Genomic DNA, 113341 nt, shown 5'->3' on the forward strand with positions numbered 1-113341 from the left:
TAGATAAACAAAGGGGAAAACTCGAATTGCTAGTAGATCAAATGAGTTTAGGAGATAAGAACCATATTAGATTTATTTATTTAGGAGAAAGACCTATGACTTTTAGTCAAACAAATAAGCTAGAGAATTGGATTTAACTTACTCGCACTACATAGAAAGTAGAGGTAGTAAGCAAAACACAGTAGGAAATTTGTCAAAATAGATAGGCTAAATGAGATTAGTCAAGGCTAAGAATAGCTATTTTTACATCCGCGTAAGGTTTTTTAATAGAAGTTTAGGAGTTAGGACTTAGGAGGATGACTAGAATTATCGATTAAGAGATTGCCTGGGCTTGCATTGCCTTTGGGGGCAGTTGAGTGGTGAAAATTGTTTACTAGCTTGATGTCTGTGTCATCATTTATCAGATATCAACTATGGCTCAAGGAACAGGATAAATTTCTGGTGCATATTTCATTGTTGCCATCACTTTTGGATTGCATCTCAAAAAAAAAAATGAATGTCAAGGTTTGTGGCAAGATCTCCTGGTTATTTGTAAATTCCAAGCTCTACTTGATGGGTCTTTAGTTCAAATTGCTAAAACACATGGAACATGAACATGTTCCAAGGGGATGGTGGTTCGAATCCACTAAGGTCCTTTTTATTCAACTGTCCATAGCATAGTCAGTTATGGCACTAATCCACACAACAATCCAATTTTAATGGTATTTTTGAAATTTGACATATTTTTATAATTACTTTGGTTATGTTAATACGGAAGGTCGTGCTTGGCGCGTCAGTCAAGTGCTCACTTGCTGAACGCTTGGTCATGGGTTCAAGTCCTAGAAGCAACCTCTTTGTACATTGGGTACAGAAGAACTGGTTTTACCAAATGCTATTTTCATTCCGAACACGTTCTTGAGATCATTACCAAAGAACCATTTTCATTCACAGAACGGCACTCCAGACCAGAAACGCCAAAGAATGTTTCTGGTCAAGAATGCCCGTTCTGTACTCAGACCGTTACCAAACATAGCCTTCATGTGCCCCTCTGTTTGGGTGCAGGGCAGCACACTGCATGCACCCAAGTAGAGGAGGTTTCCAGTGAGAGAAATGCCACGTGCCATCTATTTAGCGTACACGGATAGGCGTTGCCATGGCGTGATCCCGACTAATGAAAAAAATACAAAAAAGTTAAAAACTGACCCTCAAGGACTAGAACCCACGTGGTTAGGAGCCCTCACACCCACGTGTTTACGAGAAAAAAAAAAAAAACAAATAATACAATAATACCCCACTTTTATGTTCCTATTCTTTTTTTCTTTTGGTAAGAACTTCTATGTTCCTATTCGATTCCGTTCATTTCTGAGATTGGGGAAATCCCGGAAACCCCATTGCCAAATGCCAATACCTCCTTTCCCTCCCCTTCGTTTCTCATCTTCGATTCATAATTCTGAAACTTGATCATTTCCCTTCTTCCACCGTCCAAAATCCGGTGAATTTGCCATCACATTCCATTAGTCGTCAACAACCTATTCCGGTGAGTCTCTCTCTCTCTCTCTCTCTCTCTCTCTGGCTTATGTTGTGTTTCTATTACTTTCTTGGTTTCTCTTGTGACTTCAACCCCTTGATATGGGGATGGAACCCCATCTGGTGTATAATTGGGTCTCTTCTAATACCCCTTCCTCTGGACATTCCCCCAAACCCCCGCCCCCATTTCCAACCCCCACACTATCAAGCTTCTCCTGCTCCTATTGACCCAAGTCTCTTTTCCCCCTGTTTTGAACTTAGTTTATTAACCACAAATAATTTTAGGTAAATTCTAATCATCTCCTTGGGCGAGGGGGTTGTGTATGTGAAACTTGGATCTGCTTCTAGTTGGCATGGGCATCACTATGAACCTCCTGGGTGAATCTCGTATTATTTTTTGAAGTTAAATTTTGCTTTTGCGTACCATATTTGTCATGAAATTTAATCTAGTTGTGTCTAACAATTTATTTTAATAAAAAAATAATTTTCGATAATTGAATGCGCTGGTGGCTGTTTTCTTTTTGTTTTCCATCTTCTCCTTCTCCATTCTTTCATTGAATTAGATTGGCACTGGTAAAGGTATACTGAATACTGATTATTAGTTAGCAATTACTAGTGTGTATAGTGTAACGTATGCTTGATTTGTATTACTGATTTACTGCATCTTGGTTCTTCCAATTAGTATCCCACCCGGTTGAAATAAATGCTTGATTACTTTAACACACTTGTAAATAATATTATTCCTGTTTTCTTTCCATTTGAAGCACACATGGTTTATTATTTGTTGATTTTACCGATTAATTGCTCAATTTATTTTCCTTTTTCTGTTTATTTTTATTTTTTTAGTGGGGGTGTTTCATTCATCATAATGAACTTTTCCTAGCTATCGTGTAAATTATCTACACCCATATGGTGAATTGGTGATTACCCAATGCATGCTATGACATGTTGCAATTTTGAACATGCTTTGATGTTAGCCTTTCGCCTACCTTGGTTTTTGTCAAGTCATGTATGTTGTGTGCCTTCTTTTAAATTTCTGACACTAATTCCCTATACTGCTTTATTCCTAGTTTCTGGCAAGTGTGTATTTGATACTTCTCTTTCTATTATTTGATTGCTTAGGAGCATGCCTCGTAAAGGAAATTATGGATTTAATTATGATGAAGACTATGGTGCCTATGAAGATTATTTTGATGATTCAGATATAGAAAGTGATGGTCAGTAACTATTTTAATTCAACCGGCCTTTATTACTTCAGTTTGTGTGGAAATGTTGTACTGATATTAACTATGTTTTATAGTGCTTTATTACTTTTTTCTATCTGTCCTTTGAACCAAGTACATAAACCATAGTTTGGATATGACCTGATGTGATGTAGATTTCTCCTGCATTTCTTTCTCGCACTCTCTTAATGTCTTGGAAATGTTATTTCATACTGATTTGCTATCTGCTTATTCTTTTCCTCGTTTTTTTCCTGTTTTTTTTGATTCTCGCTTCCTCTTCCCCCCAATATTTTTTCTTCTTTTGGGGCACTATTAAAATGATGTTTCATCCAAGCATGAGGAATATCTCCAATGACTACATCAAGAATAACATGATCATTGGCAGATCTGTGGATCAACTTTACATAATTATAGACATACCCAAAAAAACCTAAATACTGGAAGTTTCATGACAGAGTATTGTATCCCAAGATGCAGAAAAACTGCGGAAATGATTCCATTTGTTTTAAAAGGAAGGAGGAAGATTAAGTGGGGGGGTGCTTATTGGTAGCTATGTGATAAATGTATCCCACCGAAACTGTTAAGCTGAAAGGAAAATCCTATAAGGCAGCAATAAGGCCAGCAAAGTGGTGACGGAGGTTGCAAATGAGTTGGACAGCATGTGGGGATAGGGAGATAAACTCAAATAATGGTTCAATGAGAATGGTTGGGACACTTAGGGGAGTGGGTAGAGTTACTCTAGCATGACCATGCAAGAGCATTAGGAGGATCTTACTGGCTATGACTGCTTCTTTGAGCCTTCAAGTTGGTATGGGAGAAGAATTATATTTTGGAAAGATCATCAGTGAGGTGAGGAAAAATTAATGGATTCCTTAGAATTTTGTATCATCTAACCACAAAGTCAAGACAATTGACGAGTGCATCGCGGTGTCTGGCATAAACATTGCATGTGATTTCAGGTTTCGAAGGGATTTTAAGAAGGTGAGATTGGGCAGGCAGTGAGCTGCTTCAATCTCTAGAGAATGTGTTTGTCTGATATTGGTCATGATATTAGAATGTGGTGCATCGATAGTGGGAAATTCTCAGTTAAATCTTTCCTAAACCTGAACCTGAACTATGGAGGCCTTTCCTTCAAAAAACCTGCTAAGTTAATTTGGAAAAGTAGTGCTCCCTCGAAATTCAAGGTGCTAGCTTGAGAGATTGGCTTGGAAGATGGAACACATGTGACACGTTGCAGAGGAGGAGGTCTTTGCAGGCCTGATTTCCTCATGTATGCCAAGCAGATGGAGAGACAATTAATTGTTCATACAACGTAATTCGTATAGTATGGGAACATTTCCTTGGGAGTGTTTTGTGTTTGCTGGACATTCCCCCCTGACATTCTTGATCTCATGGGGTTTTGCATTCACCTTATGTCAGGAAAAGGGTAAGATGTTGTGGAGATATTCATTGATGGAGAATCTATGTAGTGTTGAAAAAAGATCTGAACAACAGGTACATGAGAATGATGGTGAGAGCTGCTCAATGGGCCCTTTTTATTATTTCATCGTATTTCTTTTTATATGGTGATGATGAGAGACTGCTATTTGATGGTAAGGTTATGACCATATGTGGAAAGACAGGTGATTCAGTGTACTCCCCGCCCTGCTCTCCTACAGTTATTGAACTCAATTTTTATGGCAGTAGTAGGGGATATCCAGACTGGCTGGTACTTGGGGTGGGTGTTAGAGATCATGAAGGGTCCAAATATGTTTACTTCTTGGGCCCTACTGGTGTGGCAGATATTGTGACAGCTGAACTCAAAGCAATGATCATTGTACTGTACTGCATTTGTAACGCAGGAAGGAGATGAAATACCCTAAATAGCCCGCTGTTGAATTTATTGAGTTGCGAGTTGTTTCCTTGTAATCACTGAACTAAGTACTATGTTGCTATGTTTTTTTTTTTTTTTTTTTTTTTTTGGGTACGATATGTTGCTATGTTAGTGTTATAAACTTGTAATCAAAAATATTTTAGGGAAGGGGTGGAGCTTAGACTCTGTTAAACTTAATTGCTAATTTTAGGATGAGTTTAATTGGGACCTGGCTTGTATGGTTAAAATCAGTTGGTTTTGATGACCTGTGTAAGGTTCAGGCTTTTGAAAAATGAGAAACATATCTGTTTTAGAGAACTTGATCTGTGTTAGGTTTTGGAAATCTAAGATAAGTTTAGTTTGGGTTGGGTAAATTTGGTTTTTTCTTTTCAATACTCAGTGATGAGGAAATACTCATTGGCTTTGTTTGGTTTTTGAAAGTGGATTACATTATAAACATATGAAGTGGCTTTTCTTCTTTGGATTAGGTATTATTTGGGTATGGAATGGTTTTTTTTTTTTTGTTTAAAAAAATGTACACTGTTTCATAGTTCGAGAACTCGCGAGATCTTGCTGAGTTTCTCGGTTTTTTGAAAAACTGAGACGAGACTTAAGGCGATTTTCAAAAGTGTCATATCTCCCGAGATCTCGGATCTCGATTCGATATTTCATTTTGAACCATTTTTATTAACAATCTAGTTCATATCTCGCCGAGATCTCGGATCTTGGGTCGATATCTCGGTTTGATCCATTTTTAATGCCCATCTACCATTTTAATGGCCCATCTACCATTTTGATGGCCACCTAACGTACTCTCTCTTAGTCTCTTCTTCCCAAAACCCCCAAACATACTCTCTTAGTCTCTTCTTCCCAAAACTACTCTCTTTCTTCAATTTTTGGATGGATTTCAAGACTTGAACTGTGATTCAGCTGCACATTTGAAGATTCAACTACACATCTTCAAGATTCATCACAAATTTGAGTTGTTTAAGCTGAACTGTGATTCAGTTGCACATCTTCAGACTTGAACTGTGATTCAGCTGCACATTTGAAGATTCAACTACTCTCTTTCCCAAACTAATGCTTATTTAAGTTGTTTTACATTAATTGAATGTTTTGATTGCTTTCTATTACTAAACTATGTGTAGAGTAGGGTATTTTAGTATGTTGTCGCCCTCGACGCCTACCAACCTATGGTCCGAAGTGAAACTCATATTTGGACTTTGTTTTTGCAAAATCTGATAGTGCCATTGTGTTTAAATGGCCTCAAATAGGCTGAATACCAAGTTTCAGACCCAAACTAGGTCTAAAACCCACCGAGATGAGGCTTCGAGTCGGAAAAAAAAAATTGCACCAACTCGGTGAGATCTCGACTCGACTCGACTCAGTTTTTCCTAGAACCGAGTTGGTACCGAGATCCAAGTTTTAGAACCTTGCACTGTTTGGGTTGGGTTTTAAAAGAGAGAGAAAGAGGACTTATATTGGAGTTGGAAATTTCTTTTGCCACTTAATATAGAGAAGTTTGTTTCTGTTTGGGAGATTTGGTATGGGTTGGATCCAAGCTGGTTGTGGATGATGTTAAAGGAAATGATGCGGTGGCATTGTTGTGGCTGGACTGGCACAATCCGCTTTGGAAGCCTATTGCTGAGATGGAACTGTCTCAACCCTGGTTTTTGGTCTAAGAAAGGTTTGTAGAGATTTATTGGGGACAATAGTCTTTTATTTTATTTGGGTAAATTACATAGAAGTTGGTTTCCTTTTATTCCCTAGATTGAATTAGTTTCCAAAGTAGAGTAGGTTTCTATTATTATGTTTAGAGTTTTACTGTATACAAGAATGTACTGTTGTTGGAGAGAAAAATTGATTGAATTAGTTTCCGAAGGAAAGAAAAGTTGGGCTTTGCTTACCTGCGTGGTGTGATTGTGCTCCCTCTCTGTAATCCTCCTTTTTCCTCCTTCCATATCAGGTACGTCGCTTTCGATTTCTCCCCCCTCCCACTGTTATTTCTCTTCTTTTCTTTCCTATTTTCTTCATTCTCACTTCCCTGTTCCTCCTTGATGCAGGTCCAAGCACAAGAAGGAAGAAGAAATAGTCCTAAGGGACTGATTGTTGGAGCCTTAGAAGAGTTTTTCTTATTTCTATACTTAGTTTTTTTTTTTGAGCTCTTAGATTGAACCGGTCCAACCAATGGTCCAATTTAAGTGACTCTTTCTTATTGGCTGATTTTGTTTTATTTCTATTGGCTCTTAGAGAATCTTTAAATTTTTGTCTAAAACTATGTTTTATTCTTCCCCTCCATGATTTTAAGAGGGTGGAGTTGTTTTATAATTAGGAATCAGATCTGGGATTCCAAATCCAGATCTGAATATGTGTAAGGCCTTTGGCCCTTTTTCAGATTATAAATAAAGCAATCGTGGGCAGGCTCCCCCATTGTTCTGCATTAAAAAATTTCTGCTTTCAAGCTTTGTTTGCTGCCATCGTGCTGCTGCCTCTGCTCCTCTGTGAGTTCTTACATCCTTATGGATCTCAAGGTGGTAAAGGGTAGGTGGACTCCTTCGACTCCTTGCATCGAGAAGATTGGGAGGTTCTTCACTATTTCAGCTGCTGCCATTGCTGGATCTTCAAACCAGTAAGTGATTTAGTTTTCTACACATACCCTTCTCTTCTTCATCCTCTAACCTAAGCCAGTCTTACCCCATCAATCCCATCAGATCACCACAGTCAGCCTTCCATCCCCCTCCATTAAACCTGCAACTATTCCTTCGATTCCTAGCTTGAAATTCAAGCAACTCTCCTCCAGCCTTTAGATCTGTCCCAAACTTTCGGCAAACATCCACTACACTCCCTCTGATGCAGAATTATTACCAAACTGGGCTTCTTTTATTAGGAATAAGTCTACGGTTGGGATATATATATGTTGGGCCTTTGATCCCAAGGGTTTTTTTTATGTAATAGGTCACTTTAATGAGCCTAAACTAGGGGTATATAGGTTGCATACGGGATTAGCCTAATACTTAGTTTATTTTTATGTTTTTTTAATTGAACTGGTTCAAATTGGTTGCATCCAATTGGTTCAATTTAAGTAATCATGTGACTTGGTTAAGTGGTCATGTGACAACTTAAGTGGTCATGTGATGTAAGTTGGGCTGGATTAGGATTCTATAAGTCCAGCCAGGTTTTGAGTCTATTTTCTTTTAGTATTTTAGTTTCCTAGTCAGTTTAGTTTCCTAGTCAACTGGATCCACTGCTGCATCTCCACCCCCCGCTTCTCTGTTCTCCTAAATGGCAGTCCGGCTGGTTTTTTCCCTTTCTCTGCTGGTGTCCAAGGCTGCCCCCTCTTCCCTTTTCTCTTTTGCCTTTCCCTTGAGGTCCTCTCTTGCAGCATCCAGTCTAAAACCGACCTTCACCTCATCTCCCCCATCCCTAAATGCAAGCCTACCAACCTGACTCACCTTGCCTTCGCTGATGATCTCATGATCTTCTCCAAGGCTGACCCTCTCTCCATTGAGTCCATCATGTCCTCCCTCCTTCTTTTCCAGAACCTTTCGGGGCTTTGCATTAACCTGTTGAAGTCCCAAATCTTCCTTGTAAGGGTCTCTGACTTAACCAAAACCTCCCTGTCCTCCCTCACTGGCTTTACCATTAGAATCCTCCTAGTTCGCTACCTTGGCCTCCCCCTCATCCCTGCCAGACTTTCAGCCCACCACTGCTCTCCCATTCTGGATCTCCTTCGCAAAAGGTTGCAGCTTTGGAAAGCCAAACTCCTATCCTATGCAGGTCGTCTTGAGCTCATCAGATCGGTGCTTTAGTCTTGCTACATCTATTGGAGTGGTGTTTTCGGCCTCCCTAAGGCTACCATCAAGGCGGCTGAATCTATTATGTGTGCTTTCCTTTGGAAAGGTGTGGACTCAGCTAGATTTCTTCATCCTAAGAGTTGGGCTTCCCTTTGTGTCCCCAAATCTGAAGGAGGGCTCGGACTTAGGAGAATAAAAGATGTCAACACCGCTGGCTCCATAAAGCTTATTTGGAAGATCCTCACCAACAGATCCTCCATTTGGACTTATTGGGTTTATGCCGGGCCTCTTCGCAGAGATTCTATATGGTCTGTTAGTCCAGGAGCTGACTCCTCTTGGGTTTGGCGCCTTATTCTTCAGGTCAGACACTTAGCCAGGGAAGCTATTTCTTGCAGGATTGATGATGGTTCGGCCACCCTGCTTTGGCTTGATAAGTGGCACCCCTCCAGAGTCCTTTCTTCCATTGTGAGCCCGAGGGACATTTACTACTCTGGTTTGGACAGATTTGCCCACGTTGTTGCCATCATCTCCAGTGGCTCCTGGTCCTCCCCCTTCCCCTCCCCCTCTTGTCGATCTTTGGAGCACCCTTCCCCCCATTCCCCCTGGGCATCGCGGCAGAGGTGACACCATCTTGTGGCACCCCTCCCAATGCGGCAGATTCAGCTCTCACTCCGCTTGGGATTTGGTCAGACATAGAGGGACCCCCTGTCCTTGGCATAGAGTTGTTTGGTTTCGTGGTCACATACCTCGCCATAGCCTCACCGCTTGGCGTGCCCTCACTGGCTGCCTCCCCACCCAAGCCTTTCTTGCTCATCGACATATTCAAATCCCTCCCAGCTGCTGTCTTTGTTGGAGCGGGACTGAAGATGTTGATCACCTATTCTTCACTTGTCCCTTTGCCTCCACCATATGGACCCGTGTTCTCCGCCTTTGCTGGCCCGGAAGACGCACTCCTCTCCCCCTCAGCCGGGAGTGGATTTGGATAGACATGACATTCAGAGGGAAGTTGATTTGCGACTCTGTTGGCAAGAATGCCTTTTGTGCCACTATTTTTCACATTTGGATGGAACGCAACCTTAGAAGATGGACATCCAACTCCCGCTCCTTCGACATGATTTGGAAGGCCATCTTTTTTGATGTTTCATCTAAAGTTAGATCCCTCCCCCTTAAGGATGTGAAGGATTCCCCAAGGAATAGGCTTAATGTTGTCTCCTGGGGCATCCCTTCTTTTATCCTAACCCCCAACTAGTTCTTGCTTCGGCTTGTACATTCCTTCTCCTTTCTTCGTAATTAAATTTTTCTTCATCCAAAAAAAAAAAAAAGTTCCCTAATAGGTTAAGGATTGGGTTAGGCCTTTCTTTTTTAGAGTAGAAGTCTATTTTTGAGTCTTTTTTATAAGGTTGTAAGGGAGCAAAGCCTTGAATACGAATTTTGATTAATGAAAAGCTTTTGTTTGCTGCCATTGCTGCTGCCCTGCTCTGTTGAGTGTTGCTCCTTGTGAGTGTGCATCCTTGTGGTTCTATCGAGGTGGAAAGGGACTGGTGGAATCCGGTTGACTCCTTACGCCGTGACGGCTGGGAGGATCTTCTTCAATTCGAAGGTGGTTCTATCCTTCACATATGTTCAAGCTGCTGCTAGTGGAATCTCCAGTAAGTTTGACACCCAATTTCTTCTTCTAACCCTCTAATCCTTTCCCCCAATCGATCCCCTTTATTTTTTGTTTGAATCCCATAAACCTTAATTCCATTAAACCCTAGATCTTGCTGCCCAGCCATATTTAACCATAAGAATTACTTCAAATTCAAACCACAGCCTCTCCTTAACACCCCCTACACTCGACCCAAGTTGCTGCCCCTATTTGTCTTTCAAAACCCTAAATTTGACCTAGTTTCTAAAACCCAAAACCTGAAACCCTAACCCTAAAAATTCTGAAAATTGAATTTTATTTCAAAACTTGTTAAAATCTGTTTTAATAGCTTCCCCTAAGTCTGCCTATTAAAATCAGATATACATTACCCCATTCCCCCATACCTAACCCTAGAATTATATTCTCATTATCCTACCCTAACCCTAGGAATTGACCTAAATCCTAGTACTGTCCATTCGAACCAGCAGCCCCTTTTGTTATTTGATCCTATTGTTTGGCTCCTAGTAGGTCTCCGACCTATCTAGGACTACATTACCCTCCTACACTTGATCTAACTTTGAGCGTAATCAGACCACCCAAACCCTAATCCCCCTCATCTCCCATGAAACCTAAAACCCTAACCCTAACCCTAACCCTAAAACTGCAGAATTCCTAAACCTATCCAAATCCTATCCAAATCCTATTTTCTTTATGCCAAAATAACCCCTAAACCTGCATATTACAACTATATATAACCCATACCCGAATTCCTTAACCTAACCTAATTTTACCCTAAACAGCCCAAATCTGTAAACAGTTTCAGAATTTTGATTTTACCTGGTTCTTATTAGGCGTTGTCTGTATAGGACTACATTAAATTGGTATCAGAGCCATGGCCGAACATGGCAATCCAACCACAGACAACAATCTGCCCCCCCCCACCTGATCCCCTGATTGCAATCATGGATATGCTCAAGAAGCTCTTGGCAGATCAGTAAGTTCTCAATGATCGAATGTTAGTGATGGAACAAAGGCAGATTGTGCCTCTTGTAAACAATCCTCTGTATGTAGGAGAGTACAGGTTTCAAGTTCACTCTGAGGTACATGGGACTTTGGGAAGGATGAAGATCATAGAAATCATCCCAGACGTCACAGAGACCACGAAGATCATTCCAGACACCATAGAGACCACTCCAGACACGACAGAGATTACAGGGATCGACGTAGGCATGACAGAGATGACTACAGAGAAGACAGGGACAGAACTAGAGAAGACCCTCGAAGACCTAACTTTGAGGAATACATGAGATTCTACTTCATGGCAGATGAAACCACCAACAAAAGGTATGATACACAAAAGGTCAAACTCGAGATGAAAGAGTTTGATGGGAAACGAGATCCCCAGGTGTTCTATGACTGGCTTACTGCCCTGGATGATTACTTTGACTAGTATGACTTGCCTGAAGATCGAAAGATGAGACTGGCATGTACCAAGTTGATTGGCCCTGCCCGAGAATGGGTGTGAAAGACAGAGGGAGACATGGAATGCGAAGGTGTAGCACCTACTAATTGGGAGGACATGACTTGAAGGAGAAATATTTTCCCAGACATTACAGAGCTCGGATGCAAGATCAACTCAACTCCCTACGGCAAGGGATTATGACTGTATCCGAGTACATGCAGAAGTTTGATTCTCTTTCTTCTCGTACTGACACTAGAGAAAGTGCTACTCAGATGCTGTCTCGATTTCGGTTGGGATTGAGGTCAGACATTGTTAGGGCTATTGGAGTTGCTGATGTTCTGGACATCAAGGACTGCTTTGAGAAAGTTTTGAAAGCTGAAGACCTATTGAATACCAATAGAAGGTTTGGCTCCACTGCTGTCGACACCAGGAAATCTTTTTCAGCATCCAAACCAACTAATGGTTACAAATAGGTAACAACATTACTGCTGGTTCTACACGGACAACCTACTCTATTGGCAACTCTTCTCGTGTGGACAACAAGGGCAAAGCTCCTATGATCAGCAATGACCCAAACACATGCTATTACTGCAATGAAAAGGGCCATTATGCTAAGGATTGCCCACAAAAGCATAAGCCGATTCATGTAGCTGAAAGGGAAGAAGAAAACCCTGATGATATTGATGAACAGGGTATTTATGCATTACCCCCTGCTGATGATGAAGATGGGGCTGCTTATTTTGATGACCTGGGTGATGATTTTGAAGATACCCGAGGTATTCATGTGGTAGCACGTATATTGAGTGCCGAAACCAAAGGTGAAGATTGACGACGTAGTTGCATCTTCTATACTCGCATGCAAGCGGGAGAACACACTGCCCAGATAATTGTTGATAGTGGCAGATGTGTTGATGTTGTTTCTGAAGACTTTGTGAAGAAGGCAAATCTGAAGTTTGAAAAACATCCAATGCCATACAAAGTCTCCTTATTGAATGGGAATAAACTAGAAGTGAACAAGAGATGTTATGTTCCCCTACAGGTCCAACACTATTCAGAGGAGGTTTGGTGTGACATCATCCCAATGAGAATGACTGATGTTCGATTGGGAAGACCATGGCTATACGACAATGACGTTGCTCTCCTTGGAAGAAAAAACCAGTGTGTGTTTCAGCATAAAGGAAAGCAGGTTACTTTTCACCCTCTTAATTTGCCTGAAGAGATGTGTAGACGCCGTACCATGCGCATCAATCGGAAAAGGACAGAATCTGGCAGCCACATGTTAGCTATTCCACAAAAGGAGTTTGAGCAAACCAGCCATGACTCAGGCCTGGTTCTTGCCGTGGTGACTCAAGAGGTTGCTGCCCAGATTGAAGTGAAGCTTACACAACCCATTAAGGACTTGTTACCAGATTTTTCAGATGTGGTGCCAGAGGAACTGCCCAACGAATTGCCCCCATTGAGAGATTCAGCATGCCATTGATTTGGTACCTGGTGCTATCTTACCAAATCTTCCTGCCTACAGGATGAGTCCTATAGAGCATGAAGAGCTTAATAAGCAAGTTGGAGAGCTACTCCAAAAGGGGTTTATTGAGGAGAGTCTAAGTCCTTGTGTTGTTCCAGCCTTGTTGACTCCAAAGAAACATGGTTCGTGGCGCATGTGTATGGACAGCAAAGCTATCAACAAGATTACAATCAAGTATAGGTTCCCAATTCCTAGGCTTGATGATGTGTTAGACATGTTGTCCGGTTCTATGATCTTTTCTAAGATTGATCTTCGAAGTGGGTACCATTAGATTCGCATCCGGCCTGGAGACGAATGGAAGACAGCCTTCAAGACTAAAACTAGACTGTTCGAGTGGAAGGTCATGCCCTTTGGCCTAACGAATGCACCTAGCACATTCATGAGAGTCATGACACAGGTACTTCGTCCTTTCATTGGAAAATTTCTAGTTGTTTATTTTGATGACATTTTGGTATACAACAAGCATCCAGATGACCATATAGACCACTTGAAACAAGTTCTAAGAGTACTCAGGCAAGAGAAGCTGTTTATTAACTTGAAGAAGTGCTTCTTCATGCTGCCAAAGATTGTTTTCCTTGGTTTTATTATCTCTTCAAAGGGTGTTGAAGCCGATTCGGAAAAGGTTAGAAGCATTGTTGAATGGCCTACTCTGAAGACATTCACTGAAGTACGAAGCTTCCACGGTTTGGCATCTTTCTACATGCACTTTGTTTGCAATTTTAGTGCCATCATGGCACCCATAACCGAATTCACCAAGCAGAGTAAGGGCAAATTTGAATGAACATCAGCAGCTCACAAAGCTTTCCAGGTGATTAAGAAGAGAATGACTGAAGCTGCAGTGTTACGCCTACCTAATTTTAACCATATATTCTAAGTTGCTACTGATGCTTCCCATATTGGTCTAGGAGGAGTTTTTATGTAGAATGGGCATCCCATTGCCTTCTACAGTGAAAAACTTAATGATGCCAAGGCTAGGTATTCTACCTATGACATTGAGCTTTATGCTGTTGTTTAGGTATTGTGACATTGGAGGTACTATCTTATTGGCAAAGAATTTGCCCTGTACACTGATTGGGAGGCACTCAAGCACCTCCATTCACAGAAATCCCTTAGCACCAGGAATGCTAAATGGCTTGCTTATCTACAGGATTTTAATTTTGCCCTCAAATACAAGTCAGGAAAGGAGAACACAGTGGCTGATGCACTGAGCAGAAAAGTCCTGACTTTGAATACATTTTCAGCCCATGCACTTAGCATCGAGCAGATTCGAGAAGAGTATGCTAAGGACAAGGACTTTCAGGTCCTCTATGCTGATTTGAAGCAGGGTGGACCATAGTTCAAAATCTCGCGAAATCTCGAATATTTTGAGCTGCTCGAAACGAAATGCTACTTCGAATCGAAAAAATACAATATCTCGAGCGAAATTCTCGAAATTTCGTGATATCTCGAGATTTTGGAAAAATGCCGCGAGATTTCGAATTTTTCATCAAACCCCTTTATATAAAAGACCACATTTCGTCAGTCTTGGTCGAAACGAGACTTCAAAACAGCTCTGGTTTTTTGGTTTTTGCTTGGTTTTTGCTCATTTCTTCTCCATTCTTCCACTTCCCATTTGAATCCTTGCCGCATCTACGCCAGAACTACTTGGAGAACACAAGATTCAAACTTCTTAGCACATCTGTGAAGCCTTTCCACTATTCCAGGTAAAACCATATTCTCAAAATTGTTTTTTTTTAGGGAAATGCATGATCAATATGTTTGTTTGTGATAAAATAAATATATGTTAGACACCGGAAGCCGATCTACAACTTCACGGTGTCAAAAACACCATTTTGGGTGACTATTTTTGCAATTTGAACATTTAAATGTGTTTATATAGCCTAAAATAGGGTTTCCATGAAGTTTCAAGCCTTAACTTGGCCTAAAACCCACTGAAATGACCTACCGAAACATACCAGAAAAATACAATATTTCGACCGAAATATCCGAAATTTCGAATATTTTGGATATTTCGGTCAGCCCGAAATACCGAAACGAAACGAGTTCTTGAACAATGCGGTGGACAACACCCTAAGTATTCTATACATGATGGTTACCTGTTTTTAGGAACACCACTCTGCATTCCCGACTCGTCCCTACGGCATCACATTATACGGGAGTTACATGGAGGAGGCCTAGGAGGACACTTCGGGAAAGATAAAACCATCTTGCAAGTGACTGATCGCCTGATCGGTACTATTGGCCTCACTTGGCCAAGGATGTAGAGCTTGTAATTAGGAGATGCCGAGTTTGCCAGCTAGCTAAGGGTGCCAAGCAGAACATGGGTCTCTACTTACTATTGCCGATCCCTCACCAGCTCTGGGTTGACCTTAGTATGGATTTTGTACTTGGACTGCCCCCTACCAGAGAAAGATTCGACTCCATCATGGTGGTTGTTGACAGATTCACCAAGATGGCTCACTTTATCCCCTGTCGAAACACTTGATGCTTCCTACATTGCCAAGTTGTTTTTCAAGGAGATAGTTCGCATCCATGGGTTGCCAAGTACTATTGTCTCTGATCGTGACGTGAAGTTTATGAGCTACTTCTGGAAGACTTTATGGCTGAAGACAAACACCCATAGTACTATATCTCGCGATATATCGGTATCTCAGGCCTACCGAGATATCCGAAATATCCGAGATATCGCGAAATATGACCGAAATATTGCATTTTTTCTGTAATATTTCGGGGGTCCATCTCGGGGGGTATTTGGCCATATCTAGGCCTGAAACTTCATGGACAGCCTTATTTAAGCTTAATAAACACATTTAAACCATAAAATTGTAAAAATGTGAATTCAAATTGGTGTTTTGGGCTTGCACCCTTGATTGACATACGGTCGCCAACCCTAATGTATAAATAGTTAAATACACATAGATTAGGCAGTTAATATTTAATAATAGTATTTAACTTCATCACATATCAAGTTAAAGCCAATACACATTGATGAGTACCATGATTCTCATAAACTCCATAATATTCAATAACTCGCTTAAAGCCTTAAAGGCAATACACTAAGTGTCAAAGTTAGTAAGTCACAAGACTCGCAACTCGCAAGTCACAACTCACAAGTTCATAGATCAATGAAATCACAACTTAAGTTACAAATTACAAGTGCTAAACTGCTAATGTAGATGCACAGATGCACTTCAATTGACACTTTTAGATTACTAATACACTTGTATAGTTTTTTAATAGTTTTCCCCTAACCCTTATATTTTTCACATAATTAAAACCAATTTTTTATATATAATGTTAATATAAGTATTGACCTAACACAACAAAACAAAAAATTAGTAAACATAATATACATATAATGCATTTCAAAACATATAGAAATAACTTTCATATTTTTTCATTATTTTTTAAACTTAAAACTCATATTTTTCCTTATTTATTTCTGTTTTTTTAATTGTTTATATATTTTTCTTAATTTTCGAAAATTAAAATAATTATTTAAGAGCAGAAAAATAAATCCGACACCGTGAAGCCGTAGATTGGCCATTGGTGTCTAACATATATTTAATTCATTACCATCTAAGTCATATTACCCCTAATTATTTCCTATTTTAATTGTAGGAAAATGAATTTTTAAAACCAGAAAAAAAAAAAAAAAATACATATGGAAAAAAAATTTCGACACCGTGAGGCTATAGATCGGCCTCCGGTGTCTAACATATATTAATATCATCACCACCCAACAAAATTTGTACATAGTCTTTTCAAAAAAATAGTTTTAGAGGAATAGAATTTACCTTAAATAGTGGAAAAAAGCTTGGATGATGAACTTAGATGACCCTCCGATGAGTTTACCGGTGAAAATCCGACAACAATGTGCTTGAACAATGGCTAGAGTGTTGGATGAGAGCTTGGAAGAGTGGAAGAATAGGCAAAAGACTGAAATTCCTTAGCAAATGCAGCTCTCGGTCGAAATATAGACCGAAATCTGTGAAATATTTTATTAAAGCCCCCCTTCACGTGACACTTTAAGCCAAAATACCATATTTCGTCGATATCTCGTGAGATATCGAGATATCGTCAATATCTCACGAGATATCGATATCTCGATATCTCACGAGATATCGACGAAATATGGTATTTTTTCATTTCGACCTGATTTCGCATCTCGGTAAGCTCGAGATATACGAAATTAAGCGATATTTCGGCGAAATATCGCGAGATTTTGAACCATGCAAACACCAAGCTTTTGTGTTCTACAGCATTTCATCCCCAGACTGACGGGCAAACGGAGGTACTAAACAGAAGCCTTGGTAACTTGTTGCGATGTTTGGTCCGAGATTATGAGAAGACATGGCCCTCCATCCTTGACATTGCTGAGTTCGCATACAGCAGTTCTGTCAACAGGACCACTGGACGTACCCCTTTCGAGATTCTTCTTGGGATACAGCCCAAACGTCCCATTGATCTTGTTCCCTTACCCCCTTAAGCTAGGGTAAGTATGGAAGCCGATGAGTTCCTCCGCCATATTACCGTGGTACACGTTGATGTTCGACGGAAGATAGCACTAAGTACTGATCGCTACAAGGCCGTTGCTGATAAGCATCGCCGGTTCGTTGAGTTCAAGCCTGGATACATGGTCATGGACTCATGGTCAGGGTGAACCCAGAGAGACACCAGCCGGGTGTCAACAGTAAACTCCATCCGAAGAAGATGGGTCTACACAAGGTGCTGAAACGAATTGGACCCAATGCTTATGTTCTAGAGTTGCCTGCTGACATGGGCATAAGCAATGTATTCAACGTGGTTGATCTTTACTTGTACACGGGGCATCATTCAGATGATGGTGATTCAAAGCATATGCTGAGGCTGCCCCAACTCAAGCCACCCACTGAAGATGTGATCGAGGAGGTCCTAGACGACATGCATAAGACCACTCGACATGACACTGGGTATCATTCTTTCCTTGTCAAGTGGAAAGGTCGTCCGCGCCAGGACAGTACTTGGATCCATGCAGATGACTTCAAGAGGCTTGACCCCGAGCTGTACGATCGATACATGGCCTTCACCCATTCATCGGAGATGAATGTTTCTAAGCCGGGGAGAGCTGATGCAGGTCCAAGCACATGAAGGAAGAAGAAATAGTCCTAAGGGACTGATTGTTGGAGTCTTAGAAGAGTTTTTCTTATTTCTATACTTAAATTTTTTTTTTTGAGCTCTTAGATTGAACCGGTTCAACCCATGGTCCAATTTAAGTGACTCTTTCTTATTGGCTGATTTTGTTTTATTTCTATTGGCTCTTCGAGCATCTTTTAATTTTTGTCTAAAACTATGTTTTATTCTTCCCCTCCACGATTTTAAGAGGGTGGAGTTGTTTTATAATTAGGAATCAGATCTGGGATTCCAAATCCAGATCTGAATATGTGCAAGGCCTTTGGCCCTTTTTCAGATTATAAATAAAGCAATCGTGGGCAGGCTCCCCCACTATTCTGCATTAAAAAATTTCTGCTTTCAAGCTTTGTTTGTTGCCATCGTGCTGCTGCCTCTGCTCCTCTGTGAGTTCTTACATCCTTGTGGATCTCAAGGTGGTAAAGGGTAGGTGGACTCCTGCGACTCCTTGCATCGAGAAGATCGGGAGGTTCTTCACTATTTCAGCTGCTGCCATTGCTGGATCTTCAAACCAGTAAGTGATTTAGTTTTCTGCACATACCCCTCTCTTCTTCATCCTCTAACCTAAGCCAGTCTTACCCCATCAATACCATCAGATCACCACAGTCAGCCTTCCATCCCCCTCCATTAAACATGCAACTATTCCTTTGATTCCTAGCTTGAAATTCAAGCAACTCTCCTCCAGCCTTCAGATCTGTCCCAAACCTTCGGCAAACATCCACCACACTCCCTCCTATACTCGATCCAACTTTGAGCCTAGTCAGACCACCCAAACCCTAATCCCCCTCATCTCCCATGAAACCTAAAACCCTAACCCTAACCCTAAAACTGCAGAATTCCTAAACCTATCCAAATCCTATTTTCTTTATACCAAAATAACCCCCTAAACCTGCATATTAAAACTATATACAACCCATACCCGAATTCCTCAACTAACCCTAATTTTTCCCTAAATAGCTCAAATCTGTTAACAGTTTCAGAATTCTGATTTTACCTGGTTCCTATTAGGCTTTGTCTATATAGGACTACATTACTCCTACATCGTTATTATTGTTTCTCCTCCCTGCTTGCGATACTTCTGACCTGAGAAGAGTTTGCTGGAACTCTACTACTATAGCTCAGATTGATCTAATATTTCAGGGATCAGATCTCGCTTTCCTGGGCGACCCAAGCCCTAGATCCCTGTCCCAAACAAAACCCCCTGTCGTGTGATACAACCTAAGTCTCAGACCTGATCCCTGGTTCACCTCCCGATTCTGTTTCAGTTGTTAGGTCTTCCTTATAAGATTGCTGTTTGGGGTGACTAGTTGGTGTATTCAAGAGGGGTTATCGGTTGGGTAACATACGTAAGAGTTTCAAATCCATCTTTAATTGTATGAGAGAGTTTGAAGTCCTGAAATCATGCTTGGTTTCCGCTCTTGGGTTACGATCACGAGGTTGAAGACAATCTCTGAATCCCTTCTTGTTTTTACTTGTCACCATTTGACCCCTCGTCTCTTTCTTTATTCTACTTTATCCCTTGTTTTGTTTTCATTCCAAGTTTAGCTGATGCAACTCCAAGTAGGAAGAAGAAGAAGAAGAAGAAGAAGAAGTCCTGAACCTAGGGCTTAGTTAGGGAGCCATAGATTAGGATTATTATTCTCCATACTTAGTTTATTTTTCTGTTTTTAGATTGAATCGGTTTATAATTGGTTGCACCCAATTGGTTCAATTGGTCTAATTTAAGTGAAGTGTTCCTATTGGCTAATAGGTCCTTAAATCCTATTGGTTAGTATGAAATCTTCTTTTAAATTAGTTGTTTTAAGTTAGATTCTTTTAATTTGAGTTAATAGGGGTAATTAGTATTTTCAGGGTTTTTAAGTTATTAACTTTGTTTAATTAGGTCCCTTCCACGATTTTAAGTGAGGAGGTAGTTAATTTGTATTAGGATTTGGCATAAAGCCATATTATAAATAAAACAAAATCGTGGAGGCTCCCCCACAGTTTTTTGAATGAAAATTTCGTGTGTTTGCTGGCTGCCATTGCTGCTGTTCCTTGCTCCTTGAGAGTGTGTACATCCTTGTGGGTTTATCAAGCTGGAAAGGGATCGGTGGACTCCGGTTGACTCCTTACGCCGTGACGGCTGGGAGGATCTTTCAGAAGGTGGTTTCATCCTTCATCCTTCAAGCTGCTGCTGGTGGATTCCTGTGGTAAGTTTGAGTTTTAATTCTATTTTTTTTATTCCTTCTCCTTCCCCATTCGATCCCCCTCTATTTTTCTGTTTTACTTTCATAAGCCCTAGACTGCTGAATTCTGTCCAGATCTGTTCCTCCATCAGAAATCAATCAAACTTAGGCCATAGCCTCCCCACACCATTGTCTACACTCAACCCTAGCTGCTGCCCATAATCAACACTCAAAACCATAAATCCCTCTTCTCCATTAAGGCCCCGTAAACCCTAAAATTCACACAGCACATTCTGGCCGTTAGAATTGGACCATATTCTGGTCGAACCTCCGTCCCACAGTCCCCTACGCTCAATCCAAAACGCTACCCTAAATTCCCCTTAGAAACCCTAAATTCAGCCTATTTCCTAATTCCCAAAACCCGAAACCCTAACCCTAAATCTGCAGAATTATAAAACCTAATCAAATCCTATTTTCTTTATACCAAAATAACTCCCTAAACGTGCCTATTAAAACCATATAAGACCCATTCCAGAATTCTAAAACCTAACCCTAGTTTTGACCTAAAACCCTAATTCTGCCCAGCCAAACCAGCAGCCTTATTTAGATCCTATTGCTTGGCCTCTAGTGGGATTTTGTCTCCTATCTAGAGCTACATTAACTTGGTATCAGAGCCATGGATGAACATGGCAATCCGGTGCTGCCACACTCACCCGACCCTATGGCAGCAATGTTAGAGATGTTCAGAAAATTTACTGCTGACCAAAAGGCTACAACCGATGCAAACATGACTAGATTGCAACACTTGGAAGGACAGAGAATCCCTCCTGATAGGGACAACAACTTGCCCATAGAAGAAGACAGGTACCAACTCCATTCAGTGGTACAGAGGCTGCTTGACAGAGATGGGAGCCCCAGAGATGACTACAGGGGTTATAGAGATGGACACATAGGTCACAAGGACAGATTCAGGGCTGACTGAGATGACAGGGATGGTAGAGATCATTACAGAGATCGTCGGGACAGACCTAGAGATGCCCGTGAGCCTTCCCGGGAACACAGAGATCACCACCGAGACTACAGAGACAGAGATAGAGAAGACCGAGATAGAGATAGAGGTCGCCAACCTACTTTTGAGGAGTATATGAGGTCCTACTTCACTGGAGACCAGGGCCCTAATCGGCGCTACACCGACAACCAGAAGGTGAAGCTTGAGCTGAAAGAATTCGATGGTCACCCTGACCCCCAGGTATTTTATGACTGGCTTGCCGCAGTAGAAGATTACTTCGACTGGTATGATCTGTCTGAAGAGAGGAAAATGGAGTTAGTCCGTGCTAAACTTGTCGGACCAGCACGTGAGTGGTGGAGAACCACTGAAAGAGAGATGGACTTTAATGGTACTGCACCCCGCACTTGGGAAGACATGAAATACGACCTGAGTAAGCAATACTTGCCAAGGCACTTCAGGTCTCAGCTACAGGATCAATTCAACTCCCTCCGCCAAGGAACCATGACTGTAACTGAGTACATGAGGCAATTCGATGCTCTTTCTTCTCGCACTGGCAATAGGGAGGAGGGCATCCAAATGCTTTCCCGGTTCAGGTTGGGTTTGTCGTGTTAGATCAATAGGGCAATTGGGGTGGTTGACGTTGCAGACATTCGAGATTTCTTTGAGAAGGCCTTGAAAACAGAGGAGCTATTAGCTTCAAGTAAACAGCCGGGTTCTACTTCCAAGCCGGCCTACATCAACACTAGCACCTCAAAAGTCAAAACAAGGTTCCTCTATAGGCAGCACCTCTCGCCCTGCTGTTCCCCCACGTGTGGATGATAAGGGCAAAGCTCCTATGGGCCGAAACGACCTTTTCACTTGTTATTACTGTCAAGACAAGGGGCATATTGCTAGGGACTGCCCGCACAAGAAGAAGCCTATCAACGTGACTGAAAAGGAAGAAGTTCAAGGTGAAGATGAAGACTAGGGTGCACATCATATTCATGCACTCCCTCCTGATAATGAATATGATGTGGCTAATTATTTTGATGATGATGACGTACGAGGTGTTCATGTGGTACTTCAAGAGGCTGCTGCCCAGCCAGAGTTCCAGCATTCTTCATCCGTCAAAGAGCTGCTGTCCGCATACAAGCTTGAACCATCCGCTGAAGATGAACTCAAGAAACTTGATCCTGATTTGGAAGACCATTCTGTGATCTCCAGCCATTCATTGGAGATGAATGCTTTCAAGAGGGGTAGAGTTGATGCAACTCCAAGTAGGAAGAAGAAGAAGAAGAAGAAGTCCTGAACCTAGGGCTTAGTTAGGGAGCCATAGATTAGGATTATTATTCTCCATACTTAGTTTATTTTCCTGTTTTTAGATTAAACCGGTTTAGAATTGGTTGCACCCAATTGGTTCAATTGGTCTAATTTAAGTGAAGTGTTCCTATTGGCTAATAGGTCCTTAAATCTTATTGGCTAGTATGGAATCTTCTTTCAAATAGTTGTTTTAAGTTAGATTCTTTTAATTTGAGTTAATAGGGGTAATTAGGTATTTTCAGGGTTTTTAAGTTATTAGCTTTGTTTAATTAGGTCCCTTCAACGATTTTAAGTGAGGAGGTAGTTAATTTGTATTAGGATTTGGCATAAAGCCATATTATAAATAAAACAAAATTGTGGAGGCTCCCCCACAGTTTTTTGAATGAAAATTTTGTGTGTTTGCTGGTTGCCATTGCTGCTGTTCCTTGCTCCTTGAGAGTGTGTGCATCCTTGTGGGTTTATCAAGCTGGAAAGGGATCGGTGGACTCCGGTTGACTCCTTACGCCGTGACGGCTGGGAGGATCTCTCTCTCTGAAGGTGGTTTCATCCTTCATCCTTCAAGCTGCTGCTGGTGGATTCCTGTGGTAAGTTTGAGTTTTAGTTCTGTTTTTTTTATTCCTTCTCCTTCCCCATTCGATCCCCCTTTATTTTTCTGTTTTACTTTCATAAACCCTAGACTGCTGAATTCTGTCCAGATCTGTTCCTCCATCAGAAATCAATCAAACTTAGGCCATAGCCTCTCCACACCATTGTCTACACTCGACCCTAGCTGCTGTCCATAATCAACACTCAAAACCCTAAATCCCTTTTCTTCATTTAAGGCCCTGTAAACCCTAAAATTCCCACAGCACATTCTAGCCATCAGAATTGGACCATATTCTGGTCAAACCTCCCTCCCACAGTCCCCTACACTCGATCCAAAACCTTGCCCTAAATTCCCCTTAGAAACCCTAAATTCAGCCTATTTCCTAATTCCCAAAACCCGAAACCCTAACCCTAAATCTGCAGAATTATAAAACCTAACCAAATCCTATTTTCTTTATACCAAAATAACCCCCTAAACCTGCCTATTAAAACCTTATAAGACCCATTCCAGAATTCTAAAGCCTAACCCTAGTTTTGACCTAAAACCCTAATTCTGCCCAGCCAAACCAGCAGCCTTATTTAGATCCTATTGCTTGGCCTCTAGTGGGATTTTGTCTCCTATCTAGAGCTACATTATTAGCCCTCTTCTTTTAACAGCAATGCCTAATCTATCCTTTCTTTTATCTACCTTAGTAACCCTCTCATATTCGGGTTAATTACGGTTCTGCCACTCCCCCTTCCAACTTTATAGTTCTGCCATTGCATTTCTACTATTGGCTATTTTGCAAGGGTGGGCCCATAGCGACCTGGGATTAGGGTTTTCGAACCCGGGTTGCACCAATTTAGTATCAGAGCCCAATTTCCTCCTCCCTACCCTAAATTATAGTGGCCAACAGTGAAGTTATTCAGTAGCTCAACTCCCACAAGGAGGTAACCCGAGCCGACATCACTCGTCTCACAGACCGGGTTGATAAACTTGCCACTTGTGTCGATGGCCTCAACTCCATTTCAGTCCATGATTGCTTCTCTACAGACTAGTATTGACAACTTGAAAGCTTCGGATAAAGGGAAGGGTCCAATTTAATGTGGGGATTCTTCCAACTCTGTCCCATAGGACCTTGTCACATGTTATACCACCACCACCGCCACCATACCCCCTCATTTTACACCACCACCAAATTTTACATCACCGCCATCACCATATGGTGCTGGACAACATGACAATCTTTATGGAGTTGAACGAGGAGCGAAGTTGGACGTCCTCGATTTTTACGGGGATAACAACCGAGAACAGTACCTTGACTGGGTTCATAGTTTGGAGATATTTTTCAGATGGTACGGGTTATTGAGGTCTGAAAACTTCTATTTGCTGAGGGCCTCCCCCAATCACCTTTACGGATGACAATTTTTCTAAGTCTGCTGTGGGTAGGCATGCAGATCCCCTTCATGTAGAAGAAAATCCTTGATGGCTCGCTTGTAAAGAAAGATAGTGAAATATATCCGCTGGCTTGGTTGCTAAGTTGAAAGATATGACTTGAGTCCGGTGGACTAAACACCAACAACAACATCAGACTTGAGACATTGGGTTAGTCACCACTTGGGCTGAGATGCGAGAGGCCATGGACCGACAATTCCTACCTACTCACTACAAGTGATGTGTGTGCCTCAAGTTTGCGTAGCTGAGACAAAATAACATGACTGGTGAGGAATGTGTGGCCAAATTTGTTACTTAGCAACTTCATCTGATTTTTAGTGGGATGAAGAGGTGTCGGTGGCATGCAATGACTTGCATCATCAGATCAGTGCTGCACTGTTGTCTAGTCAATTGCCTACGATGTAGGATGCCATGCAAGTGGCATATCAGGTAGAAGAGAGTCTGAAAAGGACCTACTCTCGGAATTACATATACTTTCCCTAAGGTTGATAGTTCTAGTCAGCAACAGTCTTCTTACCAAGGAAAGCCATTCAGCAAGCCACAGGCTAGCGGTTCATTTATGGTATCTTCTAGGCCAAATTGCCCTTATTCTCCACCTGGGGGTGGTTCTGACATATCTCCTTTGAATTGAGAGCTGAAATACAATGTTTTACTTGCAAAGGGTTCAGACATTTCTTTGCCTAGTGTCCTAATCGCTTAGTCACCTTTGCTGATGAGGAAAAACTTATGGCTACTGCTTCAAACCAGTATTGGAGGAATGGGATAATACTTATGGAGGCGGAGCATGAGCATTGACCTAGTGAGGTCAATGGTGCTGATAGTGATGGAGAGCCGTAGTATTGCTACATTCTTCGTCCATTTTTGGCTACACATAAGGTATGTGATAAGGATGATTGGTGTCATAACTGTATATTCTGGACCACAGTACCTGTACCAATGCACCATGGTAATCGATAGTGGTACCTGTACCAATTTCGTCCCTGAAGACGTTGTTCACAAGCTCGGTTTGAAGACAGAGCCATATCTTAACCCTACAAAGTGGCTTGGGTGAACACCTCTAACCTAAAAATCAATGAAATGTGTTTATTTAGCCCTCTTGTTTTTAGAGTAATCCCTATTCTATCCTTTCTTTTATCTACCTTAGTAACCCTCTCATATTCTGGTTAATTATGGTTCTGCCACTCCCCCTTGCAACTTGAAATATATACAGTTCTGCCATTGCCTTTCTACTATTGACTATTTTGCATTTGGATGGGTCCATAGCGACCTGTAACTAGCGTTTTCGAACCAGGGGTTGCACTGCAAATAAACAGTAATTCCTATAGTTAGATGCAACGGTACACTAATTAATAGAATATATCAATCAAAATAATAATAATAATAATAAGTCTGTGTCAGAAATACCAGGAAATAGTTTTTTTCTCCACATAATGCGTCACTTGATATCAATGTTTGATGTTATTCATTCAAATCAGCACAAAACTAATTTGAATAATATCTAAGAAATATTAACTGAAAAAAATATTATCTATAAAATTTTTTTGAGTAAAAAAAAGGGGGGGGGGTAAAGGCTGGGCATGCCTGAGTCTGTCTCTCTTCCATTCCCTATGGAAATAACCAACCTGCCCTCCCCATTCCATCCTCTCCATTGGGCACAACTGCTAGCTCCAGGAAAGCCAGCGGCGTGCCCAACCCTCTCCCAAATCTATATATATATATATATATATATATATACACACACAACACTACTCAGCCTTATCCCAACTAAATGTGGTAGGCTACATGGATCCTTGCCCGATCCTTGCCCTCCAATCAGCTGTATTCTAGGTCATACTTGATAAAAGGCTTAAACTATGCATGTCTTTCCTCACCACTTCTCCTAGGGTCATTTTAGGTCTGTGGTCTGCCCCAAGCTCTTTTAGTTCCTTCAATCTGAATCAAATCACTCCTTTATACTGCAGTAGCCAAAAGCCTCCATTAAACATTGCCATGCCACCTCAAACCACTTTCTTGTAGCTACTCTAAAATCAGCTCTAATATGATCATTCCTTACTATATCCTTTCTAGTTTTGCCACACATCCAGCTCAACATCCTCATCGCAACTACATTGAGTTTCTCTATATGATGCTTCTTAACTGCCCGACATTCTGCTCCATACATCATAGCTGGTCGTATGACTGTCCTATAAAATTTTCCTTCAAGTTTTAAAGGAATACGTTGATCTCACGACACTCCGGACGCACCTCTCCACTTCATCAATCCTTTTTTAATTCCATGTGAAAATTATCCTCTATATCACCTTCTTTATTTATGCTTTAGGCCTTGTTTGTTTGCTGGAAAAAAATGGGGTGGGAAAATAGGGGTGGGAGAATTTTATACTTTTCCATAAAATTCCAAAAGTTGTTGCTGTTTGGATACCAGGGTGGGAGAATTGAAGGGACAAGAATGCTTAATCTAAGGGGGGTTGCCTGCCTAGGTGGCAGCCCATTTCTTCCACCCCACCCCTCCCCAAAGTCCCATCATTTAGGATGGAACTTAGAGGGGAAAAAGAAAATTGATATTTTAATATGTGGGGCCCACAATTCCCATCCTTCCCTTCCCTTTCCTTTCTTGTTCCCTCACCTCATTAGAGATGGGTCCTACCTTTTTTACTATTCCACCCCTTTTTTTCTTGCAAACAAACAGGCCCTTAAGGAATACGTTGATCACGCCATCCTATAAATTTTTCTTTCAAGTTTTATGCCTCTATAGTTGTTGTAGCTCTGAATATCACCTTTATTTTTGTAAATTAAAACCACACTGCTTTTCCTCCATTCATCTGTCATTTTTCTTGTGCTCCTAATCTTATTAAACAGCCAAGATAAATCACAGATTCCTAAGCTCTTCCATACTTCGATTGGGACCTTATTCGAGTCTGATGCCTTGCCTACTTTCATCCTCCTCAAAACTTCTTTTACTTCAAAAACCTTAATTTCGTATATATCTACAATATGTGGTGTCTTGATGGGTAAATGCAGTCTTCCAGGACACTATTACTCAAAATGTCTTCATTTTGTAGGCTGTAAAAATAATCTTTCCATCTCTCCTTAATGTCCTCATCCCTTATTAGTACTTTACCATCTTCACTTTTAATACATCTAACATTGTCGAGATCTCTACTTTTCCTTTCAGTCATTTTAGCTACCTTATAGATAGCTTTTCCCCCTTCCTTTGTGCTCAGAATGTTTTAAAGATATTCACGTAATGCGGATCCAGGTTTCCGAAACCCTATTCGGATCACTTATGGACCCACCCGATTGAACAAAAGTCGAGCAATAAAAGGGCAATGGCAATTTCGTAATAACCAGAATTTTTTTAATGGTTAAATTGGTAGGTAAAGAAGATAGGACCCAAATTAGATTTATTGAATGAGGTAGACTTGGAAGGGTATGTAAATTAAGGACAAACTAGAATAAAGGAACATGAGAAGGGCAATTATGGAAAGTGGTAATAAAAGAAAAGCAACATGGATTCATGGGGAGAAGGGAAAATTCTACAAGGGAAAAGGATAACAAAACCAATTATAGCTAAAAGACAAAAAAAAACCAGAACTAAGAGATAAAGGAAGGGTATTTCTGGAAATATAGATATTGGAATTAAATAAGAAACTCACTTTTATGAGGTTGTCTTCAACCTCACGATGGAACAAAGTAGGCTTGAGAAAACCCAGTTCGAAAGGACAATGGCAGTAATTTTGGAAGAGCTTCCACACGGCAAGCCCAAACAAATCAAGATTCTGTTATGCAAACCAAAGCTCTATGAGGTTCAACTGTTATCCTGATGATACAGGGTTAATTCATCAAGCAAAACTTCTCTGTAATCAGATCTGGCGAACTCTGTAGTTACAGGTTTCTTCCAAAGTTCAAATCTCAGAGCAGGGAAAGCTTTGGGGTATGACTATGAAGCTTTCAGGTAAGGATCGCCCAGGGTAGGGTTACCTTCGATACAAATCTCAAGGAGAAAGAGAAGAGAGTGGAGAGATAATGAAAGCCCAAAACAGGACCTGCTGTTACTGCCAGAAACAGGGGAGAAACCAGAAACGAAGAAGAAGAATAAGAAATGTATGAGAGAGGGGGGGGGGATATGGTCACACAACCTTGTTGTACCAACCTGGTAACAAACAAATCAAAATTCAATTTATCAAATCTCTTTCCATTATTGGGTTACATCTCTATTTATAAAACCCAGAAAATAAAGACTCTTAATTGCTTACTAAGATTGAAAATTAAATTCCTAAATCAACTCTACTATTAATTAACATATTAAAAGTTAAAACTAAAGTATGAAAAGGACTCTACCACTAAATGGTCTATTTAAAATAAAAGATCACAAGATAAAATCCCAGCTAATAAAAAAGTCTAAGTAATTAAATATCCTACTAGACCTAAAAACCCATGGACCCGGTTCATTTTCACATGGATACCCAAATGGGTTTGGGTCAGTCCAAGACAGTGCACCTGCATCATCATGTTTCTTCATCCCTTCCTTTTCCCATAATCTTCTTAGCTTCATTTTTGACAAATTTAATACCTTTTTAGATCGTCTATATCTGTAGTCCTTTGCCATGTCTTAGAATTAGCTTTCTTAGACTCAATGGCTGTTTGAAGCTCATCATCCCACCACCAAGTCTCCCTAGAGGAATGATGTTTTCCTTTCGATTCGCTTAAGACATCTTTATCAACCTTCTTAATACTAGTAGTCATCTCATTCCACATCATATTGGTGTCTCCCTCAAAGTCCCACTTTCCTTGTTTGACCACTTCATTTGTAAATGATTTCAAGATGTCTCTTTTTAAGCTCCACCACCTTATCCTAGGGCAAATAAACTCACCTCTCTTACAATTCTGCATAATGAGGCATATATCTATAATCACTAATCTATGTTGTGTGGTTAGGCTCTTCCTTGGTATAATCTTATAGTCCTTACATAACAATCTATTGGACCTTTTAGTTAGGAAGAAATTTATTTGGTTTATAATATAATATAAACTGGTGAAATTACTAAAATATTTTGAAATAAATAAAAGTATTGCGATTTGCGATAAGGACATTATTTATATGTTCATGGAAATTTAAACTAAATAATATTGAAACTGATTGACTTATATGAAAAAACAAGTGAACTGAAAATAGTATAATTAATATTGGAAAAAGAACACTGCCTGGTCGTGGGCCCTGCGCCCAGACACCAAAGCACGTAAAATTACTGCTATATTCCCTGTGAAATAAGCAATCCCATCCATGTTGATGCCCCTGTGATGCAACCAGGCAGCGATATCTTGCCCAATTAGTATTTATGAAGTTATGTTAAAAATTGGATTTATAGTAAACTTGAAGAAACCAATTAAATCACATAAATGATATTTTTAAGGAATTTTTGAAATTGTTAAATGTCATATGATGACTGAAGCATATTATAACACAGTCAAAATTTTCAGAAATACATCTCGTCGTTGCATGGTAAGTTATGCTTTGGGTGAATACTCTATGTTCTCTCTCTTGTATGATTCATCTTAATATTTACATCTCATTATACTAGTTTACTATCATTGAACTTGCTGCAGTAGGAGAAGTACTTGAGGAAGAGCAAGAAGTTATCAAGCCTGGGACCTGGCGATGCTCTATTTGCACTTATGATAATGATGAAAGCATGCCCTTCTGTGATATATGCGAGGTTTTCAGGGAGCCTGTCAGCATTTGTAACAGTGGCAATAAGAGAACAGGCAAGTGTTATGGTGTTCAAACTATTATGATTTTGATGGTTTATAATTTATATACTTTAGTTTATTGAGTAAAGGTATATCATGACTTGAATTTTATCCGGCTGTGCTTCATATTTATTGCCTCTTTCATAGAATCGAGCTCTTTCATGCAGTTCACATGTGCAAAGAGTCTGGAGCATCCGTTATGGCCAAGTCTCTTTTTGCCTCATTGTCTCGTCAGACGCAGAAAATGGCCATAACCGTTCAGAGACAGAATGATGATTTTGTGAGGAAAGAGAAAAATAACGTCTGCAGGATTGAGAATACCCAAGGAGATTTTTATGATTTTCATAATGCTTTTAAGCCTCCACCTTGCAATTACCCTGTCAATATAGGTCTGCGTATGATCTGAATGGGGTGTTAACTTATAGAGAAAAAATACATTTAAAATTATCTTGTATTAATTGACATATTCTTCCACTGTTCTATGCAATTACTTCTAAGTTACTTTTTCTTAACTTTTTTGCTTTCAAATTCTGCTTGGGTTTCTTGGAGGCCACTCAGTTTCTAAACCTTACTTCTTGATGATAACAGCTCCTTTCAAGTTTGATTGCCCATCTCCAGATGATTTGGTGTCTCATGGAAAACAATCTTCCAAGGCGGTCTCAAAAGGTACCAGTTAGTAATGGCATTTTGTATCTGTGTATGTTATATTGATGTCAATTAACCATGTTGTTAGCATAGTTGTCATGGCGTCCTGGCACTGGAGAGGGTTGCATGGCGACCCTCTTTGATTTTTTCTTCCTGTCTCTCTTTCCCTCTTCGATTTCTTCTTCCTGTCTTCGATTTCTTCTTCCCTCTTCGATTTCTTCTTTCCCTCTTCAATTTCTTTCGATTTCTTTCCCTCTTCGATTTCTTCTTCCTGTATTCTTTCCCTCTTCGATTTCTTCTTCGATTTCTGAATTTTCTTCTTAAAACTTGAGAAACAATAGAGAAAAAATAAAACATGGCTTGAGTATACATCTATTAACACATTAACAATAGAGAAAATAAAAAATAAAACATGGTCGACATGCTCGCCATGGCAACGCCATGGCGGGCGACATGTCGATATATCGACGTGACACCCCTCCACCGACTTGGATCGCCGTGACGCCTTGACAACTATGGTTGTTAGGCAAGGTCAGTTCTTGAATGCATTATCTATGAAAAAGGGTTTCATGCCCACTATGTTTTCTAATGGTGTTTGTTCATTGAATTTGTTTTTCTGGTTGACATGGAAAGTTTCAAACAGGTTCTGTTGCTGCTTGAGAAAACAGTAGAAATGTATTCTTAACAAAATATAGATTAGTCTCTATCCATAATAGACGAGGTTCAAAAATTGTCTCATCTCTCTTGTTTATATGAAGGACATTACAAAATACTGTAGTTGTGTCTTCAGCTTTGTTCAGCTCAGGTACTCAATAAGTGCTAATGTCTAGAAATAGGAAGGGAAGTTAATTATAGGGGCAACTTTTAGAATGTTTCATAACCCTGGCAAAGATCTGAAATGAAGGTACAAAATCAGTGAATGAAATTCTAGCCAGTCCACTATCAACACCTGTTAATAGCAATTTTTTAGTTTGCATCATTACTTTGATATGGGTTAGTGCTAATGATAATTTCTTGACTCTCTCTAGGGTTGGCACTATGATGCAATCTGGGAATCCAAAAACCCAGTTCGGATTGCTTATGGACCCAAGCCCACCCAATCTACAGAAAACCAAGAAAAGGGGAATGACAATTTTGTAAATAAAAAAAGGGAGAGAGAACGCTACCTGATTGTGTGCGGTGCGTGGCTCCTGTGTCTAGACACAGGGCCATGCAAAATGACTGCCGTGCCCTTGGGATTTCCACCTTTCAATGGGGGTGCAGCAGTCATTTCGCATGGCTCTGGTCTAGGCGCAGGAGCTGTGCACTGCACGTGACCAGGTAGCATCCTTTTTCCATAAAATAATTTTAAAAGGGTTATTTGGTAGACAAAGATGGACTGGGATACAAAAGAAATTAGTATTTAAAAGGGAAGGGTAGATAGGCAATAAAATAAGTTAAGGACCGAAATAGAATTAGTGATAAGGGGAGAGGGTATTTTGAGACAGGAGAAGATATGGTGACAAATAAAAATAATGTCTCCTTCAACCTTCGACCAGCATACCCAGGCGGGAAGAAGAGAAAGCTTTCGAACGAGAGAACTCTCTCGTTTGGGCATCAATGGACCTGAAATTTTAGAACTAGGATTCCAATCCACTACTCTCTAAAACCCATACAAAGGTTCAAAACAGCAACACTGGAAAGAACCTCTGAAATCAGACCAGGAGATAATCTCAGATTCAGGTCTGCTTGAGGACTCAATTCTCACAACTGGTTGAGGTGTAGGGTTAGGGTGATGCAGGAGCACCACAACCTAAAAGGGCCAGCACAAGAGGCCAGATCAAGAAAACTCAGCACTGGCCCATGGCTTAGCTTGGCCAGGCCATTCTCAGCCTTGCCGTGTACCCATTTGGGCATCCAAGACCCAGCCAACACTCCTTAAAAGCTGACTGTTCAATTTGTGCCTTTCTAGTTTGTCTTTTCATGTTCCTAGGTAATATTAATTAGTCTTTTAGTTTTCCTAGTTAAGTAGTAATTGTTTGATTGTAGTTTTCAATGTCTTGGGAACAGTTTTCCATGTCTAGGAATTGTTATATATGTATGGGGAATTCCAAACAGGTTTGGGAATTCTAAGAACTATAATGTTTTTTTTGTTGCACTCAAGACTTCTACCTCTATAATGCAAATCCTGGCTGCTCTCAAAGGCACCCATTAAATTGTACAGAATCCAGAATATTGTGAAAATCTTCTCTTTGAGGACTTACTTGAGAGAATCAAGTGTGCTTAGGTGGGACGCCTATGGCTGGGCAACTAGTGGGACTCTAGGCAGCCACCTATCTATCTTCATCTTCAAGTATCATCATCACCATCATCCTCATCATCTCCATCATTCATTTTCTTAACCATTGCAGGGATTTTATTTTAGATCCGGATTGTTAGAAGTATATGTTGAAGGGTAAAAAAGGACAGACCCCTCTCGGGATTAGCGTCAGACAATCTGGCGCTAATACCGAGAGGGCTTCCCCTCCTCCCTTTTTAGTTCCATTTTTGCCGATGTAAAGTGCTCTCTATAAGTAACGATTTCTGGCCTCTCTCAAAGCTAAGAGAGTCCAGCCTTTCTCTCACTCTTTTCTCCTCTCCTCTCCTTCTATTTCTTTTCTATGTACATGGTATCAGAGCTCATCTGATCAAGAAGGGCAAGCTTCCACCTCCTCTTTCACCCCCTTTCTTTTTTCTATAACCTAAAGAAGAAGGTGGGATAAACTCTATCAGATTTTGAAGACCCTAAATGGATCCTCTCTGCCGTAGTGGGTAGTTTACCCCATTTTTGATGCCTTGAAGGTGTTTGACAGATTGCAGCAATGGTTTAGAGACATCGTTTCCTCTCTATATCAGGTTCGATGTCCTTTATAATGCTTTATGGTTGATTGGGATGTATTTCTGGAATATTTTGGTGCTTTTTCATTGCTGTAAATCTACTCTTTTGGGATGAATGTGCTGCTGGATACAGCTTGACATAGATATCGATTTCTTAATCGATTTTTTGGACTGTTTTTGGTCATTTTGCTTGTGTTGAGCTGCTGTTATGTTGTTTGAGCTACTGTTATGATATCGGTTGCTTGTGTTGGCTGCTGTTATGCTATTGAAGTGTTCTTTGGACTACTGCTTTACTATCGGATTGCTCCTATTGGACTGGTCTACTGTTTGAAGGCCTTTATGTGTTGATAAGCTACTGTTTAATGCTTATTCTGGATTAAGCACTAGTCATAGTTCGAGAACTCGTGAGATCTCGGCAAGTTTCTTGGTTTTTTGAGAAACCGAGACTAGATGGGATATGATACAAAAAAGTACAAGATCTCGGCGAAATCTCAGATCTCGGGTTGGCCCATGGAAATGATCCATCTTCTATGTAATTACTTATCTAACTCGATAGAACTCGACATATCTCGGCGAGATCTCGGATCTCGGGTTGACCCATGGAAATGACCCATCTACTATGTATTTACTTACCTAACTCGACAGAACTCTTATATGCTTGTTGTGAAGCACTATATGCAACATTACAGCAACACTTTGTCATGGGAAGACTATGTGACACTAGTGGGGACTGAATACTTGATGCAAAGTCATTTTATGTGATGATAGTTGTAACACTGTTAAACAGTTTGATGTATCACTTTAACATTTCTAATTCTTATTTAAGTTGTTTAGCTATTAATTGAATGTTTTGCTTGCTTTCTATTACTAAATTATGTGTAGAGTAGGGTGTTTTAGTACGTCATCGCCTACCAACCTATGGTCCGAATTGAAACACATATTTGGACTTTGTTTTTGCAAAATCTGATACTGCCATTGTGTTTAAATGGCCTAAAATAGGATGAATACCAAGTTTCAGACCCAAATTAGGTCTAAAACCCACCGAGTTGAGGCTTCGAGTCGAAAAAAAAAATGCACCAACTCGGTGAGATCTCGACTTGACTTGATTTTTCCAAGGGCCGAGTTGGTACCGAGACCTGAGTTTAGTACCTTGGCACTAGTTGGTTGCTCTGTTATGCACTTTCGGGTGCTTCTTTGAAGATTGAGTGTTGGTTGCATTGGCTTGAGGGCTATTATTGTTGGAGTCCTCTTTGGTGGTAATTATGGGAGAGACATCAAAGGACACAAAGGCTGTGCCCGAGGTTGTATCCTCATCCTCAAATTTTCTGACCTTTAAGAAGCTAGAAGGGAGTCAGAATTTTCAGCAATGGCACAAGATTGTGACCTTGGTTCTCACAGGAAGGGGTGAGAAACATTACTTGACTGGAAAGAAACCTGCTACCATGGATGATGATGTTTGGGAGGGGCTGCGGATGCTCGTATCTTGGGTCAGATGTTAAATTCCATGGATAGTAATATTCTAGACCTTGTGACCCATATTGCCTCTATCAAAGATCTATGGGATTATCTGGTTGTTTTATACTCTGGACACAACAACCTCTCCAGGATTTATGAACTCTCCCAAGAGTTTTATCGAGTTGATAGGAAGGGTCGACCCTTGACCCAACACTTTGCTGATTTCAAAAGGATGTATGAGGAATTGTATGCTTTGCTGCCCATTACTTTTGATGTTATCCAGATGCAGCAACAGCGTGAGCAACTCGCAGTTATGAGCTTCTTGGGCAGTTTGGGCCTTGATTTTGACTCAGTACGGTCTCAAATTCTTGGAGGTGTTATAGTTCCATCTCTTGCAGATACTTTTTCTCGAGTTCTTCGTGTGTCTCGTGAGTCGTGACACCACTTGAGTTTCTTTTGGTGATAGTTCTGCTCTTGTGAGTAGTGGCCGTAGTAGGGGTCGTCAACCTGCCAAGTTCCCTCCTGCTGCACCTTTTGTTAGTACCAATGACTTAATCTGAGAAGTTAGAGAAATCTGGTCCGCCAAGGACTTGCCATCATTGTGGCAAATCTGGTCACATTCAGCGCTATTGTTTGAAGCTACATGGTAAACCTCCACAGTCCAAGATAGCTAACACTGCCAGTGTTGACCCTGCAGCCCCACTTATACCTGTTGAGGAACGTCGTGTGACTTTGACTATGACAAAGGAGGAATATGCTCGCTACAGCCAGAGCAAGGCTGCTCAGGACATTTCTTCCACTGCTACTTTTGTCCAGAAAGGTAATGCCACTGCGTGTCTCTTTACTTCTAGGCCCTGGATTATTGATTCAGGGGCCTCAGACCATATGTCTGGCATCTCAGGTATCTTTTCCTTCTTACAACCTTCTCATTCGAGTACCAGTGCACTTAGAGGCACTGGTACTGTTCAGCCCACTTCTTCCTTATCTCTTTCTTCTATCTTGTATTTGCCTAAATTTCCTTTTAATCTCTTGTTTGTTAGCCAACTTACCAATGCCTACAACTGTTCCATAACATTTTTTTCCTGATTCTTGTGTCTTTCAGGATTTGCAGACAAAGAGGACAATTGGTAGAGGTAGGGTCTTGAGGGGGCTCTATCTTCTTGAGGACACATCTTCTGTTGCTTGTTCGGGCACCGCTACCCCTTATCAGCTTCATTGTCGCCTTGGTCATCTGTCTTTACAGAGTTTGCAAAAATTGTTTCCTAGTTTGCGTTCTCTTTTAGTTTTAGATTGTGAGTCGTGTCAGTTTGGCAAACTCCACCGTGTGAGTTATCCCCCTCGTGTTAACAAACGGGCCTTACATCCCTTTTCTTTGGTTCGCTCAGATGTATGGGGTCCTTGTTGTCAAGGTTCTAAAACTCGGGTCTCGGTGGCATCTCGGCCCAGCCAAAAACTAAGATGAGTCGAGATCTCGGCGAGTTACTGCATTTTTTTTTTTTTACTCGGACCCCCAACTCGATGGGTTTTACACATATTTTGGGTCTGAAACTTGGTATTCAGCCTATTTCAGGCCATTTAAACACAATGGCATGCCCAGATTTCCCAAAAAACAAGTCCAAATATGAGTTTCACTTTGGACCATAGGTTGGTAGGCGATGAGTCGTGCTAAAACAACCTACTCTACACATAATTTAGTAATACGTAGCAAATTAGCAATCAAAACATTCAAATTAGTACATATCAATCAAAACATTCAAATAAAAATTACATTACATCAATGTTCTCTGAATTTGTTACATAAAATGTGATCGAGTAATAAATTCATCCCCATATTGATACACAAAAAATTCCCATGTCATAGAATTGCTGAAGTGTTGCGCATAGTGTGACACAACCTCCATATAAGTGTTGTCATCAACATATACCAACCTCCCTATCTTAGGGTACATGGGAGGCTGTTGGTATGAGGTGTAAGATCCACTGCTACTGTCATATTGAGTTTGAGGCATGTATGGCTGGTTTGGGATTGGGAATATGGACCAACCTCCTTATCTTAGGGTACATGGGAGGCTGTTGGTATGAGGTGTAAGATCCACTGCTATTGTCATATTGAGTTTGAGGCATGTATAGCTTATTTTATAAAATGGGTTAGATGGGTGAAATGGGGTGAAAAAATGGTCAAAACCCATATCCAAACCCGGTACCGAGATCTCAGTGAGATTGTATTTTTATAACGTAAAAAATCAGAAAAAAATCTTCAAAATAGGACTCAGATGCATGGGTCGAGACGATACCGAGATCTCGCCGAGAAAGTGTAATTTTATAATGCATATGGCATCTCGACTCGAGTTTTTGAAAAACCGAGAAATGATCTCGCCGAGATCTCGTGTGTTCTCGAACCATGCTTGTTGTGTGTCTTCCAAGTTGGGTGTTACATATTTTGTTACTTTTGTTGATGACTGCTCTCGTATGATTTGGTTGTACTTAACATAGTTGTCACAACGGTTAGGCGACCCAAGGTGTTGGAGAGGGTAAAAAAAAAGGTGACACCAAGTAGGCGACCAAGGCGTCCAAGGCGCCCGCCTAGGTGACCAAGGCGCCGAAGTCGACCAAAGTGCCTGGACGCCTAGGCGGTGCTTAGGCGACGCCATGACAATTATGGTACTTAATGAAAAGTCATTCTGAAATGTTCTCTATTTTTTCTTCATTTATTGCTGAAATTAAGAATCAATTTGGCTCTTATATTAAGGTGTTGTGTAGTGATAATGCACGGGAGTATTTTTCTGCCCCTTTTCTGATTTTATGAGTGCTCGTGGGATCATTCATCAGTCTTCCTGTTTTTACACACCCCAACAAAATGGTGTGGTTGAATGGAAGAACCGTCACTTGATGGAAGTGACTTGGTCCTTTCTCTTTGAAATGAAATTGGACAAGTCTTTTTGGACTAATGCAATGTTAACTGCTTGTTATCTTTTCAATTGAATGCCCTCTTCTATCCTAGGTGGGGGCATTCCTCATGCTTTGCTCTTCCCTTCCGACTCTTTATTCCCCTTGCCCTCATGGGTCTTTGGGTGTGTTTGCTTTATTCGGACCATACTCCTGGTTTGTCGAAGTTAGATCCCAAGGCTATTAAATGCATTTTTGTGGGATATTCTCGTGTCCAGAAGGGGTATCGTTGTTATTCTCCTGTGGTTCGCAAGTGTTTTATTACTACTAATGTTTTTTTCTTTGAGTCTCCAACTTATGTGCATGAGTCTGTTGAGGATCTTCCTCTTTGTGTTATTCAGCCTCCTGTGCATCCTCTTATTGCTCCATCTCCTGTGCAGCCTCCTGTGCAACCTCGTGTTCGGCCTCCAATCATTCATGTTTATCATCATGAACCTCGTCAAAGGGAAGAAGTTGCTGCCCCTATTGATGCTCCGCCTGCTGCCACGTCTTTGCCGTCTGTGGATCTTACCCCTGATCCTATCTTTTCTGATTTGGATCAGCCCATTGCACATCCGAAAGGTACCCGTCAGTATGTTAAACACCCAATTTCTTTTCATGTTTCTTATTCTAGTTTATCTTCTACCTTTCAAGCCTGTCTTTCCACTATTGCTTCTCATCCTATTCCTAAGAGCATTGTAGAGGCATTATCTATTTCTGGCTGGAGGCATGGTCCGAAAACTCGGGTCTCGGAGCCAACTCGGCCCACGAAAAAACCGAGTTGGGCCGAGATCTTGGCGAGTTTTTGCAAATTTTTTTTTTTTTTGACTCAGAGGCCCATCTCGGTGGGTTTGAGGGCTCTGTTGGGCCTGAAAATTGGTACACAACCTATTTTAGGCCATTTAAACACAATGGCATTATTAGATTTTGCAAAAACAAAGTCCAAATATGACTTTTACATCGGACCCTTAGTTGCTAGGTGGCGACATATTAAAATAGCATAATAGATACATTAATGACATAATTTATGTACATAGAACTCAAACAAAACATTCAATTAATAGGAAACAAGTTAATAAGCATTACAAATGTTTAAGTTACAAGTTACAACTTCATCACATAAAATGAGATTGAATGGCATATTCATTCTCTATTTGTACCACATAGTCTTCCCATGACATATTGTTGCTAAACTGTTGTGTATAGTCCTCCACAACATTAATATAAGAGTTCTCATCCACATATGCCAACAGCCCTAACCTAGGGTATAACTGTTCCACAGTGGAGTTAGACCATTGCCATGAAGGATGAGATGCACCGCTTATGCTACTGTCATATTGAGGAATGCCTGGGACTTGGAATGTGGATGGATCGATGGACCCAATGCTGGACCCAATGCCAGACTCACTACTTTGATAGTCATACGCATGTGTTGGCTGCCTAAACTGACCATAAGAGCTATATTCAGAACCGGTGCTCTGCTGGCCATAATCATACTCATAATGAGGTTGATATGATTGCCATGGTTGATGCTGACTACCAGTATCCATACTCATGCTTCCAAAACTTGCTACCATGGTGTTCATACTCGTGTCATCATCGAGGTTGGTTACATTTGCGACCCGTCCTTCTCTTGTAAGTTTTTTGTGGCCACCATGATCTTGATCTTGTGTGGCATGTGTAAACTGAGACTCACCTGTGAAACGCAGAGGGTCCTGCTGTGTTCCCACTTCTTGCTGGTATTGGTCGCGCATCCCCTCATGACGATCATCATAATAACCACCAGCAGGCATGCCACCACTAATACCACCACCATGTCTACCACCACCACCATTACCAGATAGTGTGGCGCGCATGGCCGCCAGCGCTGAGAGGGCGATGGCACCTCGCCATGGCGACTTTGATTTCTTCCTCCTCTTCCTCTTGATTTCTTCTTCGTTTGATTTCTTCTTCCTCTTCGATTTCTTCTTCTCTTCAATTTCTTTCGTTCTTCTGGTCATCGATTTCTTCTTTCCTTCGATTTCTTCCATCACAATAGAAAAATAAACATCATCATCATCGATCCAGGCACATGTCGAATCGCGGAGGAGTTGCAACTATGATTGAGGTTCCCATCACCATCATCATCCTGAGGAGTTCCTGCAGCCTCAAATGGTCTCCGTGACTGAGAATGTGCACGCCCCTCTTGCGACATATAGTCCTCAACATCTGTGTCGGTTACGGACGCAATAGTGGAACCAGGCCTACCTCCAGGCTCATCCATCTCTGGTGCACCACGATCCCTCACCCACTGGAATAGGGGATCCTCATCCTCATCAGAGTCCTCCTGGAATATGTTGGCTAGCTCGATGGGCTCTTTGTCATTCTTCTCAAATTCTTCATGTATGTGCCTCATCCTTAGTCTCATATTATATTGCACATACACCAGTTGCTCTAGTCGTTGACTACCCAATCTGTTCCGCCTCTTTGAGTGTATCAAGGCAAATGTACTCTAGTTGCGCTCGCAGCCAAAGGATGAACAGGTTTGTGACAGCACTTTGATTGCTACCTTCCTCAGGTTGGGTGAACTTGTACCATACAGCACCCACCAGTCAGCTGCATTATAAACAAAGAATATTAAGAATATGTAAATTGTAAAGGGATAAAATTGTAAGTCATATATGTAAAATCATGCCACATTGCCACCTACCAGGGTCTGACTTTTGTCTACCCTCCACTGCAGATTTTCGACCGAAACTTGCTGAGGCCTCTCTGAAGGCCTTGATCTATTTACATTTGAAATTTGAAACAGTGTTAGAGGTATCAGCGTTTGCTAGTTAGTAATTACATTCCTTTACTAACTAGCAAAATACCAAAGTCCCATAGTCTCACCTCATCATTGCAGTCAGATTGTGTCTTGGGATTGACCTCCAACTTCTCAATAACAGCTTCAACTGCCAGTAACAAATCCGTGTCCAGCCCAAGATCATGCGAGTACTGGTACTTTGGATTCAAATAGTATGCTAGTAAAGGGGAAACCACAAATATAAGTTGTTAGTGACTTAATACTTTAGCGGTTTGAATATGTAAATGTAAAAACTCACATAAAGTGTATAGATGTTGAAGTGTTGAACTCACCAACTTTATGCAAGGGATGACTCAAGTGCTTCTCCCATCGCTCATCAATGAAGTTAATGTATGAGCGAGCACTTCGGGGTATTGCAGCTCGGACCATTTCCTTTAGCTTTTACAGGGCAGCATATATGTGGGACAAGGTAGGCTTCTTCTCAGTGTCAACCATCCTTAGTACTGCCACCACTGGTTCTCATATGGCAACAACTTTATATAAGTTATTCCAACATCCGTTACTTGCAATGGTCTCTTGTGCTGCCTTCCCTTCTTGTGTCCTAGAGCCTGACCAAGTAAACCATTGGTCACTTGCAAACATTGACCTCAGACCTACCACCTTTGACTGGATGCTCTTCAATGCAATGTAATTGGTGGCAAATCTAGTGACACCTGGCCTCACTAAATCCCTCTTGCATTTCTCCCTCATCAAGGTTAAAGCATAACCATGGTTATACACAAAGGTGGTCATTTGCCTTGCCCTATTAACCACACCAGCCACCAAAGCTTTTTTCCCCATGTCCTTCAGCATTAGATCAATAGAATGGGCTACACATGGAGTCCAAAAGAGGCGGATCCTCTTACTTTTCTTGTTCATCAGTTTCTCTCTAGCCTTCTTAAAATTAGAACCGTTATCCGTCACAATTTGGATAACGTTCTTTGCTCCTATATCTTCCTCTACCACTTGCTTCAGTAGCTTGTACAAGTATGATGCATCCTTGACATGCTTTGATGCATCAACAGACTTCAAGAAGACAGTCTTCCCATTACAACTCACCATGAAATTTATAATGGACTATCTAGTAGGTCCAGCCCAACCATCAGCCATAAGAGTAACCCCATGTGTCCCACAATGGCTTCAGACCCTCTATGTACTCTTTCAGCTCCTCTACCTCTCTAGGAAAATATACATTATACAACTCATATGGTGTAGGCCCCTTTCCATCCTGGGCCAGCCCTCCCTGCAGCACCAAGGAATGCATTATAATAGGTTCCTTGAGCTACATTAGCTGGAATGTCATTGTATAGCATGAACTTGCTGAAGGCTTTCCGTGCATCATCTTGTTTACCACCAAACACTTGTGGGATGGTTGGCTGGAAGGCAGCTTGTTGCCTAAAGGTAGATGGATCTTGCTAAAAAATGGTATATGGGGAACGTGCTCGTGGTCGGGCTTGGAGCCGTGGGATATCTCTTTTGCCAGTGCTTCTCCTCCTCTCATCTTCTTGCACTGGTGTAGCTGAGCCAGATCCACCAGCTCCTCTTGCTTGCTCATATGATCTGATATTGTCAAAATGAAAACTTTGCCTACTCGTTGCCAAAGCCTGCTGGTAAATCCTCTATGTAGCCTCTGATTGGAACTCACCAGGTGTAGGCCTATATTCAGTATCATCTCCTACTCCCCCAAGGATGTCTACACCAGGCCTCTCTAGCACTACCTCATCGAAAGCTATTTGTTGTCTCTCCCTCTCAGCTTTCTTTGTCTGTACTCCTCTTAAATTTTGTGCCATTGCCAGTTTCACTTAGCTCAGAACATTTTGGCATTTGGCAACATTCTTGCCCAGACCATACAAATGTTCCTTTAACCTAGTTGCTCCTCCAGAATTTAGAATCTTCCCACAATAGTTACACTTTGACTTCTTTTTGTCCTCAGACATTGGGACTCCATGTAACCATGCTATATCCCCCATTGTGTAACCCTTATCTGATTTTTTACACTGTTACGTAAAAAAACATGTATTAGTAACTATTATAGACTTAAAGTAAGGTAATAAACACTTAAAGTATTGTATTTATAACTATTACACATAATATGAAGCTACTAGAACAATCAAATACCTATCTCTTATTTATTCCCTAACCCTAGTATTTATTTATTAATTAAAAATAATATTTACAATTTTTATTAAAAATAATTATACCTTCAAATATAAAATATTATAACATAATGATGTATTTGACATCATTTGAAGTTGGACATTATGTACAACTGTTGTGCATAATTTTCCAACAAAAACAGGTATTTTTCCTTAATTTTATATATTTTTTAACTATTTAAATAATATAATTATTAAATCTGAAAAATAAAATATTTTTTTTAATGGGTGGAAAAAAAAAATGACTCCATGAGGCTGTAGAGCATGCAAACTAGTCTAACATACATCAAGATCACATCCAAACAATAAGTATTTATCCTATTTTTTTTAATTTCTTTTTTGAAAAAATCATTTTTTTTCCCAGAAATTATAATAAATAATTTAATGATCCAAAAAAAATTCGGCCTCCATCAAGTGATAGATCGGCCTAACTTGTATAACATAACTAAAAATCACACCCATCTACCAAGATTTCATCAAATTTTTTTCAAAAAAATAGGTTTAGGGAAAATGGGTTTACCTTTCAAAAAACCTTCACAAACTTGAGCAATCCTCCAAAATTGAGCTGCAATCTTCACTTTGCCCCCAAATTCAGCTTCCAAATGTTTCAATCCAACCAAAAAATGAACATGGGAAGAAAAGATTGAGAGAAGAAGAGAGTGTTGGAGAGCTCTTTGTCGACAGAATAGGCAAAAACAGACTTGTTTTAAGACTTCAAACAAGTCATTTGGGTCAAATCATGGTGCCCATACCCGAGATCCACTTTTTGACCCGAGATCTGGGCGAGATTTTGCATTTTTCTTCTTATTTTTTCACTGATTTTTGAAGCTTTTTCAAGTCGAGATCTTGCACTTTTATGTTTTCCCTTCCATCTCGACTCAGATTTCTAAAAAACCAAGAATCTCGGCGAGATCTCGCGAGATTTCGGACTATGGCTGGAGGACAGCTATGGAAGAAGAATTACAGGCTTTGGACCACAACCACAGTTGGGACCTTGTTCCACTGCCCCTTGGGAAGTCTGCCATTAGTTGTCGTTGGGTCTATATGGTCAAAGTTAATGCTAATGGATCTCTTGCTCGCCTGAAAGCTCGCTTGGTGGCTAAAGGCTATGCACAGAAGTATGGTGTCGATTACTTGGATACTTTTTCTCCAGTTGCAAAGCTCACCTCTGTTCAGGTTTTGATCTGTCTTGCCGCCTGTCATCGTTGGCCTTTGCATCAGCTCAATGTTAAGAATGCCTTCCTCCATGGAGATCTCCAAGAGGAGGTGTATATGGAGCAACCTCCAGGGTTTGTTGCTCAGGGGAAGTCTGGGTTAGTTTGCAGATTGAAGAAATCCTTGTATGGATTGAAATAGTCTCCAAGGGCCTGGTTTGGCCGGTTTACAAAAGTGGATTTTGAGTTTGGTTTGTCACGTTGCAATAGTTGTTAGACCCGCACCCGAGATCCTATTATAATAATGTTTTCTTGTGCCACGTAGATGGAGCTGACGTCTATGCCGGTGAGTTGTTTGCAATGGTCATCAAAGCGACCCACAAGATCGTTGACCAATTCACGGGTTTGACTGTCGAGGACCGGTTCCTCGACTGAGAGTGGGGAAAGTTCGTCGACGATGACTACATGGATTACCCTCCTAGTACTAGTCCCAAGAGCGAGGAATTCCGAAAGGAGCACCCAGTGTCTTGTCACATCGACACTACGTGTCTTAGCGATGTAAGTGTCGAAGTTAGGAGACTCTTTGGGATTCCAGAAAGCATGCTGTGATGGACGAGGGAATCATATTTTGGGTATGCTTCTAATCCTAAACCTCTCTTTTCACTTTCCCTAAAAGTCTTTGAAGTGCGGGCCCAAGCCCAGTAATGTAGTCCTAGATAGGTAGGAGACCTACTAGGAGCCAGACAACAGGATCAATCGCAAAAGAGGTTGCTGGTTTGAATGGACAACACTAGGATTTAGGTTAATTCTAGGGTTTAGGATGGGAATTTGGGAATGGGTCTTATATGGCTTTAATATGCAGGTCTAGGGGGTTATTATGGGATAAAAATAATTGAATATGGGAAGGTTTTAAAATTCTGCAATTCTGGACAGAATTGAGTTGCAGGTTTTGGGTTTTAATGGAGTGGAGGAATGGAGGGGATTTAGTGGGGATTATGGACTGGGTTTAAGGTCGAGTGTAGGGAGAGGTGTGGGGAATATAGGCTGGAAGTATGGTTCGAAATTGATGGCCAGATCTGTAGTTATGAGGGAGTCCTAGTTGAGGTAAGAGTTGCAGGTTTAATGGAGATTAGGGTTTGATGGATGGAGGGGAATGTGGATTAGGTCTAATGGAAGGATAATGGCTAGGAAGAAGAAGGTTTTAAAGCAAAGTACAGGTTCAAACTTACTGTATTGCAGAAACAATGGCAGCAGCCTGATATCTTGAAGGAACCTCCCGATCTTCACGATGCAAGGAGTCGCAGGAGTCCACCCACCCTATCCACCTTGAGATCCACAAGGATATACACTCACAAAGAGCAGCAGCAGCAATGGCAGCAAGCATAAAGCTAATTTTTATTAATCAAATTCGTATCTAATGCTGTCCTCCCTTACAAACTTATATAGAAGACTCAAAAATAGACTTAGACACTAAAAAGGAATGGCCTAACCCTATCCCTAACCTATTAGGTAACTTAAATTGACTAGGAAACTAGAATACTAAAGGAAATAGACTCAAAACATGGCTGGACTTATAGAGTCCTAATCCAGCCCAACTTACATCACATGACCACTTAAGTTGTCACATGACCACTTAACCAAGTCACATGATCACTTAAATTGAACCAATTGGATGCAACCAATTTGAACTGGTTCAATTAAAAAACATAAAATTAAACTAAGTATTGGGCTAATCCCGTATGCAACCTATATACCCATATTTTAGGCCCGTAAAAGTGGCCTATTACATTAGAAACCCATGGGATCAAAGGCCCAACATGTATGTAACCCAACCCTAGACTTATTCCCAATGAAACAAGCCCTATTTGGTGATGAATCTGCATCACCCAGAGCTTGTTTGAGGTTTAAAAAGGCCTTACAGCAGGGCCAGATTCTCACCCAGAGAGAATCCGACCAAGGACCCAACCTTGTTGTATTTACTCTTTTGAGTCTTGGTTGATGGGCCCCACTTGCCTCGTGCTCCGTGCGAGTGTGGGAGGTCCCCAAGTACTGTGGACCCCCTTCTAAGACCTTTTTCCCTATGGTGAGTGATTGTGGGTGGGCCCACAAGGTCCAACCTAAGCTAAAATGGGTTTTTGGATTAGTTGACTGAGGAATAATAGATTTGGGGTTTTTGGTTCTAAGCTAAACAGGCCTTAGGGTATGACTTACCTTAAATAGAAAACTAGGGCCATCTATTGGCTCACTTCCTTGTCTAACCTAATAAAATCGTTGGAGAGGACGAGAGAAAGAAGAAAGAAAGGAGAGAAAGAAGGAGAAGGAGGTGGAGGTTGTACTTGGAGGCCACCCATTGTGGAGTTCTTCATCTTTAAGGTAAGATCTTCGTCTCCCTTTTCCCTCTCTTTGGTTTTGGGTTTTGGGGAAATGACCTCGGGGTGGTTTGTGCTTTGAGTTTCATTTGAAACTTGATGGATGTTGGAGTTCTTGATGCTGGATCCATTAATGGATCTTTGCATCTTCCCTTGCTTGGTTTATGAGCTATGTATGGAGCTTAAGACTCTATTCTCTCAAAACTTAGGTTTAGACCTTGTAGAGGATCCAATACATGGAACCCTTCAAACCCTTGATGGGAATAGGTCCTTATGACCCTATTAAGCCCTAGGACACCTCCCCTTAACCTCTAGGACTTTAAATGCACAGCAGGGAAGAAATCTGGAGGTGAATACTTTGGATTCGGGCTTAAAAACAGGGTGGATTCTCACCCAGATTCTCACAGGGTGGGAATCCGGCCAAGAATCCAGTATAGGCAGTACCCTTCTTAAAACTCTGCTTTTGGTGGATTCTCACCTGGATTCTTTCCCAGGAGAATTCGACCAAGAATCCACCCTTGTTTTTTGAACCTACACATAGGGGCATCCTAGGAGGGACTTCTTGAGGTTTTCCCTTATTGTTCTTAACACTTGTTCCCACCTCCGTAGGCTTCTACGCAACCACAAGGCGATGTATTTTAACGGCATTCGACGGTGAACCTTATAATCGAATCGCGAACTAATTGTGAGTAGGTTTGGGTTTGATTTAATTTGAGAATGTTTTGCACTCTATATATGCTTGCATGCCATCTTCCATGCACTTATCATTTTGCATATAAACAACTATGATTGTGGATATATTGTGATGCGGAAGGTATGGATGTGGTGTTTATTAGAATGTTTGTAAGGGGATACAGTATCGGGTATGCCAACACAGGACCCTTATGATATGATATGATTTACCTATCATGTGCCGTGTTGAGCTGGTACCTAGGTACTAGATGGTATGGGATGTTGATGCACCCGGAATACCTCTCGACATGATAGTTTCATATAGTACTGCGGTCAGGGTTATGTTTCCCTTGCTATGACCCTTACCAACAGGGGTTTAGGTGTTGGGTAACCAAGGCTCCTTGTGTGCCTAAGGAGGTTACGAGGCCAGGTCAGGGATGACCATTGGTTATCGGGGTTTGCCTTTGGGTGGCGAGTGGCTTCGACCGACGCGGGCCCTGAGGTAACAATTGAGGTTGAATTGCGGTAATAAGACAAGTGATCTGTGATGTTTCCCGAGTTGTTGCAGTAGCAAGAACGTAGTGACTTAGACATGCTTGCTAGGTGGCTAATATTTTAATTAATTCATGCATCATGGACTATGTGTTATTGTTTGTGCATTCCCCATCCCTTCACTGGGCTCAGTGGAGCTTAACCCACTTTGCGCAACCTTTTTAGATGTGTTGCAGACTTGTAGGTGATGTTGGTGGCGACCCTTGAGGGCTCTTTCTTTTGGATATGTTTTGCTCGGTGTTGCTGACTTGTAGTCGGTGACTTTGGACTATGATGTTGAGTTGATGTTGATGATTGTGCCAAGGGGGCACTTGGATCGAGGATCTTATCTTTTGTTTCTTTCAGTTTTCATCTTTTGCAGTGTATACACTTCTGTAATCTTATTTACTGTTATTTTAGTTTTTAGTTGATCATTTGGGATAAAATGTAATATATATAGCTGTATCTATCGCTTAGACTTTTGAACCCCTTTTACAATTGTGAACGCTTCCGCACTCTTGATTTCTACATTTGCTTATGGTAAATGTGTTTTCTTTCCGCACTATGATGTACAAGTGAGATTGTATTGAGTTGACTGTGATTTGAGCCACTGCATCGAGATCCTGGTGGTGGTTTAGGATGTTTTAAGCATTCTAGTCATACCAAAACCCTAGGGTGGGGGTTAGGGTGTGACAATAGTGATTACTCTCTCTTCTACCGTCAGACAAGTGCTGGAAGAATTTTTCTGACTGTAAATGTTGATGACATTGTGATTACTGGTGATGACCCTACAAGAATTGATAGTTTGAAAACTCATCTACAACAGAGATTTCAAACTAAAGATTTGGGAAAGTTGAATTATTTCTTAGGAGTTGAAGTGGCTCAATTCAGAAAGGGAATATCTCTCTCGCAGCGGAAATATACTCTTGACTTGCTTACGGAGACTGGGATGCTAGGGTGCAAACCTCTTGATAACCCAATGGATCCCAATATCAAACTTCTTGTAGATGAGGGAGATGTCCTTGATGATCCAGAAAGATACAGAAGGTTGGTTGGAAAGCTGAATTACTTGACATCAATCGACCTGATATTTCTTTTCCAATCAGTGTTATAAGTCAATTCATGTTATCTCCTAGGACACCTCATTGGGATACTGTCATTCGGATTTTAAGGTTTCTCAAGAAGGCTCCTAGACGAGGATTAGTGTATACTGATCATGGCCATACACGAGTTGAGGGATTTTCTGATGCAGATTGGGCTGGATCACCGATGGATCGGAGGTCAACTACAGGTTACTTTGTATTTGTTGGAGGGAACCTTGTCTCAAGGAAGAGTAAGAAACAGAGTGTAGTTGCTAGATCAAGTGCAGAATCAGAGTACCGAGCCATGGCCCATGCTACCTTTGAGCTGGTTTGGTTGAAGATGTTGTTGACTGAGCTAGGGTTTGAGAGCTCCACACCAATGCAATTGTGGTGTGACAACCAGGCAGTGATACATATAGCCTCAAACTCCGTATTCCATGAGAGAACCAAACATATTGAGGTGGATTGTCACTCTGTAAGAGAAAAACTCCAACAAGGCGTAATCTCTACAAAGTATGTCAAGACTGGAGAACAACTTGCTGATGTTTTTACTAAGTCTCTAGTAAGTGGGAGGGTTGACTATATTGTAACAAGTTGGGCATGATTGATATATATGCTCCAGCTTGAGGGGGGAGTGTTAGAAGTATATGTTGAAGGGTAAAAAGGGAAAGACCCCTCTCGGGATTAGTGTTAGACAATCTGGCGCTAATACCGAGAGGGTTTCCCCTCCTCCCTTTTTATTTCCATTTTTGCCCCCTGTTAAGTGCTCTCTATAAGTAATGATTTCTGGCCTCTCTCAAAGCTAAGAGAGTCCAGCCTTTCTGTCACTCTTTTCTCCTCTCCTCTCCTCCTATCTATCTCTCCTTTTATTTCTTTTCTATCTACACGGATAATATTCTCTTCCAGAATCATTCCTAGCGTGGTAGCCACCTAGGCTACACCAAATTAGTATCGGAGCATGGATGGAAACGAGAATAGTTCTATACCACAAGGAAGTAAATCTGTTACTTTACAACAGATTGCGGATTTATTGAAGTCCTTGACTGATCGAGTGACGACATTGGAGCAACAGCACAAACAAGAACAAATGAATCAGATACATGAGTCGATGAACCAACTGAATACTTGGTTGACCCGAATTGAATAGAGTTGGGGCATACCAAACACTTTACCTTCATCTTCTAAAGAGCAAACATCTGAAGTTGAAAATGGTGGCGCATCCTAAGGGATCTGCACTTCAGGATCGGTTCTGGAGGACAACCAGATTGAAATCAGGTTGTGTAGGACTAAAGTAGGGTAGGCTATAAGACTTTTAAGGCTGTTGATGGTGTTGGTAATGGTGGTGAGGGGTGAGGCTTTGAAGGGAAGAAGAAAGAAGATGTATTTTAATGAATAAAACAAAAGATAAATTTGGCAGCCTAGAGTCCTACTAGTTGCCTAATTGTCGGATTCCCACCTTGATCCTGCTGTAGGAGTCTCACACCTAAGCTCACTTGTTTACATTTCAAAACAAATGAATATTTTACCATGCTTTTGATTTTTAGCAATGTTTTACCATATGAAGATTTATGGGATTTATAGATTTGAGAAAACCCTAGCATTTAAAAGTTGAAAATTGCACCTACCGCCAAAAATACAGTTTTTGTTCTTGAATTCGGGTGGTGAATTTTTATCCTTTTGGAATTTTATTTTTTAACTATTTTTATTGGATTAAAATAGGGGGTATTTGCTTATTTATGAATAATATCTTAAGTAAATGTAATAACAAATATAAAAACATTTACTTGAATGATATTTGGCATAAATAAGTGTCTGTCCTGATTTTGAGTCAGGTTTCCTTAAGTTTCGATGGGCATAAGAGTTGAAACTTGCGAAATTACCAACATCTAGGTCGAAACTTGTTGAGTTAAGGGAATTTTTAAAGTCGCAGCTTATCTCGTCTCAGTTTCTTGCAAAACCGAGATATCTCAGTTGAAACTTTGCAGTTTCGACCGAGATTTAGAACCATGCCACTGAGTTTCCAAAAAAATTGTTTGGTATGACGCTCCTTACCACAATACTCTCACTTTATAGATTCGTTCTCTGTAGTAGAGCGATCACTTGACCGTGTAGAACCACCATGAGAACTAGTACCCAAAATATAAGGTTGATTGTTCCTGTGCTACGGGCTGTAGTATAGTGGTACGACGACTAACTTCAGATTGAACCATGAAGTAAGCTCGTTCTAATGATGGGAAGGGGTCTTGATTAAGAACATGTGTCACACCCCCATCCCTCAACTCAGAGAAAATGTGACGGGAATACCCCTGTATTCCACACCGAACTACAGGATCGATGCTTTGTTGTGTCATGTACACTGCCCGGGTTCTTATTCAAAATATAAGAACAGAAATCAGAGTTGCAGCGGAATAAATATGTAATAGTCAATCCGAATATAATAAGAATTCTAAATGATAATTTCATTATATAGATAACGGTTTTAGTTTCCTACGTATCAGTTTAATACCACATATAGCAGATAATAATATCCTAGGAAGGAAACGCAATAAAATCCCAAGGTTATTGGTTACAGTAATCCAAAATATTTACCAAACCAAAGGAAAATAAAGTTCCAAATCACAGGGCCCTTAGCCCGAGTTACGGTGCTTCATGAGCACACTCATCACACAAGTAGTCAGATACATGCCCCATCTCTGGCTGACCACCTCAAGCCTCATAATCCCCACCACTAAGATAGGCCAGATCAATCTCCGCTGGATATGCCGTACCAGCATCCATATCTAAAAAAAAGATTCCTGAGGGATGAGCTTACACAAGCCCAGCGAGTGATCAAACCAATCACAATCATACAATAATAGGTACACCATCAATGCATACCAAAGTATGCACATCACATATGATGCATGAATGCTTTTGTTCAATTTTCCCCCTAGCAACAAGATTCTAAGTCAGGTCAAGTACTACAATAACACAGGGAGCATCATCGGCAAACGGTACCATAAACGGATGACAAATAACGGTGCCATAGAAACGGATGGTATTCCGACCATGTCAACCCCATGTTACCAAGGAAACCCGCAAGATTGGACTCACTTACCGAGTTGTCCCCGAGCCCCCAATACAACCCCCTTCTTGGCGTCTACCGAAATATGGCAGTGACTTCACGGTGGGCTACCCCGTAATACGGTCGGGACCTATGGGTTTGCTCGACACCTACACCCCTGTCGGAAGGATCGTAGTTCTGGGTGCATCACATCCTAGCAAGCAAACAACTATTGAATGCAATATATATATATATATATACAATCTCAAATGTGCGAGTGTAGCCTGGAGATCGAGTCCATAGTGCCTAATCCGGAGGCCACTACCCTCTCGTCCCTCCAGCTTACACCGACACCAGGTATCAATACGACGGGTGTGATACCGAAAGAACGGTCGGCCGATCACCACCGGAATCAAGTCCATCAATCCATCAATATGAAGAATTATATAAGTAACCTACAATATCCATATCTCATTCTCATATTTAGCATCATGCATAATTGGTCATGTTTCCTTATGTATAATGTCCAATTCTGTTAATAAACAAGATAAAGATGAGGCAATCATGCATATCACACACATTCAAATCAGCATGCACAACTAGCTTGATGCCTAATGAGAAACACGCCGTAAAATAGTTCAAGTGTTCGATCCACTCACAATCGTTGAAGCGTAGGTAATCTTATCTTCCGTGTAGTGTATGGTCCTCCCGTATGTGTACGCTAGCCTAGCATGTCATCATACAAGTGTACAGTAGGTGAGAGAGTGTTAGTGTCCAAGGTCCATAGTCAAAACTCCAATTCAGTACCAATTTGGCCTAGGCGGATCATGCATCTGGCGGACTATGCAGGCAGTGTGGCCTTTAAATAAAACAGGCGGGCTGTGCTCAGTTTTACCCTGGCAGACGATGGCATCGTCCACCAGAGCGCAAAAGTACAGGAAATGGCTTGGATTGATTCCAAACCTTGGTTAATGGCCATGAGATCGGTTGGGACCTATGGGGTAATGTATTAGGCCTCCAAATGAGCCATTAAACATGTACATTGGATCCTAATTAGGTCCAAAGGCATGGATTGTGTGTTCAATGCTCAAAACCTCAAAATGGAGGTCTATAAAAGGGGGTTTCATGGCATCTCAGCCAAAGGCAAGGGAATGGGGTGTTCAAGGGTTCCAACTTCCAAATGGTGCTCTAGGCATCCAATTAGGTGAATAAACTAATTAGAAACAGAAGCCCTATGGTTTGGTAGGAGATTGGATGGATTCCAACATAAAAAATCCTCAAATTGGAGGTTCTTCAAGAGGGTTTCATGGCAATTAAGCCATGGAGCTGAGGATGGGTGATTCTAGGTCAATAGTTGATGTCTTTAACATCAAATAGAAGGGATAAAACATTTAGAGCAAGAAGCCCCATGATTTGAACTAATATTGATCATTAACTCATCTAAACCTAAAAGAAAACAATAGAAATAGAGAGGGAAAGGGTTGCTTACAATGGGGAATCAATGGAACAGTAGAGGGGAGGTGTTCGTGAGCTTGGAGTGGCTCAATCTTCTTCTCCTCTACGAGCTCCAAGGTTGGAATGAGTTATAATGGTGCTGGAAAGAAGGTGGAGCTCTCAAATGGTGCAAAGATGGATTTGGGACAGAAAGGGAGTGATCTTCTTCCTTCTTCTTTCTCCTTCTTCTTCCTCCTGCTCTCTTTCCTTCTTGCTTCCCACGTTCTCTCTTTTCTCAGGTGTTGGAGATGGGAGAAATGAGTGGGGGCTGTGGTTTCCACCTATTTTGATAAGGATTCAAAGGTGTGTTTGGTTGGGGGTTGATTTGGGGCTTGAAATGGGTTTTAAAACACAATAGAATCCACATAGGTCTTAGGTTAGTGTTCTTAGGGTTTAGTTAGGCCATATGGGCCACAAATGGTCTAAAATAACCAAGGGTTAAGCCCTGGGCCAAGGCAAGATGAAACCAAGCCAATAGAACATCCATATGACAGATTTTTGTACTGGGCGGATGATGCAGGCGGTTCATGCATCGTCCGCCACTGTATCAGCTGCCGGGGCAAAATACAACAGACCTCTGCCCACTGTTTTGACCATAACTCGGTCGATACATAACGAAATGGCGCGATTCAAAATGCGTTGTAAACTAGACTTGAAGGGCTACATTTTTCATGAAGAAACCTTTGACAAAATCAGAAAGGAAGGTCCTCGAAATTGGGTTCAAAGATGGCTGTAGTGTATTGACAGCAGGCTAGAATTTGAATTGACTCTGACGATCTTGTCTACTTCGAGGATGTTAAGGTAACGGTTTAAAAGGAGTTCTAATTGGGGTTGTTATACATGAAGGGAGGACATGAAAGAGTATCAATAATACACATGGAAGCCAAGGCAATGATCAAGAACCAAATCATGTAAAATGAGCAAACAAGAAGGTACAAGGTCTAAGTCTAAGGCTTGCCTAGCCAAGGTCTTCCTTCGAGACTTTGAAGGGCTGTACAAGCTACGCAACAACACATACACAAGTATTACTAGTACGAGTTGGGTCATGGGTGTAACAACATATGCCCGAATCTGATCAAACTCCACGTTTAGACCGGCCAGGAAGTCATACACCCATAGCTTGTCTTCATGCTTCTTAAAAGCTGTAGCATTAGTAGAGCGAACAGCCCGAAAATCCTCATAAAAATCCAGCTTTTGCCACATACCTTGTAACTCGGAATAATACTGAGAAAGTGTCATCTCCTTCTGCTTCATTCCATGAATCTTCTTTCTCAATTCATAAACTTGTGCATCATTCCCTACCTGGGAGTAGGTGTCCTTGGCTGCCTTCCAAGTCTTGGCAGCAGTGTCCCATCAAAAGATAGCCCCTTGCAATGTTAGGGTTCATCAAATTCAGCAGGAAAGACATAACAAGGGAGTTGTCAGAACTCCATTTTTTTAGAGATGGACCAGCAATTGTAGGCTTCTCAGATTCACCTGTGAGATACCTGAAAAAACCACGGGAATCGATTGACAAGAAGCAGGATTTGGACCACATCAAATAATTGCTCCCATCCAATTTGATAGAGCTAACAGGGAACAGAGGAAGTCACCATGAGTTCCAAGACTTACTCCGTCCAAAACAGTTGATGCAGTATAAACATCTGTCTCCGTCTTGACTGCTGATCTCAAAGATTTCACGAACCAATCTCGGAGAAAATCACGAACACATGATACATCAGCCGCAGCAAACAACAACTAGCAAATGAATACCAAACACCAAATGAAACTGAAGTTACATATCAGATCTGGTTTAGATCATGGAGGAACAACCAGGGACAAACCCTTGGTGGGAAAAAGCACCACTGAGGGTGGGAAGGAAATCACAGCAATAATGCTCTAAGGACAAATCTACCCTTGTACCCCGTATTACCCCGTATTACAACACGAGGAAACCAAAGTTTGTTCTCCATGCTCCATGCACATTACAGGAACCTTTTACATTCGTCAGAGATGACCGCTTTTAAGAGGAGAGTTGATGCAGCTGCACCACAACCTAAAAGGGCCAACATAAGAGTCCAAATCAAGACAACCCATGACTTAGTGTGGCCAGGCTATTCTCAGCCTTGCTGTGGACTCATTTGGGCATCCAAGACCCAGCCAGCACTCCTAAAAGCTGACTGTTCAATTTGTGCCTTTCTATTTTGCTTTTCATGTTCCTAGGTTATTAATGTAGTGGGTTTTACTTTCCTAGGTAGTATTAATTAGTCTTTTAGTTTTCCTAGATAAGTAGTTATTGCTTGATTGTAGTTTTCAATGTCTTAGGGACAGATTTCCATGTCTAGGAATTGTTATCTATGTTTGAGGAATTCCAAAGGTGTTCTGGAATTATAAGAGTTTCTTTAATGTTATTTTGCTATACGCCTATACACAATACTTCCACCTCTATGTAATGCAAATCCTGGCTTCTCTCAAAGGCACCCATCGAATTTTACAGCATCCAGAACTTTGTGAAAATCCTCTCTTTGAGAACTTACTTGTGAGAATCAAGTGTGAGAACTTACTTCTGAGAATCAAGTGTGCCTAGGTGGGACTCTAGGCTGCCACCTATCTATCTTCATCTTCAACTATCATCATCATCTCCATCATTCATTTTCATCACCATTGCGGTTATTTTTTTTTTAGATCTGGATAATATTCTCTTCCAGAATTAGTCCTGGCGTAATAGCCCCCTAGGCTACACCATAGGGCCACTCCCAAGAAAGGATGTGATCCCCAGAATTTATGGCCAAAAGAAGAGGACATGAAGAAGTTCGACTCTATTGCTGAACTCAGTATAGTTCTGAATATGGAAACAGCCTCTATGCGAAGTGGGGGTAAGGCTGCGTACGTTGGCCCCTCCCAGACCTTTGCAGTAGCAGGAGCCACGTGCACTGGGACGCTCTAGGGTAAGTCACGAGATGAAGAGAGAGATGGCGAGAAAGGGAGGAAAAATGTTGAAGAAAAGAATAGGGAAGAGAAGGAGATCAGGAAGGAGAAAAGAGAGTTAAGAAGAACTCACCAGACAGGGACTTAACTGAATCAAGCAATGGAAGAAATAGGGAAGGAAGAGAGAAAGCCAGAGCTGCGGAGAAGGGAGAGAGGTCACACAGCCTGCAATCGCACCACACCGGTAAACAAAAAAAACCAAATTTTCTTATTTCACTCTCCTCTTCCATTGTTGAGTTACATAGTATATATTAAAAGAAATCCAACTCAAACTAGAAACCTACTGAACTGGTAAACTACTTAAACAAATCTCCCACATAGCTATCTCAACAATGTAAAACAAAATGCAATTACAAATATTTCTCCAAACAACTGAATAAAACCCTATCAACCCCCTTTGGACCAAAAATCAGTTTTAGGACCGGTTTGTCTCAGTCTAGGTTTCTAGATCGGATGGTCATGCTGGTCCAACCATGATAGAGCTACTGCATCGCACTATACACCCTGTGGGAGGAGATGGGAGCTCTAGTGGCGGTTTTCTTTGCACCAAGGGTGTCTGGTGCATGTCGGAGGAAGCATGTACAAGAGGTTATCGACCCCATCACACTTGTAGTGGTTGTTTTGTTGATTTCAAACTAATTTCTACAGGACATATATATTTTTGGGCGTCTTTGAGTAGTTTTGGATCTGTTGATCGTTGCCCATCAGATTCAGATAATGCAAAAATGTGGTTCCTTGTAGGGATGACACCATTGTGACAGGTCTGCTGGTCTTTTTTTTTTTTTTGTGGTGAATAATAAAAATATATTACCAAAGCCCGAGATGGGTGAAAAGGGAAAGCTGGGGAAGGGGAAATACAAGGGAGGGAGAAAGGGGGAGGGGAAGAGCCAAGCCCCACTAACGGGAGCGCAGCAGAGAGCTATCTAGGCCCCAGGTAACAACAATATGCCTGTTCCTTGGGGAGTCCAAAAAAGTCTTGATGGGCAAAAGATTGAGTTTAGAGGAAACCTCCCAAGAGATGGCTTTCCAAATCAGGTCAAAAGAACGAGAGTTGGAAGTCCTTCTCCTAAGGTTCCTCTCCATCCAAATGTGGTAGAGGGTAGTGCCGAAAACAAGCCTGCCAATGGTGTCACAGGTAGTGTCACCAGTGAAAGTCGTAACCATCCAAAGCCACTCGCGGTCGAAGCTAAGAATTCTCCTGCTGCGAGGCCAAATGAACGAGAGGGCTTTTGTCCAAATGGTGGAGGTGAAAGGGCAGGCGAAAAAAAGGTGGTCAATGTCCTCAGAGCCATTCCAACAGAAAACACAAGAAGGGGGGGCAGGGATTCTTCGGTGGGAGAGGAAGGCTTGGGTAGGGAGGCAAAGGTTGAGGGTTCTCCAAGCAAGGAAGCTGTGTCGGGGGATGTGGCCTTTGAACCAGACTAGCTTGTGCCAAAGGACAGAAGGGGCATGGTGTCTAACTAGGTTCCAGGCTGATTTGAAGGTAAAGATGCCATTGTTTGAGGGAAGCCAACAGACCTTGTCCACTAGACCATGGTGGGGGGGGGGGGGAAGGGAGAAGGGGGGGGAGGGAGGCCCAGATAAGAGAGAGAGAGGGGGGGGGGGAGGGGGGAGGGGAGGGGAGGGACCAATTGCCATAAGAGATGATGGAAGAGAGAGGAGCAGATTTTTGTTATGGGTCTATTTTTGTTATGGGTCCATTTGATTTTGTTAACTGTAGCATATTGGGTTTTCTGAAAACCAGACTTTTAGAGTGTCTTTTCTCTAAGTGGTGGATTATTTTTGTTTAATGGCGAGGTTCTATAGATTGTAGCTTTCTTCAGTCGCAATGTTGGAACACCTATCACAGAATAAGAAACAGAGAATAATTGCATAGCCAAGGTCTTAAGGAGAAAATTAGTTGATGGTGGAGCTTCCTTTTGCCATTTTACTTGAATGGAATTAGTTGAGTTCTATTGTAAGACTTGGTGCATTTGCTGTTCTGGGGCTATAGGCTTCTTGAGTCGTGCTCTTTCCGTTAGTAGTCTGTCAGTGCATTATTTTCCTTTTCCCCATCTCACTTGGGTTTGAAGGTTTTCATTACGTTGGCTTAATTAATGTATGTTGCTGATAAATAAATATATAAATATATAGTTAAAATAAGAATGAGTTTCATCATTATTTTCCCTGCACAAAGGATGTTAGTAACCTTCATTAATATGTTCCTTTGCTTTCTAGATATTCCCGATATCTTCTTATCCTTCATTTATACTCACTTGGTGTGGTGCTTTACGTCTCCTGATCTTCCTCTTAAGTTACTGCCTGTGAGTTTTTTTGTCATGTGAAGGCTAATTGACTTAATTTGTCTTTATATATCTTCTATCCCCCCCCCCCCCCCCAAAAAAAAAAAAAAAGAGTGTTAGTGTTACAGTATTATATCTTCATTTGCAGCTAACTTAATGGACGGTGGCATCTTCAGGAGCTCTCTCAAGCATCACTGAGAAAAATAGATCAGTTACAGCTGTTCCAAGAAGTGGAAGACAAGAGAGTTCATCAGTCCCATTGGCAAATGGTAGACGAATTCCTGCTAATGAAAGCAGGTCTACTTTTAGTGAAGATAACTCACACAGTCTAACCAACAGTTTAAGCATAACTGTAGAAGTAAACTCTGAAGGCTCGAGGAACGTAAATAATAGAAGAGCTGTTTCTCCTTCCCAATACAAGCCTGAGGCATGGATGCTTTCTGATAATGAAGAAGGGTCAAAGAATCAACTAAATCTTGCTATTGTAAGTAAACAATCTGGTTGAATCTTCACTAAAAAAAGGGGTGTACCCAGTGCACAAGGCTCCCGCCACTGCAGGGTCTGGGGAAGGTCATAATGTATGCAGCCTTACTACCCCCCATTTTGCGGAGAGGCTGTTTGCTGACTCGAACCTGCGACCACTAAGTTGCAATGGAGCAACCTTACCGTTGCGCCGACGACCGCCCTTTGATTGAATTTTCACTCAAATAAACTAAAATCAGATAACAGAAACATCGTTGAATCAGATAACCTCTAGGATTTGCCATTTATTGCTCTTTTTAATTGCTTTGGAATCATTAAGCATAAATCTAATATCTAATCTTGTACAAAATGATCATAGGTTGGCCATGTTGATTCTGGAAAATCAACACTGTCAGGGAAACTGCTACATCTTGTGGGACGAATATCCCAGAAAGAAATGCACAAATATGAGAAAGAGGCTAAGTTGAAGGTATATGCGATTAATTCCAATCCAATATTGTTTCTTGCAGGCCCGCAATATTTATTTTTTAGGGTTATCTTTGTTGGGTATTAATGTTCTGTTTTATCGTCCGATGCAGGGAAAAGGATCTTTTGCTTATGCTTGGGTGCTGGATGAAAGTGCTGAAGAAAGGGAAAGGGGTATAACAATGACTGTGGCTGTTGCTTATTTTGACTCCAAGAAATATCATGTTGTTGTGCTTGATTCACCAGGCCATAAAGATTTTGTCCCAAACATGATATCTGGTGCTACACAAGCAGATGCTGCAATTCTTGTCATAGATGCTTCGACTGGTGCATTTGAGACAGGTATGGACAGTAATGGTGGGCAAACAAGGGAGCATGCACAACTCATCAGAAGTTTTGGTGTTGATCAAATTATTGTTGCTGTTAATAAAATGGATGCTGTGGGATACTCCAAGGAGCGGTTTGAATTAATAAAACAGCAACTAGGAATGTTTCTCCGTTCTTGTGGTTTCAAAGACTCCTCCATGTTGTGGATCCCCTTGAGCAACATAGAAAATCAGAATTTAGTGACGGCTGCATCTGATGGTCGTTTGTCATCTTGGTGAGTTTGCTTTACCATCTTAATTGCAATCCCTAGTCAAATTTTGGGAAAAAGAACACTGCCCGGAAGCGCTCCCCATGCCCTCTCACATGGGGCAGTGAAATGACCACCCACCCCTCCCCTTGAATGCCCGTGCTCGTGCTCCCATTGGCCCCCATGCTGGCGTAGTGGCCATGCAGCCTTGCAGCAAACTCCTTCCCCTAATTTTTTTTACCCATTTCTTTGCATCAGTAATGGTGAATTTTATTAATTTGGAAAATCAGAAGAAAATAATGAATGAGAAAAGGGATCAGCATCCTCACCAAAAGCAAAAGTATGGAACTCATGGAAGAGACAAGATTGATGGTAGTGATTTGTTGGTTAGGATCATAGTTGGTTAAAATGGAAATGGCAAAAAACAGAGTTCAGTATGGATGTGTTTTAAAAGGCTTGGAACCTGAATGGTGACGGTCAAAGAAATGGTCAAACTTTTGAGAATGGAAAAAAATGGAAACGGATCTTGTGGGTTTTAATGATTAAATTTGAACCATACAGGACAAAAAAAGCCAATATACATGCATAAATTGAGATATAATTACCTAAATGCCTGCATCAAAAGTTCAAAGTAACTACTACACTTTTTTCTCCTATTTTCTAATTATATTGTCTAAGCTTTCAAGTCTCATGACACTCAATTACCTACATATTACAACCATCCATTCCAATATCAGAATCAACAATAACACACGTCCAAGGAGTTTGTTTGAATTAACATATCAAGAAACAATTACTACCAAAAAAAGAAAAAAGAGAACATCCATTTTCAGAAGGGATACAATATTCAGAAATTATTACAGGTACATAGCATGCCTTCTGTTTTTTGTAACCAAACACACCTTCTCTGTTAACAGATACATATAAAAACATGTATTATAACCAAATAGCTAAATTTGAGTCAAGTACAATAGGTACATATAACCAAGCACGCCTTGTCTGTTAAGACTTCGGACAGATTGCAAAATTGCAACCCGATTTCCCATTCTGCGTTACTATGCCTTAGTCGTTCAGTTAATTATAATCATTCATATCTCATATCTTTACTCATTATGTCACAAATCTACGAAAGGAGTTGTGCTAGAGGACTAGTCAGTGCTAAATGTTCACCATCATCTATGTTCATTATTGTTTTGGTATAAGAGTTATTTAAAATCAGATTAATATTTCAGAAGTTGATACAGATTGAGAATAATTACATGCTTGCAGGTATCGGGGCCCATATCTGTTGGATGCAATAGATTCTCTACATCCTCCTGTTAGGGATGTCTCAAAGCCACTGCTTCTGCCCATATGTGATGTCATTAAATCACATTCACTAGGGCAGGTGGCTGTCAGTGGTAAATTGGAGGCTGGAGCCCTTCGAAGTGGTTCGAAGGTATGTAGCCCTGGTGATTGGATTGTTATCACGTAATCAGTAACATTGCTATTAGCTATCTTGAGAAAAATCCTTTTACTGCATGAGAAGGTGAGGAGGGATCATGATATAGCATTCAAATGTTCAGTTTTGTCATTCCCGGAACAAGTTATTTATTTATGTATTTATTTGGGATAAGCTTTGAAAGAGTTTATTGAATTGCCTTAAGATATTGATTTATCCTTGTGAAAAGACATCTTTGGTGACTTTTTTTTTTTTTTTGTGATTCCTTTTAATAATTTCAAGTTCATGATATCATATGCTACTTACTGGAATATCTGGCATATGGTATTTATTTATTTTCCTACAGAAAGGAACTGTTTTCCCCATTGAATAAAATAATTGAAGTATGCTGACAGATATGCTGGACAGTCATCTCAAAGATTAGTCAGTGTCTGGGTTTACTGCCATGGGAGTGTTTTTGTACTCGATACAAAGAGCTTGCATGCATCTCATGCTGCAAAAGTGGTTCTGTTAGAAGCCACGAAATATAATGCTTGAGTGATCATAATCGATTACACAGGCCCTGTATTTATATTAAGCTGAATAATAAAGAATCCAAGTACAAATAGGAATCTAACTCAGTCCTAATCCTATTAGGGATTCCTATTACAACTAGGAATACCAAACTAGGACTCGGCTGAGGGAGAAAAACAATAAAAAAAGAGAAAAATAAAGAAGGGAATAAAGAGAGAAAATTCTAATATGACTAGGAGTACTTCCCCAATCGGGTAGGGGACAGTCCTAATAGAATTAGGACTACTTACCCCAATCGGGTAAGTGATAAGTAGCCTGTTTCAACACTCCCCCTCAAGTTGGAGCAAAGATGTCGATCATGCCCAACTTGACTAGATTAGGATGAAACAATTTTCCAGATAATCCCTTGGTGAAGATATCAGCAAGTTGATCAGCAGATGTCACAAAGGGAATACAAATCAACCCATCTTCTAACTTCTCTTTGATGAAATGTCTATCCACCTCAACATGCTTGGTACGATCATGCTGTACTGGGTTGTGTGCTATGCTGATTGCAGCCTTGTTGTCACAGTACAACATCATAGGAAGACGAATAGGAACACCAAGATCTTGTAGCAAACCTTTAAGCCAGAGTAACTCACAAATACCTTGTGCCATAGCTCGAAACTCAGCTTCAGCACTAGAACGAGCAACTACATTTTGCTTTTTGCTACGCCAAGTGACAAGATTTCCACCTACAAAGGAGCAATACCCAGAGATAGACTTACTATCCGCAGAACCAGCCCAATCGGCATCAGTGTATGCCTCAATCCGTAGTGTGACCATGTGCAGACAGAAGAATTCCTTTTCCAGGAGCTGACTTCAGATAATGCAGAATACGAAGAACAGCCCCCACATGAGAAGAGTAGGGATCATGCATAAACTGACTCACAGTACTCACAGCGACGTCAGGACGAGTATGTGAGAGATAAATCAGCTTCCCTATAAGCCTTTGATACCGACCTTTATCAACAGGCTCACCCTCTTTTTCTTTGAGACGAACAGTAGGATCCATAGGAGTATCTGAAGGGTGACAGCCTAACAACCCGGTTTCAGCCAATAAGTCTAGGATATACTTTCTTTGGGAGAGAAAGATGCCCTTAGAAGATCTGGCAACCTCAATCCCGAGAAAGTATCGTAGTTTCCCTAGATCTTTAATCTCAAATTCTTATCCAAGGAAGGTCGTCAACCGTCTGATCTCATCACCATCATTGCCAGTAACCACTATGTCATCCATGTAGACTATAAGAACAGTGAGTTTTTCACCAACCCGCTTTAGAAAGAGTGTGTGATCAGCATTACTCTGCTTATAGCCCACAGAAATCATCGCCTTGTGGAACCGGCCAAACCATGCTCGAGGTGATTGCTTCAGCTCATATAGTGCATGCTTCAATTTGCACACTTTACCTTGGTTTTTTTCACAAGAAAATTCCAGTGGAATATCCATGTACACCTCCTCATCTAATTCCCCATTCAGGAAAGCATTTTTTACATCCAGCTGTTGTAAATCCCATCCAAGGTTGACTGCAAAAGATAACAACACACCAACAGTATTCAGCTTTGCAACAGGTCAAAGGTTTCCTGATAATCAATGCCGTATGTCTGAGTAAACCCCTTGGCCACTAGTCGTGCCTTATACCTATCCACGGTGCCATCCATCTTCTGTTTCACTACAAACACCCACTTACATCCAACTGTTCTCTTCCCAGGTGGAAGAACCACAAGCTCCCACGTGTTATTTTTCTTCAAGGCCTCCATTTCTTCCATCATTGCTGCCTTCCACTTTCCATCTGATAGAGCTTCCTGCCAATGGTTAGGAATACAAACAGAAGAAAGAGAAGAAACAAAAGCACGAAAGGATGGAGAAAGGGAGTCTGATGCTGATTCATCACCAAATAGGGCTTGTTTCATTGAGAATAAGTCTAGGGTTGGGTTACATACATGTTGGGCCTTTGATCCCATGGGTTTCTAATGTAATAGGCCACTTTTATGGGCCTAAAATATGGGTATATAGGTTGCATACGGGATTAGCCCAATACTTAGTTTATTTTTATGTTTTTTAATTGAACCGGTTGAAATTGGTTGCATCCAATTGGTTCAATTTAAGTGATCATGTGACTTAGTTAAGTGGTCATGTGACAACTTAAGTGGTCATGTGATTTAAGTTGGGTTGGATTAGGACTCTATAAATCCAGCTATGTTTTGAGTCTATTTCCTTTAGGATTCTAGTTTCCTAGTCAGTTTAAGTTACCTAATAGGTTAGGGATAGGGTTAGGCCATTCCTTTTTAGTGTCTAAGTCTATTTTTGAGTCTTCTATATAAGTTTGTAAGGGCGGCCAGCATTAGATACGAATTTGATTAATAAAAATTAGCTTTATGCTTGCTGCCATTGCTGCTGCTCTTTGTGAGTGTATATCCTTGTGGATCTCAAGGTGGATAGGGTGGGTGGACTCCTGCAACTCCTTGCATTATGAAGATCGGGAGGTTCTCTCAAGTCATCAAGCTGCGGCCATTGTCCTGCAATACAGTGAGTTTGAACCTGTTTTCTTATTTCAAACCTTCTTCTATCATCCTTTATCTTCCCTTAGACCTAATCCACATTCCCCTCCATCCATCAAGCCCTAATCTCCATTAAACCTGCAGCTCCTACCTCAACTAGGACTCCCCCATAACTCCAGATTTAGCCATCAATTTCAAACCCTACTTCCAGCCTACATTCCCCACATCATTCCCCACACTCGACCTTAACCCTAGCCCTTAGTCTCCACTATAACCCCTCCATTCCTCCACGCCATTAAAACCCAAAATCTGCAACTCAATTTTGTCCAGAATTGCAGAATTTTAAAACCTTACCAAATCCTATTATTTTTATACCATATTGACCCCCTAGACCTCCCCATTAAAGCCATATAAGACCCATTCCCAATTTCCCATCCTAAACCCTAGAATTAACCTAAAACCTAGTGCTGTCCATTCGAACCAGCAACCCCTTTTTGCTATTGATCCTGTTATCTGGCTCCTAGTAGGTCTCCTACCTATCTAGGACTACATTAGAGTCATAAGATACAACATGGGATATGGGATGTTGAGTGCAAGCCCTGACACCTTTGCGAAGAGCAATAGGTAAATCAGGAGAATGAACATTACCAGGTGGAGAGGCAGGTTCTGGATCCAGGTTCGGCAATTGGATGGGTACTGGAGCAACAGTTGATTGAACCTGCTTATGTTTGCTTGCATAGGTCTGTACACCACTGTCATCAATCCTCCTTTGAAATTCACTAATAGTTCTCTGGACAGGAGTAGTTCTCTGGACAGGAGTCTGGACTAGGGTAGATTGCTCCCCCTGAATAGGGATGGTCTCCCCCTGTATAGGGACCTCTCCCCCTGACTCAGAGGGAGGACTAGGGGAGAAAGAACTAGGAGCAAGCCAATCAGGCTCATTGTAAACAGACTGAAGTAGAGGTGGAGAGTCTATAGTCAGCACATCTTCACTAACACTCTCCCCCTGAAGAGGAGGGGACACATAATAGGATACATTCTCATGAAAGACGACATCCATGCTGACGAAGGTCCTGCGGGATGGAGGGTAATAACATTTGTACCCCTTCTGAGTTGCAGAGTAACCTAAGAAAATGCAGCGGAGACTACGTGGTTCAAGTTTACCAGGGGACCATGTATCCCTGACATAATAGATGCATCCAAACACCCTAGGGGGGACAACAAAGGATGAAGAGCCAAGTAGGAGCTCAATGGGGGGTCGGGATTGAAGAACCCGACCAGGCAGCCTATTAATTAAATAGGTTGCAGTAAGGACAGCATCCCCCCAATAAAAGGAAGGCACATTGCGAGCAAACATAAGTGCTCTAGCGACCTCCAAGAGGTGGCGATTTTTCCTCTCAGCCACACCATTTTGGGCTGGAGTGTCAACACAGCTGGTCTGGTAGAGGATCCCATGGGCAGCAAGGTAATTTTGGAACTGACCGTCCATGTACTCTGTCCCATTGTCACTCCGCAAAATGCGAAGGGTGGCACTGAACTGGGTTTTAACCATCTGGTGAAAATGTTGAAAACATGAAAAGACCTCACTCTTTGTGTGCATGAGGTAGACCCAAATAAATCTAGAAAAACAATCAATAAATGTGACATACCACTGATGACCCGAAAGTGAAACTTTTCTACTAGGACCCCACACATCAGTATGACCAACATGAAATAAGGAAGAAGACCTATTATTAGAAATGGGATAATTTGAACGTGTCTGTTTGGCCAAGACACAAGGCTCACAAAAAAAATCTTCCTTATTACATTCTTTAACTAATGCAGGAAATAAAGTGGATAAGGTTCCTAGAGGTGAATGACCTAGTCTAGAGTGCCATTTATGTAATTCAGAAGAAAAAGATGCCTGGTGATAAAGCCTAGAAGGTAATGCCTGGGTAGGAGCAAGGTCGCCATCAAGCAGGTACAATCTGCCATGCACTTTACCCGATCCAATCGTCTTCCCCGAGTCCAATTCCTGAAAAACACAATGAGTAGGAAAAAAAGTCACTTTGCAATTTAGAGATTTGGTAATACTGCTAATGGAAAGAAGGTTAGTGGTAAACTTGGGAATATGCAGCACAGAAGACAAAGTAAGGGAAGGGGAACATCCGATGGATCCTTTCCCTGAGATAGAGGAGAGGGACCCATCAACAATTTTAACCTTATCTTTCCCAGAAGTAGGAAAATATGAATGGAAGAGGTTAGAAGAACCTGTCATATGATCAGTGGCACCGGAGTCTATAATCTATGGAGTGGAGACAACCGATGCGCAATGACCAACAAAGGAAATACCTGTACGGGCAAAGAAGGAACCTGTATTGGCAGCAGATGTAGTAGAGGTAGCGGAAGTGTGTAACAGACGCCGGAGAGCTTGGAGTTCTTCTTGGGAGAAACCAATATCAGTAGTGGGGCCTGGAGCTACACTTTCAGTATGATTGGCTTTGTTTTTAGGCTTAGCACGACCTTGTTTGGCCTCAAAATCAGCAGGCTTCCCATGTAGTTTCCAACACTGTGCCTTAGTGTGATACGGTTTGTGACAATGTTCACACTTCACAGGCTCTTTGGCTGTAGCAGCGGTAGCAATACTCTCAGAAGAAGGAGTTGTGGTGGAGTCAGAAGCCTGTAAGGCCGATCTCTCAACTTTAGGAGCAACCATCATAGCAACCCGTCGAGTCTCTTCACTGTGAACATATGAAAAAGTTTCCTTTAAAGTGGGGAAAGGAACCCTACCAAGGACCTGCACCCGAATAGGATCATAATCATCATTAAGGCCAGCCAAAAAATCATACACCCGAAACTGGTCCACATAGGAGTGATTGTAATGTCGGCAGTAGTAGTAGGCTGAAATCGAGCATAATGATCCAGTTGCTGCCATAAGCATTTGAGGGCAGCATAGTACTTAGTGACAGATAACTCCTTCTGAGTAGTGTTCTGAAGGGTCTTCCTGATCTCATAAACCTGTGCACCACTTCTTGATCGGCTATAGGTTCCCTTGACAGCAGTCCATATCTGAGTAGCTGTGTCAAGGAGGAGATACTGGCTAGAGAGGTCAGTGTGCATAGAATTCAAAACAAAGGACATGACCATAGCATCGTTGGCAGCCCATTTAGTACGGGCAGCACCTTCCTCAATGGGTTGTTTGGTGGTGCCAGTAAGGTGTCCAGTGAGGTTTCTACCAGCCACAGTCAAGGAGAGAGATCTGGCCCATATGAGATAATTGGTGCCATCTAGTTTAATGGCGGCAGCATAAGGGAGGAATTCTGTCCGGGACTGAGAATCCCCTCAAAAGTTGGCTGCGGTAACATCTGAATCTCCCATGGTGTATAAAACTTGGGCAGCAATGATGTAAAAAAAAACCAGTAACTTCTGATGAGGGAATAAGAAACCCTAAATTTGAAAAAATTTAGGAATAGCTTAAAAAAGTTGCAGGTCTGAATCTGATTTAGTTTGGATTAAAAAAAAACTGCAATCTGAAAGTATGTAGGTGTAGATCAACAAATGCAGGAACCAATCTCCAAGAAAAATACAGAAATCCAGCTTGAAAAAGGTAGTAGCTAGATCTCCAAGGCTTGGAGGAAACCTGCGGCAGATTCTGATCACACCCAAGTTTATATAATCTTCAGTGAGGTGGCATTGAGGGCAGCAGCTAAACCTTCATTGGATCACCTCAAAGGTGCTGCCCTGAATGAGAGAGAGAGTCCAAGAGTGGTGGAGAAGAAGAAGACCTGTAGCCGAGAGAGTTGGAGAAGAAGAAGAACCAGAAAATTTGAGGGGAGGAGCTGCTCTTCAGATCAGATCAGAAGTGGCTCTGATACCATGTTAGAAGCGACGAAATATAATGCTTGAGTGATCATAATCGATCACACAGGCCCTGTATTTATATTAAGCTGAATAATAAAGAATCCAAGTACAAATAGGAATCTACCTCAGTCCTAATCCTATTAGGGATTCCTAGTACAACTAGGAATACCAAACTAGGACTCGGCTGAGGGAGAAAAACAATAAAAAAAGAGATAAATAAAAGAGGGAATAAAGAGGGAAAATCCTAATATGACTAGGAGTACTTCCCCAATCGGGTAGGGGACAGTCCTAATAGAATTAGGACTGCTTACCCCAATCGGGTAAGTGATAAGTAGCCTATTTCAACAGGTTCACTGATATATTGATCCAAAATATTCAATGTGAGCCACTTCTTGTATGGCTTATGGCTCTTAATTCTGGGAGGTTTGGTTATCCTCTTAAAGGGTTTTATTTTCCTGTTAGAATCCTTCCAATTTTCAAACTGTAGCTCTTTCTTGGATGATTAAGATTGTCTGGCTGTTAAATTTTTGGCATAGTCCATGCTAGAAGTGATAAATTGTCTCCTGAGTGCAGGACGAAAGTTTTTTTTGTTACTTAGAAGCTTTCCACTTATGGTTACCACCTCATTTACTAGTACAATAATTAGAATTTATGTTGGTTATAGGTTATTGTCATGCCATCAGGTGATTTAGCGACTGTGCGCTCTCTAGAACGTGATTCTCAATCTTGCACAACAGCAAGAGCTGGAGACAATGTTGCTGTCAGTCTGCAAGGCATTGATGGAGGCAATGTGATGGCTGGGGGTGTACTGTGTCACCCAGATTTCCCTGTGGCAGTCGCAACCCATTTAGAGCTGAAGGTCCTCACATTGGAAGCTGCTTTGCCCATCCTTATTGGTTCTCAGGTTCATATTCTCTCAGAAAAAATTTCCCACTACATTCTCATTATTTATGAATATATAAATTGAGTAAATATGGAATGAGCAGGTGGAGTTTCATGTACATCATGCAAAAGAGGCTGCAAGAGTTGTAAGGATATTGTCATTGCTTGATCAGAAGACTGGCAAGGTCACAAAAAGGGCACCCCGTTGTCTTACAGCTAAGCAGAGTGCAGTAATAGAGGTACAGTTACAATTTATTGATATATCATTGCTGGTGAAATCAGCAAAAAGCCTGTGCAGTAGATGGGTGTGATTTATAGAATGAGAAAACAAAGAAAAATATTATTACATTTTAAGAACTGCAAATGTATAGAAATAAGTACCACAAACACAAAAGGAAGAAATGTACAATATAAATTCGATTAAACAATTGAATGGATTAGGTGTTTAACTAACCTATTTCGTTGCACATGCAAAAAAAAATTTGGTGGGGGGGGGTGTGTGTGTGTGTGTTGGAGAATAGATAATTTTTATTGGGCCACACCATGCAAAGCGAATACAAAACAGAAACTGTATAAATACAAATAAAAAAAAAGTTAGATTATAGCAGTATTTCTCCATTTGTCCCTTTACTCTGTAGGATGTGTCCAAATGTACTTCGACTCTTTCCCCACTCCTCTAGCTAAGGAATTTGCTAATGTGTTGGCGGCCCTAAATAAATATGCTTCTCTTGGATGTTGTGCCTCCTCAGTCTATGATATCCATCTAATAACCACAGCTGATTCCCCTCCCACAATCAGGTCTAGGGCTTGTGTGACTGTTCTGATCTTAGCTGTATTGGAGTTTGTTAATACTAATTGGATAGAAAAATAGCCTCAAAATGTCTCTCTCCTTACCTCTGGATACCCTGTTGCCCCTCTTCTCTCAAACTGTCTGTGGATGGGTCTCCACAATAGCTTCCTCTTATCACAAGGAGATAGAATTCCAGAATTACTCAATGTCAGCATGCAAGAGGAAAAATCCAAGAGACTTCTTATCAAAAGAAGGAAAAGAAAAAAAAAAAAAAAAAAAAAACTTTTTGAATTACCAAAAAATGATGTCACCCCTCTCACACCGTCAAAATGAATGAACAGTTAACTCACAAATTCCCTATCCTACGATATGTTTGACACATTTGAGATAGAAGGGAGGCTTCTCTTCTGGAACTAGTGTCATGCGTTTGCTTTTTTAGGTCAAATCTCTTGAATTAGAACTTTTTTGTTTTGAAGGAGCCTTTGATTCCAAACCAGTTTTTGGGAGGCTATGTTGGTTTTATGGACACTACTTATAACGAGTTTCATGGGTTGACACTTCATTATGGGGATGTAGTGTCTGTTTTTTTGCTTCAGTGCTTGCTTAGTTTTGAACAGCTATTTCTGGCATTTTATAATTTGACCGGATCTGCCTATACTTTTGCTTATTTGAAAGTACATATTAATAAATACATTGTAGCACAGTGCTGTAATTTGCTCCACTTATAACTTCGTTTTCTTTCTTTTTTTTTCCCCCTTGTTCCCTAATTTCAGGTGGTTTTGGAAGGAGCAGTTTGTATAAGAGAGTTCTCCGATTGTCGAGCTCTTGGTAGGGTTTTCCTACGAGGATCAGGAAGAACTGTTGCTGTAGGTATTGTTACCCGAATAATTGAGTAATTGGTTGTTGGGTGGAGCACATGCCGTAGCTCTATGCATGACCATGAAGTCCAGAAATGATTTGAGATGTGGCTTTAGAAGTTGTTTTATAACCTTTGAGATGTTTCGCAAGTTTGTTTTATAACCCTCTTTGCATCAGATGTGAAAGAGAAGCAATGGAGAATATTAGGCTGGAAACGAGAGACCAGTCTGGACATCTTCAAATCTATCAATCATGCCGAAGAATGTGGAAGTGCTTTGGGATTGGTTCCTTGAAAATTAGGGTACCCCGGTGAGCCTATGGCTCATGCATGACCCAGTTCTAGGAGTTCAGTATCTAGAATTTTGGTTGGATATAATGGAAATAGATCTCCCCCCCCACCCCCACCCCGCCCTTCCCCCAATGTACAGTGCAAATTCACTAGTTGAAACGTGCATTCTCGTCCTTTACATGGTTAAGAGTGCTTCTACATTATAGAAGATGGACGATGTTGTAGAGATACTTAAGGATGTCAATTGGTTCGGTCAAAGATACAACATGTAGAAACAAAAATCGAACTGAAACCGGATAGGAGCCAATTTTTTCAAACTAGAATCGAACTGCTTTGGTTCTGTTTTATTTGGTTTTTAATTGGTTTTGACCTGATTTGTATTCAGTTTGGGCCTTATTGTAAGTGTTTGGACTAGGGGTGCAAGTGGCCTTGACGTCCCAATTTCGAACAAGGCCTGGGTTGAGATATCCTGGCCGTGAGTCGGGGCCGGGCTTGGCCAGGGCAGAGGCCTCGGGCTGAGCCTCTCATCCGGCCCATCTTAACCCTGTCTTCTTCTTCCTAGCTTGGTCAGCCTATGCATCTCCTTCCCTCCCGTTCCCCATTGTCAGGGCCAATCAGGTTCAGTCCGGTCTGACATTGAGTGTGGGTCAGGATTGGATTTTTCTGACCCTGAGCCACGGCCGGGCCGTGTCAGGCCTGCTAAGGGGACTCAGGGTTGGATTGGGGTTTTAAAAAGCTCTGGCACAACCCAACCCTGTGGAAGCTCTATTAAATACGGATACCCCCTAAAATGGACCCAATATTCCTCATGCAGCCCTAAGGTTTAGACAATTTCACATGCACCCCTTGAAAATTTCACCTACACCTTTTACTTTTCAACCTAAAGCCATTTAAGTTCATGCCGTTAATTTCAGACGTTAAATGCTAACGTATCAGATTTTGAAGAAGGTAATATATAATTATACCCTTGATAGGGCATAATTATGAAAATGCCCTCATTGTTTTTATGATTTGAGGGTACATAATGTAATTTTACATTTACGTGTTTTTTTTTCGTTTTTCTTCCTCCCGGTTTTTTTGCCGGCGTGAAACCCCTTGTCCTCTGTTTGTTTCAGAAGTGGAGCCTTCCCAAATGACCTCCCCTGTTTGCGTCCAAGGCTACTACCTCCGAGCAACGGTAACGAGGATGGTGGGGGGATGGGGGGGGTGGGGCAGGGGATAAACACAAAATAGGGTCGGGAAAGGTTTTGCATAGTGGGGGAAGGGGTGGGGCAGGGATTGAGTGGCCGTCTGAAAGTATTGTGAGGTTGTTGGAAATGGAGAGTAATGGGGGGTTGCTGCAGCAGTAGGCTTGTGAAGCTTTATTTTGAGTTATTGTTCAGAAATGATGGGGTTACTTCGATTTTGGGTTATTGTATAGAAATGGTGGTGTTCCTTCGATTTTTAGAGATTTTGAAATAGTTTCAGCTGATATTCATGGTCCCTATTGGTTGTGTGCTTTTTTTTTTTTTTTTTTTTTGATGAAAACCAAACCATATATATTAAGAAACTTGGGGGGGGGGGGGGGGTGTGAAAGAGTTTGTACAGTTGTGTGGGGGTATGACACCATTTAAAGGTTGGAGTTGAAAAGTTGTGTGAGTTCAGCAAGTTTCAAAAAACTAGTCAAAATGTTCCATGGGATTACGGGAGAGGTCTTAATTGTAAAAAAGTCAAAAAGTTGTTTGCTGCAGCATCATATTTCCTTTAAGATGATATGTTCCGCAACCGCTATCTTCCATCCTTGAAGAATACCACTTAGCTCTGCTTCCATATCATTCGCGGATGCTATTCGACCGGTTCTGGTTAGAGTTCTTTCTCCATTAATGAACATGGAAAATGCCCACTTGGCTATTCTAAGTTCGGGATAAAAAACTCCTGCGACCAGCAAACCAGGGAAGTCCATGTTGGAGTCAGTTATAGAAGCAACATCATTTGGGCAATGATTAGGTGGGCAAGGTGTGTGTGGTGCTGTTTTCATGGGTGGATCAATAGATGGTGGAATTAACTTAAGATCAGAAATCCACTGATTAACATTATGGATGACCACTAAGGGGTCAGCCTTAAAATCAGAGTTAATAACTTTGTTACGTACATACCAAATATAATTAGTTATGATAAAAATAGAGAAAAACCAATAGAAAGATTGTTTGTTCATAGCTCTCGAGCCAAGGAGGGATGCAAACATGCAGGTGAGCGAGGGAGCAGAAAAGTGCTCAGTTCTTAATCCAAGCGGGTCAGAAGCCCAAATTCGCTTAGGTCAATCACAAGATAGAAAAAGATGCCAAAGTGATTTGTTGTGAAAGCCAGAGAATACACATGAAGGCTTGATATGTACCCATTTCGAAAGCAAATCTCTAACAGGAAGTTCTGCATTTAAGACACGCCAAAAGAATGTTTTAAACCAGGGATGTAAGTTTAGTTTCCAAAAAAATTTCCACCATTGGCTAATCAGAGGATTAGGCATTATAGATGGTGTTATGTGTTTCGTAGCCAATTTGGTACAGAATTTTCCATTTTTTGAAAAAGAGCATGTCCACATATCATCAAATTGTGAAATATTTATGCGGAGAATACTGGTAACAGAAGGAGAATCAAACAAAGATTGTAATAGAGGTCTATTCCAAGATGTGTTAGTCATAAAATCATTAACAAAATTTAAATTGGAGTTCTTTGGGAGATTCAGTGCTGAGGGGTTACCTGTAGCACCTGGTATCCAAGGGTCAAACTAGCAAGAGGTTGCCTTACCATTGCCTATACGTCTGGAGACCATGTGCTTAAGTTGGGGAAGAGTTTTGGCAATACTGTTTCCAAGTCCATGATCCCCTCTTTAATTCTGTTGTAGGATGAAAGATAGAGCGATTAGGGAAGTATTTAGCCTTGAGTACTCGTGCCCATAGTGCAGAAGGTTCAGTAAGAAGCCTCCACCCTAATTTAAGAATTAAAGCTTCATTATGGGTTTCAGATTTCCTGAGACCAAGGCCTCCATGTATTTTAGGTTGGCATATTTTATTCTAGCTGATTAGGTGGAGTTTTCTTTGGTCATCGGGTTGGTTGTGCCAGAACCTATTATAAATGGAGTCCAGTTCAAGACAAGTTCTCTTAGGAAATAAGAAACAAGACATGAGGTATGAAGGTTTAGAGGCTAGGACTGATTGTATTAAAACTTTGCGTCCGCATAATTTCAATCCGCATAATTTCAGTGGGAATAGTATTCTATTGAGACTGCTTGATTGAATAAAAGAAGTTGTTAATTACATAAATCGTGAAACCCTAACCAATCCCACTACACTTAATTTTACGGATATAGAATCTTGTTCTTGTTTTAAAACAATATAAGTCTTGGCAAATTCCGTGTTGTTCCAACTCGTCCAATTGGGATACGTTGTGTTGATTGTGATTGGAGCCATAACCGTCATGGTAATGCCCTATTGATAGACGAAAAACTTGTAGCGGCGAGTCTTCTCCGGCAAGCACCACCCTTTAACCAGAAAAAATAGATTCAAAATCCCACTTCTTGTCGTTTTTGTTTTTTTTTAACTTAAGGGCATTTTCATAATTATGCCCTATCAAGCGTATAACCTTACATTACTTTCTTCAAAATCTGATACGTTAGCATTTAACGTCTGAAAGTACAGTGTGGACTTAAATGACTTTCGGTTGAAAAGTAGGGGGTGTACTTGGAATTTTTAGGGGGTGCATGTGGAATTGTCAGAACCTTAGGGGTGCATAAGGAATATTGGGTCCACTGTAGGGGGTATGCGTATTTAACCCTTAAATTAAAGCATCAAAAGACCTATGTGTAATTCGGTTGGGTACATTTTGATCAAATGGTTTCAGCCCTCAGTCCTGAAACAGAAATCGAACCAAGAAAAGATTCAAGATTTTGAAACCAAACGGAATAGATTTTATTCCTTCTTAATGTCATGTTTTCTATTTTCAACTAAAGTTTATATATTTTACAATCAATTAGCATTCTGAAAAGGAGTTAGAGCAAGGTAAACGAAAGTGGTCTCTTGTTTCTTGGTCTACAATTTGTCATCCTAAATCCCTAGGACGGTTGGGTTTTCGTATCATAATAAGGTTGTTACTTAAGTTTGGAGATCATCAGTTCAACAATTGGTCATTCATCAAGACGATTTACTCTAGACTTGGGAAGTAGTTTAAACTTGTAATGCTTTTATATTCATAATTTTTAATTTGATTGCCATAACCTTTACTTATAGGACTTAGTCTCATAAGCACCCAAACTTGACTTAATGGTTTAACCTTTTTGGGTGATTTTGCCTGTGATCATAAGGGAGCATTTTCTATTTACCTAACACCTATGGGATGTCAATCATAGAGTTAACTTGTTAAACACCCAAATTAGACAATAGGTTATGTTGCGTGTGAAAACCTCCGGTACTTGGTTCGTCCGTGGATGAACCTGCAAAAACCAAGCAATGAGCACAAGAGGGCCGGTGTGGCTCCGGCCTAGGACTCTCCGATGCTCAAGTCAGGTCTCCAACGCGACAGCGTAACTGCGTAGTAAAAAGCAAGATCATGAATGGTACTCCATACCTGGGTATTTATAGAGTGAGGAGGAGACGTGACGGTTGGCAGAGTCCTAGTATGGTAGGAGTCCTTTCGGAAGGTTCTCTCGCGTAGAGCGGAGTGGAGAGTTATTTTCGGGGTCGGACTCTTATTAAGGTAAGAGTCCATGTAGAGTGCGATTCCGTGATGCGCGGGGATCGTGGCTCGATCCCTATCCCATGATTCTCGGGATGTGTTGACATGGCCCGGAGATCCTCGGTGGGGTGCTATGGGAGCCTCAATGGAAGAGGGCTCGGCCTCGGAGGTCGGCTCCGGGGGTCAGCAGAGGAGGTCGGCAAGGGAGCTCAGCCCGGGAGGTTGGTCTCGGCCATGAGTTCAGCTAGGAGTCTATGGCTGACTTGTAGGGGCTCGGCCTCGACCACCGGCTAGCTCGCTCGAGTCTGGCCTCGTCGGGTGACTTATCGGAGATGGGGGGTCAGCCCAATCTCCTGCTCGGCCCAAATCGGTTCCCGGCCAGCGGTCGGGTCGGCCACGTGGCCGCCTCTGACAGGCGGGGTGTTTTATGCCTCATCATAGGCCCCCCCACTCATCAGGGGTCGGCTCGGCACTGATGAGTGAAGTTTCCTGGTCGTTTATCTGGGAGATTCTTGCGGTTGAGCCGAGCCTATTTATTGCTGCGGATTTGACGTTGCACGACCTGACGGTTGGGTGTCAGTGCCACATCAGCAGAGTCATTATGGCAGGCTCGGGAATTCAAAATGACCTTTGATCTGGGCCGTTGGATCATGCTGAGCTCTGGTCGGCCGTTGGATCAGTAAAACCCAAGGATTATAAATAGGCGACTCCTAACTATTCATTCCTCACTGCTTTAAGTTATTGACTTCTCGGCAAGCTTGGATCTTTCAGCTCGGTAGATCTCGGCGTTTATTTGCTCGCGATCGACTCCGTCGTTGCTTCGTTCTTGATCGACTCGGCCGTTGCTTCGTTCGCGCTCAGCTCTTCTTCAACCAGTAAGTCTTCTCCGCCCAGTATGTCAGTTGGTAGTAGTCCCATGGGCGAGCTGTTCGCCAGGGCGGCGGAGGGCGCGAGTCCGAGCCGAGAGCTCCCCGCTCGTTCTCCCACCATAGACCTGTTGGGCTCGACCTCGGATGAGCCCGATGTGGTGGAGCTTCGTCAGGCCAAGGTGGCCGAGCTTCCGTTACGCCTGGAGTTTGACCACGCGGCCTAATCCATCACCGCAGACCGAGCCGAGAACTCCGGGTCATCCTCCTCCGATGAGGACTCAAGTGAGGGAGATTCGTCCGAGGTGGGGGTTGGCTCAGTCAGCTCGTCTGCTGATGCCCCTGAGCCCGAGGAAGGCAGTGTCGGCACCGTTCCGAGCACGATCACGGAGGCCGACCTCGACTATCTGAGGACGACCTATGCCATCCCCGAGGACATTCAGCTCCGAGTTCCTAACCCCGGGGAGATGGCCTGCTTCATCAGGCCCGGCGAGGTGGCTCTGTACGAGACGCCCTTCAAGTATGCGTTCAGGCTCCCCGTTCTCAGCCTGGTGGACCAGATCTTGGACCACTTCCATCTGTCTCCTGGTCAGCTGGTGCTGAACTCTTGGCTGGTCGTGTACGGCTTCTACGCCTTGTTCTGCGAGATGGGCCGAGGTGCGAGAGTGGCGCTTTTTTCTCGGCTCTTCTTCTTGAAGAAGTCTCCCGAGAAGGGGTGGTACTACTTCTGCCGCCGATTGGGAAAGAGTGCGGCTCTAGGCAGCCACAAATTTCTGGTCGGCACGCCGACCTTCAATAAGTACTGGAAGCCTCATTTTTTCTTCGCTTCCATTCCCAACAGCCCTCTCCGAACCAAGTGGAAGGAGATGAACCTGAACTACGTCAATAGGGTACTACCCCTGATCGAGAACGAGATGACCTCGCTCGACCTGATCCTCCAGCGTCCGCCCTTCGATGTCCTCCAGCTTCAGGACGAGGGGTTTCTTCAGAGGTGGCATATGACCCCTGGTAGGAGCCCGAGCCGAGCCCGTCTCCGTTGTCCGAGTTGACCCTATTACTTGGTTTTCTTTTCCTTTTCTGACTTATTTTTGATTTTCTCGGTTTCTTTGCAGTGGTCGGCCACATTCCCCCTATGGATACAGCTCGGCTAAGGGCCGAGACCATTGCGGATCGAAAGAAGAAAATCGCAGAGAAGAAGCCCCGGGGCGAGTCCTCCAAGGCCCCCAAGGGCAAGGTCGTGATGCCGAGGCCATCGGATGCTGTGGTCTGCCTTGAGGCCGAGAAGAACACGGGCCCAGCCGGGTCTCCGAGGAAGGGGAAAGGCCGAAAAGGCGAGAGGAGCCCGCCGAGAGACATTAAACGTCAGAAGCTCTCGGTCAATCTGACGAGTGGTGGCCTTCCGCCCGTGGCTTCTCCCACCGACATCTCCCGATACATCTTGGGGAGGGCCTCGGTCAACAACGTTCCTGTGAGGCCGACCTGGCGTCTCTTCTCGGGGGACTCGGCTTTGACGTCGGCCGCTCACGCCAAAGAATGGTTGGATGCAGGTCGGCTTCCAGTCGACAAGGAGAAGCTCGAGGCGCTGTCTGACCCCGAGCTCCTCTCCACTCTATTTCTAGATTTCAATATGGTAAGTTTCCTTGTCGGCTTTTGTAATTAGATATGATCTGTGTAGTTTGTTTTGATTTTTGTTCTCATGCTTTTTTGTAGGGCTTCGCCAAGGCAATGGAGACCATGCTCCGCTTCGAGCGGCTCCTGACCGAGAACTATTCCTTGGACGTCCAGTGCAAGAAGGCTTATCAGGATGCCCAGGATGCCATTCAGAGGCGTCGGGAGACCCAAGAGAAGCTCACTGCTGCTGAGGCCGAAGTGGAGAGCTCTCAGGCCGAGGTGGTCAGGCAGAGAGAGAAGGTCCGGGCTCTGCAGGCTCAGCTTGCCGAGGTGAAGGAGAAGGCCAAGGAAGATCTGGCCACGGCTCGGAGCGAGGCAGTCAGCGACTATCTTCAATCGGAGGAGTACGCCGATGTCTGCCATGAGATTAGGAAACCTCCCTACGCCGAAGGTTTTGAGGCAGGCCGAGCTGAGCTTTTGGCCGAGATCAAGGCGGCATACCCTGATCTCAATCTCTCCCATTTTGATGATGATGCGACTACCTTCGCCGGGGAGATGGGAGATGAGGAGGGAGCCGAGGTCACCCAGGCTCTGCCCCTTGAGGCACCTGCTCCGGCCGACGTCTTCCCTCTAGGAGCTGGACCACAAGACCCTGCTGCCGAGCCTATTGCTGTGGACACTTCCTAGGTCGCCTCTAAGTCCAACGCCAAGGAGACCGAGATGTAATTTTTTTATTTTTTATTTTTTTTTTTTGGGGGCCGGACTGCCCATTTTGTAACCGTGCCGATCAGTCGGCTTATAATGAATGAAACAACTTATTTTTGCCAGAATTTGTCTAAGTATTTTAACTCGGCGCTCTTAGCCTTCTTTTCTTTGTGTATTCTGTTCTATTTGTGGCCAAACTGCCGAGTCGTTTCGCTAGCCGAGCTTAGGAACTCGTCTCTTTTTTTTTTTTTTTAACCCATGCCACATGTGGTCGGCGGCTCGGCCACGCCATGCCCGAGGTCAATGGGATCCTCGCCTTGGTTGGTTAATTCGCCGTTCCCTTCGGTCCGATTGGAGAGGTTATCATATAAGCTGACGCGTGGCCGAGTATCCTTCCTGGCCTAGCCTAATGCCTTAGCTTAGTTTTGTACTTTGTTAGGCTCGGCCAAATAGGGATGTCCGCTCTTGAGAGGTCGGCCAGGTCTATGAGGACCGGTCTTTCGACTTGGCTGCCGACCTACGAGGGTCGGTCTTTGAGGTCGGCCGGGTCTATGAGGACCGGTCTTACGATTTCCTGCGACCTATGAGGGTCGGTCTTGAGAGGTCGGCCAAGTCTATGAGGATCGGTCTTACGACTTGGCCGTCGACCTATGAGGGTCGGTCTTTGATGTCGGCCAGGTCTATGAGGATCGGTGCCGACCATGAGGGTCGGTCTTGAGAGGTCGGCCAAGTCTATGAGGACCGGTCTTACGACTTGGCTGCCGACCTATGAGGGTCGGTCTTTGATGTCGGCCAGGTCTATGAGGACCGGTCTTACGACTTTGACTTAGGAGCTTGCAAATACGTTAAGTGGTGGAGAAAGACTTTATTGAATCAAATGTCGAAACTGAAGCCGAATACAAGCATGCTCAATTATTGAAAAAACTTCTTCAAATTTTCCGAGTTCCATGGTCTCGGTACCTTCTTGCCCCCCGGAGTCTGCAAGCGATACGTGCCAGGGCGAATTTGCTTGGAGACTATGTACGGGCCTTCCCAATTTGGTGCTAATTTTCCTTGTTGCCTCGGCTGGGATGCGCTGAGTTTTCTGAGAACAAGGTCCCCTTGACGGAAGTGCAGCTCTTTTACTCTTGAGTCATAGTACTTTGCCGTCTTCTGTTGGTACGCCGCGTTCCGGAGTAGGGCATTTTCTCAGACTTCATCGAGGAAGTCAAGGTTGGCTCTCAGCCCATCTTCATAGGTCTTCTCATCGAAGCTGAGCACTCGGTACGATGAAGCCATGAAGCCATAACTTCAATCGGGGCAAGGGCTTCTGTCCCATAAGCGAGGCGAAAAGGACTCTCCCCGGTTGGAGTTCTTACAGTCGTCCGATATGCCCATAGGACGCTTGGGAGTTCTTCCACCCATCTCCCTTTGGCCTCATCTAACCTTCTCTTAATGCCGGCGAGTAATGTTCGGTTGGACACTTCTACTTGTCCATTTGCTTGTGGATGAGCTACCGAGATGGGTCGGAAGTCAATGTAGAAGTGCTCGCAGAACTCTCGGAAGGCCGGGTTGTTGAATTACGTGCCATTATCAGTGATGAGAACTTTCGGTAGCCCGAACCGGTAGATGACCTTATCCCGGAAGAATTTCTCCATGTTCTTCTCAGTGATGGTGGCAAGGGGCTCAGCCTCGACCCACTTGGTGAAGTAATCGATCGCTACTACCACGTACTTTCTGTTTCCCGATGCCAAGGTGAAATCTCCGAGAATGTCCATTCCCCACATAGCGAATGGGATTGGGCTCAGCATTGAGGTTAGCTTTGTTGCTGGTCCACTTGGGATTGGCGCGAAAATTGGCACTTCTCGCACGTCTTCACGTACCTCATGGCCTCTTCTTGCATTCTTGGCCAATAGAATCCCTGCCGAAGTATCTTGTATGCAAGAACTCGGCCACCCATGTGACTCCCGCATATTCCCTCATGCACCTCTGCCAATGCCTACTCGGCCCCCTTTGGTCCCAGGCATCGGAGAAGGGGGGCCGAGATTGCTCTTTTGTAGAGCACTCCGTCGATCATCGAGTACTTGGAAGCTCGGATCTTGACCTTCCTTGCTTCATCTCGGTTCCCTGGGAGCAGGTTATTCTCCAAGTAGTTGACAATGGGGTCCAACCAGGTCAGCCCATCCTCTTCAATGTGCTTTACGCTTTCTTCTTGTAAGGAGGGCTTCTCCAATATTTCTATGTATACTGACCGGCTCAGATATTGGAGGTCGGCCTCGGCCAGCCTGGAGAAGGAGTCAGCTGCGGCATTCTCCTTTCTAGGTATTCGAGTCATCTCGAAGTGCTCGAGTTCTGAAATCAGATCTCGGGCTCGACTCAGGTAAGCTATCATCCTTTCGTCTTTCGCCTCATAGTCTCCATTGACCTGGTTGACCACGAGTTGGGAGTCTCCTCTTGCCTTTAACCGCTTTATGCCCATTACCTTGCTGACTCGAAGTCCAGCTAGGAGGGCTTCATACTCAACCTCGTTGTTCGAGGCAGGAAACTTGAACCTCAGGGCATATTGGATCAGAAACCCTTCGGGGCTTATAAGTATTAGGCCGGCCCCGCTTCCTCTGAAGTTGCTTGAGCCATCGACATTCATGGTCCAAGTCGGGTCGGCCGTAGCCCCGACCCCTTCTACTGTCTCTTCTTCTCTGACCTCAAGGTCGGGCCCTGTGCATTCGGCGATGAAGTCGGCAAGGGCCTGTCCTTTTATCACCGTCCTCGGACGATAGCTTATATCGTATTCACTTAGCTCAACCGCCCAGGAAATCAGCCATCCCGACATGTCGGGTTTGTGCAATATCTTCTTGAGTGGCTGGTCGGTTAGTACCGCGATCAGATGAGCTTGGAAATACGGCCTTAGCTTCCTTACCGCCGTAACAAGAGCGAATGCTACTTTCTCGAACCCGGAGTACCTTGTCTCGGCATCGACAAGAACGTGGTTGATGTAGTATATCGGCCTTTGAGTTCGACTCTCTTCCCTGATCAACACTGCACTGACCGCTACAGGGGTAGCGGCTAGGTAGACTTGAAGCTCCTCTTTTGGTTCGGGTGGACTGAGAAGAGGCGGGTTCTCCAAGTATTTCTTTAGCTTTTCAAAAACTTCCTGACATTCGTCCGACCAAATGAAGTCCTTTGGGTTCTGGATATTCTTCAGGGCTTTAAAGAATGGTAGGCACTTGTCGCCCGATCTCGACATGAATCGTGTAAGCGCCGCCACACGTCCATTTAGCCTCTGTATTTCTCGGATCGTCCTTGGAGGGCTCATCTCTTGGATGGCTCTGATTTTTGCCGAATTGGCTTCGATGCCTCACAAGATTAAGGCATTGCAGAGGATTTCTTTTCTGGTGTACCGTATAGGATTTCAATTTAAAGATATTTATGAAGTTAGGGCAAGAGAATGCAACTAAGGTGTCAAATGAAATGAAACTGAATTTGAATCGAACGATCATTTACTATCGACGCAAAGCAATGATCTAGTTTTGATTTGGAAACTATAATTTCTCTAAACGTTGTATGGCTTGCATTACATTTGGTAAAACATTGATGTAATTAATGGTGTAATATGGTGGTGAAGCATAATTTCGTTAGGGTGTCAACGGTTTGATTTGATTCAATCGGTTGAATTGGTGATGAACTTTCGAGTCACGGCGCTTGCGGATTTAGCTTCATTTAATTCTTCACCAAATGCTTCTTCAGTCAGCTAAGTGATGTAGACTTCAACTTTTCACCAACTTCCGACGACTGCCATGTTCCTTCCGAGAATATATAGTTTACGAGGGCGGTATGTTGCTCCGGCATTCTTTAATCCGAACGGCATGACCTTGTAGCAGAAATTTTCTTGGTCAGTTCAAAATGCCGTGTACGACTCGTCCTCCTCATGCATCATGACTTGGTTGTAGCCGGAGTACGCGTCCATGAAACTCAGCATCTCGTGACCTGCCGTGGCGTCGATCAAGAGGTCGATCCGAGGTAGTGGGTACTCATCTTTTGGACAAGCCTTGTTCAAATCGGTGTAATCGACACACATTCTCCACTTCCCGTTCGGTTTAGAGACCATGACGACGTTAGCCAACCAGGTTGGGAATTTTTCTTCTCGGATGAATCCTGATCGGCGAAGCTTCTCCACCTCTTCTTTGATTGCAGTTTGTCGATCAAGTGCGTAGTTCCTTCTCTTCTGTCGGATTGGTTTTCGACCCGGATCTACATGGAGTCGGTGCTCAGCTATATGCCTGGGTATGCCCGACATGTCAGCGGCCGACCAGGCGAAGACATCGGTGTTCGCTTTTAAGAAAACTTTGAGCCGATTCCTTTGATCTTCATTTAGTAGTGATCCGAGCTGGACCACCTTGGCTGGGTCATCTTCGCTGAGACGAAGTGGGGTCAGGTCTTCCACGGGTCATCCTCTTCTCTCGATAAGCTCATCCCGCTGATCCTTGGGGAGATGCTCGACGCACATGGGCATTCCTTGAACATTACCCTTGTTTTGCTTGATGAAAGTAGCGTAGCACTCCCGTGCCTTCTTCTGGTCACCTCGGACCTCGCCGACACCGTTCTCGGTGGGGAACTTCATCTTCAAGTGCGTCGGGGAGATGATGGCTTGGAGGGCGGTCAATGAAGGACGACCGAGTATGGCGTTGAAAGCCATTACCGACCGTACCACCATGAATTTGATTTGGATCGTTGTCTGGCATGGAGCTTGCCCAATTGTGACCAGCAGGTCGATCGAGCCTTTGATGGTCGCGGCAGCTCCCGAGAACCCATGAAGCGAGGTGCCTTCTGGCATGAGCGCTTCGTCGTCGAAGCCAAATTATCGATACGCTTCTAGTGACATAAGGTCCACGGATGCGCCGGTATCGACCAATACACGGTGGACGGGTCTGTTCGCAATTTCTACCTGCACCACTAAAGCATCATCATGAGGTAAACTTATACCTTCGAGGTCGGCTTCGGTGAAGGAGATCGTCACCGCCGGCTTGAGTTTTTTGGCGGGCATCTCGGCCACTCCGACGAAGCGCGCATTTGCCTTAGCCTTTCGAGTGGTCTCTTACCCGGGCCCTCCGAGGATAGTGTATATGGGGGCTCCCTTGTCATTGCTCGGCCCGGATCCGTCCTCCTTCTCGGCTCGGACTTTATCATCGCCTCATTTAACTCGCCTATTTTTGGCCCTAGGCTCGGCTCTTCTTTGATCTCGGTATTCAGGCCGCCGACCTCCACGATCTTCTCGGCCTCCTTTGATATATCGCTTCAAGTGGCCCGCTTTTATCAGCTCTTCGATTTCTCTTTTCAGCTGATAACAATCCTCGGTGTCATGACCGGTGTCTTTGTGAAACTGGCAATATTTGTTGGGATTCCGAGATGACCCCGCTTGCATCGGTCGGGGTCGGCGGATGTACCCCCCATCTTGTATTTGCATCAAGATCTCCTTGCGAGAGGCATTCAATGGAGTGTAGTCGGGGCTCCGAGCTCGATCCGACCTGTCAGCTCGGCGATCCATCTTGGGTCTTTTCTCTTCCCTGCGGTCATCTGTTGTCGGCCTTTTCTTATCGGTACGGCCTTCATTGCCCTTCCGGGCTTGGAGGACCTCGGCCATATTTACGAACTCGTTGCACCTCTCCAAGAGCTCGGCCAGGTTTCTTGTCGGCTTCCGGGCCAAGTCCTTGCTAAGGTCCATGTCGGCCAATCCGTTGCTCCTGGCCGTATGGGCCGTGGCCTCATCCAAATCCTTGATGTCTAAGGATTCCTTATTGAAGCGGGAGACGAATGCTCGGATCGACTCGTCGGATCTTTGCTTCACGCTGAGGAGGTTGACCGTTGTCTTCTTGTGTTTCATACTACTCTGGAAGCGCGTGACAAAGGCTCGACAGAGTTGAGCGAAGCTTTTTATGGAGTTCGGCGGCAACCAGGAGAACCATGAGGTCGCCGCGCCCTTGAGGGATGCAGGGAAAGCTCGGCAAGAAACGATCTCGGTTCCCCCGTACATGGTCATCATCGCATTAAAGTAGTTGATGTGATCTGTCAGATCGGTTGTCCCGTCATATCGGTCGAACGGGGGAGGTTTGAACCCGTTTGGTAGCGGCGCGATCATGATCTCAGGAGGATACGGGTGACGCCTGACCAAAGAGTAGGCGTCCGGGGTCGCTTGTTTCTTCAACCCCTCCACTTGCTCCGCCAAGTCTCGTAGCCGCTTCTCCAGCTCGGTTTCAGGTGCTCAGCCAACCGGCTCCTCGGCCTGGGGTCGATAGGGTCGGTCGTCCCGTTGTAGTCGGCCATTCTGGTCAGCTCGGTCCTCACCATCCTTCCTTGTTCTTTTTTCTTCCTGGAAGTTGGACCCCCGGGGGCTCCCCTGTTGTTCTTCTCGGGGAGGTGAGCTTTGACGCCGGGGAGTATGACGAGATCCTTCTCCTTGTCTCGGGGTGCGCCTTTCAACCGGGTCTTTCCTTTGTTCTCGGACTCTCCTCGCCTGTTCGTCCTCTTCGATCCGTCCAGAAAATACCGACCTCCTCACTATAGAGCCGGCCGGTTCAATTTCCTGCCCTGTTCGTGGGCTTTGGCGATGCTCTTGTTCAACCCGCCGAGCGCCTCTACTAGGGCGCGGAGGTGGAGTCTTTTGACGAGACGGGTGTGAGGACGCAGCTCGACTCGGCTCGGCTCTACGTCGGCCACCATTTTGCTGTAAGCTTCTTTCTGCGCGCACCGGAGCTGGAGGGGGCGCCTCTAGCGGCTGGCCCAACAGCCCGCCTCGGGCCATCTGGTTCATGAAGGTGCGCAGCATCTCGTTGGTGTGGAGCATCTGCAGCTGCAAATCCATAACCTGTCGATTATTTCCTGGGGCTTCGGGATCCAAACTCTCCGGTAAGGGTGGCGGTGCTGGTAGGCCCATCCCGTCCAAGCTTGGCTCGGCCTGTACCCGGCTAGCCGCGGCTGTGGTTAGCGTACCTCCCCCATTCCCACTCTCTGGCGGGGTATTGGTGCCCGTGATGGGCTGCGCACCACCTGCCCTAGGGGGTCTTCTGTTTATCCCCTGCCAAGAGGCTTCGGGGGGGGTGATCGCCTCGTCTGCACAATAGGTTGCGGCTCCTCCGTGTGGGAAGTTGAGCCATATTGCCCTGACCTCGTGTGCACCATTGTTGCTGCTCTTGAGGTTGGTAGAAATGACAATGACTTGCTGATGTCATTCCCACAGACGGCGCCAAATCTGTTGCGTGTGAAAACCTCTGGTACTTGGTTCGTCCGTGGATGAACCTGCAAAAACCAAGCAATGAGCACAAGAGGGTCGGTGTAGCTCCGACCTAGGACTCTCCGACGCTCAAGTCAGGTCTCCAGCGCGACAGCGTAACTGCGTAGTAAAAAGCAAGATCATGAATGGTACTCCATACCTGGGTATTTATAGAGTGAGGAGGAGACGAGACGGTTGGCAGAGTCCTAGTATGGTAGGAGTCCTTCTTTCTGAAGGTTCTCTCACGTAGAGCGGAGTGGAGAGTTATTTTTGGGGTCGGACTCTTATTAAGGTAAGAGTCCATGTAGAGTGCGATTCCGTGATGCGCGGGGATCGTGGCTGGATCCCTATCCCATGATTCTCGGGATGTGTTGACGTGGCCCGGAGATCCTCGGTGGGGTGCTATGGGAGCCTCAATGGAAGAGGGCTCGACCTCGGAGGTCGGCTCCGGGGGTCGGCAGAGGAGGTCGGTAAGGGAGCTCGGCCCGGGAGGTTGGTCTTAGCCATGAGTTCAGCTAGGAGTCTATGGCTGACCTGTAGGGGCTCGGCCTCGACCACCAGCTAGCTCGCTCGAGTCTGGCCTCGTCGGGTGACTTATCGGAGATGGGGTCAGCCCAATCTCCTGCTTGGCCCAAATCGGTTCCCGGCCAACGGTCGGGTCGGCCATGTGGCCGCCTCTGACAGGCGGGGTGTTTTATGCCTCATCAGGTTGATTTATTGGTTTGACCGGTTCTCAACTAGTCGATGTTTCCCGAGACCAATGTTGTCTTGTACCTTAGTTCTGCCCATCTTGTGACTTTAAAGGAAATTTTAAATGGATGTGAAATCGTAATTGAACTTATATGAAAACTTATTAGTTGAATTTCTTGAGTCTAGTTTCATATGAAAATAGAATCAGGTCAATCTGAACTTAGGAGAGTGAGTTATGTCTATTTTATTGAATGGTGGCCGGAACAAACTATCAAGTGGGAAGACTATACACAGCTTGTGGTCTGAGTGGTAGTCGACCGGTGATCGACCAATTTCTCACAAAGGCTATATAATAGCTATAAAACGGATATTTTATAAAGGAAATTCCCCAAGCGATCGATCAGTTTTTGAAGTTGTCAACTGGCTTTGCTAAAATAGAGTTGTTTGACACTCTTTTTGGCCATTTCTTCTTCACTATTTTAGAGAGGTTTAGGGGAGTTTTACCTAAGACTCTTGCACATCTTTTAACCTTGATTTAGAGGTTTTACGAGAAATTTTACAACCGTGCCCAACCTCATACTAATTTGAATTTGTGTGTAGGTGCGGCAGCCTTATGACACCTATGACCTTTTGAATGTTAGGTACGTGCCCCAAACCATAATGCATTTACCATACATGGCATGTAGACATAGTCCCAATATCATACCTAGGCCCCCACACAAAGCCCTTGCATTTGGCCTTGGACAACAATACATTGGACCTCAAAATTGTTGTCCAAGCAGCAGAGGTCGATCAAGCAGTCGATCAGGCATGATTAGCTGTAGGATCCACTTGTGATGCTGAATAACTGCTTTTTGATGTTGTGGGCCCCACTGAGCCTTGAGATGGGTCCCAACCCCTTATACCCTTGTAAAGCATGGATGTCTGCCATATCAATCACACCCTTGTGATGCTTGATAGTTGGCCCACTTGCCCATGCATAGGGTTTAATGTGATTTATGTTTGGAGATTGGCCAGCCTGCCAAAAAGTTCCTAATTAACTTAAGTCTATATATAGATACAAGTTTCCATGAGGCTCAGTTATCAGCCTCTAAAGCTAAAAAAGTGGGAAGGAGAGAAAGAAGAGAAGAAAGGAAGAAAAGAAGAAGGAGAAAGAGAGAGCTAGGGCTTCCTCCTTTGGATTCCAAGCTCCATTCAAGGTAAACCTCCATACCTTGTGTGTTTCTCTTTGATTCCTTACATATTTGACCTAGAGTTTTGGGATCCCTTTTGGGATTGGGGATTTAAGACCTAGGGCTGATGTTATGGCTACTTCCCTATGCTTCCCTAAGAGTTCACACTCTTATGCACATTCCCCATCCCCAAACCAAGATTGTTCACTACCCATTAGCGAGAATGATCCAAACCTAATGTGCTAGGCTCTACCCGATGGCCCCCCTCATGCTCCCAAGAATTGAGTATGGACCTATTGTGTGTGTATTTATAACCCTCTTATGGTGGAATACATATTGTCCACCTCCCCTTTGAATTCAATTAGGGATATGGAATCGAACCTAGGGTTTCCAAGTATGAAACCATATAGGAGTCATTCCTCCATGAGTTGGAGTTGTTTATTAGTGTTCTCGTGATCAAATCAATGTGTAGGTGATGTACATTATCCCCCTCGAAGCCCCCTTCAACCTAGGACCATGATTGACCATGGCTTGAGAAGTACAACTTCGGATGCCTGACCGGTTGATCATGCGGATGGTCAGACACCATCGATCGCAGGATCGACCTGTGGATGTAATGGAGCTTTTTCCAGCCAAGGGTCAATCATCCAGATGGTCAGACACCATCTGCCGCATGATCACCCTGTGAGTGTGTTTGGCCAGTTGTTCCCAATTCCTTTTGTGGACTCTTATGCCACTTTAATGCAACTTAATTAATTTATATTCCACACGTTAAATAGGTCTTAAACAAGGTCCCCGTGATGTCAAATTGAAGGTATATGTTCAAGTGCATCGAATCACCAATGTATCGAAAGTGAGTGGGTTGGAACCTCGACTTAATTTGCGGAGTGTTTACTCTTACGATGTGTATGGGCATTCATGCATGATTAGTTGAAGCATGTTTGATTGATTGTAAATGTTAGATTTATTTTCTATAAACCTCACTATGCTTGCTAATCTAGGTTAGTTATATTTATTAGGTTGTTGTTATATATTTATATGATTGCTAGATGCTAGGACCTCTTGATTATGTGTGTTGTATGAATGAAATGGTGATGTGCTTATAGGATCCAAGTGTCGAAGGGTTTGCCGGACTCAGTATTGCCATCCGTTAAAGTTGTTCTCATGCATAAAGAGTAGGCCTTGGAAACGAGGTACGGAATGGCCGTTGTGAATTCCATTTTCGTATCGTTGTACTTGTTGCTTTATTTTATTTTGATATATTTATTGTATTAGAAATGATTGTTGCATTAGGTCAGGACACGGGGTATGGTGTGACCGAGGGGATAGTTGGTACCATATTTGTCGTACTATTCGTATGTGGGTGTGTATGCTAGAGGAGATGGGTGGATAGTGTGGCCAGAGGGGAATCCGGTACTATAGCCCCGACCTCTGGTATATGCATACGCATGCACCATCATCCATTTAGATGCATGTTGGTTAGGTTGATATATGACTATGTACTACGAAATCTTGCCGACAGGGGTTTAGTTGTCAGACAACCCATGGGGTAGGCCTGCCGAGAAGTTCAGGTTCTGACCGTATTTTTGGGACCGAACGCCAAGACGAGGTTATAAGGGGTTTGTGGACAATCTCATGAGGAGTCTCGTACCGCAAAATCCTAATCGCAACTCGGATTTGACATTATTGGGCTTTGCCCTTTTTGAGACCAAGGATGCTACCTAAGGTGTTGCAATAGTACTTACCCAGACTTAGCATTGTTTCTTAGGTGGACATTTATAAAATGAATTCATTCATGTATCATGTGATTTCATTCATGGATTTTATGTGTGTGCTTGCATGTTCTGGCCGCTTATTGGGCTTAGTGAAGCTCATACCACGTGGTTTCCTCCTTTTAAATGGTGATGCAGGTGTTCAGGAGGTGGCGAGCTTAGATCCTTGTTTCCCGTATATGGACGGTCTTGATATCTGGAGTACTCCTGAGGAGGAGGAGCATGGTCCAGGTTGCACGTGTGATGACTGTGCCTACTGGGTATGATTGATTGAGGGTTCAGCCCTTCATTTTGATACATCGGTGTATTTCATTCCTTTTGCCATTGATGTATATATATTTTTGGGAATACTGTGATTATGTCGTGATACACAATTTGGATGTTAACATTTGATGATAAACCACACACTGTATTTTATATGATAAAATTATTAGATTTCTTTTTATTGATTCTATAGTTTTTATTTGTCTTTCGCTGCTCTGATTTCAATTATTGATTATGGACTGTGAGTGTTAGCCACTGCATCTGCAATCCTGGTAGATTGTTGGGATGTAGGTGTACATCCTAGTCACACTGCCATGTGAGAATGGAGTGTGACAAGAAATCATATTCTTGAGTTTGTAACTTGCATATTTTTTCTTTTGAGGTTTGTGCTTTCATTTGTATAATTGGTGTAGACACTGATTTTTGTCACCCCCTAATTGGCGATGATGACAACGGGACATGGATGATGGACGACTCACCCCCCCTCTTTTCAGACCCAAAGATACCTGGCCCATAGGACCAAGAACCATGCTGAGCACAAAATGGCCCATTTTAAGCCCAAAAACAAGGAAAAATGGCACTGCGCGCCCACGGCGCCGTGGACTATTCCCACGGCACCGTGGGTACCTTCCCACGGCACTGTGGGGAGGTGTACCGGATTTCCACGGCGCCGTGGAGGACTTTTCGGTTAGGAGAGAGAAAATGTCCCTCCCTATAAATAGGAGGGTCCCCTCCCACATTTCAAGGGAGGAACTTTGGGTAGAGAGACCCTCCCCAAGTGATTCCTAGTATTTTTGTCTCCCTTTTCACCCTCATTTCTCCTCCTTCTCTCATGAGTGTGTGAGTATTTGAAGTTTTCTTGAGGTGGACAGATCCTTCGATTGTCCCTCTGAGTATAGAGCGCTTTGGCTCCTTAGCTTTAGTATCCCGTCTGTGCACGGATAACCATCGAAACTCCCTTGGTATAGACGTTATTCGTCTGCTTTACTCTTTTCCAAATCACTCGAAAGAGCCGTTACTCTGCCAAGAAAGAAGCAGCGTCGGTCCATTTGTCCATCTCCCCTGAGCCAGGGGCATACAACCATACAGGTATAATCATTGCATTTTTGTTGATCCAATGTAGTCCTTTCATATCTTACCGTTTTAGTCCGCATTTTTCACATATATAATGTAGTTTATTATACTTTAGTTCAATTCATAGCATCTGAATGTAGTTCATACTATCCCCCATCCCCGTAATAAGAGAGAAACAACATTCGTCCTTATGTAGTATCTAACACAGAGAGACCGGCTTCGGCCGGGCGAGGTGGGTGCCTAACACCTTCCCACACTCGTAACCTGACCCCTTACCCGAACCTTTGGTCGGACCATATGAAGTCACGTAGCCCGATTTCGTTCACCACGGGTAGGGCTACACTTAATGGGTCCTAGGCCCTAACCCTAGGTGGCGACTTCTCATTATGTTAACATATTTTAATGCATGATCCCAATCCCCTATTTATCATACATTGACAATGTTACCCACATCCATACACACACACATGTATCTCCCAAAACCATATGTCACCAATATACCAACAAGAAGGGGCTGAGGAAACCTTCGTCCCGGAGGACCGCGGTACTTACAGTGGCGACTTCACTGGGGACATGGTGGGCAAATGTCCACCTGAGGTCAAACTCTCTAAATAGGTGCTATCAATAAATGACAGAATGTTCTCTCTAAACTTTTATAAAAAAAACAAAATAATGATAGTAAAAAAATAAAAAAAATATATACAAAACAAAATACAAAAAAAAAATAAATGAACAAATACCATAATATATTTGTCTGGCTAACCCTTGTATGTACTAACCGCATCATGCATAGTGCTCGAAGTGAAATCAAACGGCGAGGGTACTCCCTGTCGTGCCTTTACCCCCGGGGAGGTGAGGCACGTCAAACTAAGTACTCTGAGATCGGATGATAGCCGCTTCCTGTACCACTTTCTTGCACACATACACTGGATGGAAATTCCTCTTACCCCCGTAGTTAGTCGTTGGACCCCATGAGTAGTCATGGGTAATTCACGGCGAAGCTACAGCCCTTGATATTTACTGTACGAGTTTAGAATCACCAGCGAGGGTGTTCACTAGTGTGCTGTGGAGTGCCCTGCCACTCAAAAAAGGCACTAGCTCGATTACTCTGAGTTTGTGTGACCTATTCTCCAGGTATATCAAAAGAACCACGTGCCTACAATTCACGACCACGAGCGATAGGTATATCGGTTATGTCAAGGGTGGCCTTGTTCTGTCCGATGAAAGCCTACCCATTACATGCATCATGTAGGAAAATAGACCACATATGATTAGGGTACGACACAAACTAACCTTTGTTAGCTGTAAGAAAGACCGAGTTTAGGGTCATTTGACGATTAACCTGGTTTTGATATGAGATACCACCAAAGATAAGGAATTCCATAGTTCCACGATGGTCCCTCAAAGAAAAATGGAAGTCCACTTCCATATAATGGAACCTTACATGTCCCTCGAAAAAAAAAAAAAAAAGAGAAGGCATCTCATCTTGACTCCAGACATAATCATCAATGACCCGGTAACTAGGATCTTTCTTTTGTTTGTTTTTTGTTGTTGTGTTCGAAAATGCTTAGGCAATGACGGCATTCGAAGTCTGGTCTCAGAAGGAGTCTGCTGAAACTCTGATGACCACTCCGATTACTTGAGTCGAATAAAATAATAAAATGAAACAAATGTTATAAAATACCAAAAAAAAGAAAAAAAAATAGATAAATAAAATAAAATTCTTCTTTAGCCTTCTTAGGATCTAAACTAGGTATTCTTCTCTCTTTCGTAGAAGCACGATTCCGTCCTTATCCATCTGGGTCCGACGCGACGGAAGGTTGACTCGAGCCAACCCACCATTCTCCTCAAGATCCCTAATTCCTTCTCAGTCTTCTAGTTCATCTTCTGAGATATCACTTGTGAGTAACCTGAATCCTCCGGAGGATCACTTGTCTAAAAGTCACGTCGAAGATCGAGTGGATAGGTTGCAAGTAGACATGGCCGAAATGCGGCAACTCATGGCACAACTAGTTCAGTCAGTCAATGAACTATCTAGGGGCGAATCCATAGCTGGACCAGCAGAGCAAGAAGTCTGGAAAACTAACCCCGCAACCCTCAAGACTCCAATCATCATACCAGTAGAAGAAGGAGAAGATAGCCACCCTATGGACCCTCCTGAGACTGAAAGGGAGAAGAAAATGAGAGAAAAAGTAGCCGAGTTGGAAGTGGTTGTCAAGGGCAAAGTCAAAGAAAAAGATGAAGAAGACCTGGTGTTCTTTCCCGAAGGGAAAATCCTCGAAGATTTCAAATGGAAATTGGATAAGTTCGACGGATCGGGAGATCCTAGGGCTCATCTCAAGATTTTTGCCACCATTGCCAGATCATGGGGACTTTCTGAAAACCAAATGGGACAGGCGTTCTTATATTCTTTGGCCGGATCTGCTTTGAGGTGGTTAACCCAACTTGATCACACCCAAACCCAGTCATGGGCCTCTGTGGTTAAAGCCTTTACTAAGCAATATTCATACAACACTGAGATGGATATTACTCGAAGAGAATTGGAAACCTTGAGGCAAGACCCAAGTGAAGAGTTCTCAAACTACATCATGCGGTTCAGGGAGAAGGCCGCGAAAATGTGGAACCACCCTACTGAGGAGGAACAGGTCGAGATATTGTTAGAAAATCTGTATGGGGAGTACCGTGAGAAGATATACTACCAGCACATCAAAACATTTGATGCTCTTATGACAATCGGGAAGAAGATTGAAGATAAGATCTTTAAAGAAAGGCAGAATCAGGGTATGACCCGTGAAGCATCAGGAAGCTATTCGGCAAGGAAAAGCCCAAGAGCCAAAGGAGGAAATGCTATAGGGATAAGCAGCCAGGCAGCAGAAGTCCAGGTGGTACCCACAGGATCCACCCCTCTCGTGATCCAAACTGAATCTGAAGCACCCAGGAGGAATTTCAACTTTGAAGGAATGATGCCCTTATTATTCACCAAGCTCAAGAAACAGGGAATGATCAATTCCGTCCCTCCTAAGCCTGTGGATTTGAACAATCCACCTACCTGGTATAAGTCCAATCTGTACTGTCATTACCACGACCAACAAGGCCATCATATGGATAGATGCCTAGCTCTTAAGCATGCGATCCAGGACTTGATTGACGAGGGTAAAATTGAACTTCAGAAGAAGCAGCTGCCAAATGTCACCACAAATCCTCTACCTAACCATGGAGTAAATATGCTTCAAGAGGGTGCCGAGCAAGCAGATCCTACTACCTTGATTCATCCAGTTGGGAAGAGGAAGCTAATGAAAGCACACGTCTATATAGCAATGTTGACCAAGAAACTCAAGGAGGAAAAAGAACCACAGATTCGACAAGAGGTGTCTCAGGAAGTGGATCGGCCCGATTCCCCTTTCTATCATCCAAAGTCAGAAGGTGCCACATGGGTAGAATACCAGATACCTGCATGGAAAATCTCACAACCATTGGTGAAAGGGACCTATTCTCCAGAGTCATCTACGGGATTAGTGAACATGCTGCAGGAAGAGACACCATTCCAAGATCCTAACACATTGATCCAGCCCATCCCGTGGTATTCAGGAAGAGACAAGCGGTCACGGCAAGCACGGGCAGAAAGGATGCAGATTTACGTTTATTGCACCCGAACCAACTGTGACGGGAATATCCGAACAGGCGGGCAACCATGTGACCAAGGTAGAGGTATAGCATCCATCAACCGGTTTCAAAAGTTGGATTTCTTGGAGTATGGATTAGAGGGTCTCGAGATAATGACACCATTGTGCAAGTATGGTTTCTCCTCATCCGAAATATCTCACCTGGTTCCTGAAGAAGAAGAAGGGACTGAAATCACCAGAGTCACACCTCAGCTCCTTAAAGCAGTCTCAGCATTAGCTATTGGACAAGCTCTGACCAAAGAAGTCTCTCTTGCCCATATAAGGGGAGATATTGACAACAGCTCAGATGAGGAAGACGACCAAGATATCCACGAGGGATGGATAGAGTATGCCGAGCAAAGTCCGACGATGGAGGACGAAGGAGTAGAAGAGATGGATTGGGTAAATAACATCGAAAACGATGATAATAATGACCCTACCGGCCTTATTCAACCTGCATCATCAGATGAGTATGAAAGCAGAGATGATGAGGAGATATCATCTCCAGAGGTTCCCAGAGGCGACGGTGTCCAGAGAAGATTTCGAGCGTTGGAACATGAGCGCCTTCTATCAGGTCGCAGATATACTCGACGTTTCCACCCATACTCAAGAGATCCTGTATAAGGCTACTTCTCTATTTCCAGATCTGGTGTGTAGTAACTTCGCAGCACGTTGTGAGAGCTTGGTGATGCCAAATGAGAGCGATGAACTCGCTCGAACCCTCCATGAGCTAAAAAATATGACTTGGTTAGTCAATGCTTTGGCCTGTGATCTGTTCGAAACTCCTCCAGAAGACCTGGTCTTGTATTCAGATTCATTCTCCTATCCAGATCCACCCCGAAGAAGTGAAACCTGGGACGCATGGATCAATGATATCAGCCTCGGGGAATTTTAGAATGACCCCACCAGAGGTATCTTTCCTATGGACATCGATGATGAAGGGGAAGAACCGTTGGAAGAAGAACAATCATCTGAAGAAGATGAAAGTGAGCAAGAATCTGCATCAGAGGAATCCAATGATGAAGTGTCCAAAGGGGAAGAAGAAAAGGAGGATGAGGAACCTTGGCAACCAAGGACACGTCTGGAGAAGTATGAGAACATTTACGGACCCGCACCATGGGAATTATCATTCCGGGTGAACAAGATCCACCGGGATATAGATAAAATCCAGGAAACACTCATGAGGACGGTGGTCTTGGATGATAAGTACCAGGAGGAGCTTCGACAGCTGGAATCTGTTAAAGAATAGTGGACACTCCCTCAAGCAATTCGCCATTTGGAAAACTCTGTAAAGTTAACTTTGGCCTTGACACAAGACCTATGTGGGACTCCTCCCCCATCTCCGTATCAGGGTGACAGAGAATACCGCGCATGGGCAAGAGCACATGATGATTTCTATATGTGTCATGTCAATGAGGGAGAAGCGGTAAATGACCCAACAGGGAATATCCACCCAGTTATTTCAACCCCAGAAAAGAGGTCCGAAATTTTAGTTTCTCAAGGAGAAAAGAAGGATCACAGCTTCTATAAGTCATTGGCGGAAGCAAGGAAGATGTACCAAGCGGCTTCGGAAGCCTTTCATGCCATTGGCCAATTGATACCAGAAGAACCCCATACAGTCCAGCAGGTTGCTGAAAAGCGAGAAACCCTGTCAGGAATCCTAAATCAAGCCCGGAAGTCTATCGTGGCCTTGTCTGACGAAGGAGGTAAAACCCGAATTTGTCCCAAGGGTCCTCTTATCATCACTGATAGTGACGAAGAAGATGGGGACTTTTGCCCAGTCCGGTTGGTCACTAAAGAAAGAGAGTCAGAGTTGGCAAAAACCAGGAGTGGCCGAAACTTCAAGAATAAAGAATTGACAGTGGAAAAATATCGATCTAGCCAGTCCACGGCAGTTGTTGAGCCAGAAAACCGAGTACTAGACCAATTGAAGAAAGCCCAAGCCAACATCTCAATCTGGGGTTTATTAATGGCGTCACCAACCCACCGAGAAGCTGTTTTGAAAGCTCTTACCAAGGTTCAAGTGCCCATAGAAATGGGGCCTGAAGAGTTATCTCACATAGTGGGAGCCACTTATGCCATTCAGTCACTCTTTTTCTCAGAAGAAGATTTACCCCCAGGAGGAAAGAATCACAACTGGGCACTTTACATTACGGTGGAATGTAACAAGAATCAGGTCCCCCAGGTTCTGATAGACAATGGGTCTGCCCTCAATGTGATGCCCCTCAAAGCAGCCAGATGCATGGGTTTATCTCTAGACAAAATGAAGTCGTCCAATCAAACCATCAGGGCATACGACAATTCCAGAAGGGAGCTAATTGGGATTCTTACCACCAATGTCAAGATTGGACCAGCCTGCTTCACCATAGACTTCCAAGTCATCGACATTCAAGCATCCTTCAATATGTTGCTTGGAAGACCATGGTTACATTCAGCGGGAGCCCTAGCATCAAGTCTTCATCAAAAGCTGAAGTTCATACATGATCAAAAAGTGATTACCATCTTTGGAGACCCGAAAATGGTACACACTTTGGCCAACATTGAAGTAGGCGGTTCATCCGCGCAAGAAGTGCAGCTGGGTGGGTTTGAAATCGGCCACATTTGTACTACCTCTGCAAGTGAGGAAGACCAGAGTCTAGGGAAAATCTTGACAATGTGGAGCGAGGCCTCTATAAAGATTATGAGAAAGATGAAATATTTCCCTGGATTGGGATTGGGTAAAAACCAACAGGGGGTACCGGCGTTCCCGGAGATACCAGCCAATGCCAACCGTTGTGGATTAGGGTTTAATCCAAAGAACCCAAGGAAGAAAACCACAGGACAGAAGAATAGTACGACAAATGGTGAGCCATATTTCAAGACTCTGAACGGGTACTTCGTGAAAGAGGGAGAAGACTTCCCTTACTGTGGAAATCCAGAACCATGGTTCAATCAAGAACAGGGCGAACGTCTACCAGGACTTGAAATATTCTTTAAGAACGAAGTAGACTGGATAGCCATGGAATTGGATCAAGCCAGCAAGAAGGAAGTCACAGGGGATCAAGGGATCGGCAAACTGTTCGAAGTAGCAGTGATCATTAAAGAAGAAGAAGAAGGACCGGCACCACATCTTCTCATACAACCTCTCCAAGGATCCATAGCGAATTGGGCCAGAATGATGGAAGATTTCCATATTAATGAATCAAGTTGTAACCAGCTCTAGTATAGTCCTGTCTAAGTCTGTCTCTCGAGTCTCAGATTCGAGTCCGGTGGAAATGTCCAGTCCATTGAGTCTGTCTGTACTTTTCCCCTTATCATGAATGAAATTACTGATTCTGAGTATGTTTCCTCTTCTTCTTCCTATTCTTCTGATGATGATAATGTCTTAGAATATCGTAATCTGTTAGAACAATTGGAGCAAAGAAGAGCTCAACCCGTCTGAGAGGATACCCACCCCGTAAATATAGGGACCGATCAATGCCCTCGAATAATCAAAATTGGTGCTTCTCTCAACAATAACGAAACATCCCAAATGATCTCTCTCCTCAAGGAATTTGAGGAAGTTTTCGCCTGGTCCTACAAGGATATGCCCGGCATCTATCCAAAGATTGTGCAACATGAATTACCAACATATCCGGAGGCTCGCCCAGTCAAGCAAAAGTTAAGAAGGATGCGGCCGGAATGCAGTGAGAAGATCAGGGAAGAAGTAATCAAACAATGGAATGCAGGATTTCTTCAAGTAACTCAGTACCCTCAATGGTTGTCCAATATTGTCCCAGTCCCTAAGAAAGATGGGAAGGTCAGAATGTGTGTGGATTTTCGTGACCTAAACAGGGTCAGCCCGAAGGATGATTTTTCGTTACCCCACATTGACATTTTGGTAGACAACACTGCAGGCCATGCTCTACTGTCCTTCATAGATGGTTTCTCAGGATATAACCAAATTAGTATGTGCCCGGAGGACAGGGAGAAAACTGCTTTCACCACACCCTGGGGCACGTTTTGTTACAAAGTAATGCCTTTTGGGTTGAAAAATGCTGGGGCAACATATCAAAGAGCGGCCACGGCTATCCTCCATGACATGATACACAAAGAAGTAGAGGTATATGTCGATGATATGATAGTCAAATCTATTGACCGACAAGGCCATGTTGCAGCTCTCAGAAAGTTCTTTGAAAGAATCAAAGAATACAAGCTGAGGCTGAACCCTCAGAAGTGTGTGTTTGGGGCCAAAGCGGGAAAGTTATCGGGATTTCTTGTCGAAAGAGGGATAGAAGTGGACCCCGACAAGATAAAAGCCATCACGAAAATGCCACCACCCCGGACAGAAAGAGAGGTACGAGGGTTTTTGGGCCGCATCCAGTACATCAGCAGATTCATATCTCGGTTGACATCCACTTGTGAACCTATCTTCAAACTCCTAAGGAAGAAAGAGCCGAAAGAATGGAACGAGAAATGTCAAAATGCCTTTATAAAAATCAAAGAGTATCTACTTTCTCCTCCTATACTTGTCCCTCCAGTGTTCGGTGAACCTTTACTCTTATATTTGTCAGTAGGAGAAACAGCGATCGGATCAATGATGGCCCAAGTTGGCAAGGCGGATGGAGAAGAGCATGCAATGTACTATGTGAGCAGGAAATTCATCGAGTATGAAACTCGATACGCCCCAGTAGAAAAGACATGTACATCTCTGGTTTGGGTAACTAAGCGCCTGAGGCACTATATGGTGTCACATCCCGTCAGGTTGATCTCTCGTATGGATCCAATTAAGTACCTCTTTGAGAAACCAGCATTGACAGGAAGGATGGCTAGGTGGTTGTTGCTATTATCAGAATTCGACATAATTTATGTCAGTCAAAAGTCTGTGAAAGGGTGAGCAATCTCTGACCATCTAGCAGCATTTCCCTCAGAGCATGATTCTCGAGCAACAGAGGACCTCTTCCCAGATGAAGATTTGTACTCGTAGAAGCCGACCAACTAGGGGTGGCAATCGTATTTTGATGGAGCCGCCAATCAAAAAGGATTTGGCGCAGGGTGTTATTGATAACCCCAGAAGACTTTTACTTGCCGATGGCCTTCAGATTGGAATTTAGTTGTTCCAATAACATAGCAGAGTATGAAGCTTGTGCTATTGGGTTGGAAATGGCTCTGTCTGCAGGAGTTGACAAAATTAAAGTTTACGGGGATTCCTCTGTAGTGATCTGTCAAACACAAGGAAAGTGGAAGACTAAGGATGAGAAGTTGAAGCCCTACCAAGTCTATCTGGAACAACTGACGCAATGCTTCAAGGAAGTTTCTTTTGAGTATCTGCCCAGGGATAGCAATCGATTCACCGATGCTCTAGCCACTTTAGCGTCTATGGTAGAATGTGATACTCAAGACAAGATCCAGCCCTTCCTAATAGAAAGAAGGACTTGCCTAGCATATGGAGAACCAGTCAACACGCTCACCGAGGATGGAAGACCTTGGTATGCTCCAGTGGTCGACTACATCAAGGAAAGGAGATATTCGGAAGAGTTTTTAGAAAGAGAGAAGAGGCATTTAAGAAAATATGCCACTCAGTTCATCCTCCAAGGAAACTTGTTGTATAAGAGGTCTTGTGATGGTATCCAACTATTATGTGTGGATGAGGATCAAGCTCAAATCATGATGGAAGAAATCCATCAAGGAATATGTGGACCACACATGAATGCAAGGATGCTGGCCAAGAAAATTCTCAGGATGGGATACTATTGGGCCACTATGGAAGCTGAATGTGCTACCTTCGTAAGGCGATGTCATAAATGCCAGATATTTGCCAACATCATTCATATTCCTCCGACAGAGTTGCACTCATTAAATGCCCCTTGGCCATTTTCTACTTAGGGAATTGATGTGGTTGGAAAAATAACTCCAAAGGCTTCAAATGGACATCAATTCGTGTTAGTCGCCATCGACTATTTCACAAAATGGGTAGAGGCTCAATCTTATGCAGTCCTAACTTCTGCCAAGGTGGCAAAGTTCATAAAAGAGAATCTCATCTGCAGATACGGGGTGCCGCAACAGGTGATTTCAGATCAAGGTCTGCATTTCAGGGGAAAAGTGGAAGAACTCTGCAACCAATTTGGCATTAAGAGGCATAAGTCTACTACTTACCGACCACAGACTAATGGAGCAGTAGAAGCAGCCAACAAGAATATGAAGGTTATATTGCAAATGATGGCAGATACACACAATGACTGGGCAGAGAAACTTCCACTAGCTTTATGGGCATATCAGACATCTATCCGAACCTCTACCGGAGCTACCCCATATTCTCTGGTATATGGGATGGAAGCCGTATTACCGGTAGAAATTCAAGTCCCTTCTCTTCGAGTCTTACTCGATATTCAATTGCCAGAAGGAGAATGGGTAAGGGCTAGGTACGAAGAGCTCAATCTCCTGGATGAGAAAAGGATGAAGGCCATGGATAATCTCAAGAAATATCAGCAAAGAATGGCTAGGGCATTCAATCAAGGTGTCCGCACTCGGAGCATTGAGGAGGGAGATTTGGTCCTTAGAGAGCAGCGAGCTCCAATCCACGACCCAAGAGGAAAATTCTGACCCAATTGGAGTGGACCCTACAAAGTCAAGACCATATTGCCAGGACAGGCGGTCCAACTCTCTGATCTTGACGGAGAAGATCTTTGGGGCCTGGTCAATATGGACCAACTAAAGAAGTATTTTGTCTGAGATATATGAAGCAATTTGAACTACGTTAGACCTGATTCCTCCGAAGGGATACGTAGGCAACTCGATGTATTCGGGTACGGTCTCAAAAAAAAAAAAAAAACAAAAGAAAGAAGAAAAAAAAAGAAGGCATTGTATCGGTTTCCTCCCATAAATTCCGCCAGCCGGCGTCCCTTGCACATATGGGTAAATCTCGCCATTTGGCCTTCGATCCTTGACCTAGCTTAGGAGTAAAAGTCATCTAGAGCTGGTTATTAACAAAGGATTTATTCATTCTGTGTCGCAAAATGCTAACCCAATCCTTGATACAGGTAGCATGAGAGGACCAAAGAAAGAAGGACTCGACGAGCAGTTGCGTCAGTGGACTCTCTGGATGAATGTGGACGAGCCTACACTCCTAGAGGATCACCATCTGATAGTATTGGGAAGGATCGGTTGTTTCGAGCTCCATCATGATTTACTAAGGGAAGTGTCAAAGTGCTGGAACCCCCAATTGCACGCGTTTCACTTTGAAAAAGTCTGGCTGGCTCCGACCATTGAAGAATTTCGGGCTTGCATGATGTCACCCCCTCGAGAAAAGTCGTTCCTCCCAACTATGAAGAAAGAACAGCTCTTCAAAAATTTGGGAGATTTCTTTGCCATGAATAAGAAGGAGTTAAAGCAAGTTCTCAATTATGACAAGGTGGATGCGTTGAAAGTTATGAAGATCTTCAACAACAACGGATTTGAAGAAGAAAGACAGATCCGACGCAGAAAGTGGGCATACTTATTCTGTATGATTGGGAGGTACTTGTTAGCATCTCCAGGAAAAGGCATGTCGTCAATAATTGCAGAAGTGGTGAGGCAAATTGAAGAAGGATGCGACATCGCTCCTACCATTTTAGCAGAAACATTCAAAGGGTTTGATACCATGAGTCAGTCTCAGAAATACGGTATAGATTTCTTTCATGGATCTCCGGCGGTATTCCAAGTATGGTTGATGGAAAAACTAAAACTGATCACACCAATTCCGTGTCCTCACCTCCGGCCCATGCATTATCAAATACAAAGGGAAAAGTCGAAATTCCACAAGGTCCAAGACTGGAAAAAATATTTGGAGGAGAGAGATGTCCAAGAAATCCAGTGGAACTGCCCTTGGATGAAGGCCAAGAGAGAAAAATCATAAACATCAGGGAACAATTATGTGAGATTCATGGGTTTAACTCACATCAGTTTTTATATCACTTCCTTAGTATCTCCGAGGCAGGAACAACCTAAGATGGAAAATTTTAGAACCCCAGAGACGTGACACAAGAAGTGGTGATGCTATTATCCGAAAAATGTTACAAGTAAGTGATATCAATTGGATGTTCCTATCTTTACTTGTTTGTCTGTCTTTTCTCAATTTCTCTGTCCTTGCTCATGTAATGGAACCATTTACCAATGGAATTTGTGCTTCTAAGGAAAGGGATGGAGTCTCATGTGCATTTCAAAGAAAGAAATATCCAATGAATTCATAAACAATTCGTTTGTGTACGAAAAAAAAAGAAGAAGAAGAAAAGTGTTCATAAAAATTACACCAATATCCATACCAAAGTGTATAAACAAAAAAGAGAAGGGAAGGAAAATAAATGTACATAAGTGTAACAATATCTCCAAATAAAAAAAATATATAAAAGAAAAAAAAAAAGAGGAGCGGTCATGACTCAGGGGAATAATCGTCAACATCCAAGCCTCCCCCCTCTCCGCTTTGGGATGCTATCAAGGCATCCCTCTCGACCTCAGCCCGCGTAAGGTTGAACTGCATCTGATCATTTGCAAGCCTGAGTCTCTCAATCTCTCTCCGACAATGGTCGAGCTCAACCCTCTAAAAAAGGAGAGAGAAAGAGAGAGAGAGAGGAAAATCAAAAGATAAGCAAGAAATAACAATAATAAAAAATTAAAATAAAAAAAAACAAAGAAAAAAAAACAAAGAAGAAAGGGGGGAAGAGACAAAGTATTACCATACTATGGCCCGCGTCCACACGCGAGATGATCATCTCATCCATACTCGCCATCATGCGCCTCATATCGGCGTATCGGCTCGCATCCACCTAAACATGATAACCACCCAAGATGTCAAGAGGTTGAAAAATAATGGATGAAGTTAGGAAAGTCGGATGTGCTTACCCCGTCATAAGGAAGAGGGAGGCCTAGGTCCGTATCCGCCGCCCGACGGGGTGGTAAGATGACCTCAACCATCCCAGGCTCGTGGTGGCGAATGAACCACGAACGATACCTTGGAATGTGGTCGTCTGGACCAGCAATCCGCAGGGCTGGAACCTCTCCAGAAGGCCCAACACCTGACTCCACCTCCCCTACTTGGGAGGCGCGAGAAGAACTCCCACCACCATAGACCCCTGGAATCATGGGGCGACCTGGAAACTGTCAAGAGAAGAAACACATCAGAATAAAAGATAGATTAACAATCTGAGGAGAAGAGGGGAAAATGGAGGAAATCTTACCTGAGGACCCTCGCGGGTGAGGGGGACGCAAACTGTCTCTCGGAGAAGGAAGTCGGTGTAGTCCGTCCCGGCTAGCACCAACCCAATCGCGGGCTCACCAACCCTCCAGTGCCTGATCTCATCCCGATCCATCAAGGCTGGCTGATGGACCCGAGCAAGAGGAGGGCAGGGCACCAAGCGAGCCTCAGACCACTGCAAGGACACTCGCTTTCCCAAGAAAAAACAAACCCCCATGGGCCCTCAAAAAGGACCCTGCGAGTGGAGAGAGCTGAGGCCCTATCAAACATATCTGGCTCTAAAATCACCTCCCCCAAATAAGGACGGAGAGAAGCCTGTCAAGAGAGACACCAGATCAATGCAAAAATAAAAAGAAAGAGGAGAAAAGAGAAAATAAGATAAACAATCACTTTAAATTTACCTCGGTCGGCTGCAGCTCATTCAGGAGGCCGCAAATGGACCCAAGGTCCTTATGGCGACTGCTCCTGAGCAAGTGGGACTTATGCCATCGTGTAGTCCGAGGAAAGGTGGTTTCGGGGTCATCCCCAGGTCTGAAAGTAGGGACCCGAAACCGAAGGATCTCATAGCTCCACGTCTGCAATAGGCAATCATAAATGAGCTCAAAAAAAAAAAAAGAGAGGAAAGAGAAAAAGGTAAAGTTGAGAGAACTCACCCATAAGACATAGCAGCATCCGATCAGGTTCGGTAACCCCACAACCAGATAATCTAACATATCCAGGAAGTAGGCGTACGCCGAGCCCCCCCCAATCGTAGCCCGTGGCCACGTCAAAATGCTCAAAGAAGCGAACATATGCGGCGTCGGCTGTCACCGTACCCGTCATATCACTAAAGATCACCTCCGCCAGCAAGAATAGGAGGAAGCATTGAGCCTGCTGATCCTGAAGGACGGACGGCGACTGGTCTGTAACAACCCTCTCATCCCAGCTACCCCTCAGGACCGACGCGGGGATCTCTCTCCTTGTAACGGCAATCCCCAACTGCTGCCTGTAGTACTCCAGGCGCTCTGATGGCTCTGCTGAGGCTATAATCCTCTCCTCCGGAGTCAGTATCACGGGTAATCCGCCAAAGGGGAGTCCCGTGATCATGTAGAAATCTAAAGGGGTGACCGTCGCCTCACCAAAGGGAAGGTGAAATGTATGGGTGCTCGGCCACCACCTCTCCATCAGAGCTCTCACAGTCGGACTGTCCAACTCGTGAGCCAGGGACGAGGCAATGTGCCCCAACCCTGTCTAAACAACCCGCGACTATACCGCTGGGCAAAGTGTGCGGTACTACTCTGAAACTGCCTCCAGCCCACAATATTTCTTGGGCGAAGGAAGGGAGCTGCCCTGCAAAGAAAAATAAGGTAAATGGTTAGCCGAGATAGTGAGGACAACAATTAAACAAAAAAAAAAAACACAAAAAAAAGAAGAAAAAAAAAAAGAGAGAAAGGGGGAGAGGATGTAAAAGAGGGCGTCACCTAGATTTGCGTGCCAAAGGACACTTAGGGTAGTGTCTGATGGCCTTGCTTTGATTTGTGTGCCACTAGGTGCCCAGGAGGGTATCTAGAGGTGTCACCTAGATTTACGTGCCAAAGGACACTTAGGGTAGTATCTGATGGCCTCGCTTTGATTTGTGTGCCACTAGGTGCCTAGGAGGGTATCTAGAGGCATTACCTAGATTCGCATGCCAAAGGACACTTAAGGTGGTGTCTGACGGCCTCGCTTTGATTTACGTGCCACTGGATGCCTAGGAGGGTATCTAGAGGCGTTACCTAGATTTGCATGCCAAATGACACCTAAGGTGGTGTCTGATGGTCTCGTTTGGATTTGTGTGCCACTAGGTGCCTAAGAGGGTATCTAGAGGCGTTACCTAGATTCGCGTGCTAAAGGATACTTAGAGTAGTGTCTGATGGCCTCGCTTTGATTTACGTGCCACTAGGTACCTAGGAGGATATCTAGAGGCATTACCTAGATTTGCGTGCCAAAAGACACTTAGGATATTTGTCTGATGGCCTCGCTTAAATTTGTGTGCTGCTAGGTGCCTAAGATGATATCTGGGGGCATTACCTACATTTGCGTGCCATTAGGAGCATTGGGCCAGAATCTAGGGGCATTACCTCTAATCTATGCGATGAAGTATGAAGCTAATATAAATAAATGCATAAATTGAAAGGGAAAGAGTAAGAATACTGACCTGGCCCCATATGGAGCGACAACCATGGCGGGCCGTGTCAGCCAGGGTGACCCCTAAAAGATACCATGCAGCCCGTGCATCGCGATCAGTGGTACCGAGTAGTGGCTCCCGGTGAGACTGGTGTCCTCGTCGGCGGAAAGACATGGTGTGAGCAAATAAACAGGGTTTGAAGTCAAAAATAAAAAACAGCAGAGCTTCGCAGCAGAAATGGGAGTGAAGGAATGAGGGAGGGAACCCTCTATTTATAAATTCTCTATCGCGCCCACGGCGCCGTGGAATTCTCCACGGTCCCGTGGAACAGCGGCCCACGACGCCGTGGAGGATTGCCCACGGAGCCGTGAAGTCTGGCACGGTGCCGTGCACACGGGGCCTTGCAAGCACGGTGCCGCCCATACACGGGGCCGTGCAGACCCCCACACGGCACCGTGGACCCAAAAAAAATAATATTAATAAATAAATAAAATAATAAAATATATATATATATATATAAAATATCCCCAGTGAAATCCCTCAATACTAACTTTCGGTCGAGTAGTGCCTTATCACCCTTCAGACTTGATGGTTTCGGTCGAGTGGAACCTTATAACCATCCAAGTTTGACTTTTGGTCGAGTGGTGCCTTATCACCCTCAAATTGGATCTTCGGGCCAAGTGGTGCCTTATCTAGATCTTCGGTCGAGTGGTGCCTTATCACCCTCCAGACTTGATGGTTTCGGTCGAGTGGAATCTTATAACCATCCAAGTCTGACTTTTGGTCGAGTGGTGCCTTATCACCCTCAAATTGGATCTTCGGGCCGAGTGGTGCCTTATTTAGATCGTCGGTTGAGTGGTGCCTTATCACCCTCAAAATTCTATCCCAGTGGAGTCCCTCATATTCGATCTGGTAGGCCGAGTGGTGCCTTACCTAGGTCTTTGGTCGAGCGGTGCCTTATCACCCTCAAAAATTATTTAAGCAATAAAGATTTGGTTCTTCCGAGTTTTTCTTTTGAGGATTATCAAAAGATTTCATCACGATTAACCACCTGTTTTTAGCAACTCTGCCGCCTTTGAGCAAAGCGTCAGCAGTACATGCTCTTGGTGACAAAATTAGTTGGTCTTTTATCTTTACCCTTCGGCTGTTGGCATAGGCCTCGGCCAAAGAGGGGCAAACTGTAGACACTGATTTTTGTCACCCCCTAATTGGCGATGATGACAATGGGACATGGACGATGGACGACGCACCCCCCCCTCTTTTCAGACCCAAAGATACCTGGCCCATAGGACCAAGAACCATGCTGAGCACAAAATGGCCCATTTTAGGCCCAAAAACAAGGAAAAATGGCACTGCGCACCCACGACGCCGTGGACGCCTTCCCACGGCACTGTGGGGAGGTGTACCGGATTTTCACGGCGCCATGAGGGGGTGTGACATCAGTCTGCTGACGTCACCCACGGCGCCGTGGAGGACTTTTCGGCCAGGAGAGAGAAAATGTCCCTCCCTATAAATAGGAGGGTCCCCTCCCACATTTCAAGAGAGGAACTTTGGGTAGAGAGACCCTCCCCAAGTGATTCCTAGTATTTTTGTCTCCCTTTTCACCCTCATTTCTCCTCCTTCTCTCATGAGTGTGTGAGTATTTGAAGTTTTCTTGAGGTGGACAGATCCTTCGATTGTCCCTCTGAGTATAGAGCGCTTTGGCTCCTTAGCTTTAGTATCCCGTCTGTGCACGGATAACCATCGAAACTCCCTTGGTATAGACGTTATTCTGTCTGTTTACTCTTTTCCAAATCACTCGAAAGAGCCGTTACTCTGCCAAGAAAGAAGCAGCGTCGGTCCATTTGTCCATCTCCCCTGAGCCAGGGGCATACAACCATACAGGTATAATCATTGCATTTTTGTTGATCCAATGTAGTCCTTTCATATTTTACCATTTTAGTCCGCATTTTTCACATATATAATGTAGTTTATTATACTTTAGTTCAATTCATAGCATCTGAATGTAGTTCATACTATCCTCCATCCCCATAATAAGAGAAAAACAACATTCGTCCTTATGTAGCATCTAACACAGAGAGACCGGTTTCGGCCGGGCGAGGTGGGTGCCTAACACCTTCCCACACTCGTAACCTGACCCCTTACCCGAACCTTTGGTCGGACCATATGAAGTCACGTAGCCCGATTCCGCTCACCACGGGTAGGGCTACACTTAATGGGTCCTAGGCCCTAACCCTAGGTGGCGACTTCTCATTATGTTAACATATTTTAATGCATGATCCCAATCTCCTATTTATCATACATTGACAATGTTACCCACATCCATACACACACACATGTATCTCCCAAAATCATATGTCACCAATATACCAACAAGAAGGGGCTGAGGAAACCTTCGTCCCGGAGGACCGCGGTACTTACAATTGGCTATTTGAGTTATTTGTCATAATTGAGTGGGAGCATTCAAACACTCTTCAAAGTGAGTTGTTGTTAGAGATTGAGAATCTTCTGTGTTGTAAGGGGTGTGAGTAGTAGCCTGAAAAACTATTTGCATTTGATTATGAGTTTGGAAAAATAATTATGAGAAGGCTTGATCAATGCCATTTGGAAACTGATTACATAGTCGAAAGTCCAAGTTCAAATTTATCACTCGTGGATGTAGGCAAGAGGTCGAATCACTCTAAATATTTTGAGTACACGTGATCTCTTTACTCTTTCTCTCAGTTGTGTTTTACATTTTCTTACATCATTGCATTCCTATTTATTTTATTCATTGGATTCCTAGGAATTACTTTTGATCAAGGAGGAATGGATTAGGATATATTATCCAAATGGTTAACTCCGTCAATAAATCTTTTACATTCCAATTTGAGCAATTCTGTGGATTGGTATGAGTTTATGACAAATGCAATTTTTTCTGTTAGTATATTTTATAATGTCATTTTTTTTACTGGATGGTTGAGTTTTAATTTGTCAATTATATTCCGCCTACCCAATTCAGCTCCTCTTAAGTTACCTACCAGTCCTAGCAAACCCAAAGTTGTTAACCAAGAGTCAAATCAAAGTTAGGGAAGTGAAATTCCTCTCTTGTCTAGGCTGGTCGTTCAGTTTTAATTAAATCCATCTTGAATTCTATGCCTACTTATTGGATGTCATGTTTTCTTTTTTCAACTAAAGTTCATAATATTTTAGATTCAATTAATTCAACATTCTAGAAAGAAGTTGAGCAAGGTGAAGAAGGTGTTCTACTGTATCTTGATTCCGAATTTGTAAAATCCTTAGGAGGGTTGGGTTTCCGTATTGCTTTAATTCATAATAAGGCTTTGTTACTTAAACTTGCATAGAGACTTCTTACTAATCCTTCAAAATTAGGGGATAAGCTCTTGAAGGCTAGATATTTTCCTCATAGCAGCCTAATTGATTAATCTATTTGGCTTAAAAAATGTTCATCAATTTGGAATAGCATAGTCAAAGTCTTACCTATTTTCAACAAATGGTTTGTTGGAGAATTGGAGAAGGAAGGAGCATTTCAATATGGCATGATCCATGGAAACCTTAGCAGATTTTTGTATCCAAATTAATTTAGATCCCAATATGCTCTTCTCAACAGTAAGTGAACTAATAATCTATAAAGGTTCTTGGAATTTTAATCTAGTCATGTCGCTTTTCCTTTCTCACCTTTCAAATGTTACTCTTCATATCCCTTTAAATAAGACATTTTTTTTTTATTATTGGATGTGCCCTTTGACTAAGATTGTTATATTCAAGCTCAAAGAACGGTATGGTTATTTGTTAAACAAAGTTTGGAACACAAAATGGTCTCTTAAAGTTCACCCTAAATTTAAACTATTCTTGTGAAAAACTTTGATAGATAGAGTTAATATTAAAGTAAAACCCTCTCAAAGCTTTCTTCTGTTTCACCATAATAGATGTATGAAAGAATGGAGTATGTCTATCCCTACCTTCAACCATTTTATTCTTAACTTTTACCTCCAAAATCTTTCTTTTTGTCAGAGTACCTTCTGGTGATCATCTTTAGCCATTTGTTGATCAGCCTCCAAATAAGGTTGTTATTATACTTATAAAAGAAAATAGATATATTATATAAGGTATGGATGTTTAAAGAGAAGAAGCCGAGTTACAAGAAAAATCTCTACTGCTACCATAGTAGCAGTGTATATAGAGTCAAAATAGGAGAAGGGCCCTCCATGGGATCGGGTAACCATATGTGAAGGGGACTTGGTCTGGGGAAATTGCACTGTTCTCTCCCTCCACACATGACTAATTGATAATCAACTTCACAATTAGAGTTACCCGATCTTCTCAAGCATTACGGAATGGTCCCAGGGATGAGAAAAAGGGCTGCTATCGGGTTAAGACTGACACTTGTTGCTAGAATATCGAAACAGTTGTAGTGGCCACTAACAGGCTCAATTACCTTCACTAAGGAATGACAAGCCAAGCAAGAAAAGTTGATCTACGGCCACCCTAAGGGTAAAAGCAAGACTTGGGCTTGCCTTGTTATGGTGGGGTAGCACACTCAAGGAGTTGCTTGTTTAGTAGGATCGTTGTTTGTTGGTGTAGAATTCAATTCTCTCTTATCCCCATTATTGGAAATATTAGAGTTATGACATATAAATAGGAAGATGAGGAGATAAGGGCGAAAGATATTCATATGTTATTATGATATGAAAATTGATGTTCGTATTGAAGTATTTACTGACTTCAGCATCACATCAAGGTGACAGAATTTGAACCTATGACCCTCTATGCCCAACACAGATGCGCTAACCAAGCTACGTTACACTTCTTCTCACACCCTGTCATAAGAAAAGGAAAATTATCCTTCCTTGTTTTTGCATCTGATGATGCATATGTCGTGCCTAATTATGTGTATGCTTGTGTGTGTGTGTGTGTGTGTATACTGCTTTGGATACATACAAGTGTACTACTTCAGGGAAGGAGGGGGGCTAAGAGGGTCCACTCCAAAGTAGGTATACATGGATCTTGCCTTACCTAGAAAAAATAAGCAAGATCTATCCATTTTTTTCTTCTCTTTTTGGAGTTGGAAAGATCCGTACAACAACTGGTCTTGTAAGGCCTTTCCTTCTAATTAGATGAGTGTATTCTGGCTGTTTCTAAGCGCGGGAGCCACATATCAATGACAATGAAAGTAATATTTCATGACATGGTTGGGAGGTTCGTTGAAGTATACATTGATGATATTGTGATAAAGTTTTAGACCGAAGAAGAACATTTGGCCAATCACATGCGCACTTTCAAATGGATGGGAAAATATAAGCTAGAAAATAAACCTTTGAAGTGTGCATTCGAGATTTCAGCCTGAAATATTTTGGGGTTTCTCATCCACCAGAGAGGGGTCAAAGTGGATAAAAGATAAGACCAGAGCCATCTTCAAAGAAAAATCAACGCTGAACAAGGAGTTTCAACAATTGCTCTGGCAAGTTAACTTTCTTCGGCATTTTATTGCTAATTGTGCAAGAAAACCCAACTAGGGTTTGTAAAGAGATCGTCAAGGCTGGTTTCCTCGCTCCTCCATTTGCCAGATTAGATTTGATGCGATCTTTGACATCGAACTATTAGAGGCAATAGATGTTTTCTCAAAAAATCAGGGTCAGACCCAAGCCTTGGGTGATGGCTTTAATGAAGGTGGTTCAAAATTGATTCTAAAAGAACCTATTTCATTAAGTAATGCTAATTTTTCCCTTTTTTGAATGGCTCTAATGGCTATATTTATGTTATTTTATGTTAAAAGGATTAGATAGACATAAAGGGCAGACAAAAAATCGTGTCACGCTAGAAAAGGTAAGGCCTTTACTTACTCTTTTAGGGGGACATTAGCCCTTATTAAAGGTGAGTCGCTCATGAAATTGTTTGTTTACAACTACTCGGCTTGGGGGCAAGCACTTAGGTGGAGTAAAGCTGATCGTAGCAGGACACCTGGCTCTAGACAAAACTATGAGGGTTACCACCACACCCTCTTCCGATTCCAACAATAACCAATGGATCTGTTAAGATGAAAACAAAGTGTTTAGGATGGCACCGAATCCTCATTTGGATATGTCACACCCCACTCCCTAAGACTAGGCAGTGTGACTAGGATGTACACCTACACCCTGACAATCCACCAGGATCACAGATGCAGAATCTAACACTCAAGTCCAATTCACATAATTGGAATCAAAGCAGTGGAAGATAGAATATAGTTGTAAAATCAGTAAATTAATCTAATAGTAGTATCATATAAAATAATTGTGTGTCGAATATCTAATATTTACACCAATGTCTTCAAGACATGACATAATTACAGTATTCCCAAAAATATACATCAATGGTAAAAATGTATCTATCAAAACAAATGAAACCCACACCCTTGATCAACATGCCCCATAAGCACAATCATCGTACACGCATCCAGTCTCATGTCCGTCGAGGTCTGGTGCCCACCAATCATCACTAGGATCCATCGCTGATGGAGTCTCATCAATTACCGGTATAAGCTTCACTAAGCCCAATAAGGAGTCAGAACATACAAGCACACACACACATAGTCCATGAATGCAATCACATGATGCATGAATGAATTCATTTTTATTATCCACCTAAACAAAAAATTCTAGTTTGGGGAAAATACTACTACAACACATTAGGCAGTATCCCTATTCCCAAAAACGACGGAGCCCAACGATATCAAACC

At 42.9% G+C, this 113341-nt stretch overlaps 1 protein-coding gene across 7 annotated transcripts; it reads left to right on the forward strand.

The window, feature by feature from the left end:
* The first annotated feature begins 1472 nt into the window (after positions 1-1472).
* LOC122658736 (HBS1-like protein) lies at positions 1473-71642 on the forward strand. 7 transcript variants are annotated; one of them, XR_006332487.1, is made up of 13 exons: positions 1525-1791; positions 2629-2723; positions 30253-30411; positions 30564-30791; positions 30985-31062; positions 59028-59335; positions 59693-59803; positions 59913-60400; positions 61643-61811; positions 69370-69609; positions 69692-69826; positions 71151-71346; positions 71378-71642. XR_006332487.1 is itself a non-coding variant. In XM_043853829.1 (12 exons), exons 2-12 carry the CDS (start codon positions 2633-2635, stop codon positions 71271-71273), a joined length of 2130 nt encoding a protein of 709 aa, XP_043709764.1. In that variant the 5' UTR covers positions 1473-1516; positions 2629-2632; the 3' UTR covers positions 71274-71371. The 7 variants fall into 7 exon arrangements, 6 of the variants coding, with proteins under 6 accessions (XP_043709764.1, XP_043709759.1, XP_043709761.1 ...); XM_043853829.1 differs by lacking the exons at positions 1525-1791; positions 71378-71642 and adding an exon at positions 1473-1516 and having other exon boundaries at positions 71151-71371; XM_043853824.1 differs by lacking the exon at positions 71378-71642 and having other exon boundaries at positions 71151-71371.
* The last annotated feature ends 41699 nt before the right edge of the window (positions 71643-113341 follow it).

Source organism: Telopea speciosissima, chromosome 4 (genome assembly GCF_018873765.1).
Source record: "Telopea speciosissima isolate NSW1024214 ecotype Mountain lineage chromosome 4, Tspe_v1, whole genome shotgun sequence".
Classification (NCBI taxonomy): Eukaryota; Viridiplantae; Streptophyta; class Magnoliopsida; order Proteales; family Proteaceae; genus Telopea; species Telopea speciosissima.

Bases quoted from the DNA above. Each gene is read 5' to 3' on its own strand.
- LOC122658736 (XM_043853824.1), top strand. From the start codon at position 1,556: ATGTTGTGTTTCTATTACTTTCTTGGTTTCTCTTGTGACTTCAACCCC. The intron at 31,063-59,027 runs GTACCAGTTAGT...TGGCATCTTCAG, and splicing joins TTCCAAGGCGGTCTCAAAAG to GAGCTCTCTCAAGCATCACT. The intron at 69,827-71,150 runs GTACAGTTACAA...CCCTAATTTCAG, and splicing joins AGCAGAGTGCAGTAATAGAG to GTGGTTTTGGAAGGAGCAGT.